Source organism: Polyodon spathula, chromosome 10 (genome assembly GCF_017654505.1).
Source record: "Polyodon spathula isolate WHYD16114869_AA chromosome 10, ASM1765450v1, whole genome shotgun sequence".
In the NCBI taxonomy this organism is placed as follows: Eukaryota; Metazoa; Chordata; class Actinopteri; order Acipenseriformes; family Polyodontidae; genus Polyodon; species Polyodon spathula.
Genome location: NC_054543.1, coordinates 32,389,413 through 32,503,666, shown reverse-complemented (window position 1 = coordinate 32,503,666; position 114,254 = coordinate 32,389,413). Strand labels below are relative to the sequence as shown.

Genomic DNA, 114,254 nt, shown 5'->3' with positions numbered 1-114,254 from the left:
GTCCTTGTTAGCGTAATTTCTTTCATCTGTGCAAACTGGGAGCTTCCACAGCACAGGAGTTGAATACTTATGCAAGCAAGATATTTCAGTTTATTTTTCTTAAATATTTCCCAACATAAAACCAATGTCACCTTACAATAATTGATTCTGAGTTTTAGTGTTTAAAAATAAAATATCAAACAGAATGAAATTTCAGTGTACCATTTGTAATTCAGTAACATGAGAGAATTGGTCAGGGGTCTGAATACTTTTGCAAGCCAAAAGTGTGTGTGTGTTAAAGGTGAAACCCGGTGGTCTGGCGAGTCTAGTTTTGGCTGTTTCTGGGCGAATCCCGTAGTTACCACTTTTTTTGGCAATTGCCCGCGTCCAAACAGCCGAATCTAGATTGGTCCAGAACTAGAGCTATCTGTTTTTTCAATAGCTTTCACAAAATTTCGGGAGTAGTGCAGGCGAGTCTAGTTCCGTCCAACGCTTCAAAATTGATGCTGGGTCGATCTGGTTTACCCATGCCATTAATTTGGATGAGTAGTTTTGTCCAGAGCTTCAGTGTCTATGCTGGGCCAATCTTGTTTTGCCTATGCCAATTATCTGGGGCAAGTCTAGTTTTGCATTTCTAAATTCTCCCCTGCCAACTTCCAAATGCATGTTGGGGTATCTGCCTAGCCTCCACTTCTGACAACAATGTAGCGACGGTGCTGAGAGGGCAGGACACAGGGGTGGTTGTTCAAAGCCGCATACTGTATTCAGCTGAATACCTCATCAGGAAAGCCCATACAGGCTCATTTTACTTCTATGTTACTCTCTGTTGTAAACATTACAATCGTATTCCCACTCCTGCGCAAACAAAACCACAAACAAAAGACGGACAAACGGCAATAAACCCCTGGGATGGCCATCCCGTTTACAAGCGATAAAACTATCAATAATTCAATTAGTCGACTCGGTACCCAATAAGGCATTACAAGTGAACTGAGTGGAGAAGCTACTAGAAAGTGATCTATCAATTACAAAGTGCTAGTTGATATAAAAAAATGTGTACTATTCAAATCATGTCTATAATTATAAACATAAAACAAGTGACAAATCTTTTAATGAAAATGAAACAAAAGAAGATTTGAACATGAACCATTAACATACTATATTTCTTGTGTGTGTGTGTGTGTGTGTGTTGCATGAAAACTTGAAAAAAGGGTTTCGCCCAGTCATCGTTTTCAAGTTATATAAGTTATTTCAAAAGAACTCCGAACAATCAAGTGATTCTGTAGCCATGTGGCAAAAAGTTTTGTGGTCTGATGAAACTAAAATGGAACTTTTTGGCCTAAATGCAAAGCGTTATGTTTGGCCCAAACCCAACATAGCACATCACCCAAAGAACACCATCCCTACTGTGAAGCATGTTGGTGGCAGCATCATGTTATGGGGATGTTTCTCATCAGCAGGGACTGGGGCACTTGTCAGGATAGAAGGGAAAATGAATGGAGCAAAATACAAAGAAGTCCTTGAGGAGAACCTGCTGCCCTCTGCAAGAAAGCTGAAACTGGGACAGAAGTTCACTTTTCAGCAGGAAAACGACCCAAAGCACACAGCCAAAGCTACACTGGAGTGGCTAAGGAACTGTTATGTATTTTTGGGTAAAGAAATTAGTGAGCCCAGAGGAAAACTGCTCAAGTCTAGCCAGGTACACTTCGAAACTTTCTTAATTTTCGTCGAACTGGAAATCCTCGGCTCTTCCAATAGCAGCCATCTTTGTGCTCTTTTCTTATTTTTTAACTGTGCCGAATGCTTTTTACAATAACCACCCTCATTGCCAAATTGTTATGTATTTTTTGGGTAAAGAAATAAGTGAGCCCAGACAAGGAGAACTGTACAAAATCAAATGTTGTTTATTCAGTCACAGTTACAAACAGAACACAGAACCCAGAAGCACACACACGCCTTTCCTTTTATACTCTAGCTGACACGCGGCCTTGCACGTGTTGAAATGTACTCTAGCTAACAAGCGGCCTTACACGTGTTGATCTACACTGTAACAATCCCATGCGTGCTGTGCACGTGACCAGCGCTCTGCACCAGCAGAGTAAAATACAACAGGAACAAAAAGGTAAATGTCCTTGAGTGGCCCAGTCAGAGCCCTGACCTAAATCCAATCAAAAATTTGTGGCATTACTTGAAGATTGCTGTCCATCAATGCTCCCCAAGGAACTTGACAGAGCTTGAACAGTTTTGTAAAGAAGAATGGTCAAATATTGCCAAATCAAGGTGTGCAAAGTTGGTAGAGACCTATCCCAACAGACTCACAGTTGTATTTGCTGCCGAAGTTGCTTCCACCAAGTATTAACTCAGGGGGGGGTGGAGACTTATCCAATTATGATCTTTCAGTTTTGTATTTTTAATATATAATTTTTTTCTCAATAAAAACTTTTTTCCCCTTAACAGTGTGGTGTATGGTGTGTAGAGAAGTGGGGAAAAAACAACAAAACATGAAAAAAGTTCAAGGGGGTGTAGACTTTCTATAGGCACTGTATATATGTTATGGTAAAAGTCAGAATATTGGCAAATTTTAAGATTTACTTGTAAATGTTGACATTCACCAAGCAAAATGGTAAACATCAGAAAGAAATAAACATGATAACGCTTTGCTTCAGACATTAACTGGTAAATTTCAAGAATATCCAAGAGGCTTTGACTAATGACCGAATATCTCACTTAAAACAATAACCACGTCTTATTATAATGTATAAACCCATTTTCAATATCGCTCTCTGAAAATAACAGTGGATTTACACGTTACAACAAGCCAAAAATGGGCCACATTCCATACTGTTCAAAGTTCAGAAATGTAGTTTGTTCAGCATGAGAATGATTCAATACTGGGAATCCCTTTTAGAAAGATGGTATTTATTAAGCATGCAATCAAAACATGGTCGGAAATCACACAAAACAGTTACACAATTATATCACATTAAAAGTGTTACAATGAGAACCAATGTTTTAAATAACAATTAGCTAATGAAATATTAATACATACCGAGACTACAACAAGGGATCGCACAATACCTGAATAGATATTTAAGAGTATTACTCGCTATTTTTTCTTCAGACACCAAATATGTTGGGTTGCGTCTTAGACATTGCAAACACTTTAATTTTCCAAGGTTTTTCTACCTGCGTTATTCTGTGCTCCTTACATGATTTAAGAATAAAACGCTTGCATCTTGTACTTGTAGTGATTTTAAATCAATAATGATGTTACATTGTTTAAAATCTCTTGCTTTCTTTTAGTTGATTTTAAACTACTTTTTTGTCTTTTTTTCATGAGCCTTTGTTTCATGAGTGTCTGGAATATTCAAAAAGTGTTGGATAGATCGTTATCACCAGACAAAGCCAGGCATATTAGATTAGATTTAGTTTTCTGTTAAAGTATAAAATATCCATGCCATTTGCGATTTACAGTATTTGTGCTGACAAAGACCATATGATCTACAGTGTTGAGCATTCGGAAATTATCCTCATAGGTGGGACTATTCTTATTGGGGGTGGCATGCCTATATAGTCCTTGGTCTCTCTTTATAAGACTGAAAAGCAGCCCAGTGCCAACTATGTTGAATTGTGCGTTGGTTTGGTTATATCAAAACCATCAAGCTAGTTTAGCTGAAGTAAAAACTTTGCTATTCTACTGTAGCACTTTACATTCATTAGCCTGATTGGAAATGTACCTTTCTGTGACAATCTGTCATCTATTGTGTGACCCCCTTGTCTAATAAAGTATTTTCTGATGCAATCATTACAGCAGTTTGCTTAGAATTATGATGGTCTCTCATCTATTTCTGGAACAGTTGCTGTCTCATGTGCATATTAATATGAAACCGTTTGTGTGTGTGTATCGAGTAACAAGAGATTCCAGTTTTGAATTACGCACACTGTGGATGATAAAGACATATATTCAGCTGATCTAAATAGTGCTACAGTTTAAATAATTAATAAAGGGCTTATGAAAATAAAACAAAGCATTGCATGCTTGTCTCTTTTAATTGATTTGTAAAAATATTTTCAATTTTTTTTTTTTTTTTTTAAGTTTAATTATTTAAATAACGGCAAGTATTTAAATATAACACTTTTTATATCAAGACTTGATAGATGCTTTGATTATTGTTAGAAAAGTCCTGTGAATGAAGGTTTGTTGAAGGACAATGTTTGAACATGAAGTTCATCCGTTTGAATGTCCTGTTCTCACGAGCTCCCCTCTGTAAAACATATTCTAAATAATCAAATTCAGTAACACCTAAATTAACTGGTTATCAAAGAGATGGAACAACTGCAGCTGCTTTACTTAGATACGTGACTGCTTATTCAAGGTACCTTTTTAATTTAATTGTTTTTAATATACGATAATCAATAAACAGAAAACACAGGTGACTGCAAATGCAGGATATATGTTAATACAAGCAAAACTATTCTAGTCAATTAAAAAAAACCTTAACTCACATACAAAGTTATGTAGATGTATTGCACTTCAGTAGTAGTTTGCTTATTATTATTTGCACATTTATTTATTCAATCACGTTTTCTTTTGAGCACTTATCTGTGTTTTATTCATATTATTATGTAAAGGACACTTTTATTTTAGTCATGTTTGCTTTGTGCACTGGTTTGTTGATTTGATTTTGTAATATTCACGTGTAGCATTTCGAGTAGTTGCACCTTTTGTCACCTCTAATCACCGCTCTCTTTAACTAGCTTACCTGCCAATTAAGTAATCAACCGCTGCTGCTCCTCCTTCTCTTCCTCCTCCTCCTCCTCCTCTTGCTCCTCTTGCACTGACTCTGTTTATTTTAAGGTTTATAAGTCATTTAAACTTCGCCATTTCAGTTGTCCCGTTTCCCCCTGTCTTGAGTTGCCACACAACCATTCCAGTGCTGAACAGAAGAACCTATGCGTGTGGGTAATTGACCCCGTACCTATTGAGTGGGTGTCCACTCTGGTGTAGTCAGGTTACATTATTGCACTTTTATATAAATACTCGCTACATAGATAATTAAACCTTGTCCTGGTCTTATACCATATGTACATTATTTTCATAAACCTGTGAGCTGCAGCATATTGTTTTACAATCACAATTATTAAAAGTGACAGTGTTCTGCAGTATTTTTATGTTGAGGGTGTATGCACGAGAATTTGCTGGCTTGGCATTTGCAGCCTGCGAATCGATGAGGCGTTATATTGCTGTTTATTGCAGGTTGCTTAATATATTAAAAATAAAAATACACTCATCACAAAGCCAGGCTCGCGTCTTCTTCTGCGTCTTCTTTTTTTACATCTGACCATTGCCTTCTCCAAGAGTGACAGCTTAATAAGATCAATTTGTCATGCTCTTTTTTTTAAAGTGAAAAAGGTCACCTGCTTTGTGACCTATCTAAAGTTAGATTATTCTACAACGATGTTCATTTTTATATTAGATGCTAAATAAATGTTTAATCAGTGTAAAGTTTAAGAAAGCTGTGGATGATTAAATGAAATTACATAAATGATCATGAACTATCTTTGTTATATAACAAGAAATATTTAACATTTTTTTAAATAGGATCACCTAAACAGCTTGGAGAGTTGTTGTTATTTCTTCCAAGTGTGCTGAATTTATCTACAAAATCATGTAGATGTTTAAAAAATAAGTGACAATGAACTTTCTGTTACTTGGCAAACAGAACAGTTTATTTACACTATGGTAGCAGATTCTAAAGTCTGTGGAAATCAGTATCTATCATGGCTATTGCTGAGGAAACACAAGGAAATGCCATTAAGTAATAGCTCATAATCAAAAAGCCACATGTTCTCGATGGCCAATTGGTTTAAGGTTCACTGAAACAGAAGTTGACATAGTAATCCAAGGGTAGGTAGCATTTAGAAGATTATGAAGCACACAGATCTCTAACATGGCACATCATCGCTGTGCACTGCTGTGTTAGTCTCTACATTAAACATTGATAAGCTCCCAGCATGCCTGTTTGGCCGCTATCCAAAATCAGATGATGCAGGAGAAAGAAAAAAACCTTTGCTTTCTATGTAGATTAAGTGAATGGAAAGCATCCAGGAAGGGAAAAACACTTGATTTTAGTGCTCTCTTCACCACCTCTGACAGATCCTGTACAGGTGCATGTTTGCGCTAGAAGTACACATCGGGGACCTGTGTTTTTACTTTTGCATGTTTCCTTGTAAAAGGCTGGTATGACGTACAGGTCTAATAAATAATGAACAGGCTTAGAAAATGACATGATTTTCGACCTTGAACACTGTTCAAAAGGCAGCAGTGCATCAGACATTTGTGCTAATCACAGACCTCATTAACTATCAGAACCCAGCTGGCCATTTATGAGATTAGAGCCAGCGCCTGCCATGCGATATTCAATAAGGTAATGCAGAATATACCACCTTGAAATAGAACTGTCTTTCCAGCTACTGTAAACCAAGACAAGAGAAATATTCTCTTGTTTCACATTTTATATAGCAACAGGTTTTGTTGATTTCTTAACCGAATGTCTAGGTACAGGAGTTTACAGACAAATAAATACACCTGCCATAGGGTGCACATGACCAGATTTGACATGACCAGTCTGCTAGGAGTTTCAGTGGTTGACATTCTCTTATTCTTCTCCCAGAATGGCCCATTGATTCATGCCTTTTTTTAAATGACTACATTGCCTGTGGAACATTAGTAAGTTGTAACTTGTGTAACAGAAAAAAAAAACTGCCAAACAAGTCTTTCTTATCAGCCATCTGTCAGATTGCTGTCTTGCCCTTCATAACTGAATGTCAGGTCTGTTATGTACATAGCAAATTAATCAGTCCTGCTGTATTTGCAAAACATTTTGTATTACATTTGAAGCCATTTGCTTTACATTGAGTAGTAAAATGAATTGCATAGCTAACTAATTTCTTCAGATAGGAGAATCATCATTGGCCTAGCGGTCTAAAGCACTCTGTCCATGTCTCGCCTGGAAGATAGCCTGACAAAAATGTCATATGTATTGTCAAGTTAAAATAAAAGGGATCAGACACAGAAAGATGGGATTTCTACAAAAGGAATCAAGTTGACCCAAAAATATCACCTCAATAGAACACCAGGTACACCCTAACGATTTATTTCAGTTAGTTTTATTTCCTAGTTAATCCTGCTTTGGTTTCCAAACTTCAGATTCCACAGCATACTGGATATTATGAAGGAAAAACCCCAAATTCATAGCATACATGTATTAAATTCCTGTACTGTACAACAAAATCTGATTCTTAGGTTGCCTGCTTAGTGCCAGAATACTTAATCGAATATCAGCATTTCCCTTCTGCCAACAAAATAGTTTTATTCTTTTGAAGCAATGCTGCATTTTGAGTAAAAGAACAAATGGATGTCTTTTTGTGCCTTATTGCTGCTACTGTGGGTCACGCATCGGGGGATTTTTCAACTCAAAACCCTGGAAAAAGGATACAAAAATAACTATGAGAGAAAGATTGTACCCAAATACCTCCTTCAGTGCCCCATAAATTAAAGACTGGCTGTAATGTCCTCATTTTCCATCAATGTCAGGTAAGGCTCTTTATAGAATTCTGTACTGTACTGTAAAGGATTGACATGGTTTCTATGGCAACTTCTGAAGAAATTGGTCTGAGCAGTATTGTTTACACTAGTAAGTTAAACTGGCTGATTGCATAACATAACCCATTGATACTAGGGTGCAATGACAGAACCCAGTGACTAATTATACATCATTCTTTTTGAGGAATACCATACTACCATTATATTTATTTAATTTCTCAGATGATACATTTCCATGCATGATAAAATATGTCGGTTACATATATGAGGTGTCAATCATGCAGTACAAAATAAAAAATAGTATTACACAGAAATGGTTACAAGAAAACTACTAAACATTGACAAAATCCAAAAAATACAGTAATTGTTGGAGGAAAACTAGGTTCATGCCACTAGAAAAAGTATCTTGAATACATACAGTAGTTATATTTTAGTTGGATTTATGGAAAGACGATTTAAGGTAATGGATAAGTGGGTTATTTTTGTAAAAGCCTGTTGAATACTGAAATGATTATAGAGGCCTATTGCATATTCAGGTATGCTGGAAGTACAACTTTTAAATAAATTTTGCATTCAGTAGGAGCTTTCTCGTTGGATTAGGTTTTTGCCTAAAGATTACTTTCCTTATTAATAAAAATGCATCAGTAAAAATGGGAGCGGTCCACCACAATGCATAGATGTAATCTTTGTATCTGAAAACTTTCAAAAGGAATAATAAGATATTTATAAGCAGTCTGCTATTATTAGTACACTAGTTGTCATAGGGACTACTCCTCGTTTGTCATTGCGGCTATTAATGAAAACACTCGTTGTTTAAATAAATGCCCCCTAATGCATAGATTGCTTAATTACAGCCCACATAACCTAATTAGTGTTGAGCTCCATCTTTACTGGATGACAGATTGAGCTTTTTAAAGAATGGCATTGTTACCTCATACTGTAAATCTGTTTCACTTCCACTCCTCTTACCTCAGCTGTGTCTTTGGGGTGAAATGATGTCACAGTCTGCAATGCATGCCAGTCATTAGATGAAGTATCCAGTTAAGCAAAGTGATGGCTCCGGCAGTGAACTCACTTTAACCTTAGATCAAATCACGTCAACATCAGGCATATTTTAGGTGCTACCAATACCAGATTAAACCGTTAACCGAATAGCTAGTTTCCCTTGATAATACGTCTAGTGATTGTCAAGGAAAGGATTTATATTTGACCTCCATCCATTACATCCCTGTGTTTGCCAGAGTTCGCCTGCTTCTCCCTGGCCTCCACCTGCTTTTTAACTTCATGTGACAAGGGAGGGCAGCTATCCTGCCACCCTGCCCATGACTGCCCTGCGGTCAGCCTTTATTTTACTTATCTGCAAGCTAATTTATGGGCAGGGATACCTCAAAAGTCAAGGCCAAAAGCCAAACAATGTAATGTAAAATGTGTATAATTTAGTAGTGTTGTCTAGTTTGTTTTGAAAAATAATCTATCGCATTAGTTTCCTGACTGAATTTGGTTAATGACAGGAAAGAGGGCACTCAAGAGGTAGGGGCTAAATATCCAGGACAGGACTGCATACAAACTAAGGCATGGAGATGGCTTTAACCTTCTATTGTTATGGCACCACAGTTCTTTTTTAAAAAAAAAAAAAAAAAGAAAATACATGTGTTGTATGTTTGAAATGCTCTTAACAGAAGACAAAAATACAATTTTTTGTGTAAGGGTCGGGAGCAGGGGGGTGTGCAGGAATGGAAACGTGACTCTTGTACAGGGGTAGCGCCGCTATGATTTAGTGCGTAAAGGCCTGGGTTCGAGCCCGCTTTCCGCCTGTGTGTGATTTGCCTCGCCCTTTGTAATGTGCCTGCCTGCGTTAACCTAGATCGCTACAATATATTGTACGTGTGTTAATATGGTTATATAAATAAATAGCACTACCCTCGCAATTTCAGTAGGCTGTGGAGCATTTCAAAACTCACACATCTTTCTGCAGTTGTAACTGTAACAGGTACCGTGGCCAAAAGCAACAATAGGTCAGATAGCGTGGATATACAGAAGTCCCAAGACCTTCATGAATTCTGAGCCATTGCATTTCTGATTCCTGAGCGTTAAAAATGAGCTCAATGTTGTGTACAAATAAATCCCACTGCATTTCAGGAACTCTGCATTGAAATTATTGATTCAGCTTCACAAGTGCTTTCCCTTTAGTACACAGTTTTCATGTTTTCATTTTAGCATAAAATTGCATAACAAAAAAGCGTTTTTTTTTTTCCACTAACTGCTGCAACTGGACTCAAACATTAAGGGGACAAACAGTCAGTACTGAACTGCAAGTTACGTGGGAACGTGTGCAAACTGAGTACGTTCAGTTCGTGAATGTCATTGGCAGAAAGTGCAAATATTTTGGAGATGATTACTGGAGGGGCCAGTGCCCCTGCCCCCCCCCCCCCCCCCTTGTGGAAGCACCTGGCTGGCCGGGAGTTATATTAAGTTGTACTGTACTGCTAAATAATTTTTCAGATTAGGTTTTCTTTAGTCAAAGTCTCCTGTTAATGTTTAAAAACGGAAAACAAAGGGTTACAGTTTGCAGTGGGCTACAACCAACTGAAACTAAGCAAATACTCGAGCACACGCTTCAAGCCACTTGGGAACGCGCACCATAACTCACCACCACGCACATGACCGACCAACCTCTGCCTTTGCAGAAAGAGAGCTCGAGAGCACTTGCGCGCGCTGCAGCATCAGTACCAGGCTCATCAGTCCTGCTTGCAGCCACCGCCTTCCAGGCAACCCTCTGCAAACTGCAACAAGGGTGCTCAGGGCTTCTTTTTTACTGGATAGAAATTCCGAATTTCAACAGTATTTCCTTTAACAATGGGCCACGAACTCGTCACAGCGCCAATGTGTTGAACCACGCTTTTTACACTCCAAATATGAATCATGTATTTAATATATCTGCAACATCTATTTGCCAGCATCCTTTTCTCTTGGTTCCAGCCATTCGGTTTCGCGTCAACGGGTATGTATCAACCACCATGTTAAGCATTTTTTAATGTTTCTAATTGTGTTATAATTCTGCAAGAATGTGGGCGCGTTATAATACTTTTCCTGCTATTGCACTTTTACCATTCTATGCTTGCTTTATGGTGTTTTATTTATTTATTTATTTATTTATTTATTTAGCACAGTGTTCATGTGCAGACCAAAAAAAAAAAAAACCCTGCTTTCGTGATAATGTAAGAGACACTCCAGGTTTTATTTAACAAAATAGATGAGGGGGTATTTTCTGAGGATTCTGTGTTTTTCTTATATTTTTTTCTTCAATATTATGATAAATAAAATGCATGCTATTAAAAGATGCAGAGCAACATTAAAATTAATCAAAGGTCTACAAGCTGTATTTTTCTAGAATTGTGGGATAGGATTTAAATTTTAACGTACGTTGCTTATACAGCGAGTTACTAATACAAGGAAGATGCAGCTAAAATACAATAAAAAGATAAACAGATCTTTCACTGAATTATTTGCAGATAGATCTAGGTTGCACTATGGATTGGTACAAGTACTAAGAAATGTTTGTAATGGCGTTATGATTAATATTTTATGTATATAAATATTACGGGTATGTGTCATGTGTTTTAAAACTGTAAGATATAACGATTAAACTAAGAAATGTACAATGTGTATCTGTGACCTGCGAAACACTAGAATTATTGATCTTGACAAATGTTACAGCATAGAATAAGTCATAGTTAATATACAAAACAGTTAAAACCGTCAAATATATCTACAGATGACGTGTCTATAACATTCCGCATTTAAATGTCACATATATTTGCATGCAAATGCCACGTTAATCATAACTGTACAATAAACGAAACTTTTGATATGAGGTTGTATGATACACATATTGGTTGTCATGTTTTTAGCGTCGTCTTGGCTTGAAAATGACACCGTTAGGGACGCAGTATCAACACCAGCAGTGGGAGATGGTGCAGAATCATACAGCAGCAGCAACAGTAGCGAGCCTGCTGTTGAACGGGAAATCACATTCCCCTCCAGACTGATATATTACCTTAACGAGGACTCAGAGAGCACCTACCATAATCTGAACACTCTGGCAAGAAATCAACAAAAACAAAACCAGGTTAGTCACACACACGCGCGCACACATACACACACACTCACTCAAACACACACACACATTGATATCCTGTGTTGATGTGGTAAACTTACTTTCTAATTACCCTACACACACACACACACAATATATATATATATATATATATATATATATATATATATATATATATATATATATGTGTGTGTGTGTATGTCTGGACTTTAAAATAGCCAAATGTGTTTTAAAATACATGCACTAATACTGATACAATATATGCACTGAAAAAAAAAACAACAAGAGTGCAATGTTTGATTGTTGGAAGGACATATGTATGCCCAGTGGTTACTTGGAGATTGTGATTCGAGCAACTGAAAATATACTATTGTTAACTGATGTAAGGACATATTATGCTGATATGCCTATTTATAGATAGGAGCATAATATTTTGCTTGCATTTTCTGTATAAGAAACTGACCTTTTTTTTTTTTTTTTTTTTTTTTTACAAAAATAAATAATTTGACCAGGTATGTATGTACACAGAGCAATTGATTGTGCAAACACTTACCATTGACTATGTTGAGCTATCTACACTGTAACAGAACATACTGTATGTTAGTTTCTGAGTGATAAGAACTAGATAATATGACTTTATTATGTGTATATTTACTACTCAGGACTTCAATTTCATTTCTGTGTGCTGGGGGGAGTTCCAAAATTTTTGGGGGATCTAGCAAAAGAAAAGTCACTTTTGCATGTAAAAAAAATATATATATATATATATATATATATATATATATATATATATATATATATATATATATATATATATATATATATATATATATATTTTACTGCATCATCATTCACGCAGGTGGTGCTTTAAAATAAGCTGCTTTCAGGAGACCTAACAGCTGTTCATCACTGTGAAACAGAGCACTCTCCATTGCTTTTGCCAATGCCTGACGTGAAGTTTTTGCTGCAGCAGAAGAAAAAGGTGCTTTTATTATTAACCAGTGCTCAGTTTCTTTTTTTAAAGCCTTATTTCCACCTGTTTTTCACTGTTTTCAATTATGCATGTTTAACTACTGGATAGTTTGTGCTGCGTGCATGTAACATATCAAAGGCCACAAAATGTCCTTTCATATTATGTAAGTTGCCACAGGATTAGGCATATTATATGTGGTAGAAATGAAAATATATGTAAAAAAAAAAAAAAAAACCCCCCCCCCCCCCCCCCAAAAAAAAAAAATATATATATTTTTCCAAAATAATCATGTTTGGTCACTGCTATATTGTAATCATAGATGCCTCTGAAACAAACCCCCCCCAAAAAAACAGTGCACCATTGAACCGCAATATGAAATGAACATGGATGAGGAGCTGAGCATCTAAGCTTTTCAACGATACCGCCCCTTTCAGTAAAGCTGCTACAATACCAGAACGGTAGACTCAAAACAAACCAAAGCTGTGAACTCTGTCACATGATGAGAGACGTAATTGCAGGTGATCGTAGGAGTACCACATATACACACTGAATACAACTTTGGAAAGCCCAGAGTATGTACTTTTAAACAAGCTGGGTAGGTGGCTTTTAAGGTGCGTGAATAATATGTGTGTAACCTTCAGTGAGCTGGCGTCCCAAAACTGTGTATGTACTGCAGTGTACTGAGTTTCTATAATCCTTAAAGATAGCGGCCGAAAATCACGTACGAGAGGATAAAGTCTCGTGGCACTTAAAATATCCAGCATTACTTTTATTTATTTATTTATTTTAACCAGAACTACTCAGAATGCGGCTCATAGTGCTTCCGTCACTGACACCCACTTTCTTAGAGATTGTTGTAGTGTTTCAGGCATTCTAAATTGGGTGGAAAATACAGTAGCTTGGTGTCTTAAAACAAACTGGAAAATGCACGATTGTATTATGAAAAACACATGTCTACTTCTTAAAAAAAAAAAGTTTTCTATAAATGTTTAAATTGTACATAGTGAGATTGTTTCTTGCACACAAGGCACAGATGAGGGGCTGCAGAGTTTGTCAGCCATACAGGTTGGCAAAAGTTTTAAACTGTAATCATAAGCAAAAAGTAGAGATCATTCTAAGATAACCAAGGGGCTGTTTTGGGGGAAAAAAATAAACATTAATGAGCTGAATTGAAGATAACATTACATCTGCAAGATGTAATGTTATCTCAAGGATGACAGTCCCACTTAGTGAGGAATGGCGGCCGTATTGTTAATTCAGCAGACACACTTATTGATGTCAGCTGCAACATATTACATTGAGGGCACTAGAATCTCGGAGTTCAATTACTGGTGCTACCTACCACCTGCCATCCTTCATAGCCCGGGGGGTTATTTTTCCCTAAAGCTACAGCAGCAAAAAGCTGTGTACACTTAAAAAAAACACTAATATGCCTGCAGTATCCTGCTCATATTGAAATAGGAAGCCACTGTACATTCGAATTAGATAAGAAACATTTTACAAAAAATGGGTATCTTTTTTTTTTTTTTGCAATTAGGATAACGTGCTTATACAAATGTAAAAATATAAGCAGTTTTGTTTTTGCTAAAACAGCACTGTTGCTTGATATTTACCATTTTCAAAACTGATTTAAAATTATCATAATTATGGATTTCAGTACAACTGCTGTTCCACCATTGCCTGTCAAAACTAAAACAGGGACAACCAAGTTTTGTACATGTACTCAGCCAACATGCCCCAACCCCCCTTCCCCCTCCCCCCGCCATCCTTAAATGGTACTTCCCATAAGCCTTGCGTGGAGCCCCTACCAAGTTAGTGCCAAGTTTCACCTTAACTATATACAGACATACTTCCACCTTAACTATGTACTGTGGCAGTGGTGACCAATCCTGGTCCTGGAGAGCCACAATCCTGCAGGTTTTCTGGGTCTCTTTAAATCATCAATGAAAATAATTGGTTCAACATAGGTGGAACAAAAACCAGAAGACTAACGCTTTCCAGGACCATGGTTGGCCACCCCTATACTATATCATCCTTCTCAAGGTAATGGCCAAAAAATGTTGTGAGTGAACTATACTGAGCATCAAAAGAAATTTATCACTTTTATTTGAGCATCAAAAGAAACATATCACTTATATTTGGATAAAATTCACTAGATGTGATTGAAAAATGACAAACTCTGTTTTAGAATAAGTGGCGTGACTATTGTGCTGATTGACAACTGACATCACCAAGATGCTGCAAAATGATCTGTTGATCTTGAGCAGGTGTTGTGATTCTTGGTCTCCCAGTTCGTGGCCTGTCATTGGCAGTGTGTCTGGTTATACCGTCTCGCCAGCTTTGAAATTGCTGGCTGTGAGCACCCAAGACGGCGAGCCACATTACACTGCCCTAGTCAAGCCTCCAACATACCGATTGCATGAAGGCGCTGCTGTCTTGACAGATGTGGCATATTGTTTTTTTTTCTATGCTTTTCTTTATTGCTTTTATTCAAGCTTGCAATTCAACAGCTAAAATCACTCCATATCCAGTGTCCAATCAACTGACTCACTAATTAGGTGATTAAGTGCATATGCTTCAGTCATAGTCACTCAAGCATGTCATGGTCAAGGATGAATGATCAAATGATTAAAAAGAAACCAAAAACATTTTGTCAGTGTCCATCATTTATATACCTTATTTTTTTCGAAAATAAATGTGTTATAATAGTGATAAGTTTCTTTTGATGCTTGGTATATATTGTTATGGAGACTATGAAGGGTAATTTTATTTTTTTTTTGCCACATTAATTGTGCACTTTTGCAGTGCTTATATAGTGTCATGCATTTTCTATTGTTTGCTGTAGTTTTAATATGATTCACTTAATATCTTTCTGCTATACTATGCTAGACTACCTTTTCTCAATGCTTTATTACACTTTTATATGCTTTTTACCAACATTTATAAGGGCTTTATTGCCAACTGTTGCATTTGTAATACTTACTGTAAGTGTTGTCAGTTTTAGGTTTGGAATGTAATGATATTTTTTTATATTTGATCACTGTAGATGTAGTGTACACACACACATACAAACACATGCATATATGTATATGTATATGTATATATATATATATATATATATATATATATATATATATATATATATATATATATACACACACACACACACACACACACACACACACACACACGCTCACACTGTTAATGGATAAATCCAGAGAACAACTCCAGAAACCTCAAATGCTAAAACTCCCTCTCATGCTTTAAAGTCATTCTTAACAGACAGGGCCCCTAAGAAAGCAGACGAGCACTGCAAGGCCCTGACTGTCTGTATCAGCAGCACCTGCTTCGTAACGAATCATGAATTCTTGCCCTTTATTCCAGGAGGGAAATGGGGATTAAAAGGAACTTTCAGATCTGCTGGCGATGCAGTAAGTCTGGAGCAGGAGCTGAGTGTCAAACTGCTGGTAGTCTGTAGGCACCTCAAATTCCAAGCAGATTTTTTTTTAAGGAAGTGTTTTTTTTGTGTTTTTTTTTTAAGTAGATTGTTCAGAACATTGGCAATGTGTAAACCCAGTTCCAAGTTCCGTCACAAGTTATGCAACAAACAACGTGGTACACCCCACCCCCCCCCCCCCCCCCCCCCCCCCTTCCTGCCCAACACTTACCCTCCACTTAGTCTCAGGCTTACAGTAAATGACACTGTACTGTATATGCTACAATTTTGGCATCCAGGCTGTGTTAATTTTGCTTCATGTTTATTATACAATTCAAAGATGTTTCCCCCCAATGCAGTTTCTTGTAAAATAATCTGTTACACTAGCTACCATAACAACGACTGACATTTATAGCTGCAATTTCACTGATGCGTGAGTCTAAATAGCCAAATGGCTCAGTAGATTTGCGACAGTTGGCAGATACTGTATGTGATGTTTCAGGAGCGGTAACAGCACATCATGTGGTGCATTCTGACAAGAACCTTTCTTCATTGAAGACACAGAAACAGGGTTTTAATCTAGTGCTATTTTTATTCCTCTTGCTGCACTGGAGCTCTGGTACCCGAACTGAACCCTTATAGCCACCCAACCCTTATAGCTTGAGATCGTGATATCATTCTGTGAATAGCGCGTGAGTCATTGCAGTATAGCTTACAAATCCTGCTGCTGACAGGCAGTTATGAAAAACAGTATGTGGAAAAGCACTACAGCTTTACTGCAGGTGTTACTTTGACTGTGCTTGCATCAATACATTTTCTATGCAAGTCCAGAGCTTTTTCTCTTACCAAGGCTATATGTATAATTCATACACATTCTCTGCTGTTTTTCTTTATTTGACCTTCATAAAATGTGGCTGCGTCCTGGCACAATAAACCCAGCCATGACAGGGATGTAAATACAATTCCCATTGTGTAGCAGTTTTGTCCATTACAGATTTCACAAAGGTTCTCAGTGTAAACTTACTTAAAAAGACCAAAATAAACTAAAGAGACTCACACAGCCACTTTACCAGTTGGGTTGGGACCTGTTTAAATGAGTGATTTGTACTGATCCTAAATTGTTCTATGGTGACTAATGTTTTTCAAACACTTATGTTACTTTAAATACTCAATACACAAGTAGTTTTGGATCAGATCAGGGATTAGATCAAGTGGCAATTGAGATCTGATCTTAAAAGGGCTTGACTGCATTAGGTAACTGTATATGTTTACATTCAATTGTCAAAGGCAGGCCTGTCTTACATTGGTAAGGAGGAATGCATTGCATTGTGGCTATTCTGGCATTTGATTATGCCAGTATTGTAATAGTATTTAGGTGATGTATCCGTTTATGTCTGGGAGCAGGACTCCTGAAAGGAGCAACTCAGTATGTTCTTGCATAAGAAAAACTGATGTGTTTTCTTGGTGCTGGGTCAGAGGAAGTGCAGTGTCAGCTGATATGCAGTAAAAAGCATAACAGCGGTAAAGTAATACCATTGATTGACTGGTTAATTTATAACAGGTTTTTACCAGGTTTTACAACTGAGTTAGACCAGAAAGCTGTATTTTTAGTGTTAATTGACGGCCAGTGTTGGCCAGTTACAACATCAAGCAAATCATAAACTTAACAGACATGCCAAACTTCATGCAGGTAGAAGGTAAAATAATTCACAGAAACAAGATTGTGACAGATCTACAGACATATAATAATATATTAAAATCTTGATAACTTTTAATGATACCAAACTAGGAAGAAGGAACTGAGATGGTTAATTAAGGATTTTTGTTTTCTTTACACTGTACTTGTAACTAGCTTTTTAAATGATAAACTACTTTATTTATGGACTTGAAAAAAAAATAGTTCAAATTGTACTTACTGTATTAATCTTGATACATTTGACTATATATGTTTTGTATCACTTTACCAGCACTGTGGTTACACATTGGAATTGGTTCCTGTTCCCTGGGATGCCCTGAGCCTGTTGGGGTATTACAGTTTAATTTTAGAAAATGAATGGAATTTATCAATGACATGCCGTGGGATCTTTAAAGTGCGTTGAGAGGACCTCAGTTTATTTTTTTATCTGAAGTTAGTCACTTTCCCAGACCCCCATGTTGGGGAATGAAAGGCAGAGTCCACCAACCCCACTTTCTGCAGCTACTTTGCCTAGCTCTGAAATTTGACACAATTTGGCTCTTAGTGTGTCATAGATTCAAGGTCCGAAGGAGATCTCTCTAACAATTGTATTTCAAATCTGGATCTATGAACAATTAAACTCTCTGAAGTAATGCCTCTTTTTGTTTTTGTACCAGGCTGTACATCTCGCCCAAGCAAGTTTTCAACTAGAGGCCTTTGGCTCCAGATTTATCCTGGACCTGTCATTAAATAAGTAAGTATGGTTTCCCCGCTACACGCTCTTGCACTCGCCTAAGTAATATTTGCTAACGTGCAATCTCTTCAGAGATATTTTGTGCACCTTAAAGGTTGTCTGTAACTTTTTTTTAAAAGGCTAACAGACCAGTCTGGCTGGTGAGTTGACTTTCTTAGGCAATTTCTTGGGATTTTTAATTTATTTGTTATAATGTGTGATCCAGCAATATAAAATGCAGGGTTCTGTTACCCCCAATATTGAGTTGTTTTCTCTAAATCTGCCTTTACTTGGCTTTGAGCTGCTATGATCTGCTTTGACCTTGTCTAGAGAGTCCGAAGTACCAGGATTGAACAGCTTTCCTAGTTCCATCCAAATCATGTGACCTGAACACCACGTGACCTGAACACCACCAACATTTAGACATTGGGCTCTCGCAAGCAGACTGCTAGTTTTGCTGAACTGTGCCAAATTATATCATGTACAGTGAAATAAGTTGCAGAGGACAATGTTCATAAAAAGGGATGCATGTGACCTTAAAAAAAGTTTAGATTCCCACCATTTCTGTTCTAGTTTACGACCCTCATATTTCATATTACAAATTGTATCATTAAACCACGGTGAGCTTTTTTTAAAAGACACTCTAAGTTTTGAGCGTGACAGTATCTAACATACCAGTCAAGGTGGTTTTGTAGGTATTACCCAGCTCCTCTACTGATAAGGACTCAGAGTGGTAATGAGCTCAATACATCAGAAGGCTTAACAGCAGTTGAAGAATTAATTACCTGGGATTTAAATGTATGGTCCACAGTCTTTGTAGATACTGGCAGATTCACCTAAAAAAGAATAGCAATATAATCAGAAATAGTAAGAGGTTCTTAACAGCTAAACCACAAGGAATTACCAGATCTAAAGTGTGGCCACGATTATGCATAGGACCTTTGACATGCAGGATATAATCTAAGGAATCCAGTAGCCTCAAAACTTCCAAGGAGTCAGAATCAATGTCAAGATAAAGGTTAATATCACCCAATAAAAGAATATTATCTATCAGTATAGATAGCAGATCCCCAAATTCAGTCAGAAATAGTAGGTTTGACGTAGGTGGTCGATAAATAATTTAAAATCAGACAATTGGCCTTGACAAGTGTGTCTCTTGCTCAGTTTTAACTTCTGCATATAGTTTCTAATATGTGACCATCTCAGTGACAGTAAAAAGTGGTATCAAGAACATTGCTACAGCAGAGGCTACCTGCCATGTCATTCATTCAACATTGTGTTCATTAATTATAAAGCATCAGGTTTATTCTACAGATAAATGGTCTGTGGAAATTTGGGTTTGTTTTTTTGTTTTTGCTTTATTTTTAGGCCCATACATTTGAATCACAGTGGCACGCCCCTAGTGGTCATTTTTAAAAACAACTCACCACAGAAATTAAGCTTTATAAATAATTATCTCAGCAGCAACAACATAGAAAATGATGAAGGACACACAAATAGGTTTGAAATAAAATATTAAGAAAATACAGATAGTAGAACAATTAATTATCCCATTTCAGAACACAAGATTTACCAACATGCATTGCAACATGGAGACAGTGTCATAATGTACACTTTTAAGCTAATAGGAAACATAAAACATAATACAGTAGAAAAGGAAATAAAGTTTTATGTAGGATAAACAAAGGTTAGGTAGAAAGTACAATATTAAAGATGTTGCAAGAGCCTCATTAAATTTCATCTTTGAAGCGTGACCTGTGAAATGCAATTCTGTGAATCTAACAGCCAACTAAGGTCAGATTCAAACACTCTTATATTGATTAATCTGGTCCTCTGCTGCTGCTTTTGAATGTGAGGACTGCACTGTGATCTTGATTTGCTTTGCCTTCATTGATTTCAAGTAAAAATAGCACCTTTCACTGCCCTTCACAGACATGCATTCAGCTTGTTTCTTATGTTTCCAGTGTTCTAAGTTAATAAATAATATAACCTCATGACCACAACTGAAGTCAAAAGTACAAATACTTGATAAGTCACACTTTCTTAAACAGATAAATGTGATTAACATTCCTGATGGGAAGTATTTATTTAGTAATATTTTTCTTATCCCCCCTATATTTAATAACATTTCATATTTGCTTTGCTCATGAGACAGTAGCTTTTGTATCTACACATCGAACCTGCATCAGTGGATTGCAAATTAGATGGCCTACTAACTACCTTAATCTATTCTAGAATGAGGCGATAAAATGCAGTCCTTTAAAATAATATGCCTTTCTTAAAATCACGATAATACAACAGAAACTAACATAATGTTCAAAGCTGAATCCCCTGCTGATAAGTCTAGCTAAGCAGTGGTTCTGCTAGGGTTTCTTCAGGGTAATACCCTGGTATTCTTATACCAATGGCATTTTTTGAACAGGTTTTGAAGCAAATGGTATTCAAGGTAGCTGCTATCTTTCTTCTTCCTTCTTATTGCAGTGGGCACTACACTGCCTGACGCAAATCGGCTGCCCCCTAGCCATCACAACGCTGACACACTGAGACATACTGGTATTGTCCAGCTAATCGCTCAACCATTAAGGGCACCCTCTTTTTATCACCATTTTGCATTGTTTGAATTTTGTTACAAATTGACCAGGCGATACAGGCCTCTCGTTATGGTAAAACTGAGTTAAGCTGAGGCTTTTGCAGTTAGAAGTTTTTAGATTGACAGCAATGCACACACGTTAATTGGTTGTGAAAGTTTTATGAAAGATTTCCTATTCCCCTTTGTGAAGTGCCTGAGTATTTTTAACATTGTGTTTTTCGCAGGCCCTGCATTCTTTACCTGGACCGGCTGTTTATTCATTGAAAACGGTCTCACTTGGGAGCTGTGCCACTTCTATTTCTGTAGCTTCGCTGGTGGCTCTTCTATGTTTGCCTGTCCCTTGAGGAATCATGTAGACACGCGTCACTTTCTTTGCGCCTTTAAGAACATTTGAGCTCACAATTCTACACTTTATTGTTTAAAAGTTTAATAAATTTGAAAGGTAACTCTGTTCTCAATATGCAATTGTACTGTACACTGGAAACAAGCAGTACAATGGGAATCATTTTTGGACCAATTTGAAATGATAAAAAAATTATAAATTAAAAAAAAAAAAAAAATTGTTTCATGACATGGTATATTATTATTACAACCTACCAAGTAATGTAGTACATGATAAAATATTTCCTTTTTTAAATGAGAGACAGTCAAGTTCCTATAAACAAGTGTGTCGCTCCACAATAACTTGACAGGTACAAGTCTGAGTAATGTTGCAAAAGTAATTGCTTTTCTTGTTCTTATTCACAGTGACCTGCTTTCTTCTGATTATGTGGAAATCCATTATGAAAAAGGGAAACCAGTCTTGTCAAAGGTAATACTTTATTTGTATGTTTTTTCAGAGGGTAATAATCTGTCTTTAGATTAAAAAAGCATTAATTTTAGATTAATTTCATCTGTTCAATTTATTGCATGCAGATTGGGTTCCACCATCGATACCAGAAGGATTGCTTTGGGATTTGAAATGCATGTTTGGAAGGCAAAACATGCTAGGTAGTGGCTTTCTGAAGAATGGTATCTTTTGAATAAAAACCTTTGTACTTAATCTAGAAAAGAATGAACTGTTGGAATTTCTCAAGGGGTTACTGCAGGTTGTTCACACACTGATCACTTGGGATTTTTCTCCCAGTTCTGCTTTCAGTTTAAGACCATTCAATCTATGAATTAGATTTTCAGTTCTATTCTTCCACTGTAGTTCTGTATCTCAGTAATGTGTCAGGGGAGGTTGCCTTAAATAACCTCATAAATAAGTACCAATGGAAATCTCTGTGGGCCCAAAAGCATGGCAATCTAATTACTGGTGTAGGGTGTGGTGATGAGCTCTTGGCATAAACTCAAACACAAACCTTACTAGATAATTCAAATCCATGTAGCTGCATTGCTGTAACTGATCCCAAATCAGAATCCACTGCATATGTAGTAAATAACTGCTGTATAATCAAATAGAAAAGCATACCTGTACTGTGGAGGCATACAGTAAAACCTGTCTAATCAAGCCCCTCTACAAACCCGCATTCTGTATAAATTAGTGATTATTTTTTGGTCCAGAAAAATTGAAATGACTGGTATGACACCCACTATAATCCAGAACCTTTTTTAAGTCTCTTTTTAAGTCTCTTCTGCCTAAAATGAATGTAAATGTGACTGTAATCCAGCTCAAACGGTGTAATAATAGGTCTGTTTTCTTCTTTAAAATAATAAGTCAGTCCTCTTCAGGTAATCTTCAATCAAAAGAGTTTAATTCAGGAGCAAACCAAATCCAAAGACAGTACAGAATGTAATGACATGCAGAAGCTGCAGGTATACCTACAGGTCTAGACAGGTAGCATTTGAGCCACGAAAAGTTATGGGCAATAATATGCAGGGCAGCTTACATCCCACAGGTAGTGTAAATCTCCTACTTTCACCAATGAACAGTTGGCCCTTGCTTCATTGGAGGCGCACCAGCCAGCACTCGGTGACGGCTCCTTTGGTCTGAAGTTGCGTTGATTAGAACCAGTTTTATTTGGGTTGATTGTGGTTCTGCATCTATGCTCAAAATCCGCTTTTTAACAGAAACAACTCATGCATAAACAGGGGCCGTCTGTCTGAGATCAGAATGGCTCTTTGATCATGACTCTCTGATATGTAGGCACCTTTTGGCCATGTGCAAAGTTACGGTGCTACAAGGACATAAGAACATAAGAAAGGTTACGACGAGAGGAGGCCATTCGGCCCATCATGCTTGTTTGGTTGTTAGTAGCTTATCAATCCCAGAATCTGTTCTGAATGCCCCTTTATCTAATCTCAATTTGTGACCTCTGGTCCTTGTTTCTTTTTTCAGGTCGAAAAAGCCATCTGGGTTGACATTTTCAATACTTTTTAGAATTTTGAATGCTAGAGTCATTTCAACACGCAGTCTTCTTTGTTCAAGACTGAATAGATTCAATTATTTTAGCCTGCATATGACATGCCTTTTAAACCAGGAATAATTCTGGTCTCTGTTCTTTGCAGCAATAACCTTTCTGTAGCGAGGTGACAAGAACTGAACACAATATTCTAGGTCTTAGTAATGCATTATAAAGTTTTAACATGACTTCCCTTGATTTGAATTCAACACTTTTCACTATATATCTGAGCACTTTGTTGGGCTTTTTTATAGCTTCCCCACATTGTCTAGATGAAGACAACATAAAGTCCTAAATCTTTTTCATAGATTTCTTCTTCAATTTCAGTATCTCCTATGTGTTATTTATAATTGACATTTTTATTACCTGCATGTAGTACCTTAAACTTTTCTCTATTAAATGTAATTTGCCATGTGTCTGCCCAGTTCTGAATTCTGTCTAGATCATTTTGAATGACTTTTGCTGATGCAACAGTGTTTGCCACTCCTTTTTTTGTGTCATCTGCAAATTTAACAAGTTTGCTTACTATACCAGAATGTGTCATTAATGTAGATTGGGACGAGCAGAGGACCTAATACTGATCCCTGTAGTACTCCACTGGTTACCTCGCTCCATTTTGAGGTTTCTCCTCTAATCATTACTTTCTGTTTTCTACATATTAAACACTCCCTAGTCCATGTGCATGCATTTCCTCGAATCCCTACTGTGTTCGGTTTGAAAATTAATCTTTTATGTCAAACACTTTCTGGAAATCTAAATAAAACATGTCATATGCTTTGCAATTATCCATTGTTGATGTTGCAGCCTCAAAAAAATCAAGCGGGTTAGTTAGACACGATCTCCCTTTCGTAAAACCATGCTGACTGTCAGGGCAACGCTAAGCAGTAGATAAAAAAAAAAAAGAAAGAAAAACTTCTAACTTACAACAGGGTCATTTTTCTTTTCCAAAAGCAAGCCGTTATGTGTAGACTCAAATTTCCTGCCAGAGGCATTCTAAATTGTGCAGTTGTTGAAAAGTAAATACTGTAAACGTTCACACAAAATGTGCACTTTTCGAAAAAGCTAAACGCTTAGCAAAACCAACACAAAAAGAGCAAGGTGAAAATTTCAAAATCGCAAGGCCAACCGTTTCAGACATTCTGAAAACAAAAAGTGCATACTTAAGCAACAAGGAGAAAAGGACTGTAGAAAGCGCCTAAATACTGCAGGCACAGGAACGGTTTTAACAGGTAAAGATTTTGTTGAGGCATTGTTGTGTTTCAAGTTTGTAGAGGCAATTGTGTTTCTTTTACTGCACATGTACAGTAATAAAGTGTGTTTTTTTTTTTTTTTTTTAGACGGTCAAATAGTTTTTTCATTTGCTTTTTTTAGGCATGAGCTTTTATACACACTGTCTAATCATGACGTTAGATTTTAAAGGTGTTACTGTATCTCCATTCAGAATGTGTGGTGAACTTAAAAATTAACCTTACATATTATTTAATTTGAAATACAAATTAATAAAAAAAAAAAAAATGTGGACCAGAACATGTAGTTAGATGTATACCTCTATTAAGAATGTATAGTGAACCTAAACTTGCTTCTTAAATGAAAATGTGTAATTTCTCATCACCTGTTTACATGGTTAATATGAAAGAATAGGATTTACTCTTTCGTTTTCTTGCATGCTTCTGTTTTAAAAAGGGATACAACTTGTAGATCTAGTGTAATACTATACTCTGCAAACAGTTCTGATAAATAAATCTTAACAGAACCGTTACCAGCAGCGACAACACAGTGGAAAAATACTGCATAGGGGCCCTGTAGGAACACAACTATGGCACTACAATGGATTGTGGGTATTGATTTATGCTAATGTGATGTTATTGACTGATAAACCAGTGTAGTGCCGCTGCATTGCCATTTAAGATCGTTTGGCTAGAGTACAGGTAGACATATATTAAGATCACTGACCAGTCTTCATGACAGTATTCTACAGATTTTACAGAAGACTTTCCCTATACAGTAGCCATCATTCACAGACTGGTGTTGGTCTCTGTGTCTGCAGGTCTCGCTGCTGCTAATGTATCTGTCTTCAGCTTTCTTTTCTAATTGTTAGCTGATTTCTGGCTTCAGTCCCTATTCACTTTGTGGGATAGCTACATTCCCACTAAGACTTTCATTTAGTTAGCCACTGTAGCTAAAGCACCTTAACATTTTTTAGCTACACTGGAAAAACTTAAGCCACTTAACAATAATGGAAACATGTTAAGCATGCTGTTTCACAAGGCAAAAAGACATGTATTTTATTTGAAAACACGTAGATATTTAAATGCCAGACCCTACCCTTTACAATACAAATAAACAGCATATTTAAAGTGCACTAATTTGATTCTCATTTAATAAATGCCAAATTTAGTCCCACATGAAAAAACGTAATTACAGATTTCCTAAATTCTGAATAGGTTTGCAGAGATATTCATGTACTGCATAATCCTTTCATTATTTTGACTGACTTGGTTTTCTTTCCATTGCAGGACAGTGCTATTAGTGTATGTTAATATTAATGCCTACCTGACCAACCCCAGTTACACAAGATTGTGCTAATGTGATTAATAATATTAGTAGGATTGTACAGCCACTACTGTGTTTAAAAAACATTATTTTGTTTCCATGTTCTTTCACCTGGGACTGCTGACAGTGTTGCACCGATTCTGACATTGAAACTCATATATCATACTGAGACAAATCCTTCTTTTTAAAATAATAAATGTGTTTATTTTTTTATTAAATTGTTCTTCTTTCCAACCCACTCTGTTACTATTTCCAAAATATATTTCAACACATTTTAAAGAGATAGCAAACAAAAAAAAAAAAAAAAAAAAAAAACTTAGCTGTGATCTTTTGAAGCTGCGTGTTTCTGGCTTGCCGTCTGTGAAAATGTTCTTTCGGGACCAGATGGTATGTTTGAAACCATGACTGCTTCACCTCCCTGTGATTGTCACGGTCATATTTTAGTTGTGTGTACATGGTTGGTATTCCTTGGGCTACATCTTTCGGAAAATGATTCTGATAATTTGTACAATTTTTTTTTTAAAACATGTCAAGAATTTTTCTGTTCGGATGCCATGTTTTTAAAAATATATATTTTTTACAAGCAGCGCCGTCCTCTGACTGTTTCTAATTCGAACCTCTGTCCTCCCGTCAAACACAACATTTGTGGCATACATTTTACATAAAAATAGTTGAGCCACAAGGGAAAACGTTTCACTTGTGGCAACGTGGCGAGCGGGCAGCAGGAGGATAGTGGCATGTCAGCTTTGGTGTATAATTAGATAGACAATACAGAGAAAGCTCTGGGGAGTGTGAAGCAGTACCTCTCTGCATCCTCACTTGCTTCAGCAGCAATACTCTAAAGCACCTTCCTATAGGGAGTTGACAAGAGTACAGTTAATTAAAATTGCAGTTCTTTAAATAACAAGTGTGAACAAGCTATTTTTTGCCCAGTTACATCTGACCTATTTGTTACTGGTGGCAATAACCGACACTTTACCATTATCAAGGAGAAAACTACTAAAAAGCAAAATGAAGAAAATTATTTACGCATATTTGCGTAAATGTAGTGTGAAATAAAAATAAAAAGATGACAGGAAGATTAAAATATGTAGGCTAATTGTCTGTAAATTAAGCACTGTAACGTGAATCAGTGTGGCTCTAAAACAAGGGTGACCCAGAACTTGCTCTTCTAGGCTTTTGACTCCCTGACGCATATTGAGTTAATCAATTCATATATATAATATTAAACTCAAGAACAATTTCTCTGCATGTTTGACGTATAATCCAGCGTCCCAGTTAGGTTAAGGAGTGGAGAATATTGATATTTACTACGTGGTTCAGATTACAGTGAACCTCCTGGTAATTGTCATTGAGTGATGTTGAATGTGATAAACTAAAAAACCAGCACTGTCAGTAACAGCTGTACAGTTTATTATAATGTTTTTCATTGTGCTTTATGCAATTTGAATAAAAGATGTGCACTTCTTGTATGTCTCATTTGGAGGTGAAAACAGGAATGTAAAGCTGCAGAATGATTGAAATCTTGGCTAGTACACAACTCCAGCAGGACTGCAGTTGCTGAATCATGGACTGCTTTGTTATATATCAGAGAGTGGCTAACTCAGCGAAATGCCTCCTCCGCAGGTTAGAGGGAGCTGATTCCCACCTCCCTCAGGGATCAGATGGGAGAGAGAGAGGGAACAGAGGTGGAGATTGGCTGGAGAAGATTGTATTTTCCTGCTTACTAATGTGTAAGATGGGAAGGTTAGGTGCTGGCTGGACAATGAGAAACACCTGCCAGAACACTGTCAATATGGTGCAGGGCCACCACGGACAGCAGTAATTCAGCGTTGTTCTGGAGGGATACTTACACTTTCCTTTATGATTACCATCTCTGATTTCTTCAGGGAAGTTGGGGATGTAATGATCCAAAGTCTCTCCTACAAATCGTAAATATTACAGGAGTTATCACTTTTGTCCTGAAGTGACCTTCTGTATGCAGTCTTTGATACAGAAGCATTTTCTCCCCAAGTGCTTCCTGTCACCCCTGTCAAAGGGGTTCTGCCTTGCTTGTTGTGACTGAAACTCATGTGTAACAGGGAATTGCAGCTTTTCTTTATTAGAGGATATACATCAGGGATTTAATTTGCATTGCAGACGAGTCATTTATCATTATCATTGTTTTTATGGTTGAAGTTGATTATATGTACAGTAGTATGTAACTAAGTAAATTCACAAACCAGATGTTTTATAGGTAGGTGTAAAATTATTGGTTAATTAAGTCCTCAGCACAGCTTTAATACAAGGTCAAGGTAAACTCACCTTGGTCCTGTGTATGTGCATAAATGGATTCTAAAACTTTGAAATGATAACAATTACAGGTCCTTCGTTTATAAACCCTGCATACAGTTCTAAATCTAACTAAAAAAACATGTAATGCTCTTCCCCAAGACTCAAGTCTTGGTATTTTTAAAGCACGACTGAAAACTTACTTTTTTAAACTAGAATTTGTATCTATTTAAATTGCAACTTATATTACTTAAAGTATTACATTAAAATTCTGATATGTACCTGTTGTGATTTTACTTGTAAAGCGCTTTGAGATGTACCACATGGAAAGCACTATATAAAATAAAGATTATTATTACTATTATTATTTATTTATTTATTTTAAACCAAAATAAACCTAAGGGTTAAAAAGGTAAAGCCTGCTAATGAATGGGTTAAAGCTAAAACCACAGAGTTCTGTCAGAATCAGACATTATCTGAGATTCACACTTAAATCCAATAATGTAACTTTTAATGTGTTTTAAAAGGTTAACAAATGCACTTCTTCTTTCACTCTCATCTGTATGTTTTATGTGCTGTCATGGTAACGCTCTTCCTGTTTTCACAATAGGGTGGGGAACACTGCTACTATCACGGTCAGATCAGAGGGAATGACATGTCCACCGTGGCTGTTTCAACCTGCAATGGACTCCAGTAAGTGCAAATTCAAGAGTTTCGCTTCCTTATGAGAATCAGTCTTAATCTAAAATTGAACTTTAAAACTGACACTAACCTGTGCTCTTATTTCCATGAAACTGACACAACCCCTCATTGTGAACATAATAAAAGACACATGCCTGATTTGGCTGGCTGTTTTATGTTTTAATTTTTACCTACTGGTCTCCAGTTCAGTTTTTTTTAAAAACTCAAAACCCACAACGTTTTTACCTCCAGTGCCATCCTATGTAAATAAAAATGCTACAGATAAGCTCGAAAACAATTGGAGCATAATTGCTGTTTAGGGCTGTTTGTGTGTAAATCTGAATAAACTCTAATTGGTATAAACACCTGGACAAGGCCTCAGGCCTTGTATACTTAACCAGTCCTAAAGTTATGGCTTAAGTATATTTCAGTCATGCACAGGCAGCTATGAAGTCAGTTTGTGCTGCTGCAGTGGAACAGTCTCTCTTGAGTGGTGGTGGCACCAGGTGATGACAACAGCAGCCTTGGAATACTACTAAGTGTTACTGGTAGGTGGCGCTGTTGCTGACATGTGTACTGTAAGTATTGCTGCAATGATTGCTCAGTATGGCTACCATTTATCTCCAGGTGGGCTTCCATTCTTGGAATGTTATTAAAAATGGCAGAATGCAACACTTTCAAAGGGACATGCAGCACCTCTTGATAGATGGTGTTCTTCAGTGCAGAATGATTTTTCCACCACATCAGCGCAAAGTAACCTCGTAACCGCCCTATATATTATATAAATAGAGATCGTTTTTTCATTTTTAAAATCCCAGGTGTTTAAACCATTCTTGTGACTTGACAACTTAATGTTAGGAACACTTTGCATTCTAAACACACATTACGAAAAGAACCAAGAAAAGTTTCACAGAAAAACTTCAAAATAGACTTTAAAAAAAAAAAAAAAAAACTGCAAACAGGCTTATCACATAAAATGTGAGGTGTACTTAGAAGTTAACTAAAGAGGTGTATACTGTATAGAAACTTTTACTATTAAATTGGAAGGCAAAGTAGCTTCAGTCTGTAACAGTATATACATTTCTGCCTTGACAGGCTACTGGCTGAGAGTATTTCTGCTCCTGAATGCTACAGAGATATTCAGTTGATCTGTTTTCTCTTTTCACAGTGGCATGTTTGATGATGGTACCCACACATACCTAATTGAGCCATTGCAGCAGATACACCCACAAGTAAGCGTTTTCTTTTTTATTTATTTATTTTTCACTTGTATCGCACCCACACTTGTTTTGACATTGCAGGCAACTTAGAAGGATACATGTTTAAATTAGTTTCCACATGCTTTGAATTGACAATACTGTTTAAGCGCTGGCTGCCTTCAGATCTGGGGTCCGTGTCGTCCCATTACAGCGAGGTAAGCTTGTTGAAGTGATTGGAGCTAGCAAGATAATTCCATCAACATTAGCTACAAGTTGTGAAAGGAACACGTTATAGCAAGCATGCATTTTCATATGAAAATACTGCAGTACAATGTGAGCTATCTGGCACTTCCTGGGTCATTCTACCTCAGCAGTGTCTTCTGGGTCAAAGGCTATTACTGGCTGAAAGCCATTTAGATCAATTTTGTAGACTCCTTGTTGTTAGTCAGATAATGTTACAGGCTGAGCCAGGCTAAACAGGCCCTGAATGCCAATGAGCACTTAATAAAACAAATCCCCTGTTTCTTCTACCATATTACGGTGAGACATTGTTTGTATTCTTCAGAGATCAGTACGGCTGATATATTTAATAAATGGCAGCATTATTATGTAGACTCGCTGTACTGCTTTTTGTGTTTATAATCATCTGTATAGGAAGTATTGTAATCAGTGCCACAGTATTACAGGTAAATCATAATATGATGTAGACAATGAGGGCTAAAGAGAGATCACATTCATGTTAACATATTAACTGTATTTATTGTATCATCCTATGTCAGCTTTTTTTGCCTCTCTTTAGACCATGAATAAATTAATCATACTGACAGCCGCATTAATCACGCAGCGCCCACATTTAAATGCAGTTAAATTTAGCAGCTGTTATGTACAGTTTAGACTCTCTTCCTTTCAGTAAGACGCTGTTCCTTTTCACTGTGTTAAAGTTGAATAATTCAAATGTTATACATTTGTACGCCCAGTCATAAGGTTCTGATATAGGTAGGGTCAGATAATAAAAATACATTTGTATGCAGTAGTAAATTAAATTTGTTTTCTCATCCTTTTGTCACAAATGTATGTCTGTTTGTCACATTTCTGTTTTTACATATATCTAGAGAACCACTTATCCTATTGTGATCAAACTTGGTTACATCATTCTTTATCAGTATTATTAGACTATATTAGACTCTGCGGATATTTGAAGGAACCTGTCCATGTGTTCATCCATCCATACGTTTGTCATACTTACATTTTTACATGTCCATACGATAGATCTGACTCCTGGTGATCTACTTTGTCTTCATATTGAAAGCTTTAGTTGTGGTGGAGGATGTACGTTACTGACAAACTTGTAATAACATGACTTTCTTTCTCATTGTCAAGGAGAGCTCAGCGAGGCCTCACATTATAAGAAAGACACCGAGTGTCCATTCTGTGGAGCAGTTAGAAGATTTGGGTAATTTGTATTATTATTGTTATTATTTCTGTCGTTATTATTGTTTTTTGATCAAAATACATTCTGATAGGTAATTAATTTATTATTCATTGTATGCCCATGCCACTTCTAAAAGTGACTAGTCTCCTGTGATACTACATTTAGAGCTCCTCAATATAATATCCTGCAGAAAAATATTATCATAAAAACTCCCACTTTATGCTTAATGGCTGCCAAAAATGCAAATAAATGTTAAAAACAGTACAATAGGTAGAGGTGGAAATAACTCCCACTCACAGCAGTTTGATACACTCCAGATGTTACTGTGAGCTAAATAAGCCATGCTTCTGATTATAATTAGGGCCCTGTGAAAATCGCGATTTCACAGGCTGCGCAGAAATCGTGAAATTAGCCCAATACCGCGATTTCTTAAGAAATAAAAATGATTTCATAATTATTTGTATTTCATACAAAACAAAATCACATTAACAAAACTGTACAGCTTTGCTGTATGCCTGCATGTAATATTCACCATGCACCATCCATTAAAATACTACGCACTGTAAACAAGAAAATGTGTCTGCAGCAGATTGCGTAAAGCAGTGCCCAGCAGGAGTTTACACAGCAATGGAGGCAAGCTCTTCTGTGTGTCATGCAACGTTACTGTAGCTCACTACCAAAACTCTTCTGTTGACAGCAAGTATTCATCGAAAGAGAAAGGCGGAAATCCGAAGCAGTACTGCGACTGCTTTACTTGCAAAAAAACAAAAAACAGCGACTTCCATGTTCCAAAAGTTCACTTATTCAATTTTGACCCGACAGAGGCGTTTGTCTGCATAAATATCCCTTTTGAAAAATTGGACAACCAAAAGTTACGGAAAATCTTCAGACAGAGTGTAGCAAATGGTGGAGCGATTCCTTCATCAGCCCAGCTGAGACATGAATTCCTAAACCTAATTCCAGTTGTCTGTGAAGAGATGGGTTGGCTATCGGCGCTGAAACAATGTTCCTTTTATTAAAGCCACATACAGCTCTGTGGGGACATTGAGTTAGAGAGGTGGAAGATAGGACTTCATGCAAACAAATAGGAACAGAAACAGGAGAGGAGACTCCTAGCCTAGTTTTTAAATGTAGTTTGCTTTTCTGAACTTCCCGTATCTTGCTAAATTTTACTACTACTATAGTATTTTTCTAAACCAGTACGACCAGAAGGAAGGACAATAAATAAATGTAGTGGGTTAAGTGGGATGAAAACCAACTAATTTTAGCATGGAAAAATGCGGTCAGATGGAAAATATCTTGCTTTGCTGTTAACCTCATTCCAGGTAGCTGAGTGAGAGTACATGTTGTACTTCTCGTGTTTCCTTCCTAGAGGACATTGCTTAGAGGAGCTGCGGATCCCTGCAGGTGGAGCAGAAATGTTTACATAAGAAACTGCAGTGCAGATAGCAGCAAGTAGAGTGTGCGAAACTGAGTTTACGAATTTAGTCTGCCATTTTTAAAAACTCCCCTCAGCATCTTTACAGTGCTACACAGCAGATTCGTAAAATGCTGACTCCATACTTACCAGATGTAGCTCAGTATGTGGTTTGACAAAAGAGCATAATGTCATCATCTGGTAAGCAGAGATACAGTAACTGATACTGTAACATTCCATGTGTTGCAAAATGTATATTAACACCGTGCGTGCTGCAACTCCTCTCTGGAAATTGAAATGATACACATCGGTTGAGGAAACTGAAGAATTACATGGCTAGATGATGGCTGCTGAGGATCACTTATTAATTTATTCACATCAGCAGCTATTCTTAACAACCACAACACATTATTGAGACAGGGGAGGCATTGTCACATTGCTGACACGAGGAAACACAAGAGTAGCTGAGAACAAATAGATTTAGCAACACTGGGGTGCGGCAACACTCTGGTCAAATGTGATATTCAATCAAAAGTCACCAAGGCTCACTATGTATTTTAAATGAAGGGATCATCGACTAACACTTTTTTGGGGCATAATGGCAGTGGTATGTTTGTGGCGTGTTTTCTTTTTAAGTCTGGGGGTTGTTTTAATAGCGCCTTCAAAAGGGAAAATGTCAGGTCACATATTTAATTTGTTTGTATGAATCACCCCCTCAAACTTTTCAGTGAGACAAGTCTCCAATAAGTTGAGTGAATGTGTGATAAGTATTGTTCATGTTAAGTTTCATCATTAAAAGAAGTCCAAGGTGGTCCTAAGAGTCAGGTAAAGTATTGTATTTGCACAGTAATTATACAGTTTGGACCTACCATATTTTCCAGTGATTCACAAGGCTTGCCTGTGATTTACCATGATTTAAAAATGTGTTACTATATTTTATTATTCTTTTACTACAGTTTACCACAGTCAGCTTTTAGAGGGGTGGTTTGAGTCATTGACCAATCAATACACTTACAACAGTTACAGTAGCACTGCTCTGTGGTCATCAAGCTACCTCCCTCAGAGGGTTTCTAGCTTCGGCTGACCACCGGCATGTTTAACTCAGGGCACCCTAGCTGACCCTTAAAACTATTATTGCGTGAACGTCTCAGTCTGTCTTGAGGCTTTCATTCTTGGGATTATATGTTAAATAACAGAACACAGAATTCTAACACAGAAATATATTTTAATAGATGCTGCCCTTCAGTTCAGTCATGTAAAGTGGCCAGTTGGCTTTACAATATATTGTTACTTGTCATGTGTTCACATTGTTTGAAGGGGACGCTTGGTTACAAATTTGTTTTGTAGTGTTATGTAATTATTTTGAGCCGTTACTTAAGGAATACATGTACCACATCGCATTTCATCAAGGTTAATCAGTAAATCAAATTTTACCAGTCTCTACTCACAAACAGTAATGTCATGTGAAATACAGTATTTTTGTTGTAGCTTTGAAAACCGAGGTGATAGGAAAGGCTTCTTTAGTTCGTTAAGTGTATGGCATTTCCCTTTGAATGTGATCTTTACCAAGTGGCTTTCACTGCATACAAAGTACTGGAATTGTAACAGATTCCTGTGTTTGTTTTCAGGGGACACAGAGAAGTCAGTCTCTCATTTGGCCCTCCTAGATGATCTTTCTTGGCTGAGGAGAAGGAGGAAGCGAGCTGTAAGTACTGTGAATCCACCCAAAACACAACTGTGGCTCAACCCACTGGGTGTATGTCGTTCAGATCAAATTGATTGAGGGTTTACCCTAGTCTTTAATTAATTTACATTTTTGGAAAGGAGAAAAAAAAAACTGCTAATATTTTGCTTGCCTTTATTTTGTGAATGTTTCATCTTTTCTCTGATGTATTGTTTGAACATTAAATAATATATATTTTAATTATTAAAATAATGTTTTAACTCTAGAGCACCCAACCATACCAGTATTCTTTTATCTGCAAGCTTTGTTTACCTTTTAAAAAACTGTAGTTTTTAAATCTATACCAAAAATTATCCCCTGAAGAAACTGTCTCAGAGAAGAGCGGAATTCTGTGCAGACTTGAGTCACTGGCCAAACTCGGCAAAAGAAAAAATGCATCCACTGATAAATCACAATGCAGAATGGTTTGTTTCAGGTTTTCATTAAGATAAACAAAGCTTGCAGTAAGAATACTGGTATGGTTGGATGTTCAGGACTTATATAATTATTTTAATGTTTAACGCCCAAAAGGGTACTAAACAATAAATACATCTGAGAAAACATGCACAAAACCTACGGAAAGCAAAACATTATTTGACTTTTATGCCTATCAGTATTTACTTTCTTTTAAGCACTCTGAAACTCTGCTTCTCAGTTTTGTATTATTTACGTAGAAAATTGTCAAAAATAGTAGTTCATTGAAGAGTAGCATAAACCCATTGAAAATGTAGGCCTTATTTTTGTCAAATGTGGCCTAAGTTTTGTCAGATTAACAGGTGTTTTTATCATTTGAAAAAATGAGAGACTGAAGTAAAAAATATGGCCCTATATTTTGTAGCTGAATGCAACACGATAATCTCAATCAATTATTTAAAAAAAATATTTTACATTTTACTCAGCATTACAACTGCTATTGATCAAAAGGTCAGGTAGATGCTAACACTGGTTTCGCCGTGCTCTGTCTACTGCACACAGTCTAACAGGAGCATTGGAAATCAATGGACCAAATTTAAATATTTAACAGAAAATATTTACCATATTGCTGAGGCAGTAACTTTTAAAATCAATAGAAGAAATGCTTTCCACTGGCAGGATGAAGTACTGTGTTTTTTTTAGGTTTTTTTTTTTCTTTTGGTGTCCACTATCTTCTTGCATTAAGAGGATGTCTCTTTTAAAATTGCATTGTATCAGAACAGTATCTTATATCTGTAAACCTTTAGACAGTAGAAGAAACAACTTCCAAGCTTGGAAGGTTCCTGTCTTTGGATGGGCTTGGCATTATTAAAACCCCTATGGGACACATTGTTAAACTTTTTCCCCAGTGTAGAATAAAAGTTAGAAAAAATAGCTTTGCAAGTGAGCAACAGGTGAGTAAAACTGCTCCAGTAATGCTGTCTTATTGCAATCTTTAAAATCCCCTACATTTGCATGAAGTAGAAAAGGATCAGGGTCTCCACAGCCTTTCTAGGAATGCAGGTTCTGTGCTACAGCCATTCATACTTCAATCACATGTTGCATTTACAATTAATCACAGTTTGCCCTTTTTTTAATATGCTTCCCCATCTGGGCTTTATAATACATACCTATGCTTTACCAAGCTTTCATTATGCTTTATTATTAGGTGTTTACTGTGGGAAACCTTTAAAAGGGAAACAGCTTCCGAGTTATCACCCATCAATTTCAGCACAGAGTGAGCAGACAGGCTGATAACATAGCAGTTACACAAACTGATCATTCCTCATGCAATTATTATCTTTTTTCATTCATTTTTTAATAGGTGCCTCGTAATGTTTTTGAAGAAATGAAGTACCTTGAGCTCATGATTGTCACTGATCACAGGACGGTGAGTCTCATGTTGTCTTCTTGCTGAGAAACAGACAAAACTCAAGTGTTTTAGAAATAATATATCTGGTAAAAAAATCAGGGTGTTGCACAAACGTCATATATCTGGTAAATCTCATATATATATATATATATATATATATATATATATATATATATATATATATATATATATATATATATATATATCTATATATAATATATATATAGTGGATACTGTACGTCACCTTTTAATGCAGTGGATAACTGTCCTGTATCCACCAGTTTTAACTTTATTATTAGTATTGAACCAAAACAATTTATACAGACTGCATTGTTTTCTCTCTAAATGTAATATTTCCCTAGATGAACCAGCAGAGGGAGCTGTTTTCATTCTAATTTACACAGAATTTAATTCTGCATGCTACACAGTCCTGGTATTTAATTTCAATATCCACATCTCAGTGTAACCTGCTCATTGAGCAGATAGACTAGTAAGCTGTTCTGATACAATTGACAAGCAGAGGTCCTGCATATTGAAATAAAGAGTTAGTAAATGTGTGTATTTTCTGATGTTCTTTGTTAAATATATAGTATACAGTAAAATGCTTTTTTTTTGTGTTTCTTTTCTGCAGTACAAGAGACATAAGACCAGACAACACACTAACAACTTTGCTAAATCTGTGGTGAACTTTGTGGACGCTGTAAGTAACATTAACTATACAGGCAGAAGCAAAATGAAGTGCATAGTGTGAGGCGAGAAGTTATAATTTGGAACCCCAAGGAATAAGTCATCATGTTGCAACATCCATATTGAGCTTGTAGCTAAAATGATGGGCCTTTATTCAATGGATCTCGACGTCAGATCTTAATACCACAATTGTTTTAATCTTTAAAAAGGCACTTTGGGAAAACCCAGGTTTTTTTGGTGTGTTTGTCAGGGTTGGTCTTAATTTTCTATTTGAACAGTGCTGGTATTTAGATCAGATCTCTTCTGTGGTAAACTGTTTAATCAGACCAGTACTTTAAATTACATTTGCTTTGTCTGTTCAAGTTAGATGATTGGGTAATTATGTATTGGTTGTCTTTAATTAATGTAAAGCATTAACTTATAATATAGTTTACCAGATGGTCTTGTATCGTGTTTAGGGTATCTTTTAAATTTAGATTCTAGTCCATTTTTAAATCCTTTAGTTTGATACAGAGTGTTTTTTACACCCTCTGGATAACACAATTAAGCAGATTTGTTTGCTATGTACTTCAGATAAGTAAAATAAAAAAAAAAACACATCATAGAGCCTTGATTGTTATCTCGGAAAGATTCACCAGTTGAACGGAATGGGATTTTATTAGACATGGAAATCTATGAAGAGTTTGGCTCAAGGGCAGTATACCATTTACTTAAAAAAACACAATGCTGCAAATAATGAAGCTTTACCAAGCAACAGATATACTCTTTAGCCACGTCCCCCATTTTACAGAATCAAAGCATAGAATGAGTACAGCATTCACCAACTGATTGTAAAGTAGCCTTCAGGCAGCAGTAAAGAATATATTGTTTGATGTCTGAAGGTTTTTAATCTAGGCATATCATCCTGTGAACCTGATGTTTCATGAGGGTCATCAAGAACAACTAATTTAATTGAGAGCTTTTCAAATTCCTGATTGCAGCGCCCACACGTGTAGCCTACAGATGACACCCAAGCACTGAATTTCACCATCCCTAAATATGATATGGTGTGTGAGGTTCTTGGGCTATTGTACAGAGAACCGAGGTCACTTTTTTGTCCTTAAAACTGGAAGACACACTAATGCACCAATACGTTTTTTCATGTAGTTTATGGTATTAGACATGTAAGGGTATGTGGCAAAGTGGTTTGCAGTGCACAGGTGTAGAGGTGATGTAATTACGAAACAGAAGACAGACAACAAAGTTCACTATCCAAACATGTTATTTTTATAATCCTGGTCTGGCGACTGCAAAGAGTAAGCCAAGGCAATACACAGCATTGTGTACAGCAATGTGTATCGCACTGTTCCAAACAAAGGGTTTACAGTCCCGAAAGAATAAACACAGGATAAACACACACAAAACACAACACGGTCACAAGACCAAAGTGAGTGCTAACGTACATGTGGTGAAATACAATTTATTTGTGTACAGTTATGAAGTGTTGTCCGGGTTGATCCTCTCCTTAAACGACAGCTCCCGGTATGTGTTAGCCATAAAATAAACAAATATATAATTAGACGTGACAAAACAAACCAACACTCACAGTAAAATTATAGTTTTCCTTTCAGCGGTTCTCTCTTAAACATAGCAAAGGAACAGATCACCTAGCCACATCCACTTTTGTACCATCAGTCATATGCCTTTGGTTAGCAAGTGCAACCGTTTCTTCTCCAATCCATGGTTGCCACATCGCTTCCCTTCTGGGATGATGACTTGGTGTACTGTAGCTCCGCCCCTTTCCTAGATGGCCGACTTCCACCTTTACCATGGAATTAATTGTCAGATCATCCATTCCGGGGCACACTGTTCCCTTGACACAGCGCCCTCGCAGGTCAGGAGGGAGATTTATAACCAAGATTCATTCTTTCTCTATCATAATGTATTAAGAATTCAACTCACTTCAAGCTTATCAATAGGATCCATTTGTTTTGTCCTGCAGTCATTGTAAACCTGAACATTGTGCAGTTTAAAAATTGAGAAATGAACAGTTTTATGGCCAACACATACTCTATTCCTAACAGATGATCTTGAACAGCTACTCCTGAATGTGTGCAAAGCTGTGGACCATCGCAAGAGATATAGAAGCCACAAAAAACAAGACTGTCTACAAAAATGGTTGCTAAAATGTAAATACAGTACATGTAATGCTACAAATGTCATCTTTTTATTTTTTTTATTTGCCTTCACTGATGATGATCTGTTTTTCCCACGTGTCCTTTCTGCTTTGGCCCCTGTGCTTCTCTCATACCCAGTGTTCTTCTCCTGTCCCTGTACTGTCTTTGCTGATAGGTGTTTAAAGAGCAGCTCCACACCAGGGTGGTCCTGGTTGGCGTGGAAATCTGGACGGACCGGGACCAAATCCCTATCGGCGAGAAGCCCATGGAAATGCTTCGAGATTTCTCCAAGTACAGGCAGCACAGTATCAGACAACGTGCAGACGCTGTTCACCTGTTCTCGTATGTACGGTTTCTATGCTTGTTAATCTGATTTGTTGTCACCACTTCCGATTCTCGTGCCATATGAGGATGTGAGGTTAGGTGCTGTTTGTATGATGATATGCTGTCCATTGTGGGAAAAAGGCTTGCAAACTGACCACCAAGGTGTTTTTACTCTCCACATTGTCATACAGGGCCATATTTTAATGATCTAAACATTATTTAATCAGCATACAAGATCCCTTAGATTACCAATAATGTGCACAGTAGTATATCTAGTGTATTTACACCTATAAAAGTATGGAATTTAGATCCCATACTGTAGCATTAACCTAGTGGTCGACGTGCCCTGCAATTACCATCATGTTATTCTGTGATACAACAGAATACATACTGAAATCTTACATTTTCCGTAGCTGTGTGGGGAATTGCTGTGGTGAATTGCTCTGTATTTAAAGTGTTATTAAAAAATTCAAGACACTACAGATCATTAGTAAAAACAGGGAATCAATGCGTGGTTTTCATATTACTAATTTAGTTGCTTTTATTTTAATATTCAAAGTCCACATGTCACATAAAGATCTGTTTCTATTCCAGAAATGTGACGTTTCACTATGCAAGGAGTAGTATAGCCTACTTTGGTGGGATCTGTTCAGTGACCCGCGGTGTAGGAGTGAATGAGGTGAGCATTCAGAAAATCACGCTTAACATTTGTTGTAGTGCAGGGTTTCACTGCAATAGACGTAACAAAAATTATCAGTCATGTCCCTATTGGAATCTCTTAGCAGCAGCTACAGTTATGATTTCATGGAGAGTGTGGATCTCACTCTCAGAATGTCAATCACAAAGCATTCTAGGCATTTAAACCACAACAGGTTCTAAATAAACACATCAAGTATGTTCATATCAGCTTTTCATCTATTTTTTTTTTATTTAGATAAATACAAGTCTTCAGTGACTACCTCTAATCAAGTTGAGACTGCACTTTCTCTTGCACTCTTTGTATTACAAAACAAAGCGTGTGCGAGGAGTAATATACAGCCTCAACCTGATTAGCTACCAAACACTTTGAAACATACATCAAGTAAACAGAGACGGCATACTGTCGGACAAAACCCACATGTGCTTGTTTTATTTTACATCGAATAGTGTGATGAGACTGCATCAATATCTATATAAATACAGTAACGATAATCAATTCCTTTCTTTGAACACCAGTATGGCTCAACGTGGGCAATGGCAGCTGCATTGTCCCAGAGCTTGGCTCAGAACTTGGGGATTCAGTGGGACCCGGCTTCAAGAAAAAGTACAGTATCCACCTTTACCCTTCTCAGTGTGTACAGCTATAGAGATACAATTAACATGAAACACTATTACTTCTGGGTCTGTTGTATCCTAATGCATATCTGCCTACTCAGCACTGGTCTATTCATTTGCTGTAAACAGCATATCTTATAGCACATTTTAGTGCTATAGTTTAACAAATACTGTAAGCCCAACAGTAATGCTTAAAACCATTTAACACAGTGCAATTACCGGATATCTTTATTCACTGTGTACTAAATCTGTCCAGAATCTCATGTGACCCATTGCTGTGGATCATTACCTAAGGAAAGTTTGCTTTATCATATGTGGCACAAATTTAAATGCATATGCCTGTCAGTTTCCTTTTTACAATGAAGTGTTAAATAATATGTGTTTATTTCTAGCTTTGCAACTTTAACAGATGTTTTTTTTTTCTTTCGTATTGATTAAAAACAATGGAGTGCTTTACACTTTTCAGTTAAAAGCTTCCAAACGAACCCTTTATTTTATTGTTGGTGCAGACGTTAGTGTAGGTTTCCTATACTATCTTTGTCAGAAGAAATGTTTGCTATTTATCTTAAAAGTACCAGTGCAGGAATTAGATTACCGTTTCTTTGTCTGTTATTTGCCAGCTGTAAACAAACCTTTTTTCATTCTTGCAGAGGAGTGTGGGTGCATGGAGTCTTGGGTTGGATGCATCATGGAAGAAACAGGGTAATAGAATCTGTATTGTGTTACCATTGCGTGCAAATGACAGAAGTCTGTATTTGGATTTATTTCAGGTGCATTGGCAGTCAGCTGAAATTGCAGAATGATTAATTTTATTTAGAGCATCGCACAAGGTAAACTGATACCAACAATATAGGCTTGTGTTATGCGACTATAAATCATTTACAGCATTTTATTTATATGAAGGGATAACCTCTTTTTGATCCTCTAATTGTTTCTATATTGAATGTTTAACCCTTTGCAGTCCTATGTTGGACCAGGTCCGACATTACAATTTTCCCTTTCCAGTCCGATGTTGGACCCTGTCCAACATCATCAAAAAGACGTAAAGCACAGGTCTCTAGTCGTTTTTTCTCTGGAAAAAGCTGAATGGCTGAGTGAGACCGATAGGAGCCAAGTGAAACCGAAAAAAAGGGTGTATCTCATAGCCCCATCCACTACAGAGTTAACACTGACATAACAACGGAGGTAGCTGCTTCTGCATCTAGCGCTCAAAGAATATCACAGACATTTGCCAAGCTTTTTGAGATGTTATAGTAATAAAGCAATGACTTAGATCGCATTATTGAGGAGTTTGGTGATAAAAAGAGTGATCAGGAGAGGATTTATCAGTATGCACGTCTGTAAAAAAGTATGTGAAAAATACAGCGAACAAGGGGTGGGGCTTGGCTGGAGATGCAGTACTGAGTGTCCTTTTGCGATTTAATGCTTTTTAAACCTGTTTTACTCTGAAAAGTTTTTTAAACAGTGTAAAATAAACAGCACATGTGAAAATAAATTGGATCTGACGAACGCTGAATAAATGGACCGCAAACGGTTAAATCTATTGGCATAGCATATCAGTAAAATACAGATTATAAAAATTATGACAAGCATCTTATGTGTGAAATTGATACTCTGAAAAGATAGTTGCATTTGTAATTAGTAGTATGACAAAATATATATTACTTGATATTATATATATTACTTGATAGTACAAGCATTAGTACATGGTGAGAGGCATGGTACGAGACTGGAAATCTGTCTTGATTATGAGTTAAGGAGTTCCGCTAACCCAAATCTCTGAATGTGGGTTCACCTTTTCCATTCCAAGCAGACATGATAGTAGCAAGCCGCTGATCGATCCTGTATTAACTGACACATAGGATAGTCGGCATCTCAACTGCTTCCCCAACTCCCCTTTCAGACTCCCCAGTTTCAGCAGCTGCTATTCGACTGAATCCTACTCTCAGTAACCTCCTTCAGTCTGCTCAGCATTACATGTCTGCAGCCCTCGCCCCTTCTTCAAGAGCTTCCCATTCTGCAGCCTGGTCAGCGTCTTTAACTTTCTCTGCCCAGAATCGGATTCATCCTATTCCTTCAATCAAAACCGGATCCAGGCTTTCATCATCCACGCTAAGGATTTTCTCCCTCTTACATTAAATCTGGAATTTCTGGGATCCAACATCACTTCTGTATCATGTCTATGCCTTCTCCCTTCATTCAGGCATCCGCCTGTCTTCCTTCTAATAGGAGAGGTTCTGACCGCCGTGAGTCAGAGCGGACCCCCGGCCACACTATCCTATCGCAGCTCATGCTCTTGTCTTACTTCACCTAGTGAGGCTGTGTTCTATCCATTCCTCTCCTCGGGACATGGCCGCTTTACGTTTCCAGTGGTCGAGTCCCATACTAACCTTCGTGCTTTCTCTATCCTAAGTCCGTTCCTTCAACGACACTCTATCCTACTGACTGCTCTTTCTGCTTCTTGTGCCCTGTCTTTACATACCCAGCTCAAGCTTTTGTCATATTCTTGTTTTGTATTTTGATACTTTTTAGCGACGGCATGATTAAGATTAATACACTTGTAATCCTGGGGATAATGTCTTTTCAGTACTGTTAGACGTCAGTAGGCTGCTATTCTGTTTTTTAATATACTTTGTTCATTTAGTAATTAACTAGAATTCACTGGGATGATGCTTCCGAAAGGTTTAGTGTAGCAAGTTGAGTTCTGGTATATAAGTATTTCTGAAGCCTTGCACTGAAGTTCACTGGTCGCTTACAAGGGCTTGTGTAGAGTAGTATAAGGGGTTTGATTTGAGGATTGGGGGTGCTTGTGTAACAAGGAATTAGAGACATAAAGCTGGACAGCTTGAGAAGAAAATAGCCTGACAAGACGTACGATGTAAAACACTCTCACGTCTCACTGGGTCAGGCCGCATACGCAGCGCTGAGCGGTTAGAGAATGAGAGACAGAACAAATAAAGACAAAGCTCTCAGTCCAGGTCGTTAGCCAGGTGGCGACTCTTAGCTGCTGGTCGAACAAGGAGAATGAGAAGACAGACATAAAAGACACTGTTGATGAGAGACCTAAAAGACACAGGGATAGAGCCGTCACTACTCAGTGCAGCATCCTCAGGCAGCGTGGCTGGCAGCTGGGTGGCGTGGAGAGTTATTATAAATTGTCTCGGGTCCGTGTTGGAGAGACGAAAATAGAGAAACGCCCCCCTTGGCGGGGCCCAGCTCAGCAGGTGGGGACTCGGCCAACCAGAAGGGGCAGAAAGGTACTTGGACCTGAAAAGAAACTAGGGAGATGGGATAGCAAGGTTGTAGCCTTGGTGAGGCTAGTGCATGAGCTGCGACATAATAGTTGTGGCCGGGATCCCCTCTAGCTGGCGAGGAACCACCGGGAACGGCAGTGACTTGGGCAGGAGGCCGACCCAGTCGGTCGGACGAGTGAAACTCACTCCCCCCCCCCCAAAAGAAGGACCCCTGGCACCCCGCAGAACCGCACCGTGGATACGATTGCCTTTGGGCAGAGATGAAGAATGCATAGATCTGATGCAGCTGCAGAATCTGAAAGGATGAGAATGCGTTGCTCTGAGGCTGCTGTAAAATCTACTGATTTGATCAGGAGCAGTCTATGAGGGTATTGTCTATTGTGGTGTAGGAGGAGGCTTTGACTGAAATGTTGAAAATTGTAGGACACAGTTTCCGAATGTGACTGGTAGCTCAAATTGAATGAAATGGACTTTGGAAGTTGTGGTGCCTTGATGAAGTTGGGGTAAATGAGGAAGAGCAAATCCAGGAACAGGAAGGTTGTCGGAATGGCCTGAAGCAGGGAAGCTGGAAATTAATGTGATGATGGATTCTTAGCATCTCAGAAAGCTGATAAGCTTGGCTTCATGACCAGGTCATCGAGGGGAGGGGTTTGGATTTGAAGAATTCAAGTTAATATATGTAGCAAAAATGTTGAGGCAGGAGGGGACTGAGAATCCCTCGGAGTGACAATGAACTGCAGTAACTGATAGAAAGATTGGAGTGTGCGGGATTCACAACGATAGCAAACCAGCTTAAATTTTGTATAGCTTGTGGTGTTTATTTACCATCTAGAGGTTAGATTGAAATTGAAACTGTTGGCCTCAGGAAGCAGGGTATATTTCGTTATTGCAATTAAAATCCTTGTTTGTGTATAAACCGTTTGCTTTAGAACGGTTAGTGATGCATACAAATAAGTTTACGTAGGTCTACAAGAGGAGCCTGCAGTATTTAGATGTCACAATTCGGCAAGTTGAACTCACTGTCACGGTGCACAAGCGCAGCGTAAGGAGCCAGAAGACTGCAGTACTGAGGCACAGGCTCAGAGTGCCTGTCGAATCTGCCTGGTCGCCAATGGCAACTTGCCACTCGCAGTAGAACTCAATGAAGTGTAGCTGTGGTAACCATGGTGTGTGAGGCCCGGTGGAACATAGTTGTAATACAGCAGTGTCGTTGGATTCAGTCTTTTTGATGAAAACGCAGATCAATTTGAGTAATGAAGCTGCGCTTTGAACGGCGCTGTAGCCGGGCTGGAGACTGGATGGAGCAGGAAAGATTAATGTTGGAGCTCCTGCAGCTGAACAGAGAAGCTGAATGATGGGAAGAAACACCCGAGCAGGTAGGAAAATAGTTGATAATATCTTGGCAGCGCTGTGCAGTAAAATGACCAACAGAAAAGGAGCAAGTATTTAAAATTACAGGGTCTGCACGTTTGCTACAAAACAAAAACAAACACAGATGGAGGGTTGAAGCAGTGCTGAGTGTATAAATAACAAAGAAAGAGATTGACAAGTAAACTGACTCCCACCCCACCCGGAAGTAGTTTGCGTGGCTAATCCCGCCCCTACTGAATGCTGCCAGGGAGGCTAGAGAAGCTGAATACAGCTATAAAACCTGGAAGCTCCGCGAGGGAGCGCCCTCTACAGCGTCCACCGAATTACACCTAAAGGTTAACATATGAATAAGAGTTAATAAAAGGCTACACTTTAATATGTAATCTGTCCTTATTTATAGAGTGCAACACACTCGGAAGTTTTCCAAATGCAGCATTTCAGATTACAAGGAGTTTTTGCAAAAAGGTGGAGGATCCTGCCTTTTTAACAGACCTACAAAGGTGAGCTCATGAAGCAAGTAAAGCCATAATAATAATTAAAAAAAAATGTTGAAAGGCTGAAACCCGCCTTTCCCATCAATGTAACCCCTTCCCAAATATTGTTCTCAGTTTATACATATTTTCTCATATTTTTTATTAAAATCAAAGAAACACAGACTGGTTTGACAAGTACACTTTTCAATACATCAGCCCTGAAACATACTTGAAAACTTTTACTTTACTGACCAAGAATATGTCCTACCTGCTGTACCTACCTAACCTTAGAAAACACCACTACAGATTATGTTTTTTTTTAAATCTACATTGTCTATGTATTCTTTTTTTTATTTAAAACATGTCCATGTCAGGATAAAATAATTTAGAAGAATGTTCCAGAGGTATATTCTGAAATAATTTTAACAAAATGAGTAAAAAAAAAAAAACACTAAAAGATCTTCTACACAAAGGTGACCATTGCTAATGTGTCTTAAAACAACAGTGGATTTTAAAACCTTAGTTTGCTTGGCTAGTGCTTTGCAGCCAGTTTGGTTCATTGGCCGACATCTCTTTCTCTTCCAGTTGTTTGAGGCGACAGAATGTGGGAACGGATACGTGGAGCCAGGGGAGGAATGTGACTGTGGAGTGAGAGTAGTAAGTACAGCCGTGGTTGCCAAGAACACATGGTAAGCTAATGAGTACCTTGAATTTGCTGGCCCCCTTTCCCAGGCTGGCGTCATCATCTGATGTACGTCTCCTCGTCTCATTACAACCTGTATGTGCTACTTCGGGCAGTCGATGCTTTAGCCCCCCACCCCTGTACGCCCCATTATTTTCTTGTTATTTGAAATCTAACATGAATGAACTCTCAAAATCCTGAGATATTTTCTTTCTTCCAGGAGTGCTATAGTGATTGCTGTAAGAAGTGCTCTCTCTCCAATGGAGCTCATTGCAGTGATGGGCCCTGCTGCAATAACACTTGTCTTGTAAGTAGTAAAATAGGCACTATGGAATATACATGCTTGGGTTATGTCACTGTTGCTTTCAGTTATTTTTATACACTACAAAACATGGACTGTATACAGTGTTGGCCCTCGTATTTTAAAAGGGCTATATTTCAAATCTAGTGCAAAGGCATATTAAATATATTCAACAGTATAAAACTAGCCAGAAAAAACAACATAAATGCTCCTTCCCACAAAGCTGTTTCTTGCTTGTTTTATACAGTTACATTGGTTTTATTCCTCTCAAAATTATTTCCTTTTGCACTTACCTACATGTTCCTGTTTCACGCCCGCTTACATATTATTTAATTTGAGCAATGTTGGACTATTAAATGAATAACTGCGCAGCTTAGAAAATGATCTTGTGTAAGGCATGTCTGACTCAAAACTTACATGATAATTACGTAGGCTGTCATTGTCACTGTATGCCCGTTTATGAACAGCCATTCAGGTCTCAAATACTTTTTAAAATGTCTGTTTCTTGCTTTTAGTTTTATCCAAGGGGGTATGACTGTCGTTACGCTGTCAATGATTGTGATATCACAGAAATGTGCCCTGGAGACTCTGGTCAGGTATGGATTTGGTTTACTGGATGGGACAAATTCATATCCCATCTTATTATTTCATTTGGTTATTACTTTGCTAGTAAAAAAAAGAGTTTTAACCTAAACTTCTATTTTAATGCCTAAAATTACTGAAGTTTTTTTTTTTTTTTTTTCAGTGCCCACCTAACCTTCATAAGCAGGATGGATACCACTGCAACTCTAACCAGGTATTTGATATACAAGTGCAGTAAGTTTTACCTCAGAAGTCTGAATGTTTAAATTGATTAACCATGTGGTGAAACAGACATCTGTATATCTTTGAGATTACAAAGCGAGTGTGTTGCCTTTATCATGGTACTGTCTACACGTTACGTTTGTCATTAACGTTTTTACAAAGAGAGAATATACCCAAACCTGCCTCATATATAACATCTGATTCAGCTCAGGCTAATCTTAGTCAGTGTCCTCTACAGTCTGAATTTACTGAATAAATATATCAAACCTACTGAAACCTCAAAAAGATATGCTTTAAGATTGCAGTGTATTTACTGGAACGCCTATGTGTTATTTATAAGGGCAGTTGCTATGACATTATGAGTATGGACTGCAGACTATCAAACCCTCTAAAGTGTTTGATCCACACTGGCTTCTTCATGAAGCTGAGCTCTTCATGTCTTTAAATACTAGTTAGATCTCCTCACGTATGTTTATCATCTTTCTGGTTTAGGGAAGATGCTATAACGGAGAGTGCAAGACAAGGGATAACCAGTGCAGATACATATGGGGCGCAAGTAAGTAGCACAGTTATTTCTGCTTTTATCCACTAAGGAGATTTACAGTAATTGTAGTGGGATATACAAGTGGCTGTGGATTTCACTTTATCAGTACTTTTGCAATACCATACAATACTTTTGCAATTAGCAATCTTTAAACTCCAACAGCCTGTTTTCACAGACTAAGTTAAGTTAAGCACTGATCTTGGACTCATGAGGTAGTCCAAAAGTAGCCGTAATTAGGGTCTGTAAAACTAGCTGTAATTACTCATAATCACCTTTCTTCCTCTCAGAGGCAGGTGGATCCGACAAATTTTGCTACGAGAAACTAAATACAGAGGGAACAGAGAAGGGAAACTGTGGGAGAGATGGAGACAAGTGGATCCAGTGCAACAAACAGTGAGTTTTGCTTGTCATAATTTTAATGATCCAAACAACAGTGGTTCTTAATTGTCACCACCTTAAAAACTCATGACACCTCTATATCTCAGACCTCTTCCTATCTTCATTTTTTTAATTGTATTTAGTATTGTTTATAAGGGAGTCAGCAAACACACTGGAGGAAAAACACCAGCATGATGTTACTGTTTAGATTTCCAGTAAAATTAATTTGAAAATACTTGAATACATAACTCGTGTTTATAGGATTGTCAGAGATTAAATGGAGATACAGTTCATGAACAACACTGGGGTGTATTTAAATGAAAATACTGTCAATTGTTAATATTGCAAACCTTTCACTCTGTGATTGTTGGCCCTTTGCTAACATTGCTAAGTACAATTACATTTATGGTATTATGTTCATGTTTAATAAAGTGGATTAATAAAGCAGGGCCTGCATCATTGATCCACTTATCACTTGTGAGCTTGAACAAGCAAGAATGTGCTGAAACAGGAAGGGACCTGTGCTTGACCACGACCACTCCTCTCAAGGAAAGGCAGTCAAACCCTTAGGTGTGGAAGGCCATGCTGAGACACCATGAAGAACATTTTGAACCACAGGAATATACTGAAGTATATAAAAAAGTAAAATAATTAAATCAATACATTAATAAAACCTTTTGTATGTACTTATGTTGGAATGTGAACATAATTCCACATGTTGACGATATAATGGTATTGGCCTTTTGAAGACCCACTTGAGTTAAAAATAAAATACAATCCAAGCAGCACATTATAATAGTCTCTTTAGTAGAAACACCTAGAATGCTTTGATGATGATGTTGCATCTGAGCTAGCAGATGTGCTCACTTTTGTATAAGCAGCCCTTTCCTCTATTATTCTAAATGAGGTATTAGTTATCCATCATTCTCCAACACACGCACAGATTCCTGCTGTATAAATCCTGCGTGATGCATCAAAAGCAGTTTGTGGTTTAAAGATCTGGTAATTATTCTGCCTTCACAGGATTTCTTAGATCTATGTCTTTTTGAATTTAGGAAATTTGTATTATTTTTCAATTGCCCCTCATTGAAAATAATATTAATTGTGTTTAGCCATTCTATTTCATTGAAGACTTTATAGAAGTGAAAGTCTATTTGATCGTCCTCCTGATATATTAGGAATACCATGAAAGGCTGCAAAGAACCCTTAAAAAATTAGACATCATTCAAAGAAGATAGATCATTAAAAAATGTCTTGTAATCTTCAAAGACTTGCTAAAAAGAACTAGAATTCTCAAGCTCTGACCTAAGTCTATTTTCACTCCAACTGTGTCGTCTGGTCCTGATCTCTGTGCTACGCTTGAAGTAGGGACTAGGATTAACTTTTTGAGGATTAACTTACAATTAACCAATTGTATCTAGGATTTTCAGTCAACACGCTTGCTACCCTGCAGTCAGCATGAAAATGTTCTTGCCTGCAAAATTAATCTTGAAATGAAAGCACACTAAAAGCACAGCTCGATATCCCTTCTGCTATGAAGAAAACACAAGAGAATCTTCTTTATGTGATTTTCATTTCCCCTGAGCCTTCCCTTCTTGGTCCAACTGCCTGGTACTGTTCATACAACTGCTTTTTCATACAAGGCTGCTGTATTGCTTTTGTAATGCCAATACATTGACGTTAAGTGATAATTTATCTTTTTAAACTGAATACAGAGGTTTAAGGGAGTTCTTAGCTGAAACTTGTAGCCAAGCTCATATATCCTTGTAAAGACCTTCCAAAGCAATCCGAACAGCTTGTTGAGCACTCCAGGATTGTTAACCATTGCTTAAACTCTTATTTTGCCAGTGATGTTTTCTGTGGGTACCTTCTCTGTACAAGCATTGGCCGGATCCCACGTGTTGGCTTTATGAAAGGTGATGTCACTCCAGCATCCTTCAACCACCAGGGGAGACTTGTAGACTGTAGGTAAGTGAGCATATGTGCAAGATTCTTACCTACTGAATCCTTGTTGCTATCAAGTGGACCTTTATGCCATACATAAATTAGATTTTTAGAATATTATGTGACAAGTGGAATCTCTGTCATTTACTTTACTGAGTTTCCAAATCCTGTTGTCCTGTGGTAACACGGCACAGTACATTTTGGATAAACAAACATCATAAATGGTCTATTGACAGCGTAGCAGCAGCAGATCTAGAGCCAAATGACTGATTCGATTCAATTCAGACTCACAACACAACTCATTTTGCACCTCTGGTTACCTCTGGTATCACATCTTTGACAGTTTCATAACATGTGTATCTGTACTATTGTCAATGCCTCCCTTATCATCATTTCAGCTTTATTTATTACTGTGCTGTAAGCCCTCTTCTTATTATTGCTCCTGCCACAATATCCAAGGTGAAAATCCAAGAAGAGTTAACTGGAGCATATCCAGTAGTGTACTACAATGTGGAGCGGATTCAGTCTCTAACTAGAAGCACAGTTCTACTGTGTATCCTAATGCAAGACTAGGATGTTGATAGAAGCAACATGTAACTTTACTAAATAGCTCAAAAGGCAGTTAGCTAAATGGTTAAGTTTAGTATGTATCCAGTCAAATCTGTATTAAACACCAGCTATAGATGGACCACCTGTCCATACTGACCACTCTGTTAAATCCCTATGTTCTCCAGTGGAGGCCATGTCTTGTTGGATGATGAAACAGACCTAGGATATGTAGAGGACGGAACGCCCTGTGGCCCATCCATGATGTGCCTCGATAGAAAATGCTTGCCGATACCGTCCTTAAATATGAGCACCTGTCCCAGTGGATCAAACGGGCCGGTGTGCTCAGGACATGGGGTAAGCCATCCGGGGAAAGAATGCATCTGTAAATGTGGTATATTACATGTGGAGATAGAAGATCAACAGCAGCCTGCTACTTAACTAACAGTTTGCTTACAAAAATAGTAGAGGAATGTGTGGATGAAGACCTTCACTCACCAGGTAATCTTGTGCTTATGAAAGATTACTGTGGTATACCCTGAAGCCCAGCAAATTGTAATAACGCATCATAAAATCATGGTACAACATGGTAAATAACATCTAAGTGTGGTAAAGTGTTGTTAACCATGGTTCAGGGTGGTAAGTATGTGGTATATACATTCATATCAAAGTTTATTGCAATGTAAGTGTGAGAAGCAATAATGCTGCACCTCATCCTGCAGGTCTGCAATAACGAAGCCACCTGCACATGTGACTCAACCTGGGCTGGAACAGACTGCAGCATCTATGACCCGATTAAGGAACCCCCGCCTAATCATGACGATGGGCCCAAGGGTTTGTTTAATATCACTTGAGCTTTAATTGCTTGTCTAAAAGATTGTGTTTACCTCAATAGTAAGGACTAGGTGATAATTTCAGTTGCATGGATGTTTTTTGAGGTTTTACAGATTTGCATGAACAGGTACTGTAAAACTAAATAAATTTATAAGCCACAAATTAAATTATTTTATTTCCTAACAACTTTGGAATAAACTCTTGTAAGCAATTCTAATGTCACAGTACATCTGTTAACTTCTAGAATCTTTTTTTTAAGAGACATTTAACTTCATTGAATACAGTATCAGACATATTCAGTTATATTAGATATTGTATATTATTTACACAAATTATACACACTGTTATCCAAAAAACATCATAAGGATTTAAATAATACCACACTGCAGACTGAATATGTACAATACATGTCACCTGATGCATTTCAATCACCTGACAAATATTTCACTACAGTATATGAGTTCCACCAAACATTTAAACTGCTAATGTGTTGTTTTGTTTTTCCTTGCTCTTCAAATGTGTTTCTTTGTACAGGTTAGGCCAGACCAAAATATTTATTTTCTTTCTGGCAAGGTGTTTTGCAGAACAAGAAAGCGATGCACACCTGGTATATAACTGTTGTTTTGCAGTAATGGCTACATTGCACACTGAGGCTAATTGTATCTGAGGGCTCTTAAGGGAACAGTGCTTATTCTACTTAGAATGCAAGCTTGGTACCTGTGCTGTGACATAAGCTTGACACTGAGAGGTGGACACATCAATGTTATTCGAATGAAAAACATACACCTATATTTATAGACAATATAGACCATGCTGCTTAATTTCTCCATTTAAATCAGCCTGCTAAAAAAAATACATCATATGGATTTTAATTTCAAATGTGAAATCTGTTACTGTATCAAATATTCAGTTGTAGTGAGTAGTGTTTTTGCTGTCACACATTTCCCCATAGATCAGAAAGTACTAGAAAGAAGGGAGAATTTTGGTCTGTCCTTCAACTATTTGGTTCTGATTTTTGATGAAAAAAGCAAAATTCAATTGAAAAGATACTGTTTAGCATTGCCATAGAATATTGTAGCTCACTAGGACATAGTAATTTTGGCATTACCATACAGTACTCTAATGGGATCATTATTAGAATGAAACTTGTATTTGAATGTTATTCTAATTTGAATTGATTCATTTATTATTTATACATCTTGAACAGCCTGACATCATGGCGTTTTAGTAAAACCAACAAGTGATAAAACACAGGAGCTTTCTTTTTATCTAATCTTGTCATGGTTGCACTAGATAGACATTCCAGTACACCCGTTCCAGCTAATGAAACAAAAAAAACAGATGGTAATCTTTTTCGTAAAACTATCCCTTTTCCCTCTGTACAGTCAGCATGGCCACTAACAGACTGATAGGTGCAGTAGCAGGGATCATTCTGGCCCTGGGGGTGATATTTGGAGGCACAGGGTGGGGATTAGAGTAAGCGTTTTTCTCAGTTTCAGAGTTTTTGCATATTGGTGCCTTAGTGTGTGATGACCCTGAGCCCTCTGTGCACCGTCCCAGTGGCTTTGTTTCATGTGGTGACCGCATTCGTCATGTGATTGGACGTGTCAGTGTCATGTGATCTTTGTCATGCAGTGTTTAACCCTCTCCTTTCTGGGGCATGTGGGGCATAAACAAACTCTAATGCTACTGTAGTGATAATTACACATTGCTGTTTTATAGATCAGTGTTCTATAGTTTTATTTATTATGCAAAATGTATAAAGCAAAATTGCTGGTTTCCATAAACAAGTATTTTAAATATAAGATCAGCATTGGATTAAACAGATGACATGTTTTTTGATGGTTTAAAGCCATATTAAATTTCACATTATACTAGATTTTAAACAAATGTGAAATACTGAAATCAACTACTGTACTCTTCTACTCCGAATTCACTTCTGTTGCTTGCTTCTGTAATTCACATAGTATAATGTCATTGAAACGTTTAAACATACTGTTTAAGTATCTGAATATGTGCTATTCTGGACAGTGTGTGAGTTGACATATTTGGAGCATTCTTGGTCTGCCTTTCCGTGTTGTGCGTGTTTATGGTCCTGCAATATAAACAAGCGACTTCACTGAGAAAGAACATGAGGTTGAAGAGAATCTAATTTAGGCAGAAAATCATACTCCATACTTGCCAAATTGCAGATAGAGAAAAAAAGATGGAGGTCCGGCCCTCAACTCATCTTCAGCACTCCCCCAAATAGTAAAATAAGAGTCATGCAGTTAAACACCAGTGAAGGATAGAAGTGGACAGGGAGGAATAAAACCTAAATGTCACTTTAGGATATGTATTTAGCAACAAAATGTTTTCCCTTCAATGTGACCTGCATGGTTTGGTTCTTATATCTTTCTTCCCACAATCCCTTTGTCACAGGTCCTAGCGCCACCAATCTTATAATAGGTTCCATCGCAGGCGCCATCCTGGTGGCTGCCATTGTCCTTGGGGGGACAGGATGGGGTTTTAAGTAAGCAGTGCCGCATGTCTTCTCTTCATTGGCTATGGCATTTCTCATTTTGCTTACAAAACTGAGTTTCGAGTTCCTGCTACGGATATCAATAGACTTATTTTAAGCAGTTTAAACTCAAGGTTATGCAGGTAAGAAATGCCACACATAATCCAACAGTAAGAAAAAAGAAATGGCTTTTTTGTTACTTAAAAAGATTATAAATCCGTAGTAGAACCTCAAACACAATGGATTGGCCTAGCTCAGAGTTTGACATGCATGTTTCTTTCAGCTGTATGAAAGGATATTGGCATATGCAAGCTTGAATGAAATCGCCACCAGCATCATTTTTTGTATTATTATTGTTTTTAGTGTTATTTTTACATTTTTTAACATGAATGTCTTTGTTTCTTTTTTTTTTTTCAGGGAAACTTATTCATTCAACAAACCTTAAAATTGTTTAAAATAAATGTTTATACTGCAGTATGAACACAAATGGTATTTAGATACTTTACGCCAAATTGGGGATCTTAAATTGTTTGACAAAATGTTACTTGATATTTTTCTTAAAAATGGAGTGAGCTGTAGTAAGTATAAACTCAGTTATCCCGATAGATGTTTCAGATAATAGGTTGTTTGTATCAAACGGAAATCTTTTTAAATGTATAGTTTCCTGTCTTCTTTAATTAATTTACCCCATTACGAATGTTAAGAGCACCTGCATTGTTTATTAACAAGGTTTGCAACTTTACAGAGGTGGGCATACATTGTAAATGAGTTAGTGGAACAACACTGTAAGAAATACATTCCTGTTGCAAAGGCTTCATTATCTACTTGGATGATAAACCTCTTTGGCAACACTTTCATTTCTGGGACCTGGGTTTTGATTCTGACCACGTACAACTATACTTCATGGTGACATGTGTTTGCCACCCCAGTACTGATACCTAATGGAGCCTTTTCTGGGAGATTTCTATTCGCCTCGAGCATTTAGAGTGGAAGCTCATTGGATAGTTTCATTCACCAAAGGGAGTGAGAGAGACTGGGACTGCAACCCTTACTTGGGGTGACACATTGCAAAATCAAATGGGTTTGATCTTGCCTTGCTGCCATTTGAAATTCACACAACTGATTTAAAATGTTTTTCAGCTCATATCCAGTGGCAGATGGAAGTGTGGTATATCATTCTTTTTTTTTATTTCTAAGTTAAAAGAAAAAGTTCCTGTCCCACATTTACAATGTAGTCCAGTATTACTACTGTATAGTGTGAGAATTATTACCTGAACCTAGAAATGTTTTTTGTATTTTTTGTATTTTTTTTTTGCAAGTTTGGGGTAAAATCTTAAACGGGTATTACTGTAACTTTTGCTAAAATAATGTTTCAGGACCTGAATAGCTTAATGAATGTTTGTAGTTTTTAGATTTCATCGGATCACAGATTAATTTACTATGAGATGGCCAATTTGCCAGCAACTGAAAGTATAGGTTTAAATGTGCATTTTCTTATTTTCCATAGGCATACTGTGATTAGGCATGCTGTTGAATACTCTGATACACCACTAACGACTGCATATGACTTTGCAGAAACAAGCTAAATATTAAGCATTGCTTGTCTTCATGTACTAATATAAATCCATTGTATGTAGGTGTATGTAGATGTAGTGGTTAATCTTAAAACACAAGGTTATTAGCTGCTGACTTCAACCGGTGACATATTGGTGTATGCTTCACAGAACTGTAATACACACTGTTGTTCAACTGCATTGCATGCCAACATGGTGGCAGTAGGGATGGTTATGCCCTTTATTAGGAAAAGATGCATGATGCCCCACATTAAGTAGTGGCAAACCTTTTTGTTGCTTTGTGATGTCTTGCTTTTGTTCATAGATTACACTTTGTTTATTGGATTTATTGGCTGTAATTTATAAATAGTTGGTTCTGGTATTGAAAAGAATCACATTCATAGTATAGTATGCCTTACTGCCAAGCCATCTGAAAGGCAACTCAAAAGATTATGTAACTGCTTCCAGCATTGTTACTGAATGTGGCACTCAATTCAATAAAAGGTAAGAATTGAAATGTTTAAAGGCTGGTTTCACAGCCCACAATTAGCACTTACCTTTAGTAAGGGCGAGGTTTGTGAATCGTCACATGACTCTGGCACTGATGGGGTCTATTCAATTGATCAGTGGCATATCTAAGTAACACTGCCATTTAAATAAATAAAATATAAACCTGGAGCCTTTCATTACATTTTTGAACAGCAGTGACCTATAGTATGCCCTCAAGGAAATACATTATTCAAGGTTGAATTCTTATCCTTTGCTGAATGTGGCCTAGCTGTGGAAGGGCAACGTGTGTGGTCTATAGTATGAACGGAGAGACGTAGAAATGACCTGATCCTTTACTAACTGTTTTTCAATCTGTTTCCTTGTTTCCTCTGAATACCGGAAGAAATGTCAAAAAGAGGAAGTACGACCCAAACGCAAGCGCTATCTAGAAGCATATGAAAGATGGCCCTCAACCCTGAAGCAGTGGATTCTGGGTTTCATGGACATGTTTTAACAGCTGAACTGGAATTCATATTGATTATTTTGGTGACGCTTTACTTAGCAAACTGTAGAAGACAAACTGATAACTTCATGGCAAAAGAAGAACAACAACAAAAGAGCAGACACCCTTTGTTTTCAAGGGACTGTGCTACACTGTATGTACGTCAAGATTCTGCATTCTCATATTTAATAGGCATGACTTATTCTAAAGATGTTAAAATTCCCACAGCATGAAGATCTCTTTCCGATGGTACCTGCATGGCAAAAGCTGAGAAAAGAAAAGAAAAAGGAGAAAGCATCACAAACACATGGTCATTGACATCTGGCAAAGCCCTTCCTCTTAGTATCTTCAGCAGGGTTTCTCATCCAAACTCAGGACCACCTTCTCAAAGTCATCAGTGTGGAATTGACTGCTAGAGATAAATTTGCCTTTCTGAAGCAGGGACTGAAAACATTCACAGTATAAATAGTTAAAGATTATTCATAGGAACAAAAAACAAGATTTAAACATATCATTTTACACTGACATAATTATTTTTTACTTTTTAGCATGCTGTATAGCGGGTGTTTTTGGGCTTGTATGTGATCAAAAAAACAAACAAAAAACATGGCTAACATTTTAACAGACCAAAAGAAAAAAAAAGTTTATGATATTTTTCAAACCCGCCCCCCAGATATGCAACAGGAATCTAAAGCTAAGAAAAATCCCAACTGGTGACTCAAACCAAAGAAAAGAAAATTGCTCTTTGGGGCATGTGAGGTACGAGGTCTGACGACACTGGATGGTTTATCTTTCATTATATGTCCTGTTATTATTATTTTGTGATGTGTTGTCTTTTATTTCTTGCAGTGTGTGAAGAGCTTCAAACAATGAATTGTTTTTCCTATAAATCAATATTTAAAAATGTGTGATATATCACAAGTCTAAATAATACCCCCCTGCGATTCAGTAATAATGAAAAGTTGTCATTAACACCCTTATACTGGCTTTGCCTTGTATACCAACACATTCCTACTAGAAATGGCAAATTATGACTCTTGCTGGTATGCTGCATGTGCCACAAAATTGGGCTTACTTTTCTATGCTAAAAAAAAAAGCGATAGGTGCATGTTGACAACAAACATTTAACATTTATTTACTATGCAAAGGAAGGTACTGCACAACAATAAAAAGCTAATTATATATATATATATATATATATATATATATATATATATATATATATATATATATATATATATATGGGTGAACTTTTATATGCTTAACCACTTATACTTCTAATGTTTAATTTTAGCTTTAAACTTTTAAAAAGGTTGAATTGTTAAATCCAAAGGTACAGTGAAACTTGTTTACACCATGAGGAGTGCATCATGTTATTTCTTATTTGACAGCTGTTTTCATGTTATTTGTATTGCAATGTACTGATGTCAGAGGCTGAAGACATTGAAACAATCATGTGTAATCATTCTCTGGTATTATTTTACAAGGAAGCAACCTTTTAAGTCAACCCCAGATATCAGAATGTTGACAATTTTTTTTTTTTTTTCATGAGGCCATTATGCTTTCTGTGTTAGCATAAGATGTTCAAAACTTCCCTGTTAGGTTACATTATTATGGAGTGCTCAGAGTACTCTGTTTCTATGTCAACATAGCTTCATGTAAAAAGGAAGGCATTGAGTAATAAATAATTGAATTCTTTTATTTCCTGTGTCATCAGAATTTGTATTTAAACTGACAATAATATATTTTAAAAATATATACAGTAAAACCTTGCTTTAAGATGTCCTCAGAATGAGGCACACCTTTCTACAGTCCTGGTTTGTTCATATTGATATCAGTTTAAGGCCTTATTATATATTATAGTCACCATTAGGTGTCCTAAAGGTATTAATCCATATTTAGATTAGCTCTCTCGACAACATGCTGTAGACTAGTACCAGCAAAACAGGTTCATACTTTTGAAGAATATCAATATCAATGAACTGCACTTAAGTGAACTTTTAATTATATATATATATATATATATATATATATATATATATATATATATATATATATATATATATATATATATGCCTGGGAGATTTTAAGGTGATCTAGGAAAATTTACTTCTGTAAAGACCGATTTTAGTATTAAAATATTATTGCATAATATTAAGTCATGACCCGATTAGAACCTATTAGCAGAAAATACACTTCTAGTTTCTCTGGTTATATGTCAATGCAGTATCCAGAGCATTCCCCGTCAGCGAACCCCCCAGACACTTTCCAGAGCACGTTGCTCAAGTACGAAAAAGAGTTTGTTGCTGTTGGGTTTTTACAGAATACCATCCAGCTCTAGCAGCATACGGGATAGCTTCCACTCTGCCTAAGCTCCACTCTGGCTAGTCTCGCGCATTCCTAAGTAATCATTCCCTTATCCCACCCACTCAGGAGCCAACCTATTATCATAACCCAAATCAAACCTGTAAAAAACACCATGGGCCCATGACTTGTCAATCATGACCTCCATAACGTGCCATAGGCTTTCCCCAACCCTATCACTGCCACCGACACATCATTGGTGTGTGTCAATATGAAACCACCCAGGGATCAGGCTGGTCCCTAGCCCAGTTTCCCATTTTACCCCAGTGGGGGTGATAGCATGTTACACTATTAAGTAACACATTTAAAAAAGCATGTGGGTTATTTCAGGATAAACCACACCCAGACACCCAAAGAAAAAAATCTGCCAGTTCCAAGTAAAGGTGACCATGGAAGAGAAGACCACTCATCTTGTTTAGCAAGAAAAACAGACACTTGTAACTGGCAGACAGGAGAAAACCAATCTCAAACTGGTTGAAAAGGTAAATTTAGCGTTACACTACTTACACACATTTCCAGTATCTTTTAAAAAAAAAAAAAAAACAGGTTGCCGTGTATGTACCAGGTTGCATTGAAGGACATAGAGGTAACAAAATATACCCAGACAATCTTGCTTAGTATCTATTTCACTTAGTAGTTCTCACATGTTCCTATATGAAAGATGCGTACATTATGGTAAACATATCTCATTTAATGGTATTTTTCCTGCAGCAATTAGTGAAGACTTCCAGTGTATACAGACAAATGATAGAAAAAAAATAAATAAAAAAAACCACTTCACCTTATAACAAATTAAATGAATAAAAGTACTTCAAATGATGGTATATGGGCGGAGAAAAATGGCATTGACATCAAACACATCCCTGGTGAGTCATCAAACCAAGATACCCAGCAGCACAATTTAAATAAATGTATTACGCAGGTCCTGCTGTGTAAGACAGACTTGTTAATCAAACAAGAGCAAATATGCCATTTGATAAAGCAGAAACTTAAAGATAAAGTTAGCTGAATACTGGCCACTTTGAACTTCAAACACAAGACTGGTAGAAATGTCAAGCATCATCACTTGAACAAAAGGAAAATGAAAATCAAAGCTCTTCTCTGGGTTTTTTTTTTTACTTTTTTATTACAACGACACAATATCATTATCAGTCAGATATCTACAGGTTTTATACAGTATGCTTGTAAGTAAGACAATATAACAGTTCATTTTCACTTTGCAAAGGACTGTTTAATCAAAGAGAATGTTTATAAACTTCCTTAAAAAAGTCTTTAAAATTAGACCAGTGGAGATCAGTCACTACTCCTGGAAGGCTTCTGCAGTTCTTATGGTATTCAGTCAGATGTTATAAGGCAGGTTTATTATTATAAATATATTAATATCAATTTGACTAGTAACTGGCAAATTGCATTAAATGAAATGGTCTGATGTATTTATACAGTAGTTAAGGGCTGATTAAATCCCTTTACACAATCTACTGTTTTATCACTTATTAACGTTTACCCCAGTAAATGTGTATGGTAATTTAGCAGTTTTCCCCCATGGTTATACTAGGCATCTACCATAGTTTATGTCATGCATATTTACGTTGTATATCTAGGGTTTATCTCACAACTGTGTCCTCGCCAATTACCATATAACTCATAATGTAATTATTAACCATAATAAACACAACACCTTAATAAGAACTAGCGATTCTGTCTTAATTATCCCTAGACTCATGATGAAAAGAGATTAACAATTAATATTATGCATGTTTAAGTATTTCAAATTAATCATGTATTTGTTATAAGACAAAAAGAAACAACAATCCAAATTATTATTACATTTATTCATTTTCTCAAAGGAAGAATAAAGGTTAGGCTTCATAGTTAAAAACATGTATAAAGAAGAAACAAATTAAAACATTAAAGAAAAAGTAATGCATTGTTAAATGTTCATAATTAATTCTTGATTCTGGTCATAGAGTTATGCGTTAGTGAAGCAGTCTTAATAGTTCATCATGCATTGTTTGGTTGAGTCACGCATTACGTATACATGCGCCAGCTTCCACGTGGCTAAGTACGCATGTACAATGTTCAGCATCTAGTTGAATAGACACACATTACATATTGTGATGATATCAAAAGCATGGCTTCAGTTCAGTTACTTATAAACACACAATATAAGTTTAATACTTATTCTGTTGGTGCGATGTTTAAAACAAAGTCTTAATACTGTCATTCTCTCTGTAGAAGTTAGTTCCAGCAGCGCAATACAGTATCTCTGTGAAGGCTGTAGGCAAAAGCTTTCATTGTTCCAGAGGGAGACCATCTTCTCCGGGACAGTTTTGAAGATTACATCATTGCATCTTTGTTGAAGAACTTCAGAGCATGATGAGTTGAGAGTGATGAGATGTTTTGAAGTAAAAGCGAATCCAAAGAGCACGAATCCAGAGCATCCAGAGTCCATAGAGTGAAAATCCTTGTTTTGAGTTTAAATAACACGATGTATAGGCGTTCCCTTGTACTGTAAACAAGTCTTTGTCGGTCCTTCCATTGGTTTACAGTATTTGACAGACAGTTGCGTGTCACACAAGAAGGTTGTGTTAGAAATGGAATGTATCCGCCTTTTTTGTTATCAAAGGATTTTACATTTATCACTTAAACATCCTATTCAATATAACTTTAGTTACATTCATTGGAGAAGCATACAAATTAAATATCTGAGAAATGCTTATATTAAAATGAATTTAAACATGAATTTCCTTGACATTTACCATGGTTTGTCTTGTTTTTTATTATGCTTTACCATACCACTCTGCGCTTTACAATTCTTACCTATGCTTTACCATACTCACCATACCCATGCTTTATTACATTTTGCTATGCTTTTACTATTGGACACATTTATAAGGGATCTTATATTGAATATTGATTAAAATTTATTTTAAAAAAATACATGGCAGAAGGACAGGTTACCATATATTGGATCCACCTATTAAGCCATAGCCAGCACATAGAGATCATGGTGTGATTTTGGATTATAAACTAAGGTTTTGAAATACATTTCCTATTTTAATGATCTAAAAAGGGTTGATCTTAATAGTACCACCCTAAAACGTATAAACCTGATTTTTTTGTAGATAAAATGAATAAACAGTTAAAGGATGTCAGTATAAAGATCTAACACTGCAAGGTGTATGCTTGAACTTTCACTGTTATATTTCTGTGTTCATAAGTAGGACTCACTAAGATAACATTAATGTGTCATATATATATATATATATATATATATATATATATATATATATATATATATATATATATATATATATATATATATATATGTTATTAGTCTGTGTAAGGTGTTTTCACCTGACTCCAGGAGCTGCTCTTCATTTCTAGTTGCCTGCCATAGATAGAATTCACATAGACTAGATCACCAAGTGTCTTTGAAGAAAGAAGTACCTGCTCCATGGGTGAATGTGTAAAAACTTATTGTTGGATGCTCGACAATAGAAATACACATAGATTTAGCAAAGGGCACACAGCTGAACTTTATTCATAGAAAGCCATTCCTTTATATTGCTATAAAAATCTACTGTAAAAAGACTATTCCAACTGCTAAGAGTGTCTCAAGGGCAAACATATGCATTGTTGATTAGTTTTCCACAGAAAGTGTAATTAAACTCCGAGGCTGATTCATATGGCCTTTCTTAGACAGTAAAAATGTGCTCTCTTTCAAATAGCTTTTCAGATTGCCCATATGTGTTCCTGTTATAAATCTTGGCATTACTAATAGACGCTGGAAACTCTTCAGTAGAACCATTCCTCTTTAAATGCCACAAGCTCATTAGTGTTCTCATTAAATATGATTCCTATATGAACAAATTCATTCATTCGCATCCAGTTCATTTAGTGACAGCGTTTACATGGACAAGTCATGACAGTTTTCCTCACAATGATTTTATGTACTTTTCAGGAAACGTGTTGCTATGCTGTTGTGATTTGGGAAAAAAAGTCGGCCGCACAAATGAAGACTCGATTACTCAATTCATAGTAATTTAGGGGAGGGGATGTTTAAATGTCAGTATCTGCCTAGTAATTAGGAAAAGAGCGACTCTGAATATCGGGAGGAGAGCTCCATGCGTTGCCATGAAGATTAAAAAAATTAACAAGTGAAAAGAATTAACTTGTTGTCGAGCACATTCCGAATTAACACACATTGTTTGTGCCTCGTTACCCTTCCAACACACACACACACACTTTTATTTACACACTTTTGATTTTATTAAAGTAGTCTATAAATGTATGTGGGAAATGTGGGAACACGGGTGGGGGGGGGGTTACACTACAATACAATAAAAAACGTTATGATCCTTAGGCCTATATGAATATAAGGTTGAGAACAGGGGGGTATGTAAAAATTCATACAAAGTTCCTGAGCAGTTTCATGCACTGGCAGTTCTATAGGTGGAGTACCAGGCTCTTCGGACATCTTAAAAGAACAATAGAAAGAAAATCCGATGACTAATATTACTACTACTACTACTACTATTTCGGGCACTCTGTTTGTGGCTCCACCAAGAAGAGGGACCTCCTGGTGAATCCTGGCTCTTGGTAAAATGGCAAAAATCACCAGGGAGGGTCACTTTGACTGTGGAGCCATGTTCAGGGCCCTGGTCCAGTCCCAGGTTAAGTTAGAGCATGCCCACGCGGAATCCGCTGGCGATATGACAGCTTTTGTTGACCAATGGGCTCTAGGAGGTGTGCTCTGTACCCCCCCCCCCCTCCCCTTTGTTTTGAACGTTTAATTTTCAGTCCTTTGAACTGTTTTTTTAGTTAAACTAGTTAATGGTCAGTCTTTGTTAGCACCCTCTTTTGTTCAGCTGGTGTAGTCCCCCTACTGGGCATTAAATAAGACTACTACTACTAATAATAATAATAATAATAATAATAATAAATATGAGGCTAAAGGTTCAGTTAGTTATGCTTAACAATATGCATTTATACAAACATATAATAGGCTATAAAAGGTATACATTTGCAGGGGGGTTGGTAGGGCTTTTCTGAGGAATAACGTGAGATTTCACCAGTTAAACGGGATCTTGACTGCTGAAATCTCGTGAGACACAAGCACGAGTCCTCCTCCAGTTTACATGGGTTTTTACAGCTATTTTTATCGTGAGAAAGCGATTGACCCTGCCCTTAAAGTCACGTTGACCAAAGGACGTTCTTTTGCTGTTTTAGGATGTATTCGCGTGACAGGTGTAAACGGACACCTGAGCACAGGGTATCTCCCCGGAGGGGCTCTGTGACGGTGTCAGGAGGCGTGAGTGGGAGTGGCCTGCTGTGGGGGACGAAGAACACCCCCGCGCGACTCTTTCCAGGTGGCTCGCAAGCACGCGGGGCTGAAAAGCAGCGCAGATGTCGCAGGTGCCATTTAGAGCTGAGGCGGCATGATCGGGGCCTAGGCGCCACGCACACATGCTGTGCCTGTCCTCCTGTGGGATATTGGTCCCACAGGCCTCGCAGACATGGAAGCCAGCCCTACTAGTCATAGCGCCGGGTTAGCAACCACTGCGCTGTAAACACCGTGTGCGCTGCGTGCACCGAGCACTGTGGGCACCGGGGATAGTGTTAAGAGCACCGAGTATGACGTGCACCACGTGCACCAAGTACCGTGCAATAATAACACCATGTGTTAGAAACCACTGGCCTGTAACACTGTGTGCGCCACATGCACCGAGCACTGCGGGCACCGAGAGTAGTGTGGCCCTGGTTAAGAGCACCGAATATGACGAGCACCGAGTACAGTGCAATAATATCACGCACGCACCGCGTGCACCGAGCACCGTGCGCACCTCTTGCACCGGGCACCACATGCACCACGTGCACTAAGCACCACGTGTACCATGCAGCACCAGTCTAATATGCACCACATGCACCGAGAAACGTGTGCACTGCTTGCACCAGCACAGAGTACCGCGTGTACCGCGCAGCACCGGTCTAATGAGCACCGCGTGCACCACTTGTACCGAGCACCGCAAGTTACTGCTTGCACCACGTACTGAGTGTAGGGATGCACTGAGTACCGTGCAGCATCAGGCACCATGTGCACCGAATACTGTGTGCACAGAATACTGTGTGCCGCATCGGCGCGCTAGCCTATTTATTGGTACAGCGACAATGAACACCATGCGCACCGTGATACTGAAGTAGCACGTGAAGAGTCTTATGCACCATGGTATTAAAAAACCCTGGGGCAGCTAGGCACAGTGCCTACCCTGATCGCGTGGTCTCATGTCTGAGCAGCGTGTAGCGTACAACAGGGGGACAGGGCCAAAACCGCGGTGGGTTACAGTCAATAAGCACCGTGCACAGCACGGTACCGAAGTAGCACGGGCAGAGTCTTACGCACCGCGGTATTAAAAAACAACTGGGGCAGCTGTGCACTGTGCCTACCCTGACCGCGTGGTCACACGCCTGAGCAGCGCGTAGAGTACAGTAGGGGGGCAGGGCCGAAGCCGCGGCAGGCAAGTGAAGTTCAATATTACAAGACAGATGGGGGAGAGCACTCTGTCTACTGATTTTGAGCAACCTACACCAAGGTGAAGGCCTGCGCAGCCAGTTTAAGTCTCAACCCAACAACAAGGGAAGCCTCGGCGAGGAGTATATTGCTGGCCCAGCGAAAGCAGTCGCAGAGCGGCTAGCGCTCTACGCGATTATAGGGATGCATTCAGCTACAATCAAAACAAGGCCCAACCAAGGCCGGCAGGCGACTGGTGGGCAAACTCGACAACGGGAACAAGGTAAGCCCCGTCCCGTGGAGTAATAGTGCTCTCCGTAGTATGAAGGGGTGAAAACGCACACAATTCTTAACAGTAATATTTAACGTTGCTAAGACGGACAGACAGAAAGAAGAAGTCTGACACGTGGAGCACAAAGGTGCTGAAAGTCAGAAACAGAATAAAAAGGCTATGATTTTTTAAACTACTGATTCCGGGAAAGCAGCGATGCCTGCTTTCAGCACAAAGAGCAGGAGAACTAGCAGTAGCTTACACTGCACTTTTAACAATGCAACACAGAGATTTTACCTTACCAATGTGAGACGTGAAAGAGGGAGCTTCTTCCCCTGCTTGACGGTTATGTACCCTTGGGAGGCTGGACCGATGACGTCACTGGGGGAAGGGGGTCTATCGGCAGCTTTGACATAGGAGCTCAGTGACACCTACCAACAGGCAGGAGTGTATCCCATAACGATGTTTGGTGGCCATCTTCCTTGAAAGGGAACAATAGTTTCAGAAAACATGGAAAAATAGAAACTGCATACTATGGAAGCACATCAAAATGCTATTACCTATAGAGGTCTATTTTAATGATCTAAGCAGTGGCACATATTAATACAGCGGCTTTTTATTTTCACACAATCTATTTAGCATTGCTACATACTATACAAAAACATTACGTCACAATAGTGAGTTGTCCTTTTTATCCTACAGCACATTTTGGAACTCTCTCTCTCTCTGTCCAAGGTCCTGTGAGAATGTAATTCTTCCATGTTTACAACCAGAGTGTTATCCAGGTAAGGACCAGTTGATTTCAAAGAATACTCAATGGCACTCCATTTGCTCCGTTTCAGCTTTTCGTAATTTACTACACATCTACAACATGCATGTAGGGTCCCTAAAATACATTGAACGAATATACAGCAATATCAATGTGAGATTTGATTGAAGCATGGCCACCTGTTATACATTTACGATATCCAATAATTGCCACGGGTTTGTTTCTACATGCATAGGTGTTATACAATAGTGTTGGTCCTAATAAACATTTTAAATACTTTAAAACACATACTTACTATAGTTCTTTAGCTGTCATAGTGTCAAAAGTATTCTTGGATACATTATCCCAAACGTATGTACTTTCAAAGTTTCCTTGCAACCTGGTAGTGACGCACGCACAGAAGTATCAGAAGAGCTATAAAAAGGGAATGATTGGATGTCTAAAACACAGTACCTGGACGAAGCTACAATTTAAGGACATGCAAACAGATTTAATTAATGGAGGCTGATTCTTTCTAAGTGCTCTGACGTCGCAGAACGAAAGGTAGACCTCCCAGTTCTTTAAAAGAGCACCACTCAACACTGCCTCTAAACTCGGAACAGAAACTGATTATTAAATACATAATTAAATACATAACGTTCATAATATTAAGGTAAGTGGCATCCATACTATGTTGTATACCTTTCTTTTTGTAAAAATGTTGCATTATTTTGGAAACAGTAACTTTTCAGTTTAGTTGTATTATTTATTTATTTATTTATTTATTCATTCATTCACACACTTTTTTTTGGAACTAGCAGTTTTGTTTTTGCACTATTTTGATGACTGATTACTAATTTACTGTCCTCTCGAAATATAAAAATAAACTAAGTTATTTACAACTTTATTTAAACGGCATTTACAGTGCCTGTGTGTTAAGTTCGTTCGTTAGTTACTGGTAGTTCTGTAGTTATCTTATCAGCGATAGGTATACACCATAATGTTTGTTATATTGTGTTCTGTAGTGCAGACCCCTTTGACGTTTTAAAAACACCAGGTTATTATAAATATCTGGTAAGGCTAGAGAGTGCTTTTAGTGTTTTTTTTTTTTTGTTGTTGTTGTTTTTGTTTTGTTTTGTTTTTTAGTTAGTTAGGTGTGAGACATCGGAAGGACAGGAATGTGGATTTTCTGAGATTTTCTTTTAAGATAATTGGGTTTGAATAGAGCCTGAGCAGCATTTCATACAGTAAACTACAGAATCACAGGGAAGAAAACTAGTCTGACACAGTATATCCCCTCTTACGACTTAAATACATTAAGAAAAAACATATTTTGCCCTTTTTAATACCATTAGGTTAAGATTGTGACTTGTATGCTGTAATAGTTCCTAAAGTACTTTGAATTAAGGTTTCTCTTTCTGAAAATAGACTCAATCAGGCAGGTACTTTTGATTGCATGTGAATCCAATCATAACTTAATTGAACATTTTTCATTAACTCAGCCACATTCTAAAGCATCAGTGCTAGTATCATTTTCTATGTCTGACACAATGATTATTAAGTGAACCGGTTTGCTGTCTTAAAATTGTATGTGGGTGCTGGCAGGCTTCATAGAAAACTAAAGTACAAGACAAGCACCCACTCTAAAAAATTAAAGGGAGTACATGATTCAAAGTACAGTACTGTGATCAATAAACATTGCATACATTTGTTTGAATACACATTACATTACATATATTACTATCTAATTGACTTGCTCATTGTCACCACTGGTGACTTAAAAGCAGAGTGGCTTTAGAAATATTTGAAGCCGTAATGATATTTCAGGACCTGGATTTAAAGAAAAGCACATGCAAATTGAAGTACAGTTTTGTCCAGCAATCTGTACATTTGTATGGCTATTGAATGGACGTGTTAGAGCATATAAAGCATTGATTAACATTTAGTCCTTCAGGTGAGACAATGGCATTTTGATTTGGTGACATTCTCTGTCATACAGAGATGAGTTACTGATATTTGAAGGCTTAAAGCCCAGTGATTACATTACTGCTCACTGCCTCTCCATTATAGTGACTTTAAATATAATTTTCAAAGCTTTTTACTGTTACACTTTTTCTCTAAAGCTGCCTTTACCTTGCTTTGAGCTTGTCTGGAGAATCCGAATTGATTGAACAGCCTTTCTCCTTCCATTCAAAGCTATGACAGTCTGACCGTGAAGGAAAAGGCTTTTGTTATGATAAAAACTGAACCCATAACCACTGAAACAGGTTGCATACACCATAGAATAGTAAGTGAAATGTCAGAAATAATTTATTATGACAAGCTACTTACTCTTTAGAGTTAGAAATAGGATAAGGATAAGCTATGAACGTCATTTAAATAATCTAATTTTAACACACACAAAGCGTGTCAGCAATGAAACAATCTTTGTCATGTTTTAAATCATTTCTTCCACTAGGTTTATGAGTAACCAAATGGACCCCGTCACTAGAGCTCGAATAGGCCGGACCCTCAGACTAGTATATACCCTCCTGATAATCGGAACACTGTGCGTCCGCCCACATATGTGCCACGGCCAGATCGACCCCCTGGCTCTGGGAAAAGCAGACCCACAGTGCTGGGAGTCCTCCTCAGCTCTCCTTTTAGAAATGAGAAAGCCACGCATCTCTGACACTGTCCCGGGCTTTTGGGACTTTATGATCTACCTGAAGTCATCCGACGACATGAAGCACGGGGCTCTGTTTTGGGACTTGGCCCAGCTCTTCTGGGATATCTACGTGGACTGTATGCTATCCCGAACACATGGCCTGGGTCGCAGACAACTCGCTGAAAGGAAACAGGAAATAATAGCTCTGCATTCCTTTATCACAGACAGTAAGCAGTCATGCTATTTTGAATTAGTGTGGATGGTATATGTGAAGTAGAATAGATATGCAGGATACATAGTAATTCTGTTATTATCATATAATTTCAAAAGTCTTAGTATTTTAGTATTACTATGAACATAATTCACAGAAAGATCTTTCCAGTTAATGTATACAGTGCTGGTGGAATATTTCTACATTATCTCTGAGGTACACAGCAGTAATTGCATATACACAAATTATTTTCAATGCTCAAACAGCTAACGAGGTGGTGGAGGGAATTATAGCACCTTACTCTAATTGACTTTTTAAATGTTTATCATGTGTCTTTCTTAGCGAATGGCAATGCAGTAGACATCGGCTTTACAGGATTTTTTTATTTGTTTTGTGGTGTGAAGAAGTCTGTACCCATATGTTTCCTTCAGCTGAATAATAAGGTGCTGGAGATACAGAACAAGTTTAATTAATTTATTTTTAACCTAAACAGAATAGCATATTGGGGTATATTCATTTGATCTTTTATATGTTGGAAGTTTGATATGTAGTTCCACACAGAAACAGAAGACTGATTTGTACTGTGTGAGGTGTTGTCATAAAGTAGTCCTTCCTGAATGGTTTTACTATTGGCAGAACGAAGATCCAGTTGAATACCCTCCCCATGGTGTTGTGTCCTCATTGAGGATCTCAATTCATAACAGCTAGCGCATTATTAAACAAAGCATGCGATAACCCTAACCTGACTATTGTCTTCTTTTTGTTTTCCAGAGTCATATATCCGGGGACAAAGAAGCGATTTCCCTAAAAACGAATATACTCAAGACTTGATAGGAATCCATGTACACAGAAGTGGACCTGGGGTACTGGGAAGAATAACCAAATCCCTAGGCTTAAAGAGGAGCGCCAGAATGTAGCCGTTGCTATTGTTTGTTGTGCATTGGCTTTTTGTACTTTTTAACTATTTATTAAAACATGCCTACACAGTTTCAGCAGTTATGAATGCCACCTAGTTATTTTCATGTCTGTCAATGTGTTTTTCTTAGTCAGTTTTTTGTCAGATGATGGGTCGATGACCAATTCAGTGGAGCAAACACTAGCGCTATCCCCCAAAAAAGGTATCTAAATTGTGTAGCATGGAAAGTTGCAGGTACATTGTTAACTGCATTGAGCCTCTGAGATATGTATTTGAACAGTGGCCTGGCATGTAAAGTATTGGTAGCCTGTTTAAATGTTAACTAGAATCTGAATGAGGTTATCCACCAACAAACTCCCCATCCTCAGTTGTTCTGCTTTCCTAGAAAAAGGAGAACATTTTGGGGTACCATTCTACTTGTGAGATACCTTGCTCGTTTAAAAATATGCAAAATATTTTGAGGCGATGATTATTGATTCAGGGTTATGAAGATATTTAGTAAGTAAGGGGTCTGAGTGAGGAAAATTGGGGAATAAAATTTCCATCCCCAGTCGATCTGTAAATCATTTGTTGTTTCCATAATTTGTGTTGGTAATCTATGTACTTAAGGCATATTTTTAATCATGTTCAATTTTAATAACATATACATGCAGAAGCTCCTGGCATAAGCGACTGAGGATCTGTCTGAAAGCAAAAGTTGAGCATCTTTATACAAAGGTTTATTTAGGAATAAATGCTTATGGACAACTTTGTAGACTTTTCCACATGATCCGTTGGACTGCTAAAAAACTGGGGGAGAGGGTTTCTAATAAAGTAACGGGACCATGGTATGCTACTATGTGCCTAATATGAGTATAAACCAGTTATAAGTAAATTTACCATTCCAGCGCCACTTTCTGTTTCCCCAATACAAGAGTAGTGAAAATAAGAGTCAGGTAAATAACGAAGGTCGAGAAAAATGCATTTCCAATTTATTGAACCATATTCAAATTACTGGCAATGCAGTCCCTTTATGTCTGACTGTCATGAAAGTGGCACTGTTCCCCCATCAATCAGTACGGAGTTGTAAGAGCGACTTTGTTGACAAGATGAGACAGGGAATCTCCCACATATCCTGCTGCTTCTATCCGCTCTTGCTTCACATTAGAATATGGACCTAACAAAAATAAAAAATAAAACAAGTCAACGCTTTCAGCACTGTGCAAATAGAGAAGCCCACTATAACTAATTACATTGTGTCTTGCATAATTCTTAATGGGCATAAGTGTTAAGTGAATTTTTTTTTCCCTCTAGATTGCATTAACAGTCTGTAGTTTTGAGTGGAGTAACTTTTCCTAGATCTCTTTGGTGTTGAAAATATGTAGTGTTGAAAGTACTTGGAAATAAATAACTTTTATAAATAAATCTACTACTTAGGGGTTGATTCAGTAACATAAAATATGTTATGTACTCTGTTCTACAACATACATTTCTCAAAGTGGGGGCGGATACATTTTACTTTCACTGATCAAACTCTGCATTTGCTCAACAGAACATCATTTGCAACAGTCCCTGGATTTGAATGAATGCAAGACTGATTCTACAATGAGCCCAGTTAAATACAAAAAAAAGTGTTCAATGCTAGATCTTTCAACAACTGTTGTATTAAAACATGAAGTAAAATTAAGTAAATGTTTTCATCAAATCAGACCCACTGTGGTTTGAACACTTAGGTTAAGGGTTATATGCGAGGTAACACTAGCATGAGTCCTGTCCCAAGGCCTGTGACACTGGCCTTGTTATGCACAACTCTTCATAGGCCTGCAACTTTACTGTGTTAACAGCCTGATACCTGGCTACACTTTTACAGAAAGTGCATTTTTCAGTCTCTGCACCAGCTGAAACAACTCTTCTTCCTCACCATGAATCCTGTCTCCACAAGGCTTCTCAGCATTAGACACTGAAAGCGTGATCGCTGTCTGCACATTCTTGAGGACCTCTGCATCAGGCACTGGCTTTGTTACCCCAACATCCCCAGCTTCAGAAGGTCATGGTGTTCATAAGGTCATATGCTGTTCTTACAATGTGACGGTTGCTCCGGGAAGCAACATTTAATAACCATCGTGAAATTAGGTGTGATCTTGTATGTGTGGTTGAGTTCACGACTTCTTTATCTGATCGCCAGCTAAATGTGTAGTGACATGAATGAAGTGGTAGTGTACCTGCCCTAAAGGGGATGAGTTTATGTAGACACCGTTTGGTCCTCGCTAAGTCCTTGGCAGATGCTCTTGAGTGGTGTAAATCTTTTTCTGAAGGAGTCATCCTGACTTTCCTCAGGATAATTCTGGGTACCCGAAGACAAAGAGGAAAATGACAAGTTATATGAGGCACACATTAAGGAATTAAAACTCCCACATAATGCAGCTGTACTAGTGATAGGTCCCCTTTTGCAATTACTCCTCATTTCTACTTTTGGTTACCAGAATGACAGTGGGATAATTAATATTTTAGCAATACCCTTTTTACAGGTCAGATAGTTATTTGATTAGCTGGATTGTATTGGATAAGAGTTTAATACATGTACATGTATAATGGGCCATATTCATAAAGCGTTGGTACATACTAAGTAAACACATAGGCATGCAATGCCTCAGCTGATTCTTTTCACTTTGTATTGATTTTTTTAGGATCCACTTAAGGGATGCAAGGATAGTGACATTTGCAAATTAAACACATATCTATTTATGCAAGATTTGGATGTGATTTTGCCTTAATTTCTTTAATTAATTATAATATTAAAAAGAAAAAAAAAAGAATACACATAAAGTATCATGCTGTCACCAACTGACCTGTTTCTACCTTGGAGTCTTTGGCTGATATTTGGGTTCTGCTTCCCTAATGATCTCCTCTGGCTGGATCAGAACTCCTGCATCACAGTGTGAGATACATGTAGGACTATGGCAGGGATCTTGATGGGACAGATCAGTGCTGCTCAAAATGAAAATAAAGACCAACAGATTTCACAGCTACCAGGTTTACAGACAGGTTCTTACTGGCTCATTTCTTTTGCATATCCACGAATATCCTTGGTTGATCAGCTTTTTACCTTTGCCACTGATGATGCTCCCATTATGCTTCATGCAAACATAATACTTTTGCTGCATAAGGCAAGTTATTCCGTACAGTTTGAGTGAAAACTTTCAGATTGCCTAGGAGAGAGCTACAATAAAGATAAGAGAAACAATAAAATAGCATCACCAATAGAAACGGATATGATTTCCATAGATTCCCATCTGCTCTGAGTAAAGTTATATAATTATCATCAAACGTGCTTAATAGAATCACAGGTTAATTGAATCAGCTGCGTACTGTAAAGAACAATTGCATTACCTAGACCACTTTATTGAATCAACCTATTTGTGTGGTCAAAATACAGTTATACAAAAGACTGCATTAGAGATTTTCTCTAGATTGTAAATACGTTTTAAATGGTAGGGGTACCATTTTTTTTTTATTATACTAATGCTTATCTAAACAGGACCTGGTATCCAGACATTAGCTTATGGAGTTGGTTTGTATGATCTCAGTAGTAAACACATGATTTGCTGTAACACTGTAGCTGTTGTGAAAGAATTCGCCAATTTTAAGGTTCATAGCCCCTTTAAAATAGACCCAGACACAAGATTTAAAGTGTTTTAAAGTACTTGTGAGCCAATTTTAATATTTACAATAACAAAACAAACACCTAACTCCCACTCGGAGTACTTACAAAACTTTTCTTCACTGCCCTAACTAACCCACTGGATGGCAAAGCCATTTACCAGTCACTAACCAACACTAAGACGCATAGCGTTGCACACTACACACACAACAAAAAAGGTCTTCACGCTACCTTGTTAAACAGAGTTTTCTTCTTTGTGACAGCCTCGCCTAGCCTCGCCTCGCAGATGTCACATCTTGACTGACGGGTGACAGCTTTCGTGGCTGATACTTTGCACAGGGTGGAGAGCCACAAAAGAAACTGGGGCTCCAAATTTAATGTATTGTAGTCAACAGTGATGAAATAAATACATTCGGAGTCAGACAATAATGTACTTTTATAGACATAACTTACAGTGTAAGAGATGCCTAAAGTGTTACCAGTATACTTACTTGAATAAGAGCATATTATTAGACCAATAACAAATTGAATTTGTATCATTTTAACCATATATATAAAGGTACAGCTGCAATACAAGTTAATGTAACATTTGCTTCCTTCTACTTTTTTTATCCATGCTAAACCATGTATAATTTACAATAGCCTACCTAGCTGTGCTTTAGTATGCTCTTCTTATTACTGTAGTAAACTTCTAGGTAGCTATGTGGAAAAACCTTTATTATTTGCCTCTCTCTGAAGAAATAAAAGGGTGAGTGTTGGTTTACCTACCCTATGAAAGCAGCTGCGTACTGCACTCTACCTGCCCAATGTCCTTCACAAGCTAACCCAGGCACCTATATGACAAGTCAGATATGATGTTAGTTTACAATACTACATAGCTGCATTGTTCACTCTACTGCCTTTCTATTCCAAAGTGTGTATCTTGTGCACAGTTCAGAATATCAAGTCCTGCAGCAGAACCCTTAGGCCGCTCCTAATCACCTGCCTGCTGGTGGTAATGACTGGTGCTACATTGGACAGCCAGCTAAAAGAGATCTGCCATCAAAACACAGAGATATATTGTTCATTTAATTCAGGGGTGTCCAACTTCCTCAAGAGACCTATGCATCATTGTGTTCTAACCAGACCCCAAAACGAACAGGTACTTTTTTTTTTAAACTTCACATTGTATTCAAAATAAGTACAAGAGCAAACAAAATAGAGGGGGCAACGCATGGCAGTTTGGGGAGGTTTTATGGCCCCCATGGACAGCAATGTTAAGAATAAACTGAGCTATTTGAAGGCATCTGCTACATCGCCTACCAGTATACTTTGCTGAAGGTTTGTCAGCTGAAAAGGCAATTAAAGCAGCTGCAACTGATCTCAGATGAATAAAAAGCAAAAAAACAAATAAATAAATAAAATGTAGAACTGCCAGCACATGTACTGTATTGTCATTGCCTGATTTATTACATAAAATGACAAGTTATCTCAAATTACGAGAGATATTACAAAACGTTACAGCACCATGTAACTAGTTACAACAGTGACACTTGACAGGGGCCTTATTACAGATTAGCATATTTATTAAAACAGGTGACATTACAACAGGTTCAGTAGTATTGCTTTATAGTGGGGGCTTCTGTCAGTCAGGCTGCCAACTGATTTACAAACCTGACTTTTGCAATACTGAGAGGTCTGTGATGATGTGTTTCGGGCCCAGGTCCTAACCTTGCATTGCTTCATGTGGCTTTAAAGTGTTTACCTGTCAAACGTGGTGGCTACCAGGCTCACGGTGCACTCTGTGGCATCCTCTGCCACCTGACCAGGTTTCTCCTGGCTGGCATGCTGGAACAGTAGCTGCAGGTTTTGAGACAGGTCCTGAACTGAGATTGCTCCATCATCATGTAACTTTGTTTTTAGGTCTTGCAGCCTAAGACCAATCAGTGACAAATCTATAAAATGTACTAAACATACAACAAATAAATAAATTGTGTATCAGACTTGCACAGTTCTTTTGTCAATACTATCGCTATCTATAACTTCAAATATGGAATCATACATTCCAAGGTTCAGTTCAGTTGTTTGTTGCTCAGTTTTGCAACATCCATTTTTAAAAAATAATTTTCTCCATTCAAAAAAATAGGAGTGAATTCGAGAATGGAGAAAATGATTAGAAGAAATAACCTTAGGTAGACAAACATGTAAAAAATAAAAAATAAATACACGATGACGACCCTAGCCAAAATGTTTCACTACTTGAATTAGTTTGATAACTTTTACTTTAATATTTCAATTGTGTTGTAATTCTTTGTTTTTTAAAGGGGATACCTTTCAGATAGAATGTCTTGAACTGGTAAACAAATATGTAATGTAATTTAAAGATATTCATGTAACTCTTAGAAAATGTCTAACTAAGTTCTAACTGTAATGTTTTATTGGATGTATTTGAAACATGCCAATGCCCTGGCAGTGCAGACCTACTTACACTGGCACAGTTTCTGTAGTGAACGCAGTTTGAAAGCTGTTTGGTAAACGGCATGCTGGACCTCATTGAGACCTTCTGTTAGGACAAGAAAAACACAAGTGAAAAGCAAAAAAAAAAAACAAAAAAAAAAAAAAAAAAAAAAAAAACAACAAAACATCTTTTTAAGCAAAGATAAACTAAAGCAACACAAGAATTAAATCGAATAATTACATTGGAATGATCAGAAATTGTTGTTTAGAGCTAGAATCCAGTAAAGTGGGCCCACGAATTAGACTATCCCACAGGTCAATTACAAATGCATAAGGCATTCTCTATTCCTTGATGGGTGTATTGTATGCATATTTTATTAAGGGTGAGCTCATGTTCCAGTACAAAAACCTGATTTTATATTTTCTGCACTACCCCGTTTTTTTGATCTATTCAACACTGAAAAAACATGACATTTCAATTCAAGGTGATCGCAAAAGCAATCGAATAATATTGTTTAAGTGAATTGTCGTTGTCCCAGTTCTGACAGACCAGGGCATGTACAGTATTTAAAAGGGGTACCCACCTATTGTATATGAGATATATATATATATATATATATATATATATATATATATATATATATATATATATATATATATATTATAATAGCACTTCATATACACTCCAAAGTGAGGGTTTAGCAACCAGTTTAGATAATGCATAAAACAGTTATTGACGTACATCTTCTGGAAACAGGCCAAGCTTTAACATTAGAAGCAACGATACTGGGACAAGACCTCAGAGCGAACTTCACAAGTTTGAAGAATTCCAGAGTTTTATACTCCAAAGACCCTGAATACAAAAAATAACACAACAACATTTCTACAGCCCTCCTAATGTTATCCTTTAGATGATTTGCCACCAGAAGAAGCACTGTTACGCTTTGAAGCTCCCACCACCCCCATACTTAGCAGCCATTTCACATTTAGAACATTCAGGGTATATGTCATTGTGAAAGGATGGTTGGGTGGATAGAGACTCTGAGACAGTAACTGCAGGTTTTAAGTGCAGGTTTTTTAAACAAAAATAAAACAAAAACACAAAATAAAATAGGCACAGAGCCAAATAAAAGGTTCATACAAAAATACAAATCAAACAGTCTGGCTGAGCTATACCTTCACTGACTGAAGAAAGAAAGAAAGTGCACCAGTCCATCCTGATGTCTGTTGCTATGGTAACAATTTGATGCTCTGTTCAGACAGAAATAGAGCTAGTTTTCACTTTTGTAAAACAATCGAATATTTGTGTTCTTGGAGCAATTTTTTTTTCCTTTCTTTATTTTGCTTGTTTATTAATTTCCAAGTTTTGTGTTTTTGGATCCATATCTACTGTAAGTGATGCATGTTGATTTTGAAATAAGGTTAGGGCTAAAAAGGCGGTATACATAAGAGAAGAATCAAAAAGGTATTTTTACTTCCTGTACTTCGTGTGACAAGAAATCATATACTGTATTCATCATATATGTAATCTCATCTGAATTACAAATACTTGTTATAAAGCTTTAACCAAGTTATTGACAACGTGCTAGGATGTATTTAAATGAAAAAATAAATAAATAATATACAGTACTGAAGATCATTTCTGTAATTCTGCACCAAGTCATGACTTAACCCTTGCACTTCCTGACAGATGCCTACCTTGTGAACATTTTAAAATTGTACACATACTTTTTTGAGGTAGATGTCTTCTGTTCTGATTGAACACCTTTTCTGCTGTAATGTATACAGTACAGAAGGTGGATAGGAGGCAGAGGAAGAAAACTAGATAGATACTGGATATATAAACAGACAAAGAGAGACGTTAAAGTAAGCGATTAGGGGGAGGGGCCCTAGTAGCACCATTTGAAATCAAATCTAATAACATTCATCAATACATTGAAAAAATATCTACAGCATGGGCCGTATTTATCAAGCTTTTTACACCAAAATGCTACAAATATTTAACCTGCAAAACAATTAACACAAATAATAAGATTATTTAAGGACTCAAAATTATGCCTGTTGTTTGTTACTAGTTATGTAACATGAACAGATAATGCGGTTTGCAAATGGCAATTTCATGTACAGACCTTTGGTTGAAAAGGGACATCTTGTTCACTCTTACCAGTCATTTTATTATTTTTTTAAATCTCTTGATTTTGGAGGTTAAGACCATTCTATGATGTAAGTCACATCTGTAGCTTTGCATCAACAACAGTGCAAGACTTCATTGCAATAACACAGTACCTCTTGTTATAATGTGTACTGCTTTACCTGGTCAGATTTCCCTACAACAAAAATACCACACTGTCTAGATTTCAGATGTACCATTGTAACCTTTGTGCACCTAAATTATGAAAACCACAATACAACACATGGTACACCAAAGGAAAGTTTCATGAACATGGACACCATTATGTCACAAATTGACCTCAGTAGTTAGAGACTGGCCTGTGTTTGTCCTGTTTCTCATCACATCACCGACCCCTCAGTGTAAACAAGAGCTGCAATGCCCTCAAACAGGGACAGTTTCAAAATTGCTTCACTATTTGTATCATGGATATTTATTTCACATCAACATTTTTATTTACATTTTTATTAATATCTTTGTTATAGTCTATGTAAATCCAATACAATTACACAATGCCTTAACATCTTCTCAGTGACTTCAAGAAGCAACTGTAGTGTTTTTCAGTGCAAACACTTTCTCCTAGAAAACAAAAACAGAATATTTGTTTTTTTAAAACATTACAAAAAAGGCTGTAAACTATCCTTGCAATGTGATGCATAATTAGCCTGATCCTATCAATGACAGAAACAGCATACATTCCAGAATTAAGTTTTTTTTTTTTTTTTCACAAATACATTAAAATAAATAAATAGAAATATCCAGTTATACTTTTGCTAAATGATTAGATGAACCTGTTGCATGCTTACCCCTGTTATCTCCTTTGCAATTAACTGCAGCTTCTCGTTCACATCATCACTGTGTTTAATATCTGAAACTACCTTCCAGTTCCCATTATGAAATGTGACAGGCATGGAGAAGACAATATCCTGTGGAATTCCATACTGTCCTGTGATTAACCATAAAAAAGATACTATTTTAGCTCAATGAAACTAGTTATGTTTTCTGTCACTGCTTGAATTAATTGTATTGTTAATAAAACAATTAATAATCTGGCACTATTAACATCAGTACCCCACCCTGATTCCTATGTCCAGATCAGACATTGAGAGGAAGGCTAAGATGGGATCCTTATACCTGCAAACACACATGAAGTAAACCAAAAAAGAGAATTGAATTATACTGTAAGTTACTGTACAGCAAGGTTTGCATTTTTTTTTCTGAAAGAAATTAAATATTTTTAAACTAGCATGAAATTACACAAACCAATACGTCTTGCTGGTTTATGGGTGCAAACTTTAAGGTTTCTTCAAAATCAGTCAAACAGTGTAGCAGAATAAAAAAAAAAAAAAGCTAATCACAAAATAAACAAATACATGAAATCCCTGGTTAGTTTGTTGCCCTGCTTACTCTAAAGTAAATACTACACTGACACATTTAGTAAGTTAGACTAAAAATCACAGGAAACACTACCTTCACTGAGGACTCCAAGTGACATTATCTCATCAGGGGGAGAGCCATGATACCATCTCTGTAAGACAGTACATATTCCATGGGCTTCGGATATACCCAATGAGTGCTGAAGCTTTTTTCTGACAGTCCATTGATGTTTATTGACTGTGGTTAAGAACTCAGTTTCCAGCCATTTACTGTCAAATAAAATGTACCCATTAACAAAACAGCAGTATATACAAGACTGTATATAGAAATAACTTGTACACATATTCAATATTTAATATTCAATAACCACCATTGTGTTAATATAAAAAACAAGTATTTAAAAAAGTAATTTTGACACATATGACTTATAATAACATTATAGAACCCTATATAATTATAGGACCCCATATAATTTAAAAGCACATAAAAAAAGAAAAGATAACACTGTGAGTGAGTAAACTTATTTTATAATATCTTTTTTTAGTATGGGTTTGCCAAAGTATTTAAAAAGCAGTCTTTTACTAGCCCCTTAAATATATGTGTCTACAGTATATTAGTTTTTAAAAGTAGAAGATTATTAAATCAAAATATGCAGGGCTGTCAGAAAGGGAACTAAAAGGTCTGTAAAGTGAATTAGCCTTGTAAATATGCATAGTACAAAAAATGGTTTCCGGAAACAATGCACTGTAGAAATGTTTTAATTTTTCCTACGTGTCATACACCATCTCCGGTACAGGCTGTGAGAAATGTGGTGGCCCACAGATAGCACCGTCATAGTTGTAGACCTTTGCTCGGTGCAGATCAATGTATATGCTTCCACCAATATTACCCCACATTAAAACATATTTTACTTCTGCAAGAAAAAAAAAAAGAAAAGCAGTACGAGTATTGCTTCTATACAGCATTCCGTTTGGAAAGGAATCAGCATTGTATTACCATCATGCCTTATAATCCTTTTAGCGGTATTTGCCACCACCTTCACCCAACAGTAAAAAATGTGAAGATTAACATGGGAAATCAGCAACCAGGAAATTGAAAAATAAACAAGCGAAGAAGTATTCAATGGTTTAGAAGAGTTGCCACTGTAGGCTTGAATACAAGTTTGGGTTTATTATAAAAAAACAACCCCTACCTGAAGTAGTTACATTTAGCTTCTTAGCAAGCTGGGATCTTGCTATATTTTCCAGGTGTGTTGCAACAGCAACAAAATTGCATGTTGCAATAGAGGGTGCACTTTGCATTATCATGTAACATTTTAAATTCACGTATGAATTCCCAGCCACCACAACCCGTACATTCGAGTGTGCATTGCTGTCAATCAGGAGCCCATATTCTTTACAAGTGTTAGATAACTCTTCCTGTTTGACTTCATCAAGCACAACGATAACACCAGCATTCATGAAGGCATCACTTAGATCTGTGTGGACAGTGACTTCATGAAGCAGGGGTAAGGACAGGTCTTCTGATTCCATCTTCAGAGCACTGAGTTCCTCTACAGCACCCTTGATGTTCAGAAGATGTAGACTGATGAAGGTACTTTCACCAAATATTTCTCCATTGCACAGCAAAGGGATCAAGTTATAACAGACAGGGCTCAGCGCACTGGAATAAAAGATGACTTTAAAACTGTACGGTTCTACAATGTATTTATAGACTTATTTGCTAGTATTAGTACTGACAAAATAACTGACCCTTTAGTTTGGACTAAAAATAAATATTAAACCTGTAGACTAAAAATTCAGATTTAGTAAAAGAAAATGCATAAAATGCTAAAATGCTATAAAAAAAAATGCATAGGTCCTGGAATAAAGGAAAGAAATGATATCAGACAATCCATTGCGATTCAGTGAGTTTAGCAATAAAACCCAAATGTTTCTGTTCTGCTTGTGCACATATACATTTAAGTGTCACTAGAACAAGTTTTTAAATAACACTCAGTCAATAACCTTACTTTAACTACTAGGCCTTAAAATTAAACATCAGAAGTGAATCAGCATTACCAGTGAAACTTGTTTACCTGGTGATCCAAATGTGCAGTGGTTTAATCAGCCCTTTATAGTAAGTCTCCTCCTCCATAAGATCTATCTTGGTCTGCAGGTTCTCCGCTGAAATCGTCATCATCAGGTCAGCCATTATATCTGAGGTAATCCCATAATAAATCTAAACAGGACAGTGGCTGATCAATTTCAGAAACACATGGTCATCAAAATTTGTGTTAGGCCTATTTCTATTGCTTTTATGTATTCTTCTTTACTGAATTATTTCTGCATGTAGCAATGTAAGTTATTAATGTTAAATTTTCAAAGGTATTACTACTATACTAAAATGTAATGCATATTCTTGGTGTGCTACTTAATACTTGATAAGCAGTGCTTTCTTGTTATCTTAACAAAAATAATGATAGTGCATGAGCCACAATTGTACAGGTACCTTTATGTTGTCTTTTATAACTGGAAAACAGTGTGCAGTGGATTATTCCAGTATATATGAACAGAAGTAAACACAAACCTACCTGTGCATGCTCCATGAATTCATTGAAACCACCCAACAATAATCCTTTCCCACCTCTGTCAATCATTTCCCTCCACACAATAGGGGACCGGTTATGCTTCCAGCCATTAGTATCACAAATTGTTTGCAGCCATTGCTGTGTAAGTGGAAGACATGTAATTTGAAATGGATTCAATAGTAAAGAGTCTCTTTCTTTATATCCCCTTTCCCTTGTATGATGTTTAGCATCACTGTGGTTCCAGCTCTGCAATATTAACTTATTGTATATTACTTAGTATTTAAAGTTATTTAGTTTAAAACAAAAACATGATGGCAATATACCAGTATGTAAACGTTTTGGAGCAATTTAGTATCTGTCCTTTCAATTAAAATAATACAAATATTTTGCTAAACGTGTTACTGTTGCTGGTGTCTCAATTCTGCATTGGTGTATCACATGCCTGTGTAATACTTTGCCAGCCTCTGTAGCATTTACACTCCATTTAAAATGTTCTGCTGTTGCTGGCTAGAACTTGAGTTTTGTGGTAGAATGAACGTGCTCTGGTTACATAAATATAGCACCATTAAATCATAAAAAAAAAAAAAGTTTGGGCATTACAGTTTAAAATTAAAACTACAGGCAGGACACTTCTGACCTAAGTTATTATCTCTACACCACATACATACCTCCCAGTCATCTGGATGTTGAACGATTTTATGGACTGTAAAGCTGGGAAGGTTTTTGTGAAGTTGGTCTGCAAGTAGTTCAGCTTTTGCAAAGTAAGGACAGTCTGCCTTGCCTACAGTGAATAAAAATCACATTAAACTTTACAGAAGTATTTTTATTTAGCACACATGACTGTTTTTCACACACGAAATACAAGTTTTGTTTTTATATTTATTTTATTGTATTTTATTTTATAGTCTTACCAGCCAGCACGAACTTAGCCATGTTTCTTCCGTCCGATGTTTCAGTCGGTTGCTTAGTAACAGGAGTTACAAAACGCTGGAGTTACAGGATTTTCAGTCCGGATAGAAACAATAATGACCAATAACAAATGTAACTGTGGCGCTCTATATAAATAAATAAATAAATAAATAAATAAATAAATAAAAAATAAAATATAATAAAAAGTTAGATTAAAGAATTGTGATATTTAGCGTAGCTTGTATAATATGGAATGTTAGTATCAAAGGAACAGAAAGAACATCAGGCGTTCTCAATTAAAGATATTTTATGCATTGGGTAATTCTGACCCTTCGTCGCTACTACTATCGCGAGAACATGTCATGTAACCTCACTGTCATGGCAGCCTCCAGAAGCACACCCGAATAATATATTGATGAAGGTTAATTCTCAAATAAAATGCGATTTTGATATACTGTATAGAGTGATTGTGCTTAACGAAAGTATTGTATTGAGACATTTACTTTGTAATAGTACTTGTAGTACATTTTTTTTATTATGTGTTGTTGCTTTATATAGCCTATTCGTCTTTAAGGATACCTTATTCAAAAGCACACTTACTGTACCTCGTTTAGCAGTTGCTGAGCTGTTGTTGTGGAATAGGAATATATTTACCAGGATAATCGCAGCAAAGGTTCACTGGGATTCAGTAACATAGCTTTTCTTTATTCTTTTAGGCAGTCCGTGCTGAATTGATAACTCTTTATGCAGTTGCTTTAAATCACCATGAATATCTGCACATCTGGAAACCAGCTCCTAAGAAATTTTAGGCTGTGCCTAAATAACTCCCATTTACAAAGTTCTTCTTTCTGGGGATTGAAGAACTGCAAGGCACCAATAAATCCCTCCACATTTAAGAATGTGCACCAGAACCTGGGCTCAACAAGTTACCTATTTAATCGTTGCGCAACACGGCTGGGAGCAACAGCAAGGTTCTACTCACTGGATAAAGAGCAGGGGCAGGATTTAAAGTCTACATCAGGAGAGCAGACTTCATCAACTACTGATAACCCCGTTTTAAATGAGACTCAGTCCACACCTCCTTTATCATACAAACAACAACAGAAAGAAGCTGGAAGATACCTTGATCCACTGGCTCAGGATGCTGAACCGTATTCAGAGAGGGAGAGTCAGCGGGAACAGTTTTATGACCACCTTAAAAACTGCAACTCCCCCTATGATGTTTTGGACTTGGCTGGGAATTACACCCTGACTTGGAGGCGGGTGAGTAACTCCTTAACCAAAATTTGGGAGACCACCAAGAAGATGTCAGATGACCAGAAGCGCTATGAAAGAAAGCTGATGTTTGAGCACCCGGTCTTTGAGCAGCTGTGCCAGCAAGCTATGAAGGATGCGGGGAGGATGAGAAGGGATGATCTGGCGTACAGCTTACTGGCCCTGGTGAAGCTGGGGGTTTCTCAGCGCAGCCGTGTCGTGCAGACGTTACTCAGAGTCATTCAGGTAAGCAGGAACTTGTTTCATCCACATACCTGATCTTCATACTTTTATACAGGATGTTTAATGATAATTAATGTTTTATGTTCTGTTCTTTCAGGAACACATAAATGATTTTGACGAGAAGGCTCTCTCTGTACTAGCTAACTGCCTCAGTGACATGGACAGTGATAAAAATGCTGATGCACTAAAAGCTGGTCTAAGGTAAGACACAGAGCAGGGGTAAACATTATCATTTTCATGGACTAAACCAAAGTTAATTTTTATCAGACAATGCAGTAATCATTAGAGGGTGGAAAGGAAGGAGTTCTTAGCAGCTTTGAAAGCTCTCAGTTTAAATAGAAGCAATCTGTTGTGTATCTTCCTTATTATAACTATTGTTTGTCATGACTAAACACTACATGTAGGCCTAATCAACCAAATGGTACTTCAGTAATGAATAAATATGATATTTTGTTTGTTTAAACTTATGCTTCCCCTAGTTATCCCTTTTAAGAAGTTTATGATTAGTGATCTTTTTTATCTTTTTTATACATTCCATAGTAGCCCATAAGGAACACCACATGTATTGGGATGCATAGCCGATTGTGAATCGTGATATTGCATTGTTACCTCATTGTGTTGTTGAACCCCTACCAATACATAGTCCAGTTGAGAGCACTGCGTCATAAAAGTATTTGTCAAATCAGCTACGGCTTCTTACTTCTCTTTCGTAGGCTGCTGGTTGAAACTCGGATCCCAAAGATAAAAAATGTTGTTGCCCTGCAGACCATGATGAGGTGCATTGGGAAGGATGCTCCTGTATCTCTTAAGAGGAAGCTTGAGGTAAGAAGTTTAGTGATTAGATAGTGGTATCCCTTTAGCTAGATACAGTGTATTGACAGATAATCAAGTTAGTAACAGTAGGACTTATTAGGAGGGGGGGTATTACTAAAGTGGCCACATCCTTGATACTTGTTGAAAATGCATCCTGGACGCTGTTCTGGTTGCTCACTATCGTCATTCAGTGATTGGGTCTTATGTTTATTTAATTATTTCATATATAGCAATCCTCTTCATTCGTTGTCTACCTGATATCAGTTGACTCTTCTGACTGCAGATAGATCAATCAGTCTCTTCTAGGAAGTTTGCAATTTATTCCAGTGGCTATTTTATATAAAATATCTGCAGTACAATTAACCTATATAAAAAGTATATGGCAGACAATGCTTTTACTTCTTCACTCATGCAGGTTGTGTATTTTTTTACTTTTTTTTTTTCTGTAACAGGCCAAAGCATTGTCAATGCTGAGTCAGTTTTCCCTACCCAATTCCCAGTATATGTTTACAACACTGGCAGCTATGGACTTTAATTCGAGCACTCTCCTGGATGCCTGTAGTAGCAAGATTATTGGTAAGTAAGGCTTTGTTTGCATCTTCTTGGATATCCAAAATATTTTTGCCACTTTTAATTTTGAGAGGTTTCAGTGATTTTTTTTTTCTAGTTTGGAATGTGCTTTGGGAATAGAAACACTGACCTTGCAACAAATGTACACACACACACACACACAAATATATTTTGATTTGGGTGATTAAGTGATTGGAAGGTGGACTTAATTAAACGTACACATACAATGTATGTGCTTTATGTTTGACCACTCTCTGAACATTTACATATTAAATTCACCTGCAGTAAAATGTGCACCATGTCAACTAAGCCTGAATATATATCATTAAAAAAAAAACTTAAACATTATTTTTTTTGTGACACAGAAAATATCCATGGAATCCCCTTTTGGAGGTTAATATATGTCCTCCAGTCCTCCAAGGACTTGCAGTACCGGAACGCTGCACTGTTCTCTGCCATTGCTGAATACGTGATGTCGACACTCGATATGTGGAGCAACAAACAGGTAGGATTGGCCTTCAATGTCGTTTTGGGAGCCCTGACATTGATTTCTTTCCCATTGGAACTCAGTGGGCCCTAGTTTCCATGTTGCTGATAAGGCATGACATTCATTTTTTGCAGTCATAAAATGATGTTATAGTGATAGCTTACATTTGTGTATTTTCATTACTTGGCTCTTAGTGAGTTCTAAAATGCCCTACCAAGTTCTTTGTCTGTCTTCTCAGACAAAAGAGAAAATTATTGATTACAATTAACTATTTACACTCATCACAGACAGATCTCGATACATTTTGTTAGTAGGCCTGTTAAGTTTATTTACATCACTATGAAAAGACATAAACACATTTTTACCGTAAATAAATAAAACAAATACATTTATTGTATGTAATTCAATCAATATCTGGCAGAGGGTGCAAGAGACCAATAAAAGGTGTTACAGAAACCTAGTGTTACAATGTTATGTTGTCAGGAGTTTTGTAGGCTCAGAGAGCAGTGAATGTGCTGGTACGTTCGTACTACTCAAAGGGCCATTGAACTTCCCATTAAAAGTTGTGTTGAATTAGTCCCTCTCACCTTTTTAGGATCGGTTCCAAAGCCGACATGTTTTACGTAGACGTGTGAGGGTATCAATTTGACCTTAAACTGAAACGACGGTAAACCAAGTTCAATACAAGATTCTTTTTTAATTTTATATATATATATATTATATATATATATATATATATATATATATATATATATATATATATATATATTGTAGATAGTCCTCTTTCTGGGTCTGTTTGGTGATCTGGGTCTTCGCCATGCTGGTTTGATGGACGCATTTGCGGAGAAGGTGACAGAGACCTCCGAATCACTGACGCTGAGAGATGTTATTAATATTTTGAAATCTTACTCCCTGCTTAACCATCTCCCAAAGAATCAGAAGAAACAGTAGGTCTTGCATTTTCTGCATATTGTTAGTAAAACATAAAGATGATAGATAACAAATATCCACATGCAGTATTTCCAATGTGTTGCACACTAGTGCAGGTTAAAGGAGTACTAACTACGCCTTTAAAATAGATTTATTAGTTTTTTCGTCTTTATTAATGGTTCCCCCTTTACTGTACCGAGAACGATTTTTTATCTTTCTTAGTTTTAACTTTAATTCAATATATGCAAATATCTTAAATAAAATGCAGTAGGTACTGTACACTGCCACTTCCTGGGAAATGTGCTTTAGGTTCTGATTTTCTCTGACACTGGGAAGCAGCAGCAACTTTTCCTCTATTGCATAGTCTTTCACATTTCTGCATATTCCAAATTTAAGTATAAAATGGAAGCAAAGAACCAGAAGATCCTAAGCAGATTAAAATGGGGGAGAGTGATAGTTTCGCTAGTGCTCATAAAAATCAGAACATTTTAAACCCTTAGTTAGCACTTCTTTTACTAATACTCCATCTCTAGATATAGTTTGGGATCAACCATAAAAATAGGTCTGTAAGTCTGTAAACAGGTAATCCAGCTAATTCCCTCAAGAAAATTATTAGGCATAAAATAAACTACTACACCATGCCTTATATACTGTGTGTGTGTGTGTGTGTGTGTGTGTGTGTGTGTGTGTGTGTGTGTGTGTGTGTGTGTGTGTGTGTGTGTGTGTGTGTGTGTGTGTGTGTGTGTGTGTGTGTGTGTGTGTGTGTGTGTGTGTGTGTGTGTGTGTGTGTGTGTGTGTGTGTGTGTGTGTGTGTGTGTGTGTGTGTGTGTGTGTGTGTGTGTGTGTAATTGCTTTTCTTTTCTTCTGCAGGTTCCTAGAATCATTAAGTAGTGTTTTTGAATCATATCTGCCAAAGATTCTCCCTACAGAGCTCCTGAGAGGAGTCTATTACTTCTGTGTTTTGGGATGCTTCCCACAATCCTCTCTAGACAAACTCCTTCAGGAAGACATACTCAAAGAGCTTCTTTTACCAGGTAATTCACTGGCATCTATAGTATTTTAACTTGAGGAAATGCATGACTAAGACGACTCAAACCTGAGACAGACAGGGGTGACTCGGCACTGGTGGGCATTTTCACAGTGCAATATCACTACTTTCTGCACCTGAACGCACAGGAGAGGTATGCACTACGCGGCTGACATTTCTTACAGTATAGAAAAATTATATGGTACAGTCACCACACAGTAGGCTATGTAGTCGAATATAATTTACACATATGGCCAAAAGTTTTGCATCACCTGGAATGTTAGGATGAAGACATAATTTAAAAAAAATAATACATAAAGTATATGAACATAATTTCAATATATTATTTAACATCATGCAATCTAAGAAACTACAAAATTGTATCTTAAGTACTGTAATTGATTATAATTGAGTGCTCGAAAACATTGGCATAATATCTTTTCATGAATGTAAGTTTATTGTAGTAAGTTACCTGGTCAGTTCTGTGTCTGCAAGACTTCTGTTTTGTCTCGTTTCTTTGTCTTGTTTTGTTTGGTCCTGTGCCTTTACAATATCTGTATTGTTCCAGGGAGGGACCATATCACTAGTTTCGGTTGTGTGTGTGTGTGTGTGTGTGTGGGGGGTGTATGTTGGGCACAGTACTGGAGCACTAAATTACTTGAAATTCCCATCCCTAGAAACAGTATTTCATGTTAGATTTCAAAGTTTTTCAAAGTTGTTTTTCTGTCACCTACATTGCCTGTAGATTGTCTACACCCCTTGAACTTTTTTCACATTTTGCTGTGTCAGTGCCTCAGAGTTTCATGCATTTAAATGAGGATTTTTTCCCACTTATCTACACACCAAACTCCACACTGTTAAGGGGAAAAAATGTTTTTATTGAGAAAAAAATTATATATTAAAAATACAAAACTGAAAGGTCATAATTGGATAAGTCTCCACCCCCCCTGAGTTAATACTTGGTGAGAAACATCCCCAGAACATGATGTTGCCACCACCATGCTTCACAGTAGGGAAGGTGTTCTTTGGGTGTTGCGTTGTGTTGGGTTTACGCCAAACATAATGCTTTGCATTTAGGCCAAAAAGTTCTATTTTAGTTTCATCAGACCACAAAATTTTTTTGCCATGTGGCTACAGAATCTTCTGAATGTTTTTTTGCATAGTTCAACAGGATTCAAGGTGGGCTTTCTTGAGTAATGGCTTCCTTCTTGCCACCCTACCATACAGGCAAGATTTGTGGAGTGCTTGGGATATAGTTGTCACATGCACACTTCCACCAGTCTTGGCGATAAAAGCCTGTAGCTCTTGCAAAGTTGCCATTCGATTTGAGCAGTACCGCTCAGCGTCACGCGAGACTAGCGGTATCGTCCAAAGCTGATCTGTCCAACAACATATGAAAGCAATGGCAGCGATACAGGCACCAAAATGCCTCATGCTCCATGCCTGTCTGCCCCAGGCTTTAGCTGCCTGGGCTGTTATTTAAGCAGAGAAGAGATATTTAGAGGACAACATTATAACTGTCCTGTATGATTTCCAATAAATGTACTGTCTCTTAAATTTTGTCAGACCTTTTTCCAATAGTGTTATGTTAATCACATTCAGATTGCATCAATACAGTGTAATCAAATTGTCATACATGTAATATAAGACAATTAATATAACATTTTTCAAAAGCTGTGCCAAATATTTTTCAGAAGAAGCTAGCTATTAATTCTAAGAGCAAAGGTTATCTCACACAATCTTATTTTTACAGATCAGAGGACCCACGGAGCCAATGAACGAATACTGCACTACATTAATCTCTGCCTAGAGCTGGACTGTTCTGCTTCCACCACAGTTGCTACAATCACTTCTGCCAAACCCTCCCACTCTCCAAGTTTGACTGTAAACCCCATAGTACTCGGTGCTTTGAAGCGTAGTCTGGGAGATGAGGTTTGCCAGCAGGGGGTACTGTTGCAAAATGATTACTTTATAGGTAACTAAAAAAAAAAAAAATGGATTGAACACTGAATCTGTGTAGAAAATATGGTTTTATTTCATGATTGCTGTATTTGTCTTTTAATTTCAGATTTCCAAATCACATTGGACAAAGACAGAAAATTTGTCTTGCAGTCCCAGAGTGAGGAAAATAGCCAAACGGAATATTTACAAAGGTACTTGATTTTGTTTGTTTAATGTTTGACCATCTGCAAACAGGGGCACTGGAACTACAGGCAGCCCCTGGTTTTGCATGGCTTCCATCATATACAGGGATTACAGTTTTGTTTATTGGCTTTCACCACCCCCACTTTGTTCCAGTGTCACTGTCTACAGGTGCAACAACATCTACAAAATTCCCAAAACCCCTGATGATTCAGGTTTTTCATAACAAAACTTGAAATGCACACATCACAAAACAAATTAACAATGCTCTTTCTCTTAATGTTGAAGTTGGTCTCAAAAAAGATGGCTTTGTTTTCCAGGCTAAGAAGTAAATTATATAGTACATGCCATTTGAATGAAGTTTAGTATCCCCTGCTTCTTAGATCTGACATTCTTTACCTTGTGGCTTTCTTTCAGAGTGGCTGTCCTTTGTGCCCCAGTTTCTGCGTTCTGTCTTGGTACCACCCACCCCAAAGGAAAGCTGTCTATGAAGATGCGGCATCTTACAGCTCTTGGGTATTCCATTGTTTTGGTAAGTCAACAGCAACATCGCACTTTGTATGGCACCTTCAGGAGTCCCACTTGTCCCAACAAGTCACAATGTGCATAACAAAATACAACAGCTACTAAAAACCACAACTCACACCCAATTTAGCTATAAATACAACATTTAAAAAGGTCTTCTAAACAAATGTTTTAAGATATGAGCTGGAGATTGACTGGGCTGCATGGAGTTCCAAACGCTGGAGGCATTGTAAGAAAATGCTACTTCATTCTAAACTGCAGCAAATTGGACACGGCACTTGCCGATATATATATATATATATATATATATATATATATATATATATATATATATATATATATATATATATCATGTATGTGTGTGTGTGTGTGTGTGTGTGTATATATATATATATATATATATATATATATATATATATATATATATTATATTTATGATTTCGTGGACTTTTTTATTTTTATTTTTTTTTTTTTTTTTTACAAATACAGCATTGGCCTAATTTATTTTGATTAGCGACTGTTTGTTTTTTCACCAAGGTCCCAGCGCAAGAGTTTGAGAAGCTTCAAGAAGATGAGCAAGTCCAGTTTCTGAAAACCAGAATCTTTGCAGAACCAGAACCTGCGTTGGCGGCTATCAATCAGGAAACTTGAACGAGAAACTGACTGTTTGATGTTGTTGGGAAAACCTGTGCATTGGTGCAGATCAGACAGAAATATGCAGATCGATATGCAGGTTCACAAATACTGGTCAGCAGTCTGTTTGAGGTTTAAAGGTTACGGTAACTAGGAGTCCAATGGAATAGAAAAAAATAAGTCTGCTTTGACCTGATTCACATACTCTTTACAGGACTGCTTGACAGCCATTTGGTTTTCCAAAACTTGCTGACATCCTGTTTGAAAAAAAACAAAAAAGTTTTTGCTGTTCTGCTTTGAGTAATTTTCCCCTATTCACTGTATAATCAAAAATGAAAACAGATTTGCTGATTTCCTGATTGTTTAAATTGTTGAACATCTACACCTAAATCAGTCAGTTGAGTATTATAATGGACATACCAGTCCTGCGTTTTGGTATCTGCTGACATTTTTTTAATTGTTATATATATACTGTTTTTATACTGTAAAAAAAATAAGCTGCTATTAAAAAGTTAAAAACAAATATATAGTCTTCATTTTAGTTATCAAATGTCTTCTATCATATACAGTACAGGAGAGTCGTTAACCAGACTGTCAATTAATTGAGCCAATCCATGTATTGTTTTGTATTGGATGTTAATTTTGGTTATCCAGGCTCCAAAGGTTCATAACTGTCTGCACTGTGCTTTTAGAGAAAGCATTGTAATGCAACCTTGCTGCTTTCAGGGTGTGGGTATATAATCGTAAAAATCAGCTAACAAGACTAAAGTTTTGCTTTCCTGGCAAGCTGTTTCCCATCAATGAGTTGATTAAAGACCCTGGGAGCACACTAAAAAGAATGTGGTTTTGTGCCTTGCCTGTGTTGGCTTTCTAGATGTTGTTGGGAATGTTATTATTACATCTCAGCAGCATGGAAATGTAAATTAAATTATGGCGAAATTATGGCGACCCATTATATTTGTTTTGCTGTGCAATCGATATTAATATAATGGTTTCCTCTCGTAATGCCAAGCATCACATTTTATACTGTTGAAACCACAAAAGAATGTGACGTTATTGCACCAGTGATTCAAATGACTACAGGAAAATGTGTAATAGTGATTATTTCATGAGCTCTTTTGTCTTTCGCTCGAGAAAATTACTCATGTTTCACATATTTTTTTTAATATTTAATTATTTTCATTCCAAGAAAACAGTGTTGAACTTTAACTTTTAACGTCACATAAACTCATGAAGGAAGCCTAATATGAGTCTTTATATCCAGTTGCAGTAAAGGTTATAGCTTACATTTTTTAAGTGTTTTAGGTATTACGAAGGTATTCAGTAAAGTATATTGTGTGAGTGAGAGAAAGGAGCACCCTACTGATGCAAAAGGATAATCAAAAAAATAAAAAATAAATAGAATAGTTTATACTTTTCAGAAAGATTTATAAAATAAAGCTTTTGCCAAGAAACACTACTGTTGTAATCAGCTAAATTATCACCCTCAAATCATGTATGTAGTTATGTTATCAGAATTATTCACTGTATGGCATACATCGTGGTTATCAGAATCCATATCCACGTAGAATATCTTCTGTTCTCAGTAAACCAGATTTTATGATATTTAAACATGTTTGTGTGAACTGTAAGGCACAATTCATAGAGGTGCTTAATGAAAATAATCTTTATTACTCTGTTTACTGGGACCCATCTCGATCCAGCTCTAATCACACGTGGCTTTGTCTTTGGGGAGATTTGGGGACTTGTAAGGTGTTCCTTATTTAATTTACCCTATGCAGTAAAACTTTTTTTTCAGGGGAATAGAAAGAAAACAGCTCAAAGTACTAAATCATATATATTTAAAGAATCCTTGAGAGAGAGTAGCCTTTATGTTTTAGTAGATCCCACAATGGTTTAATCTGATGAACAATTTCTCTTAATCATTAATCATGAACAATTTCTCAGTGCCACTTTGTATTTTCAGTATTATGGCACTGTATGTTCTCGTGTAAAATCTCAGGGCAGCAGCTTTTTATCAAGTTTCATTACAGGTGTAGTCCAGTAAAGATTACTGTTTCACTACCATGTTGTTTTAACGTCTGGCCATACCACTGATTCAGATCTTTTAAACATATCCACTGTACTTCATGTTTATAATCCATTTGATCAGAGACCCTATTCCCTTTTACATTATTGCTTCACTTAAAACATTTCAGTTTTTTTCCTTTTTTTTTTTTCTAATTATCTTCAACTGCAGGCAGTAGAGGCATCATTGAATCATCGTACAGACATCTACAGTAGGAAAATAATCAGTAACGTGACGGTAATATGATCTTAACATACTACTAACAGTTACTTAAGGTCAACGGTGTACAGTATGTATAAACAGAGCATGTCTAATTCCAAATTCAATGTCAACTTAATTGTGCCTTACAATAAAGACATTTGCCTTTTTTAAAGGTGTCATTTAGTGATTTCAAGTCACCACAGACATGCCTACTACTTTTACTGTTGTAAATGTTCTCATACGTTTTGCAGTTTATCATGCTTTTAACCATGTTTATGTCTTGCAATTACCACGCTTTGTAATGGTTCTTCCAATGCTTTACCTTGTGTGCCTCTGCTTTAGCATGCTTTTCTTATGATTTTACTGTGGCAGTACAGAATGCATTTATAAAGGATACTATGGTCCTTGAAAATATCTGGTTTAGATACTGTACCCATATAGATATGTATGGCTTGTATTTTTGGTTATTTTACATTTGTCAAATAAATAGCTATGACTGGGGAAACTCGCAACGGAAACAAAAACTGGTCAAATATATATTTATTGCTCTGTGTTTATTTTTGTGAAAGGCAAATTTGTTATAAATTACATTGCAAAATAAATGGATAAAAAGTAAACAGCACATAGGCCAATGCTTTGTTTAAACATCATAATGCATTTTCATTATTATAATTAATAAAACATGAATGAATCTTAGTGAGTTTCCAGTAAAGCAGTTGTTTCCCTTTGATTTTTACAATATGTGTTATTCTGCATTAACAGCAGTCTTAAGGCAGGATTTTGTGGGCTGCACAGGCACATTACACTTGTACGATGTGAATAGGAACAAGTTTCTGTACCTACTCATTGAGCAGACAGGACAGTTCGGGCATACCACTGGGTTGATAGGGTTGCGCCAAATCAGATTGTCCAGGTCACTGATTTGTTAAATCTCACAAAATGATGCCTTTAATTCAGGTTAAAGTGTGTACTTTTATTAAGTGGAAACAAATCTGAATGTTCTGAGGGGATATACAGGTTGAAACATTAAAATAACTTGACACCAAGGCAAAATAATCTGCAATAATTTTAATTTTTTGCTGTCACTACCATCAATTGAGTATATTATCATGAGGCAGGATTTTGTGCAATCAGACCCCTTTAAAACAATTTCTTCCTCCCCCTATAGCTGCCTGAATAATTCCTAATAGTAAACCTAGAGAGTCTTAAGACTTCTTCATGCTATGATAAGTGCAATCAGTTCAGGGTACATTTATCAGGGGTGTTATTGTTGGCACCTGATCATGTCAATACTTTAACTAAACTAGGATACTACTGAAATCCAGGACTGGGTGCAGGACCGAGTTTCTAACCCTGACACTGTTGTGTAGATATATAATTGTGTTAACTGAATGAGCTCAGTTAGATCTAATGGAAGGGAAGCATTGTCATATAGTAGTGAGATGAATTCCTGCCATCATGTGTTGAATCTCAAACAAATGCATCGATGAGACACTTGGTTTAAAATGACTTGATGCAGGTGGTGTAAGCAGCTTGTGTCTTGACATTTGTCCCATGCTTACTAAAAAACAGGAATGTAAATAAGACTCCCATTGTATAGCAGTTTGATCCATTCCTGGTTTTACTGTGAGTTTAATAAGACACATCTGAGCTTGTTATCTATACAATCAAGCTCCTAGTAAAACTTGGAATGGGGTGAAACTGCTATGCAATAGGAGTTATATCCATCCCTGAAATATTGCAATTATAATATCGTAGATCACCCTGTACCAAGGAAAATGTGTGCAGTGATCATTGCATTACTGTAACAATCATTTTAAAGTGACCACATTATTACTGTATACTAGTGTCATATTCATGTCAGTAGTATCATTTTCCAACCAAATGTGCATCTCAATTTATCTACAATTCGACCTCTGTAATATCCTATAGTGTCTTATCCATTAAAACACATGTTAATTTCTTACCGTACAGCTGCAAACATCTTCTTCTCAGCTTATGCACCATTTACCACAGACCCCACAATTCTTCCCCCTGAGGTGTCTTTGATTTTTGTGTAAGGTAATGGGTTATCTTCATGAAATGTGTCTTTGCTTAGCAAACTAAGAACCCACTCCCCCCAAATACACACGAAAGTGTGTTGTGGTACAATTCAGCTGAAAAAAGGAAGACAGTACAAACCCCCAAGCCTTGTTGTTTTTCACAAGTGTAGTCTAACAGTTAGGAACACATTTTTTTATTATGTAACCATGATATAACCATTTTTTAACAGTAATGGCAAATTTCAGCAAATATAAACACAAATCAATCAGTAATGATCTAGAACAAGATTTAAAATAGCTTAAAGTGAGCAAAACATTTTTAAAGGGGAGGCTTTAGGAGCTTCAGTCTTTCCCTAAAATAAAGTTCTCCCCAGTAGCAAAACTGCTGAATGAAACTGGCAGAATCCTGCCAATTTTAGCCAACGCATTTCATTTTTGTCTGTGTCAGTCTGTCTGACAGAAGCAATGGAGATAGTGTATTTGTTTAACAGCATCACCTGTGTATGTTCTGCCCTTCATAATTGTTAGCAGCTAAAACCTTGATTTTATTTTGCTCAGCCTCCTAATATTATGGTTTGAACAATACAGTGCATGAGCCATGTAAGGTAAACGTGCAGAATAGCCAACGGTGCCTCTCATTCCGGACAGAACATTGTCTTAGTACTAACAGGAGTATCACTGTGATAACAGTCAAGCCATGGCTTCTGCAAGCTCTAAAAGCAGGAGAATTATAATCTTTGTTACAGTATTCACAACTTGATGCAAAAACAGGCTCTTCTTGTTTTACTACGATGCATTTGCTCCACTATTATGAAGCTTCTCATTTCATGTTTTGATTTATACCAAACAGTATGTACGTGAGGAATAACACAATTAAAAATGAAATTGTTCAGAATTGTGGTTCCTGTCCCTTTTTCTCTTCCTGTTTGCATTTTCAGACATCACTTTCCTCATATCCATGTATTCACTGTTGCTGTCAGGTTCACCCGTGTCTCTTTTCTGAAAAATAGTTTTAAGCATCAATTTTTGTCCCGGCATTTCTTGGAATCTTAGTTTACATAATGTGTGTCACCGACACTGTAGATCTTTAATATATAATCTCTTTCTGGGCTGTATATCACATGGTAAGATTAAAGAACACTGGAGAAAATCTGAACTACCATACAGAAAAATAAAAGTTATGAGCCTGGGAGCAACAGCAACTTTAAATCCATTGTGCTGCATTATGAAAAAAAAAAACAACAAGCTAAGAACCAAGAGATCTTCAGCATTTGAAAAAGAAGCATAGCAATATTTTATCATCATGTTACAATTGCTTGTACAAGAAGTGTTGAGATTATGTGTACTTTAATTCTTTATCGTACTTGTGGGTTATGCGGCTATCCTCATTATTTTTACTGAAGTATATTCTCTATACTGTTGCAATTGTTTAATTCCTCTCTGAAAAATTCCCTTTGCTTTTTGCTTGCTTCCTAACATGTAATAAACGTTCTGTTTCCATTAATGTGCAACCAAAGTCTTTTGGAGTTTCAAGTTCAGTTTTGCAGATCTCATCATCTCATTTCATCTTGTTACAGCAAACTGGAACAGCTGCTGATTCCATCTGCTGCCCACAGCTGACGTTACATAAAGATTGCTTGTACGTATCAAAAGTACTTAAACACCGAAAGGTGCAAAACATAACATTAACTAAGAAAGGAAAGCGATTCATACTTTTGGAAAACAATGAGTAAATGTACTCAAAACCCACTTACCAATTAAAAAAATTTACCCTCTAACTATTAAACAACTAACAGAATCAGTGATCTTTTTCCTGCTGAAAACATTAATGCCACAGAGTTTAAAATTCTGCAACAGAATGTTTTACTAAACAAAACTCATGAAAAGTACAGTGTAAGGTCTACATCTATAAGTTTTAAAGTCCTAAACCAATTTAGCAAAACTACAGACCTTGATCATGCATGCTGCAGTTGTAAATACAATGCAGTTGGTCAAACAGTATTTGGATGGGTTCTCACCTTCAAGAATAAGCAGGTGAGAGTTATAATTATGCTGTACAGCAAGAGAAGCCCACCTACTCCTGCAGTAACCCAGACCACGGGCCAATTAAAGCCTGTACATTGAGAAAGTGGAATCTGTGACGTCTCTGAAAGATAAAACAGTTCTTTGTTAGATTTTGCTTTCTAATTTCTTGTATTTATCGTTTCATTTTCCTCCGTTTCATTATGTTTTATATCATAAAATGATTCTTTGGGACTGATTTGGGGGGGGGGGGGGGTATTTTTATTGTTTTCATTTAAAAAACAATATAAGAATATAGGAATTTGTTCAAGATCACATTAGGATCTCCACTTTCCAATTTGGTTAATTTCGATGTCCTCAATTAGCCACTATGGATTATTGACTACATTTTACATGCACAAAATCTTCAAGTATTGAGTTACGATTTTTTTTCTGACTTAATTATATATCATATGGGTCACAATAGAGCTGACAGCATTTGCTTCAATACAACTCGATGTTTTAGAAAAGAAAAAAGTTCTTACCAGCAATATATATTATGGTCCCTGTCCCCTCACCATAAACAAATGGAGGAGGGGATCTTACTTCCACTCTGCAAACATACAGATCTGCATCTGAGACACTGAGCAGCATGATGGTGAGGGTCACACTGTTGTTGTAACTTTCCATCAGGCAGAGGCTCCCTTTCTTGTTCTCGTTGACTGATGGCTCACAACTTATTGTGTCATTGTGTCTTGCCCGAAGCAGGTAAGTCCTTAATTCTATGATCTCTTTGCTGTATTTGTAGTCACATGACAGCATGGCAAATCCAGAGCTATTGGCAGCAACAAGATGGGGCTGTGTGACCTGAAAGGCTTACATTGAAAAATATAGCCATTTAACATCATGAGGTTCACATGTACCTTTAAGTAACAGAGCATCTTATTCATTTATTGTCTGTACTTGCTCCCGTGCTAATGTATTTTCCCCGGCTGCTATGGAAACAGCAAACTGCATGGAGCAATGCAACTTGACAGATGGAGGTACCACCTAATAAGCCACACAACATGCTTGTTCTACATGCTTGGCGATACCTAAAAGTGTTATTGCATTGAATGTTTAATAAGGCAACTATTATTTGTTGAATTTCAAGTAGTCTGTTATACTTGTACTTCATAGGTCCTTTTACCTGAAGAGTGACTTTCTCTTTACCCCTTCTAGATCTTCTTTCCTCATATTAACCAGCCAGCTGCATATCTAATATGGGACATGATATGCAGCCAAAGACATACTTTGACCCTGAAGACACAGCTGAGATTAAATGACTTAGGAGATGTAAGTCTAACATAAAATGTTACAAAATGCCCTAATTAATATTAGTGAGATATAAAATACTGAACATGTGACAGTGTTTAGGTGAAGATGTAGGTCTATAGTTTTACACTGTCTCTCAATGACTATGCTACCTTTGAACTGTATTTAAAAAAGAGGCTTCTTGCTATTAAGACTTGAACGCTTGGGACCACTTAAATAGCTCTTACCACTTAAATATGGAACCTCAATACTTATTGGACCTATGTGCTGTTCTAATGGGTTTCTTTGTCTGTCTCTCTCTCTTGCTCTCTCTCTCTCTCTCTCTCTCTCTCTCTCTCTCTCTCTCTCAACAGGAAATTGCTTTTAGAATTGTTTTCTCCAATGTTTTTTATCTCAAATCAGATTAGAGCACGTAATGCTGGTTGGAAGGGATACACATTGATTACACTATGTAACACAATTTTTGAATCCAAATTAACATGTATTTACAGTATAATCATAAATCTAGAAAAACTGCTCACTTCTAAATCTTTTGTAGTCATTTTTGTATTACTTTAGTATAAATACATGTTAATTTGGATTCATATGTTGTTATTGTGGGGAATAATAGCCATTTTCTATACTTTTGAGGCATAAGCAATTAGGAAATAACACTTACTACCCAGGAACAAAAAAAAAATAATAATTGTTACACGATGTTATTACTACTGCTGCAATAACAAGTATATCAGTAACTCACATCCCATACCCTAACGATATAGTTATCACATGAAAAAGTAGATCCCCATGACCTACATCAGCATGTACGTGTTAAAATGGCAGTGTGACATGTGCACTGATACCGCTATTGTTGTTACCAAGTTTTACATTAAGTGGGTTAAGCGGCTGTTGTCTATATGTAAAAAGCTCAGTATGACTATGTATGCGCATGTGCAGGCATCCCTGGTTCTCCCAATAACTTGAGTAAGACTTTACCAAGTTAAATCATAATTAGTTTGTCTATACCCATCTACTTATCCCACGATTTCCACGTGGAGCGCAAGTGAGTCCAAATGTGTCATACCCATGAGAATAGCATGCAGGCATTTCTCTGTGCATCTGCAAAGTTTCTCACATCAAGTTTTCCGAATCAATAAGCAGAATATATACCACTATAGTCTGCAGGTTTTTTTTTTCACTGGCAGATAGCAGCAGTGCCTAAGAAATGTGTTTGACACACCTGCCCCTCGCTAGATAAGCATAGCCGGGAATAAAAAATGGATGCTTGCTACAGTGAATGAGATGAGGGTATTTATTTATTTGTTGGTGTTGTAAGGAAACCTTGTCAGGACTGGTACTGGTCAAAATGAACGATTTATTCTGCTGATGAAGTAAACTACACTTAACAGATAATAATGCATATAGCAGCGATACACACCCGTACCTGAAACTATGGAAGATACAGTATATGATGTGATTGAAAATTTGCGACTCAAGTTTTCTGATGTATAGGTGCTGGATAAAGACTTTAGCACTGGTGAAGGGTTTGTATAATGCTAAATTTGTAAAAACATTGTTATTTTGTTATGTTCTATTGAAGCAATATATTTCAATTTTTCATAACAATTAAAAACTGTGCATTGTTATTGTTATTATAGCAAAATATAGCAAAAAATAGTGTTGAAAACTGTCCAAATGGCTTATTTGAGGGTTAAGAATGAAAAAATTGTAAAAAAAAAAAAAAAAAAATTGCAAAAATAAATGGGCAGCTGGTTGGTTAAACCCCAAAGTGTGACATACTTAAGTTGATTCCATAATAATAGTCTCTTCTCTTGAGGTTCTCTGTTTGTGCCCACATTTACCTGGGTGAGGTTAGCATGTGAGGCTACTTTAGTCACACAGTAAATCTACCGCATGAGGATTCCAAACTGCTGGACAGATGTTTTCAAGTTAAAGGTCTGAACATTATTAAACTGTTTACAGAATTGGGCCTCGTCATAATAATCAGATGTTCAAAGACCACAAGTCTAAAACACTGTCAAAATTGCGAAAATAATAAGAAAATACTTCTTTAAAATCACCCCAACTCTTGCAGCCACATGCTTTTGGAGGCTCACTGTTTAATTCAGGTTTTGACTATTTTAAGTATATTCCTGCAGAAAATACCCATAACACCACGTGTTGAAATGCTGTATTCACAGTATATTTAAACATGTGTATATATATATATATATATATATATATATATATATATCTATATGTATATATATATATATATATCAATGTGTATATGACATTATTATTGTTCTAAGATTCAAGTGACATAAAGTTCAAATACTGACTGTGACGATTTAAAATCAGGATCAATGTTTTAATGTAGTTTTTTTTTTTTTTTTTTTTTTTTTAAATCTTTGTTTTTAATTAAATGCTACAGTAGAAATATACATTGTAAACTTAATCCTGGTTCTTGAGGCTTGACTTTATACAGTACTATATTCCCCAATCAAGCTTTATCACTTGGACATTAATTTATAGACCAAAAACATGGGCTTACCATTCAAATAACCAATGAAGGTGCAGATGACAAACAGTTTTGGCAGCATGTTCTCCAGTTTCAGTGTGGATGAATACTGTCTGCTGTTGGACTTGTTCTTGCACTCAGAATCATCCTGTGGTTATGTGGGTGGAGACCGATGTAAATAACCTGGTATTTTTTTTGGAAACTAACTTTAAACATGTAAAACTGCCTAGAAACAAAAATAAACTTTCCTAGCATTATATATAGTTTTAGTGGTTATAGGAACCAAGGCTTTAAATCCATCTTCATATTTATCTCCAGAAGTTTTATAAAACAAATCCTCTTATCATTGTGTTGTTTTTGTAGTATGTTGTGTGGTACTTCAATTGGGGATAAGCAGTTTATTAGAAGCAATCATCAGTGTAGGATCCATTCAGTGCTTACTCATACTCAAATGTTTTCTGGTATTGTCCAGTAAAAATCAACTATTTCACTGATCCATTGTTTTGACCTTTGGCCATATCAATGATACAGATGTGGATCACATATTTTCATATTTTCATGTTTTAGTTTTTTTATTTTTAATTAAAGGGATATGCGCACTGGACACGAATGAATAGAGCGAGCAATAAAAAAAAATTAAACCTATTGATTAAATTAAACCAATTATTTTACTCACAATGTAGAATGTCTGTCACCACTATTCGTGTTTATGACAACAGGAAAACCCCAGTCAGTATATTATAATACTATTAACCCTATTTTCTTTCTCTATTCCTTTGCACAGGTATTTTTTTTAGATTCCACTGGACCACCCCAAACCTCAGCTGGGGCCCACAAACCGACCTCCCATGCCTTGTCTGCTCGTCCTCCTCTTCTCCAGCTGGGGGAAAAACACAAATAAGAAAAAATACACCCGAGTACCCACAGGTTCTTGAACACACCCAAACAATAGTCACTTATTCCCCCATCCCAATCTATCCCAGGCCAAGCACGTAGCATTGGCCCCATTACTATGGTCAGCTTATCCATCTTACATGCACAGGCCTGACCCTGGTCACAGTACTTAACTTTAGGCAGAGCGGGGTGGGCAGTTCCATGGCAGGAACCTCAGGTCTCAGGTCTCGGACCGTGGTGTGGCAATATTGTGGGAGGGATCAAGCAGCACTCCAATCATGAAAAGTTATAGTCACACCAACAGCAGCACAGTCCCTTTTCTAAACACTGTGGTTCTTTGATTCAATGTCTCTTCTTCCTTGAACAAAATATCACATCACTCCCCTAGTAAGGATATTCAACTTGATCATGAACCCCACAGTCAAATACAGCAAACAGGATTCCTTTTGTAGCGATAATAACTTGAAAAGTACTTCCATTTATCGCTTGCAAAAGCATTTGTGGTTTCCTGCATCTACTTTGTAAATCCACTGCTGTGTTTACAACTGGCTGCTCTTCTGATCCCTTCCTCTCCAGCGTCTCACTTCCTGCTTCCTGTCTGCTCTATTTATAGGCTGGACGAAATGGGATTATGTAACAGGTAATGATGTACTTAACCTGGTGCCTAATGATGTAACTTGGCTCCTTGGAAGTCCATGAGAGCCATTCTATCACTTCCCAAAACAAAAGTCCTATGTAAACACAATTTAAACAGAAAATGGCACTACTATACAAATATCTAAAATGAACACATTCCAAACAACCAAAACAAATATAATATGATAATAAGTGAACATACAACATTTCATACTAAACTGCAATAAATAATTCAATTAATTCAACAATTAAGTACAACAAATTTAACCCCCACTGAAAGAATTTGTCACTAGCAACATGTCCAATTATTTTCCCCCTCATCCCAGCAATTCCCCACACAGCTTAGGAGAACCAAAGGTTCAGTACTCCAATCCCACAACAGCCAGTTTCCTTTACACAGGAAACAAGAGCAGATGTCAGCCAGCTACGCCGGAGTATAAGAACAAAGGCTAGCCCTGCAGGTGTCCACCTGAGCTAGCTAGACATCTGGCTTGTAGAGTCCTCTGTAGCGTGATGAAGAGAAAGTCTGTCCAGTTTTGCCTCCATAACCTGCCGGAGCACCAGAGTCAATGCGACTCTCCCTCTGGAATCTCCAGTGAAGACTGGGAACTTCGAACAACCAGGACACGCACATACTCTTCCTTGACTGTATGACTCACTCTGTACAACACGCAGCCATGCTTTTACCAGAAATCATATTTTATTTGAATTTAGGAGCAGCTGCTTCATAAACTGCACTTTTTGTTCTGAGGGTCCAAACCCCCATGGGAATGAAGCTGACACAGGAAGTTAATGGGAAGCATAAGGTACATGTTCTCTAGTATTTAAAAAACCTTTTGATAACGTATAAAAGAAAAAAAAGAAGCTTACACAAAATGCAAAGAACAAACAATTGTGGGAGATATAAGGAAAAGGATTCATGAATCCTCGAGGAAAACAGACTGGGATGCCACCTGCTTTGTGGTAAAAAAAAAAAAAAAAAAGTTTAACCTGATATTTAGACTGATTTGTGTTAAGTTGAAATACCAAATGAATGCAGGAATAAAGAGAGGCCTGTCAAGGTATTGGGTTTGATGTAATCTGCCTCCGGTTTTCATAAGTAGGTTGATCAAACAAAAAGTGTGGGCAGGATAGTTAGTCAGAATGAGAAATGTTATGAAGAAAGCAAGCTGGAAAACAGCTTGTGGCTTTTTTTCCAAGAAATCAAGACACATTACCTGAATGCATGTTTTGTTTTGTGAACTTTATTACTTCACAGTCTCCAGGCCTCCCTTGTCCATGTGAGGCCTAATGCGCAGCTTAAAAAAATTCTGACAATTCCTTTTTTATATTTTGTTTGTAACCTCGATAGCAGTATCTCACATCCTGTTGTTATCTCACATATGAGTTCTTTAAAAAAATTTAAACAGACATCCGTCTATAATAGGCCATTTCAACAGTACTCTCCACACTGAAAGAAAGTTCTAGCAGTCAGTTTCACCTCAACGACACTATTTAGAACAGACAGTATGTTTACGAGGAATCAACAGTTTAGAGGTGTGAAAGGATAGCATCACAGCTAAGGCTGGTGAATGTCAGGAAGCAGACACAGAGACAGAAGCTGCAAGTTTAAAGGTACTGTTATAGCACAAAGAAAAAACGGCACAAGGGCCAAACAAAAGGTTTAAACACAACTATAATACAAATGCTTTACCATCAGGCTGGGCATTAGCCTTCACTCACTGTCTCACAGATACAGCCCATACCCACAAAGGATCCCAACTGCCTTTTTATACACTAATCATCAATTATTCACTCCAGCCACATTCTCACATGGAGTTGGCTGGGGGAGATTAACTCATTCCCTGCCAACTCAACACAACAATGTGCAGGGTCTCTGCCCTGTCACAAGAAGTCCTGGTATTTGCAAACATGTCTGACATGTAGGCTGTAATTCGGAAGACTCATTAACTGAGCCTGGGGTCCTGTATGCTAAGTTCACCCAGGTCCAGGATGGAGGCCTTAGATTTCTTTTTAGTAGCCCTAAAGATGGTTACAATTGAAGACAGTGTAGACGCCGGTGTTTTATGCAGTAGTATAAAGCAATTTTATGCAGGCCACCAGTTAAGCATGCAGCCTATATCTAGGATAACAACTGAAAGGGCTGCATAGGATCAGAGGATGTTTCAAAATCAGAAGCAGAGTCACAATAAATGTCTTGTTTAAACTTTAAAGTAAATTTTAAGTAGGAGATCCTACAATACACTCACCAAGAAGGAGAGGCATTTCGGCAAGTGGCTGCGCTAATAGGGCTGTGTGTAAAGAGTTAAAGAAAGAAATGGAGCGCTGGTTAAAAAGAAAAGCATCTTTTTCTTCTGCTGCATGCAAAAACTTCACGTCAGGCAATGGCAAAAGCAATGGAGAGTGCTCTGTCTCACAGTGATGAACAGCTGTTAGGTCTCCTGAAAGCAGCTTATTTTAAAGCAATGATTTTGTTTTTTTTGCCATTCCCTCCTGCCATTCTACTAGAGCTGTGGCCACGTCATGGCCGCTCTTTCAAGGCGCATGATTGACTGACATTTGGGAAAGAGATGGAAATAAGACTCCCATTGCATAGCACTTTCACCCATTCCTAGCAACCATTACATGTATTGAACTAATTCAGTTATCAGCAAGAAATAGATTACTAAAAGTAAATTACAAATACTAAAATTGTCAAAAATACCAGATCTTACAAACCAGTCTTAAATAAAAATAATAGTAACACTATAACAGCACTATCTTAGAGGCACTATGATTGCAGCAATAGTTATCAGAAATACAACAGCAGCAGTAGTGTGTGGAACACAGTAATGGCAACAGTAACAGTCACATGAGGCACCAGGCAGATCAACGGCCCTCTAGATCTGTGGTATTCAATTAAATTCACTGGAGGGCCAGATAAGGCAATGTCCAATCTCCCTCCCTATAAAAGTATATTAACAAACGTTATTAATACGCATCATAACAACCAGCACTATTGGTGTGTCTGTTTGAGACAAAATAAGTTAAAATATATTCAAAGTAGGTTTGGGTTTTTCAATATAACATTACAAAATTTGCCATGACAGCACACCAGACTTTCCTTGATGAGAGGGAAGGAGAAACAGAACAAAAAATTAAAGGGGCTACACTTTGTGCTGGCACGCATAAAATATATTCAAATAATTTTCTGTGTCAGAAGTGGACCAGGGTGAACAGCAAGCATTTAAACATCAATGTGGCAGAGCAGAGGCTTGGGGGCTCCGACATCAACCCCGCCCATCCATAACAGCCCACCCAAGGGACATAATTGGACTCTATTGGGGGGGGGAGTTGGCCGATTGCGGACTGTGTATTTTGTACATGGGGGGAGGTGTGTGGCAGAGCAGAGCTCTGCCCTTTATATTGGCAAGGTTATGGGGTTAAATTCCCCTACCTGCCTGGGTTTATTGTGTTCAGGTGGCTGGGGTTGATTAGATAATTAACGATCAATCAGCACCCAGCCACCTGACATAAAAGGAGGCCTCAGTTTCTGCAGCTGGTGTTTGTGCTTGCTGTTTTTGGCTTTGTGGGGTTTTTTTTGTAGTTTCTGATCCAGTGAAGGCATCGCCCAACCTGGAAACCTTAATTTTTTCAATTCTGCACTGTAAAAAATGTCCTTTACTTCTAATATATTAAATATTTCCTTTTTAGGGGTTAGTAAATATAACTTGAACATTATTATTATATTTAGGATTATTGTTTTTCTGTGTTTTTCCCCAACATTTTCTTCCCCTTTAAGAATTCGATTCGAATAGTAAAATCGGTTTAATGTACGTGTTTTGTTGCACACAGAACGAAGAAACTGTATGCAAACCATTAATCAATAATTTTAAAAAGAATTGATGCAGGACACATTTTATTACAATCATTATTCGTAACTGTATTAACATTAATACAGACTAGTCACATATTAAAATGTTGCGCTCTCATTTTACCTTTCTTCATTCTGTTTATAATGAAAAATTAAAAGCCCATTTAGTTGCTTCACATTAAAATCACATAAATGAAAGGATTTTACTATTATTACAATATACATTTTATATGACGGTCTGGTCTCAGTAGTAACATCTTATAGCAGTGCTTTTAATCTGCCATCAGCTGCTCCTGTCAGATCTAATGAATGTGTGTGGTAGAGTAAATTCTCACCCTTACAAACTGCTTCTCATTTAATATCACAGTTTTTCAAAAACCACTCACCATGCACCACAGGTTCTTTGAGAAATTACCTCTCTTAACATCATCTCACAAACCTGCTTATTGTCACGTTTTGTATAGCGTGTCAAATACTGCGTGGCTGGGCTGTACTAAGTAACCACATGATAGAATTAATTTTCAACGCAATTAACAACCAATCATCTTGGCTGAAACTGACATTTTGTGCAGCCTGTCAAATGCTGCTTGGGCGGTCTTAACGGGATACAGTTCAGATACAAAACACCAACGTCACCAAATTTCTGTGTGTGTGCTCTTATTCCGATTCTGATTCGATGTGTTATGTTAATGATGTCGTGCCAATCATGGCAGAGATTTCGTGTTAAAAAAAAAAAAAAACAAAAAAACCCTGCAGTGTTTTACTAAAACTGTCCAAAAATAGACAACCCATCTAGCATCATTTTCTTCTGTCCTATAGCTGAAACCCAACGGGCCAAATGGAAGGCTCTCGGGCCGTATTTGGCCCGTGGGCCAACAATTGAAGAACACTGCTCTAGATGGAAGTCCTCCTCTCCAAACAATATACTCGGCTCCACTTCACAAAACTTTAAACTAGTATCACTCGCAGTCCCAGTCCTGTGTACTCAAGTTTCCTCCTGGTTGAAGCTGGGGCCCGCACTTAGACCTCCCACGTCTCTGCTGCAGCTGGGGAAAAGACACAAATAAGAAAAAATGCACCCAAGTACCCGTTGGTTCTTGACCCCTCCCAAACAATAGCCACTTATTAACCTACCCCACACTATCCCAGGTCAAGCACTTTGTATTGGTCCCACTACTAGGGTCGGCCGTGCTACCTGCACTGGCCTGACCCTGGTCACAGAGCGGGTGGGTAATTACTGGGGGTAGGTTCCACAGCAGGGCCCTTGGGTCTCAGGTCACACACAATTTAAACATAATGATTAAAAACAACTTAACTATAAAAGACACACACATACACATAATGCAAAACTTACAATTAATAACATAATTAATACCTCATGCAGAAAGCCATTACTACATAACCTACATTTACCTTGAACTTGTAATGATTTGTCAGGTACCCTTCCGCTGAGAAAAGTTTTAGGAAAATAATCCCAAAAGTTTTCATAAAGGATCACACACAAAATTAGACAAAAAAACTTTATTAAACAAATAACTTTTTTTACTTGTCAGAGCTGCTTATAGTTTATTCGAACAGTGCCAGATATCTGAATGGAGCAGTATTACTGAACTGTTCGGGTCAATTGCAGCATAGCAAATTTAGCCCACCTGATGTGTATAACTAGTGGATTAAGCAGGTTTAGTCTACTTGATTGGACCAAAGTTAGTATAACTGCTAATCCTGATTGTAGACTAAACAAGATCTTGATTGCAGCGTACCAAGTCAGACTCAAATGGATTAGTTTAGTACTGTGAAGGGTAAGGGTATTTAGTACGCTTGCTTGCCCTAAGCATTGATTGCTTAAAATATTTTGCAGTGATAGTGGCATTTTTCCCTTGAGTTGACTAGTACATGTGAAAACTTTATTCCGTATACTTCTTACGTCCATCATGTTCGGGCATCCCGTGAGAATAAAGACTTGCGCAATATCGGCCCTACATTAACAATAAACTTTTTTATCATGTACTTTTGATACCATTTTCAGTTTAATGCAATACAGTTTCAGTTAATATGTTTTATTAACTGAAACTGTATTGCACAGGTGATGAGTGATGTTCCAGCAGGCATCTACTGTGTATTAATGCCCGCTATAGCTGGAAGCTGATTGGCTGATGATACTGAATTGTTTTCCAATAAAATATAATGCGCACTCTGTATTATAACAACTACAAGCAGCCTGAGGTTATATCCCATGTACAAAGTGGACCTGTTGTATATGACTCTAACAAAAACATTATAGTATACTATGTATAATACTAAACCCTGTATACTGTGCACCTTGTATTTAACATGCAGTAACAGTTAAACAATTTAATAAAAATGTGTGTGTTATACTCGACAAATTACGATACGGTAAATAAATGTTGATGTTTGTATTTTGCTTGGTTGCCGTCCCAGTCACAGAAATTGCATGCTAATTCGGGTAAGCGGTGGTACAGATAACTACATGACTTTCACCAATAGGCCTGGGTTTAAATGTGGCTAAAAAGTAAAGTGAAATGGTTGTCTGAGCCACGCCCACAGTGGAAAATAATAGACATTTAATAGACATTCATTGGCAATTTAATGGACTTATTAATCATCTTATACATTTAAAGTTGCTGATTCATCTCAATGCTCCCATCATTCGAGTATCAAAGCACCAAGAAACTTGGAAACAGTTATCAAAATATGTTGGAAACCAAATACGGCCTGCACACCTATAAAACCATGCTTCTATTTTATACTTGCACTGTCTTGAATTGTACATGTTCTTATATCTCTAGATTTAGGTTAGGTTTGAAGTCAAGGGGGGCAGGTGGAGTGTCAATCTTTGATTGAGAGTAATCTGGCCAGGCTTGAGGCTGAAAGTTGATATCAATGTTGATATAGTAATTATTCCATTGACATACAACAGAATTACTATTTTTTAGCAACAATTATTTTTTTGGCTAATTCTAAATTAGATTGTTTTTCACCAAAAAACTAAACTGTTAACATTTTTACCCAACTTCTAACACAGTTCTACCACAGGAAATGCACATCTAAGTAGGTCATATCTGGATATTGTGAAACACAGAGATACAAATCTCAACTCTTGCATCTGCATACCAATTTCCCCCAAAAAAATTCAAAAACTTCTGCAAACAAAACACAAACCTGTTTTAGAATTCTCGCATTAAGGCTCCTGAAATTACTTAAGGATTCTGTTTTAATTCCAGCACTGCTATTCTTACAGCAGCTTCTAAAAATGAACAGATAACAAACAACAATAACTGTTACAAAAGTTAATGATGGGTTGGTATTCTATCTGTACAGCAGCTAATGGTATATATATATATATATATATATATATATATATATATATATATATATATATATATATATAATACTATATGATAACATAAAATAGCTCTGATCTCTCTGATGCAGATATATTACACGCAAAATTAAGGTTAATATAAATCTTTATGACTATATTTACAATACTTTTGATTTAGCTGATCTCTGACTGCAGTTAGAACATTATAATAGTGATGTGTGACGCAAAGTAAGGTAATATATGCATTGAGAAATCTTATTATTAAAACGCAAAAAGAAAAAACACCTTCACAAAAACCTTCAAAATCATATAAATCATATTAGTCAATCAATCAAGGTTTAATTGCAGCTTGCCAAATAAAATCCATGTATTCAAATCCTACCAACATTGCAAAGTGCTTATAGTGCACAGGAGTACATGGTCATACTATGGCAGTCTATCTTGTGTTTTCTGTGCAATCCTATTTCTCTGAACTGCAGTAGTTTATTGGAGGAACTGCAATGTAACCCTGTGAGCAGGATGTGAGTGTACAAAGTGAATGCTCAGACAGCACTCAATGAAAAAACGTCCGTATTTAATAATTAACCTGTGACAGAATATACAATGATTCTTGGTTGTAATTCTCCCTCCCGACCTGTGAGGGCACTTAGCAGAGAGAACAGAGTTCCTTGGACGGGCTGGTCTGACAATTCTTTCCCCAGGTTCAAGGAAAGTTAGCCAACCTGGAAGGGGGCGAGACTTTGTTGCAATAACGCATTGACAAGGAATGTGACAAGGAATAGGAACGATAGAAAGTGCCGTGGTAGCCGAGCAAAATGGTTTTAAACAAAAAAAATATAACAAAAAAAATTGCACTCCTCTTTACCAAATTTTTGAGACATTTAAACCCAACCGGTCAACTAAGACCATAAGCTAAGTACTATTATATAGACCTGACTTCTATTATATAAAATTAACACTATAATAAGATCCAAAATGGAAAATTACCTATATGGTAACAGTATTCCTGGGAGACAGTCAACATGGTTTTAGGAAAGGGAGATAGTGTCTAACTAACCTGCTTGATTTTTTTGAGGATGAAACATCGACAATTGATAATTGCAAAACATAAGACATGGTTTGTTTAAATTTCCAGTAAGCTTTTGACAAAATCACGCATAAAAGATTAATTCTCAAACTAAACGCAGGTAGGATTCAAGGAAATGCATGTACATGGATTAGGTAGCGGTTAACATGTAGAAACCAGAAAGTAACTGATTAGAGGAGAAACCTCAAATGGAGTGTGGTAACCAGTGGAGTAACACAGGGATCAGTATTAGGTCCTCTGATATTCCTAATCTACATTAATGATTTAAATTCTGATATAGTAAGCAAATTTGTTAAATTTGCAGATGACACAAAACTAGAAGTGGCAAACACTGTTGCAGCAGCAAAGGTCATTCAAAATAATATAGACAAGATTCAGAACTGGGCATACACATGGCAAATGACATTTAATAGAAAAAAGTGTAAGGTACTCCACGCAGCCAATAAAAATGTGCAATATAAATATCATAGGTATACCAGATTGTGGCAAAGTTGCCCCACCCCTGTGTGTATTTTTTTGTGTTGTATGTTGCGTGTAGTGTGTTAATGTTGATGTATTGTCATTGGTACACGGGATATAAATGGGTCTGTGTAACATGAGTGGTTTAAAATGTATATTTGTATTTAGGCAAGAGGATTGCACAGCACTTCACTTGCAGATAAAATGTAATAATATGTGAGCACAGGGAATTTCACTTTATTAATTCACGTGCAGTTGTACCGAGACTCCAATCAAATGATTGATTAGCAAGTCGAGTCTCGGTACAGCTGCACAAAAGCAACATGTTTTCCTTCACTCTGGGTTGTGTGTTCGGTAAGTGGAGAACGGGATAGGAGACGGAAGTAATAATAGTGATAGTAAATAATAATATCAGCTCACCGTGTTTGTCTGTGTAGGCCATTTTGTTTGTCTCTTTATTTTGGCAAAAGTGCCGTCTTCTATGTTTTGTTTGTCTTACATCCTTTTATTTTTTGTCTGTTCATTTATTAAATGCTGAGCGAAAACAATCGCTCAGCTTCACCAAACTCCACCTCTCTGTTTTTTGTGTTGGTTCCTGTTTCTGATCTGATGTCACCCACTACAGCCATCTTTGTGACACATGGTGTCATCGTGGGATTACCAGCGGCTCCTAGACGCAGACCAGAGTGGGAACTGCAGTTTTTTTTTTGAAAAAAAAAATTTGGAAGACTGGAGAGATGAATGCACTGAGCTGGAGGATCTCCTCAGTGGTCTGGAGGACCAAGGATCATGCCTTGCCTGCGGGGTGTACGGGCAAGTGGTTGCTGTCTGCCCCTTCCAAGAGGAGGAAGAAGAACCGGCCCAGCAGAGGAAGATGAGGAGAAGGTCATTCTTCACCGTCTGCCTCACCGGTCCTTTTCGACGTCGTTGTGTGCAGAGCAACAGCAGGAGGAGGTCGGAGATGACAGTTGGGAGATTTTTTAAAGAACCTTGCAGTGGAGTTGTGCCCTGGCTGTGGGGAGTATGGGCACATGTTGGCCATCTGCCCAATGCAATATGCAGAGGTGGAAGTAATGCCTGTGTGGGAGGAGCCCATGCGTCCAGCGCCCAGACGGGGGGACCGTGAGCATCCAGCGCCCAGAAAGGGGGACAGTGAGCGTCCAGCGCCCAGATGGGGGGACAGCGGGAATCCAAAAGTCGAGGGACTGCTGCT

General features: G+C 37.2%; 4 protein-coding genes and 1 long non-coding RNA gene across 6 annotated transcripts; 2 read left to right on the top strand and 3 right to left on the bottom strand.

The window, feature by feature from the left end:
- Window positions 1–10,073: 10,073 nt before the first annotated feature.
- Window positions 10,074–58,951, top strand: LOC121322132 (disintegrin and metalloproteinase domain-containing protein 23-like). Of its 2 annotated transcripts, XM_041261671.1 has the most exons (26): window positions 10,075–10,586; window positions 11,497–11,714; window positions 18,464–18,540; window positions 21,857–21,920; window positions 28,928–29,010; window positions 30,167–30,230; window positions 31,578–31,650; window positions 34,675–34,751; window positions 36,547–36,612; window positions 37,226–37,294; window positions 39,613–39,779; window positions 40,356–40,440; window positions 40,977–41,064; window positions 41,726–41,777; window positions 46,101–46,200; window positions 46,759–46,830; window positions 47,076–47,162; window positions 47,672–47,752; window positions 47,902–47,952; window positions 48,453–48,516; window positions 48,792–48,897; window positions 50,731–50,850; window positions 51,561–51,729; window positions 52,095–52,206; window positions 54,628–54,718; window positions 57,152–58,951. In XM_041261671.1, the coding sequence occupies exons 1-26, from the start codon at window positions 10,508–10,510 to the stop codon at window positions 57,195–57,197; spliced, it is 2,361 nt and encodes a 786-aa protein (XP_041117605.1). In that variant the 5' UTR covers window positions 10,075–10,507; the 3' UTR covers window positions 57,198–58,951. The 2 variants fall into 2 exon arrangements, with proteins under 2 accessions (XP_041117606.1, XP_041117605.1); XM_041261672.1 differs by lacking the exon at window positions 54,628–54,718 and having other exon boundaries at window positions 10,074–10,586.
- A 12,980-nt stretch (window positions 58,952–71,931) lies between these two features.
- LOC121322249 lies at window positions 71,932–76,638 on the bottom strand. The gene is made up of 5 exons (XR_005951010.1): window positions 74,790–76,638; window positions 74,004–74,117; window positions 73,747–73,885; window positions 73,120–73,241; window positions 71,932–72,074 (listed from the first exon to the last, which is right to left on the bottom strand). It is a non-coding gene; the product is annotated as an uncharacterized LOC121322249 (long non-coding RNA).
- Window positions 76,639–77,685: 1,047 nt separating this feature from the next.
- On the bottom strand, window positions 77,686–84,789 carry mdh1b (malate dehydrogenase 1B, NAD (soluble)). The gene is made up of 10 exons (XM_041261668.1): window positions 84,625–84,789; window positions 84,022–84,165; window positions 83,779–83,891; window positions 83,114–83,248; window positions 82,619–82,761; window positions 81,734–82,203; window positions 81,313–81,454; window positions 80,635–80,810; window positions 79,971–80,110; window positions 77,686–79,743 (listed from the first exon to the last, which is right to left on the bottom strand). The coding sequence occupies exons 2-10, from the start codon at window positions 84,041–84,043 to the stop codon at window positions 79,702–79,704; spliced, it is 1,383 nt and encodes a 460-aa protein (XP_041117602.1). The 5' UTR covers window positions 84,044–84,165; window positions 84,625–84,789; the 3' UTR covers window positions 77,686–79,701.
- LOC121322127 (FAST kinase domain-containing protein 2, mitochondrial-like) lies at window positions 84,385–95,508 on the top strand. The gene is made up of 12 exons (XM_041261667.1): window positions 84,385–84,440; window positions 84,736–85,519; window positions 85,614–85,717; window positions 86,230–86,338; window positions 86,782–86,905; window positions 87,265–87,404; window positions 88,161–88,333; window positions 89,187–89,350; window positions 91,097–91,318; window positions 91,412–91,496; window positions 91,903–92,017; window positions 92,548–95,508. Exons 2-12 carry the CDS (start codon window positions 84,785–84,787, stop codon window positions 92,659–92,661), a joined length of 2,085 nt encoding a protein of 694 aa, XP_041117601.1. The 5' UTR covers window positions 84,385–84,440; window positions 84,736–84,784; the 3' UTR covers window positions 92,662–95,508.
- A 1,600-nt stretch (window positions 95,509–97,108) lies between these two features.
- LOC121321470 (cytotoxic T-lymphocyte protein 4-like) lies at window positions 97,109–104,216 on the bottom strand. Its single transcript, XM_041260432.1, has 5 exons — window positions 103,613–104,216; window positions 102,803–102,917; window positions 99,501–99,830; window positions 98,973–99,100; window positions 97,109–97,953 (listed from the first exon to the last, which is right to left on the bottom strand). The coding sequence occupies exons 1-5, from the start codon at window positions 103,796–103,798 to the stop codon at window positions 97,828–97,830; spliced, it is 885 nt and encodes a 294-aa protein (XP_041116366.1). The 5' UTR covers window positions 103,799–104,216; the 3' UTR covers window positions 97,109–97,827.
- Between the last annotated feature and the right edge of the window lie 10,038 nt (window positions 104,217–114,254).

Coding starts and splice junctions, on each gene's coding strand:
- LOC121322132 (XM_041261671.1), top strand. CDS start 10,508: ATGTATTTAATATATCTGCAACATCTATTTGCCAGCATCCTTTTCTCT. Junction 46,201..46,758: donor TTTTTAACAGACCTACAAAG/GTGAGCTCATGA, acceptor TTTCTCTTCCAG/TTGTTTGAGGCGACAGAATG. Junction 50,851..51,560: donor GGGAGACTTGTAGACTGTAG/GTAAGTGAGCAT, acceptor TATGTTCTCCAG/TGGAGGCCATGTCTTGTTGG.
- LOC121321470 (XM_041260432.1), bottom strand. CDS start 103,798: ATGGATAAGCTGACCATAGTAATGGGGCCAATGCTACGTGCTTGGCCT. Junction 102,918..103,612: donor GAGCAGACAAGGCATGGGAG/GTCGGTTTGTGG, acceptor ACATAACCACAG/GATGATTCTGAGTGCAAGAA. Junction 97,954..98,972: donor TCACCTGCTTATTCTTGAAG/GTGAGAACCCAT, acceptor ACTATTTTTCAG/AAAAGAGACACGGGTGAACC.
- LOC121322127 (XM_041261667.1), top strand. CDS start 84,785: ATGAATATCTGCACATCTGGAAACCAGCTCCTAAGAAATTTTAGGCTG. Junction 86,339..86,781: donor CTCTTAAGAGGAAGCTTGAG/GTAAGAAGTTTA, acceptor TTTCTGTAACAG/GCCAAAGCATTGTCAATGCT. Junction 86,906..87,264: donor CTGTAGTAGCAAGATTATTG/GTAAGTAAGGCT, acceptor TTTGTGACACAG/AAAATATCCATGGAATCCCC.
- mdh1b (XM_041261668.1), bottom strand. CDS start 84,043: ATGGCTAAGTTCGTGCTGGCTG. Junction 82,762..83,113: donor AATTCATGGAGCATGCACAG/GTAGGTTTGTGT, acceptor TGTCCTGTTTAG/ATTTATTATGGGATTACCTC. Junction 79,744..79,970: donor TTGCAAAGGAGATAACAGGG/GTAAGCATGCAA, acceptor TTTGTTTTCTAG/GAGAAAGTGTTTGCACTGAA.